The sequence below is a fragment of the Salmo salar genome, chromosome 01 (assembly GCF_965601325.2).
Source record: "Salmo salar chromosome 01, fSalSal1, whole genome shotgun sequence".
Classification (NCBI taxonomy): domain Eukaryota; kingdom Metazoa; phylum Chordata; class Actinopteri; order Salmoniformes; family Salmonidae; genus Salmo; species Salmo salar.
In genome coordinates, this window is record NC_138291.1 from 38,428,648 (window position 1) to 38,571,476 (window position 142,829).

At 44.2% G+C, this 142,829-nt stretch overlaps 8 protein-coding genes across 21 annotated transcripts in view; 4 read left to right on the forward strand and 4 right to left on the reverse strand.

Annotated features, from left to right (window-relative positions):
- coch (coagulation factor C homolog, cochlin (Limulus polyphemus)) overlaps positions 1-4,324 on the forward strand; it is a 5,474-nt gene extending 1,150 nt beyond the window's left edge. The window contains exons 4-12 of the mRNA XM_014194282.3: positions 570-726; positions 987-1,120; positions 1,322-1,396; positions 1,722-1,775; positions 2,099-2,246; positions 2,372-2,475; positions 2,715-2,935; positions 3,201-3,717; positions 4,000-4,324. Coding sequence (XP_014049757.1) covers positions 570-726; positions 987-1,120; positions 1,322-1,396; positions 1,722-1,775; positions 2,099-2,246; positions 2,372-2,475; positions 2,715-2,935; positions 3,201-3,717; positions 4,000-4,172 — 1,583 coding nt within the window. The 3' untranslated portion in view covers positions 4,173-4,324. The remainder of the gene's footprint in view (positions 1-569; positions 727-986; positions 1,121-1,321; positions 1,397-1,721; positions 1,776-2,098; positions 2,247-2,371; positions 2,476-2,714; positions 2,936-3,200; positions 3,718-3,999) is intronic.
- Positions 4,325-6,209: 1,885 nt separating this feature from the next.
- Positions 6,210-25,263, reverse strand: strn3 (striatin, calmodulin binding protein 3). 2 transcript variants are annotated; one of them, XR_001328098.3, is made up of 17 exons: positions 24,799-25,263; positions 15,949-16,052; positions 15,556-15,629; positions 15,377-15,458; positions 14,901-15,077; positions 14,467-14,602; positions 13,942-14,083; positions 12,929-13,065; positions 11,214-11,389; positions 11,064-11,111; positions 10,771-10,892; positions 10,337-10,504; positions 8,542-8,682; positions 7,692-7,799; positions 7,385-7,471; positions 6,814-7,167; positions 6,210-6,661 (listed from the first exon to the last, which is right to left on the reverse strand). XR_001328098.3 is itself a non-coding variant. In XM_014194267.3 (16 exons), exons 1-16 carry the CDS (start codon positions 25,033-25,035, stop codon positions 6,998-7,000), a joined length of 2,109 nt encoding a protein of 702 aa, XP_014049742.1. In that variant the 5' UTR covers positions 25,036-25,263; the 3' UTR covers positions 6,210-6,997. The 2 variants fall into 2 exon arrangements, 1 of the variants encoding a protein (XP_014049742.1); XM_014194267.3 differs by having other exon boundaries at positions 6,210-7,167.
- Positions 24,323-28,985, forward strand: ap4s1 (adaptor related protein complex 4 subunit sigma 1). 2 transcript variants are annotated; one of them, NM_001140950.2, is given in 6 exon segments: positions 24,346-24,492; positions 25,676-25,836; positions 26,148-26,234; positions 26,348-26,416; positions 26,596-26,607; positions 27,070-27,407. In NM_001140950.2, coding segments are annotated over 5 exon segments (438 nt in total). In that variant the 5' UTR covers positions 24,346-24,492; positions 25,676-25,698; the 3' UTR covers positions 27,202-27,407.
- hectd1 (HECT domain containing 1) lies at positions 28,975-57,470 on the reverse strand. Of its 7 annotated transcripts, none has more exons than XM_014194240.3 (41): positions 57,197-57,470; positions 55,163-55,446; positions 54,648-54,882; positions 53,944-54,171; positions 53,454-53,735; positions 52,653-52,923; positions 52,222-52,298; positions 51,573-51,671; positions 50,085-50,199; positions 49,089-49,263; positions 47,493-47,631; positions 47,124-47,294; positions 46,712-46,934; positions 46,214-46,477; positions 45,871-45,947; positions 45,350-45,484; positions 44,923-45,069; positions 44,521-44,615; positions 44,324-44,429; positions 44,061-44,195; positions 43,689-43,828; positions 43,256-43,579; positions 42,973-43,139; positions 40,014-40,190; positions 37,102-37,773; positions 36,058-36,279; positions 35,643-35,821; positions 35,207-35,363; positions 34,819-35,041; positions 34,651-34,705; positions 34,156-34,338; positions 33,590-33,806; positions 33,191-33,401; positions 32,793-32,994; positions 32,381-32,518; positions 31,549-32,180; positions 31,218-31,296; positions 31,024-31,117; positions 30,767-30,917; positions 30,321-30,465; positions 28,975-30,044 (listed from the first exon to the last, which is right to left on the reverse strand). In XM_014194240.3, exons 2-41 carry the CDS (start codon positions 55,300-55,302, stop codon positions 29,907-29,909), a joined length of 7,620 nt encoding a protein of 2,539 aa, XP_014049715.1. In that variant the 5' UTR covers positions 55,303-55,446; positions 57,197-57,470; the 3' UTR covers positions 28,975-29,906. The 7 variants fall into 7 exon arrangements, with proteins under 7 accessions (XP_014049715.1, XP_014049708.1, XP_014049694.1 ...); XM_014194233.3 differs by having other exon boundaries at positions 35,688-35,821; positions 37,102-37,914; XM_014194219.3 differs by having other exon boundaries at positions 37,102-37,914.
- Positions 57,471-57,698: 228 nt separating this feature from the next.
- Positions 57,699-92,501, reverse strand: heatr5a (HEAT repeat containing 5a). Of its 5 annotated transcripts, none has more exons than XM_014194302.3 (36): positions 92,360-92,501; positions 84,977-85,263; positions 84,148-84,359; positions 83,693-83,801; positions 81,577-81,726; positions 79,355-79,526; positions 78,992-79,149; positions 78,534-78,783; positions 77,953-78,108; positions 76,965-77,215; positions 76,652-76,763; positions 76,288-76,440; positions 76,037-76,136; positions 75,444-75,583; positions 74,685-74,848; positions 74,271-74,434; positions 73,828-73,933; positions 73,368-73,558; positions 72,639-72,798; positions 72,223-72,412; positions 71,790-71,959; positions 71,459-71,485; positions 70,011-70,155; positions 69,599-69,778; positions 69,132-69,365; positions 68,667-68,845; positions 68,508-68,576; positions 68,210-68,389; positions 65,569-65,821; positions 63,802-64,041; positions 63,396-63,671; positions 62,931-63,206; positions 62,265-62,519; positions 61,815-61,966; positions 61,350-61,560; positions 57,699-61,163 (listed from the first exon to the last, which is right to left on the reverse strand). In XM_014194302.3, the coding sequence occupies exons 2-36, from the start codon at positions 85,100-85,102 to the stop codon at positions 60,862-60,864; spliced, it is 6,213 nt and encodes a 2,070-aa protein (XP_014049777.1). In that variant the 5' UTR covers positions 85,103-85,263; positions 92,360-92,501; the 3' UTR covers positions 57,699-60,861. The 5 variants fall into 5 exon arrangements, with proteins under 5 accessions (XP_014049777.1, XP_014049793.1, XP_014049770.1 ...); XM_014194318.3 differs by lacking the exon at positions 92,360-92,501 and adding an exon at positions 86,086-86,273 and having other exon boundaries at positions 75,444-75,553; XM_014194295.3 differs by lacking the exon at positions 92,360-92,501 and adding an exon at positions 86,086-86,273.
- A 12,847-nt stretch (positions 92,502-105,348) lies between these two features.
- Positions 105,349-106,883, reverse strand: dtd2 (D-aminoacyl-tRNA deacylase 2). Its single transcript, NM_001146410.1, is given in 3 exon segments — positions 105,349-106,289; positions 106,451-106,520; positions 106,648-106,883. Coding segments are annotated over 3 exon segments (507 nt in total). The 5' UTR covers positions 106,759-106,883; the 3' UTR covers positions 105,349-105,963.
- A 43-nt stretch (positions 106,884-106,926) lies between these two features.
- LOC106601900 (nucleotide binding protein-like) lies at positions 106,927-113,398 on the forward strand. 2 transcript variants are annotated; one of them, XM_045717622.2, is made up of 11 exons: positions 106,946-107,132; positions 108,964-109,078; positions 109,353-109,497; positions 109,680-109,714; positions 109,870-109,960; positions 110,041-110,080; positions 110,185-110,275; positions 110,886-111,065; positions 112,660-112,780; positions 112,894-112,976; positions 113,151-113,398. In XM_045717622.2, the coding sequence occupies exons 3-11, from the start codon at positions 109,398-109,400 to the stop codon at positions 113,211-113,213; spliced, it is 804 nt and encodes a 267-aa protein (XP_045573578.1). In that variant the 5' UTR covers positions 106,946-107,132; positions 108,964-109,078; positions 109,353-109,397; the 3' UTR covers positions 113,214-113,398. The 2 variants fall into 2 exon arrangements, with proteins under 2 accessions (XP_014049810.1, XP_045573578.1); XM_014194335.3 differs by lacking the exon at positions 108,964-109,078 and having other exon boundaries at positions 106,927-107,132.
- A 15,578-nt stretch (positions 113,399-128,976) lies between these two features.
- Positions 128,977-142,829, forward strand: part of arhgap5 (Rho GTPase activating protein 5) — a 39,741-nt gene continuing 25,888 nt past the window's right edge. Inside the window, exons 1-3 of the mRNA XM_014194348.3 lie at positions 128,977-129,252; positions 130,903-134,796; positions 135,938-136,088. Of these exons, the coding sequence (XP_014049823.1) occupies positions 131,083-134,796; positions 135,938-136,088 (3,865 nt within the window). The 5' untranslated portion in view covers positions 128,977-129,252; positions 130,903-131,082. The remainder of the gene's footprint in view (positions 129,253-130,902; positions 134,797-135,937; positions 136,089-142,829) is intronic.

Here is a 142,829-nt window from a genome sequence, read left to right on the forward strand (position 1 = left end):
GCACAGCTCAGCAAGATAGTAAAATATTTAGAAATGTGAGAGTCTATTGATGAACAGTAGCTGTTGTATGTGGAGAAAAATATATATTTGATCGTGTTGTATCAGTGGATTTATTTTGTCTGTTAACCAGTCAGTTTTACTTGGTAGACTTTTAGTTTTACTTGGAAGACTCCCAAACAAAACATGATAGTTATTTCATTGAGGCAGAAGTGTTAGGATGTTATTGTTGAGAGCCACTGCTCTAGCCTTGTGGCCTTTGGCTCAGAGACATGTTCTATGGTAAGCCCAGTCTCTGTTTGACTTGGATGAAATTCCTCAAAAGCAAACGATAATGTTTATGATTTTTCTTCTAAATGTAATTAACGTAGAGGTGTGACTGAGGACATTTTGTCTTCAGAGTTGTTCTTTATTATAGCCTGCAGGCTTTGGTATCGAGTTGTGGCTCCGAGGAAGGGAAAGCCATACCAAACTAATAGGTATAGGCTACCTGACAGAAAACACATAGAGCGCAGGCAGTATTCAGTATTCTCCATTTATTCTCTCGCTCTATCGCTCTCTTTCTGTCTCAGTTACCACACCCATCACCTGTACGACCCGTGGGGCAGACCTGACGGAGGAGAAGCAGTTGGTCCTCTGTCCGCCTAACTGCACCCTCTGGAGGGTGTCAGTGTTCGGTTCTCAGGTGTACGCCGCCGTGTCCAGCGTGTGTGGAGCAGCCGTGCACCAGTAAGGCTGGAGGAGATCAATAGCAGGGCTGAGAATGAGAGGCTTTGTGTAGGCCAGGAGAGGGATAATGTTTGGCTAATGCACATGCTATGAAGTTTCACCTCAATCCCCTTCTTCTCTTTCTCAAAGAGTATTGATGTACAGAGAGAGTCAGTATAGCTTCTACAGCATCTGCATTCTTCATCTATCTTCCCTTCCCTGAAAGTTTGCAGTGACTGTACGTTTTTACGTTTTTCACTGTATTTTACCACTTCTCTCAGGGGGGTGATAAGGTCCTCGGGGGGACCAGTGAAGGTCCACAAACAGCAAGGCAGACACAACTACCTCGGTTCCTACTCCCATGGAGTCCAATCTCAGGCCCTGTCCAGGTGGACCTCATCATTCACTGTGGCCCGTAGGTGGCGCCAAACACCAAACATGTTTAATATTGTACATTCCACAGGGGAAAATGTGACTCGAAGGCTGAGTAGGCATGAAGAATGACTCGAATGGTATTTAATGATATTCAATGTTGATGTTTTGAACGATGATTTGCAACGAAGTGATTTTTCATTAATGACACGTTTCGATAAAACATTTGACTCTTTGTTGTCAGAATCTGTTCATGTGCCCCAGGAGGTGTCCTCCCAGATAGCCACGACTGTCCTCCCTGCATCAGGACCAGGACTAGGTACAATTCTAACATGTAGATTAAACTACACATGATGGTCACCAATACTGCATGGGACACGCATTGTATTTTATGGACACATCCTCTCTTGGTCCTCATACCTTACTAGAAGTTGAATTTCAGTGCTGACTATGTATCCAAAAGCACAATTACTTGATATCTTCATTACTAAATGGTTCTGTTTTTAGACCCTCCAGAGCTACCTATGAAGTATTCCACAGAGATACCTATCTTCCTTATTTACATTACAGATAAGGGTATTTTATTGAAACTCTTAACATGTACGAGCATCACATGCAGTAACCATTGCCTGTCTGTCTTGCAGTGAAGAAAACATTAAAGAAGCCAGTGAAGAAAATATCTACAGGAGGAAATAGAGGTATGTTTGTGTCATGTTGTGCTTTGCTTTGATTCTGTAGAACATTTTATTTAGCATTCCAGACTGCCCATGTCTTGCTCTCTCATTCCAGAATGCCCATGTCTTGCTCTCTCATTCCAGAATGCCCATGTCTTTCTCTCTCATTCCAGAATGCCCATGTCTTGCTCTCTCATTCCAGAATGCCCATGTCTTTCTCTCTCATTCCAGAATGCCCATGTCTTTCTCTCTCATTCCAGAATGCCCATGTCTTTCTCTCTCATTCCAGAATGCCCATGTCTTGCTCTCTCATTCCAGAATGCCCATGTCTTGCTCTCTCATTCCAGACTGCCAGATGGAGATAGCCCTGCTGCTAGATAGCAGCAACAACATTGGGCAGCGTCGCTTCAACCTTCAGAAGAACTTCATCAGCAAGTTAGCGGTGATGCTAAGGATTGGACCGAATGGACCACATCTTGGTGTGGTGCAAGCTAGGTGAGTCAGTTCATTTGGTGTTCAATTAGCACATTTTCCAATTAGGTGTTATTATTTAGCCATTAACTCCGTAGCAAAACAGTACAGTATTGCATGAAGCTAACACAGCGCTCTTGTCCTTCCAGTGACACACCTCGGACAGAATTTCTCCTGACTAACTATACTCAGCCCAAAGATGTGGTGTTTGCCATCAAAGGGATAGCATACCTGGGAGGCAACACTAACACAGGTTCTTTCTGATTTTTATTGCTGGTATACACTTAGTACCACATGATGGATTTGCATGCTATACAACCAGTATATAATGCTATTTCCCCATTCAGAGGAGAAATGGATATGAGAGGAACGGGACGAATATATACACAGGAATACAATACATATCACCAGCTAATTCTTCACGTTAGCCAAATGTTGTGGGAATTCCCAACAAAGCTCATCTGAGACCATGCTGTCTGTCTGGCCCCACAGGTAAGGCCATCATGCACACGGTGGAGTCCTTCTTCCAGACGGGGGTGAGGAGAGGTCACCCCAGGGTCATAGTGGTGTTTATAGATGGCTGGCCCTCGGACGACCTGGAAGATGCGGCCGTGCTGGCCAGAGAGTCTGGTATCAACGTGTTCCTGGTGCCAGTGGCCAAGCCTGCCCTGGAGGAGCTCGGCATGGTCAGAGACAAGGACTACATGAAGAAGGTGAGCAGGGAGCCAAGAGACACGTGACTCTGTCTTATTGGCTGCATCCTGTTCTACTTTAGTGGTTTGAAAAATATATGATGTTTTGCCCCTGCCCATAGTCGTTAGCAGATTTTGCTGGGCACCACATACTGTAATGCAAAGATCAATTCGCCGGCCTATATCACAGTGATGTCATCACTTACAGTATCCAGCCATATCTGTTGTGTTCTAATCTACATGATGATATGTCACTGACTGACTGTGTTTGTGTGTGCCATGCCAGGCAGTGTGCAAGGACAACGGCTACTTCACCTACGCCATACCCAGTTGGTTCGGCACCACCAAGCACGTGAAGCCCCTGGCCCAGAAGTTGTGCTCAGTGGACCAGCTCCTCTGCTCCAAGACCTGCTACAACTCGGTCAACCTGGGCTTCCTCATTGACGGCTCCAGCAGCGTCGGGGAGGGGAACTTCCGCCTGATCTTGGACTTCATTACCTCCGTGGCCCGTAGCTTCGACATCTCAGACATAGGGTCACGTGTTGGGGCAGTCCAGTTCACCTATGACCAGCGGATGGAGTTTAACATGTACGACTACCCAGTGAAGGAGGATGCCCTCAGGGCCTTGCAGGGGATCCCCTACATGAGTGGGGGCACGGCCACGGGAGACGCCGTTGCCTACGCTACCCAGAACCTGTTCCTGGCCCGCAAGGCTGGCCCTGGGAGGAACTTCCTCATAGTGGTCACTGACGGACAGTCCTACGATGATGTCAGAGGGCCGGCCCTGGCCGCCCAGAAGGAAGGTGTGTGGATTCCTTTTTGGCAGAAATATTACCATGTGTCGAGCTAGCATGTAGAACAAGATCAAAATATGTTTGTATGACATAAAAAAACAGAGCTGAGCTGAAATGTTTTGTCACATTGAGTGCTATTAGTAGAGAAATAGGTTTTAGTGACAATGACAGCAGCTATAAGATAATCACACTGACCTAACAGATTTCTTAGATGATGCTCTTCCTATTCCTAGTTCAATCACTTCAAATCACAGCACTCGTTTGATCTCATCTCTCCCCCCTCTTCTACAGGGATCACCATCTACTCTGTGGGGGTGGCCTGGGCTCCAATGGATGACCTGCAAACTATGGCGTCAGAGCCCAAGGATAGCCACACATTCTTCACCAGGGAGTTCACAGGCCTGCAGCAGTTCCAGCAGCCCCTTGTAAGGGGCATCTGCAGGGACTTCACTGAGGCCAACTAGGGAGAGAGTTAGTAGAGAGAAGCTGTTTGGGCTCGCTGAAAACCCCAGCCAGACAGAAAACATCTAGATAGCACTTTATTTTACAGTACAAAAATTACCAGGTATTTACTGAGAAATAAAATGGTTACTACATAGTAATAACCTAGAAATGACTTGATTGTTTCTTTGGGATTCATTCAATCAAGTGCCACTCGGCACCCGATGGTTGTAAATTGTGTTGAATTCTTCAAAGTAGCTATCAGTTTTACCAAATTATTTTCTATTAAATACCAGTGGAAACACAAACAGTACCGTCAAAAATAAAGTGCTAGCCACTGTTCAACACAACCAGAGTACAGAAGAAGCTAACAAGGCAATAGCATTGTAGGTTCACGAGTTCTCAGAAAACTATCATAGATCATCAAGTTGGATATTACCTTACCCAAATAGTCTGATGGTAACTGATATCACTACCATTATTCTCAATAATAGACAATATTCATTCATAGGTTCTCAAGATGTGACTAGTTTGGAATATTGCACTATTCATGTTTTATCCAATGTGTATCATAACTATAGTGAAATACATTAAGGTTCATGTAGTTTGTATTTCTTGAACAACCCAAAGCAGGCAAACCAAAAGCACAGAAACATGTTACCTATAGACCAAGGTATTCCTTCGCTTTCACCCTCATCAACCATACACTTATACAGTATAAACAGTTAATCACTTCTCTGCTTAATATGGCTTGTAGTCATATGTATGTTAGTTAAAGGTAAGGGATGATATTTAGGGAATAAAAGTACCATTAATTCTTTCCTAGGCCACAACTGCTGATGCTAAGCTTCTATGTACCTACAACAGAACGCTTTCCCAAAGCCAGTTTCTTTTATATACTGTACCATACTTATAGTACATTTGCATGTTGACCTGTACTTTATAAATGACGTTTTTTTTATGATTCTGGTTGATGATTCTATATTTATTACTTTTCTTTTTCTTTCAATAAAGAAAAGTGTTTTGTTTTACAATAGATGTGTTTATCATGCAAACAATTTACCCAACAAAACAATGCAGACTCTCCATGCATTAAAACACAACAGACTTTATGTACAGGTACACCATTTAATATTTATTATAGACATTTTATATACATTACTTTTGAACTGTTGTATGTGGTACAATCTTTAAAATCTGCTGATTCATAGTTTGTAAATCAAAAACCTTACAAAACATCAAAATTCGCAAACTGAATCAGAACCTTTTTTTTGGAAGTCTAGAAAAAAAAGAAAGACTTGATTGTATTAATCATGCATGACAGAAACCAAAAAAAGTCTTAGCTACACCGAACGTTTGGAAATAAAACAGTTTTGCAAGATAAAAGGAAAATAGTACAACCAAACAAAACATTGAGTCGTGATTAATCTTATGTTTGCTTTTCCAATCCCTTAATAAAGAAAAATAAACAGTTACCCTCCATGCTTGCTTCAAAGCAGTGATTTAACAGAATAAGGCAAACGTATACCTCAGACTGACATCAGATTGCATTTTATATGAACCTATATGTTTCACTTGTTTGAGATTTACTGTTCCACTTTTGCTTGAGAGCCCAATCTTATAGATATCCTTGGGCCATGTATGTAGTTGAACAGATAAGACTAACAGAAAGTGAAATAAATAGCATTAAGATGTCTGTGATAAATAAACTCAAATACAGTAAGTTGTACAAAAATATCACATAGTGATAGGATGCTGCAGTTTATTTAAAAAGAGCTCTCGGAAGCCATTAAATGGGCTTCTTTTAGTCCTCGTCTTTACTGCCGTGACAAGACGGTGTCAAAGCGATGCAAGAGATAGCATCCTAGGGTTAGGAAGGGCGAGATCAACGAGTGTTTTCTGTGACAGGGGAAAAATAAGTCAGATCAGGGTTGTGGGGAACAGCGGTTGTGATGGAGGGTTCAAACTAGGAATAAATATTCCTTCTTTTTTTTTTAAACAATTTTTTCAGTGCTGTTATGACAGACTATATTTATATAAAAAGGATTATAAAAACTAGATTTATTATTTTTTTTTTTACACAAAAATGTCATGTAACCTATGCTAAAGTGAAGTTGATTGACTTATAATTCATTTCATATTACTTTTATCTCGCTACATAGTTGTTAAGTGGACGCCTGTGACTCGTGTTTAGCGTGAACTGAATCCACGCCGCAGGGTCTCCTGGTCGGCCCACCAGGGGCTGTGGCCACGTCCTGTTAAATACCCTTTTCACACTAGCGAGCTAAACCGAGCCAAGCTGAGCTGTACTGGCCTAGTTACAAATCCACCATAGTTACTGGAAACATGGTGAAAAGATCATATCTAAGCCAGTTCAGCATGGTCGGGTTGAGCCCAGTTGTGTGAATCAGATTAAAAAGACATGACCTAGTCCGGACCTCTCTCTCTCTCTCTGACGACCCACTGTCTGACGCATACGACAGCCACTCCGTCCATGGTCACTGAAGTATACCTACAGGACAGATATTAGCTCAGCTCAAACCCAGTCAAAAGGGTACATACACTGGCTTGTTTACTCCAGCTTTTAACTTACAGTAAATTACAGTTAAATGTTGTTTTTGTGTTTGAAAACAGATACAACTGATTGGTCGCTCCTCCACTCACCATGCCTGGCATAAGTCCCCTTGGCACCTGGTTTCTGTCAAGTGTAGAGTTCAATAGGGATGGAGGGAGGCAGCTTCAATGTAGTGTCATAAAATGCTACTCTCGTTACACAAGGCAGTGAAGCAGTCTATTCTTTCTTTGTGTCTACACGCTCAGCTCAGTCTGGCAGAGCAGAGCTCGTCTACTACACAAATACTTTGGCCAGGGCGTCGGCCCCCGCACTTGCTATGTATGCCTTAGACGGGTGGAAGGCAACGTCATAGATGGACTCATCAGACTTCATGCGGTGGGCAGTGATCTCCTGCACACAGGTCTTACTGTCCAGGTTCCACAGACGGATAGAACAGTCGTGGCCTACGGAGGCGGAACAAGGAAAGGAAGGTAGGATCAGCAATGTTCTCTCTGGATATCAGCACGACCAGATATAGGGGAATTTTACACGACTGTGTTGTCATAGGATACAAATGTTGTAGAAGAATATTGATACTAGTCTTAGAATCAGAATTGTAAGCTGGTGACCGCCGAATGCTGCCTTTTAAAAGTTCCCCACAGCTACGTTGCTTGTACTTACTTCCTGACATCAGGTAGATCCCGTTGGGGTCCACAGCCAGGCTGGTGACAGCATCCAGGTGGGCCACCATCGCATGGATCACTTTACCTTCACAACAGGACAGATATACACAAGTCAGTACAGCGACATGGCAGACAGAATTAACAGTCAGTACAGAGATACTGTATGACAGACGACAGAACATGTACAAAACAGTCCTAACTCTGTATATATGACTGGTCTTAGTCATTCTCCCATCTGGGCTCGGATTCACTGAGCTAGTCAGTCAGAGCAGCTAGCTGAACACCGTCCTCTCCTGTTCACGTACCGGATTTATTGTCAAAGAACTTGATGTCCCTGTCCTCATGGGCTGTGATGGTGACAGGCAGGGTGGGGTGACTCACTACCTTGTTGATGTGGTTGGCTGCAGGCAGAGCTGAACACACACAGGTGAGAGAACAGGTCACAACACAGTCACTATTAATACAACACCCCAAATGAGGACGGACCATTAAAACTGTGTACTGAGTTAGTAGTCTAGGATATACGAGATATCTATATAAAAGAAGAAAAAAAAAACATTTCATTAGCAGTTAAAACTATTCAGGGAGTCTTATTTATAATGTTACCCAGTATTTACTTGATTTTCCCATAACATGTTTCTGTATACCCATAGAAAATGTAATTCAGTAAGTCATTCTATGTGTACTCCTCTTTCTAACTGAGCTTATGGCCCATAGTCTCCCTGCTTGTGTTGAAAGGCTCTGGTCTAGGGTTGTTGTAGTCCTCCTGCTAAATGATGAAAGGCTCTAGTCTAGGGTTGTTGTAGTCCTCCTGCTAAATGATGAAAGGCTCTAGTCTAGGGTTGTTGTAGTCCTCCTGCTAAATGATGAAAGGCTCTGGTCTAGGGTTGTTGTAGTCCTCCTGCTAAATGATGAAAGGCTCTGGTCTAGGGTTGTTGTAGTCCTCCTGCTAAATGATGAAAGGCTCTAGTCTAGGGTTGTTGTAGTCCTCCTGCTAAATGATGAAAGGCTCTGGTCTAGGGTTGTTGTAGTCCTCCTGCTAAATGATGAAAGGCTCTGGTCTAGGGTTGTTGTAGTCCTCCTGCTAAATGATGAAAGGCTCTGGTCTAGGGTTGTTGTAGTCCTCCTGCTAAATGATAGGTGCAATAGACTTACTGTTCTCCCCCTGACCGGCGAACACCACGGCAGCCTGGGACGTCTCCAGGTCATAGATCACAACGTTGCCCGTGTTGAAGGACGCCACCATGTGGGCGGGGTCACAGCCATTGAAGTCCACCGCCGTGGGGATGCCGTGTTCTGTCGCACACACACACCACACACACACACACACACACACACACACACACACACACACACACACACACACACACACACACACACACACACACACACACGTTGAAGAGTCTTTTTGCACCTCCACTGTCTGACATTGGCCACTTGACACAGGGCCGCAGTCAAGTGCCATTGTCATGTTATGTCCGCGTGGAAAAACGAGCTCTTCCCCCACACTACTGGGGAAGTTAAAGTACATAGCATTTGGATTGTATGGCTGTCAAATCTATTCTTACCAAATGGATTTCTCTTAGATGAAAGACATTTGATATAAAATTCACAATTACTTTTTACTCCAACTTTGTTCCAACGCCTCGATCACACCTACAGCATCATCTGGATAGGTGTGCAACGAAAGTTCAACATTCACCTTCTGCTACCATTTCTGTCAAGCCGTCTACGCACACAGTTTGACGCACACGTTCGATAAATCCAACGTAAGCGCCATACAGAACGCACTGCCTCTGCAACGCTACAAAGGCAAACGCTGAGTTCCATTGGAAATGAATGTACTTCTGGTGTACCAAAACGCAATGACGTTGTCAGCGTGATCAAGGCGTAAGAGAAAGGGACATCAGTATGCTATTGGGCCTTAATAATGTAATACTGTGTTCTAAGCCTACTTCCATGTCCTGTGTCCTAAGCCTACTTCCATGTCCTGTGTCCTAAGCCTACTTCCATGTCCTGTGTCCTAAGCCTACTTCCATGTCCTGTGTCCTAAGCCTACTTCCATGTCCTGTGTCCTAAGCCTACTTCCATGTCCTGTGTCCTAAGCCTACTTCCATGTCCTGTGTTCTAAGCCTACTTCCATGTCCTGTGTTCTAAGCCTACTTCCATGTCCTGTGTTCTAAGCCTACTTCCATGTCCTGTGTTCTAAGCCTACTTCCATGTCCTGTGTTCTAAGCCTACTTCCATGTCCTGTGTTCTAAGCCTACTTCCATGTCCTGTGTTCTAAGCCTACTTCCATGTCCTGTGTTCTAAGCCTACTTCCATGTCCTGTGTCCTAAGCCTACTTCCATGTCCTGTGTCCTAAGCCTACTTCCATGTCCTGTGTCCTAAGCCTACTTCCATGTCCTGTGTCCTAAGCCTACTTCCATGTCCTGTGTCCTAAGCCTACTTCCATGTCCTGTGTTCTAAGCCTACTTCCATGTCCTGTGTTCTAAGCCTACTTCCATGTCCTGTTTTCTAAGCCTACTTCCATGTCCTGTGTTCTAAGCCTACTTCCATGTCCTGTGTTCTAAGCCTACTTCCATGTCCTGTGTTCTAAGCCTACTTCCATGTCTTGTGTTCTAAGCCTACTTCCATGTCCTGTGTTCTAAGCCTAGTTCTATGTCCTGTGTTCTAAGCCTAGTTCTATGTCCTGTGTTCTAAGCCTACTTCCATGTCCTGTGTTCTAAGCCTACTTCCATGTCCTGTGTTCTAAGCCTACTTCCATGTCCTGTGTCCTAAGCCTAGTTCCATGTCCTGTGTCCTAAGCCTAGTTCTATGTCCTGTGTTCTAAGCCTACTTCCATGTCCTGTGTTCTAAGCCTACTTCCATGTCCTGTGTCCTAAGCCTACTTCCATGTCCTGTGTCCTAAGCCTACTTCCATGTCCTGTGTTCTAAGCCTAGTCCTCACCTTTTTCGGCGTTGTAAGTGCTGATGCATGGGTTCTTCTCCTGGGGGTTCCACAGCTTGACGGTTCCGTCTGCGGAGCAGGACAGCAGGCGGTTCTTGATGCCGCTGTAGGCCAGCCCCCACACGGCGTCTGTGTGGCCCAGCCAGGTTCCAGCCAGGACGCTGGGTTCTGAGGCATTGGAGGAGGGGACAGGGTCAGTGATACCCATACAATAAGGGAGGAAAAACAGCTCTTTGATTACTCAAGGGGGCGATTGGAATAAAACGAAGGGAGATTTAAAAAAAAAAAATTAAAGTCTACTCATCAATTCAAATAATATGATGGATGAATTAAAGTATTCCTGACTTCTGTTACTGTGGTCAATGTCTGAAGGCACAGAGGCTAGACAGAATACTGGCCACGCTAAAGAAGGGCTGAGGATGTGTCAATCTTACCGTAGGTGTCGTAAGGGTCTACGTTGGAGCTGGGGATGTTCCACCACTGTATTGTGTGGTCAATCCCTCCACTGTAACACTGCTCTCCACTGGAACTCATAGCCAGGGACAGCACAGGCCCACTGAGGAGAGGAAAGCTCTATCAGAACGATGACATTTCATACTGCCTACTAACAATCCTTATACAGTGAGAGAAAGCCAAATGCAAAACTGTTTTACTGATTGACTGAAAATAGTTTCATCGTATTATTATAAAAAATGACCACAGTTCCTTCTGGTTATTAGATACTTACACATGGGCTCTGAATGTGTAAATGGGCTCCACATCAAAATAGGCACTTCTAAAGAAGAAACAAAGAGTTCTTTAATAAAAAGGTTTCTCGGACCGATTTTATTTAATGAGACAATCCATAATGACAAGATAATGCAAACAGTGTGTGTACTTTTTAGCAGGTACGGTCTTCTGTAGGTTCCACAGTTTGAGTGTGTGGTCCTCAGACACGGTGACCAGGACAGGCTCTACAGGGTGGAAGGCCAGAGCCCTGACCCCGTCAAAGTGGCTGCGCAGGGTGTACTTGGGATTCCACGTCTTCCTGAACGTGTCCTTATTGGCTGGCAGCTAAAAATACACACAGGACAGGGGAGGAGAAGAGAACAGCAACTTTAAACAACTGTGGAGTGAAAAATAGAGACAGGTTGGCGGTGAGTTAGCTAGGGGGGCTAACAGTACTGGAGGATGTAACGCACTAGGACTACTTGAGCACGGCAAGCCCCTCCCACTTCCTAATGAACATATGTCATTCTGACCAACTGTCAACGCTAAAGAACCTTCCGCTCTCTCAACGCTTGTGTGTGTGTGTGTGTGTGTGTGTGTGTGTGTGTGTGTGTGTGTGTGTGTGTGTGAGAGGTGGTTGAGGCAGAGGAGAGAGGTTCAGGAGGAGAGAGAGAGGCAGGGAGGGGTACAGGAGGAGAGGCAGGGAGGGGTACAGGGGGAGAGAAAGGTTCAGGAGGAGAGAGGGGCACAGGAGGAGAGAAGGGTTCAGGAGGAGAGAGGGGCACAGGAGGAGAGAAGGGTTCAGGAGGAGAGAGGGGCACAGGAGGAGAGAAGGGTTCAGGAGGAGAGAGGGGCACAGGAGGAGAGAAGGGTTCAGGAGGAGAGAGGGGCACAGGAGGAGAGAAGGGTTCAGGAGGAGAGAGGGGTACAGGAGGAGAGAAGGGTTCAGGAGGAGAGAGGGGCACAGGAGGAGAGAAGGGTTCAGGAGGAGAGAGGGGTACAGGAGGAGAGAAGGGTTCAGGAGGAGAGAGGGGTACAGGAGGAGAGAAGGGTTCAGGAGGAGAGAGGGGTACAGGAGGAGAGAAGGGTTCAGGAGGAGAGGCAGGGAGGGGTACAGGAGGAGAGAAGGGTTCAGGAGGAGAGGCAGGGAGGGGTACAGGAGGAGAGAAGGGTTCAGGAGGAGAGGCAGGGAGGGGTACAGGAGGAGAGAAGGGTTCAGGAGGAGAGGCAGGGAGGGGTACAGGAGGAGAGAAGGGTTCAGGAGGAGAGGCAGGGAGGGGTACAGGAGGAGAGAAGGGTTCAGGAGGAGAGGCAGGGAGGGGTACAGGAGGAGAGAAGGGTTCAGGAGGAGAGGCAGGGAGGGGTACAGGAGGAGAGAAGGGTTCAGGAGGAGAGGCAGGGAGGGGTACAGGAGGAGAGAAGGGTTCAGGAGGAGAGGCAGGGAGGGGTACAGGAGGAGAGAAGGGTTCAGGAGGAGAGGCAGGGAGGGGTACAGGAGGAGAGAAGGGTTCAGGAGGAGAGGCAGGGAGGGGTACAGGAGGAGAGAAGGGTTCAGGAGGAGAGGCAGGGAGGGGTACAGGAGGAGAGAAGGGTTCAGGAGGAGAGGCAGGGAGGGGTACAGGAGGAGAGAAGGGTTCAGGAGGAGAGGCAGGGAGGGGTACAGGAGGAGAGAAGGGTTCAGGAGGAGAGGCAGGGAGGGGTACAGGAGGAGAGAAGGGTTCAGGAGGAGAGGCAGGGAGGGGTACAGGAGGAGAGGCAGGGAGGGGTACAGGAGGAGAGGCAGGGAGGGGTAAAGGGGGAGAGAAAGGTTCAGGGAGGGGTTCAGGGGAGGGGGGGGGTTGGTGCTGTTCAGGGGGTCATGGTTCAGGGCTGACAGTTGCTTACATCATAGCTGTAGTCAGCCTCATCGTTGGAGACGGTGAGGTCAGCCAGGTCTCCCAGGCCCAGGAAACTCTCCAACACGTCATCAGAGCCAATGATAAAGGACTTGCCCCCGCCTGAGGGAAACGGTAAGGGCTCGGCTAAGAATAGGACGGAGAGAAGGTTTAGTAAACGACATACAGGCCACACCCAGACAAAGAGCTCAGGTTGGACGTGCTTAGTAAACAAAGAGCTCAGCCTCTCAGTGGGGTGCTAAAAAATTCCCCCGCATGGCAAGACTGCAGAGCACACACTAAGCGGATTGCCTTAGTGACATGGCTAGAGAAGTATTTATGTCTAACATAGTAGAAAGCATTTCACTAGGTAGAAGTCAAAACCTTGAGTGAATAACAATGAGACATGCGATGAAACAATTTCCTAAACAGACAAAAGAGAAGCAACTACACAGGTTAGGCCCCTTGCAAATAAACATGAAAAATAAGACCAGCACTGTATAGAATGGGGTTGGTTTCATTACTAGTGGGTCTGACTGGTGCTCTGTATGCCATCCTTTCTCTAGGCCACTGTGGAGGGTTGTACTGAGGGTAGTGGGGCTGACCCGAGAGGCTGGGATTTTGAGCAGGGCAGGCAGCAGCAGTGAGGTGTGTGGCAGGGCCAGGGGAGGCCAGGGGAGGGCTCAGAATATCCTGTGCACAAGTGAGGAGGAATGCTGACACAGCATTGGCGTGACAGATAGCACAGGGTAGGCCATTCTTGGTGCAGATCAGAATACATGCTCCACTACTCAATAGTTCAGTTATATCGACTACTGGCCCACAGATAGGTAGAGGAATACATGTCTAACACACACACACACTACACACACTACGCACTAACGCTGTCCAAGCCACAGTTCCTCTACCCAACACCCATGCAGGCTAACACTACATTTTCATCGATACAAATAGCTGCATTATTGCCAAATGTACATGGGGAATAGGCTAGTTCTCAGCAGGAGGCATGTTATACCCTCTTACCCCATTCGGTCCCGTCCCCTGAACTCCTGGCCTCCCCTGCTCCCTGTCCATCCTCGGCATTCACCAGAAAGTCAAACTCCTTCAGAGCCTCCTCCGTGTCGGGGTCGTCTGGAAGGTCAGAGGCCAGGCCCTCGTTCCCAACCTGGACAGAGGACAAACGCAATCAGCCACCAGGTCTGGCACACTGGGATCATCAAATACAGTACACAGTTAACACAATACTTGTCAAATAAAAGGAGACCGGTGGTTGGTATTTTCCTTCCACATGCCATTGTACAGAATTAAAAATTGCGGTGAACTCTTTTACACAGCAGGCATGGAAAGGTTCTCTCGATGACTATCAACATTCATAAATCAGATCTGAGGATACAAGTCTAGTGTCAAGAGCCAAGTATTTCTTCCTAGTAAGCCATTATTACAACGATTTACACAGTGCTGACACTGGCAGTACATTTACAACAACATTAGTAAGGGGCTTTTCACACACGGTCAGATGTAAATCGGCTGAAGCAAAGAGGTCTTCACCTTTATCTTATGTTTTTTTATTGTGTGTTTGCCGCTGTCTATATCCTGCATCAGGTCTCCCTCCTCATCGTCATCTTCATCACTGTCGTCTGCGTTTTCTAAGAAGTTAAACGTTTCCAGAACATCTCCTGGATTCCTAGAAAAACAGTTTGAAAACAACTATTTAGAGCAATGCGGGCAGCACGGCGAATGATTTCATTAGTAAATGAAATGAAGCAGGATGGATGATGTGGCTAATGCATTTCAGAGCATACTGTTCTGAGCACACAGAGGCACAATGTGCAGAATCCATCAGAAATCTGCTATTTGGGAAGTTGCCAGGAAAAGCGGAGAGCGTGATTTCAGTTTCGCCAGAAAAAGTGAAGATTGTGTCAGTTGGATCTTCACTGAAGTGATTGGCAGTGTGCCGGATCAGATGAGGCCTAACAACCCACCTTTTCCTATCTTGCCCCTTTGGTTTGGCTGGAGACTCCCCTCCGTTGAGGATCAGCTCCAGGTTGTTGTTTTCCACAGAGCCGTTCTGCTCCGATCCGGATAGGCCCAGTAGCGAACGCACTCTCTGAGACCGTACATCTAGTATTGTGTCCGTGTAACCTACTTCCTGAAGATATCTGTTGGGACAGAAACAGAATTACACATCCAAATGACTTAGCTAACTAAGTAAACCTGGGCCTGCGTACCAAAAGCTTCCCAGAGCAGGAATGCTGATCTAGGATCAGTTTGACATTTTAGAGCATAAGGAATAAGATTACATGGACTAGGGGGGGGGGGGGGGGGACCTGATCCCTGATCAGCATGATGAGACGCTCTATGAATACAGACCCTGATGGGAATTCATCTCGATCTATAAACGTGTTAGAAAGCTAGCTGGATGCGTGGCCCTATACGTATGCTGTGTCGGAGTACTCACTGTCTGAGGAGCTGTCTGCCCTGTTTCCACGTCAGCTGACTGTTCTGGGGTACAGCAGGGACCTCTGTGTCTTTGGTATCTTCTGCAAACAACACGGAAGAAAAGTTATCGAAACCACTGTATGTCAACATATTCCATTCATTTCATTTTATAGCAGTTGATAGAGGAGAGGTCCGTACCTGGTTCAAAGTTAGGCATCTTAACTTCACCTTGATTTAATTCCGTTCCATATTTTAATTTATGGTATTTTGCTCTGGTAGAGAAAAGACAAATGAAAGAGTTGAGTAAATGTGATGAGATAATAAATGATACACTGCAGTCAGTGGAGGCTGCTGAGGGGAGGACGGCTCATTGTAATAGCTGGAACGGGTATCAACCTATGGGAACCACACGTTTGATACGATTCCATTGACTCCATTCCAGCCATTATTATGAGCCGTCCTCCCCTCAGCAGCCTCCGCTGACTGCAGTTACACTGAAAATGTACATGCAATGGCCAATGAGACAGATTGAACTTGGCCTTATATCAAAGTTATTTCCTCAAGTTAAAGAGAGAGAAGCTATACACTCACCTTTCTTGCTTTAATGCATATTCTAACATCTTTATTCTTCTAACTAGATCATTCTTTACATTTTCTTGACCCTTCCTTTCTCCTTGTAGGAATGCTATTCGAGCCTGAAAAAAAAACAAGAAAGGAGAAAACGTTTATAAGTTAACGGTTCTGCCGTTAAAGGCAATAATTTACTCACAAGTTTAAAAGCTCTACAAAATGTTAAGGTCATCTTTTGTGGCGTATCAAACACCAATCTTTCCGTGGGCCTCCCGAGTGGCGCACACTGCAGACCCAGGTTCGATCCTGGGCTTTGTCGCAGCTAGCCACGACCGGGTGACCCACGAGGTGGCGCACAATTGGCCCAGCGTCGTCCAGGTTAGTAGAGGGTTTAGCCGGCCGGGAAGTCCTTTTCCCATCGCGCTCTAGCGACTCCTGTGGCGGGCCGGGCGCAGTGCACGCTGACACGGTCGCCAGTTGTCTGGTGTTTCCTCCAACACATTGGTGTCGGCTGGCTTCCGGGTTAAGCGAGCAGTGTGTCAAGAAGCAGTGCGGCTTGGTAGGGTCGTGTTTCGGAGGACAAATGGCTCTCGACCTTCGCCTCTCCCGAGTCTATACAGGAGTTGAAGCGATGGGACAAGACTAACTACCAATTGGATATCCCGAAATTGGGGAGAAAGAGGTAAAACATATATATTTTTTAAATGATATATATTTTATAAATAAACTTTCCCACTGAAGAAATAGGCATGTCATGTCTACTAAATTATTAAAACAGATGAATAACAGTGGCAGAGGCCGCAATGACTATTACGTCACCTACTACTGCCACAGCACTCTTCTTCTTGTCTTCATATTCCATTCATTCATGACTCCATCAAAGCCTCGTATCAAATTAAATGTTAATTATGTACACAAACAAACCCCATGTAGGGGCCTACTGTACCAGCTATTGACTCCACACATACAGTGCCATCAGAAAGTATTCACACCCCTTGACTTTTTCCACAATTTGCTGTGTGTTACAGCCTGAATTTAAAATGGATTACATTCTGATTTCTTTGTCACTGACCTACACACAATACCCAATAATGTCAAAGTGTAATTATGTTTTTCTACAAATAAATTAAAAATGAAAATCTGAAATGTCTTGAGTCAATAATTATTCAAATCCTTTATGGCAAGCCTAAATACATTCAGGAGTAAAAATGTGCTTAACAAGTCACATAAGTTGCATGGACTCACTCTGTGTGCAATAATAGTGTTTAACATGATGACTAGCTCATCTCTGTACCCCACACATACAGATAATTGTAAGGTCCCTCAGTCGAGCAGTGAATTTCAAACAGATTCAACCACATTGGATGGATCCCTGAGGATGGATCAACAACATTGTAGTTACTCCACAATACTAACCTAATTGACTGAGTGAAATGAAGGAAGCCTGTACAGAATAAAAAAAAGATTCCAAAACATGCATCCTGTTTGCAATAGGCACCAAAGTAAAACTGAAAAAAAATCATTTGGTAAAGCAATTAACCTTTTGTCATGAATACAAAGTGTTATGTTTGGGGCAAATCCAATACAACACATTACTGAGTAACACTACATATTTTCAAGCGTAGTAGTGGCTGCATCATGTTATGGGTATGCTTGTAATCATTAAGGACTGGGGAGTTTCAGGATAAAAAAAAGAAATGGAATGGAGCTAAGCACAGACAAAATCCTAGAGGAAAACCTGGTTCAGTCTGCTTTCCACCAGACACTGGGAGATGAATTCCCCTTTCAGCAGGACAAGAACCTAAAACACAAGGCCAAAATCTACACAAGTTGCTTACCAAGACGACAGTGAATGTTCCTGAGTGGCTGAGTTACAGTTGGCTTAAATCTGATTGAACATCTATGGCAAGACTTGAAAATGGTTGCCTAGCAATGATCAACAACCAATTTGACAGAGATTGAAGAATTCTGAAAATTATTATTATTAAAAATAAAAAATGTATGGTATATTTTGAACAATCCAGGTGTGCGAAGCTCTTAGACTTACCCAGAAAGACTCAGCTGTAATCACTACCAAAGGTCATTCTAAAAAGTATTGACTCAGGAGGTTGAATTCTTAAGTAATCAAGATATATTAGTGTTTTATTTTTCATCATTTCTTTAAAGAAAAAAATATACATTTTCTTCCACTTTGACGAGTATTTTGTGTAAATAGTTGACAAAATGAAAATGAAATCAATTTAATCCCACCTTGTAGCACAACAAAATGTGGAAAAAGTCAAGGGGTGTGAATACTTTCTGAAGGCACTGTATTTGAAAGAGACACTGGATGTAAAGAATAAAATAAAATACAAAATAAATAAAAACAAAGGCCTAAAAACAAACATACAAAAAGGTATAGGCACAGATGAATTGGGGAAACCTTGGTATAGGCCTGGTGAGTCAAAGTACGAGTGCAATTAGCAGTGTCTGTCTCTCCTGGGATCAACAGAGCAGCAGGCCCAGGTAGTGACGCAGGCCTCTAGTAGGATCACTGCTGTAAGGGTGTTCGGTTCATACAGCACTATTTAGCTGGCCCTCTTCTCCTGCTCAACTCTGTGCTGCTCGTGAGCACTGAGCAGCTGTGACACCCAATGCCGTTTAAAGGGTAGCAGGCAGGGGGTATTTTTAGTCAGCCGCCCTAAACCCCCTCTCGACTGGTGGGGTGTCATGGTGCCCATAGCAACCCAGTTGTTCGGCAGGTAAACTGAAGGCCGACATTCATGCCGTAGTCATGGAGACGGAGAAAGTGCCAGACTGGTAAAGTGCCACTGGCTAGCAGCTAGATCATACCGGCTATGAAAACACTAAGGTGGATCTGAACCACTGAGTCGCCTGGTCCAGTCACTCCCTCACAATAATAAAATAAGACAAAATTGAGTACACATTCAAGGAGTAGGAGACCCAGCTATCGACATGAAGAACTGGAATCAATTTTCAACATAGGATTCACTTCAGTCAACGGAAATCAGTTCTCTTAAATAGAACAATTACTGTATAAGAACTAATATTTTGTATATTTTCTAAAGTTTTCAACCTCGGTGTACAAGTCAAAGTCTTAAATGAAGGTCTTGCTGGGACCATAAGCATGGAAGGTCTCAGGTCTGGCCAGTTGAAGTTGGCTAAAGGGAGGAGGAGAGTTTCAGCTGAACGAACAGCTGTTTTACATTTGTCTTTTGCTGTGGACAAACTGGATCTAGTTCAACAGCCAGGGGACGTAGCAGTCTGTTACACAAGCATGCTACTAGCTACTACCTCAGCAGATACAGCTGGCTACAACATTCAACCGCATGTCCCATGCACATTGTGTAATTTACTGACGGTCCCCTAACTCGCAACATAGGGACATCAAATGTCAAACCAACTGTACACTTTGTAGTACATTGACACTAGAATACAGTGCATTTGGAATGTATTCAAACCCTTTGACTTTGTCCACATTTTATTACGTTACAGCCTTATTCTAAAATGGATTAAATATATATTGTTTCCTCATCAATCTATACACAATACGCCATAATAACAAAGTGAAAACCGGTTTAGAAATGTTTGCCCATCGATTACAAATAAAAAACAAATACCTTATTTACATAAGTATTCAGACCCTTTGCTATGAGACTCGAAATTGAGCGCAGATGCATCCTGTTTCCATTGATCCTCCTGGAAATGTTTCTACAACTTGGAGTCCACCTGTGGTAAATTCAATTGATTGGACATGATTTGGAAAGGCACACATCTGTCTATATAAGGTCCCACAGTTGACAGTGCATGTCAGAGCAAAAACCAAACCATGAGGTTGAAGGAATTGTCCTTAGAGTTCCAAGGAAGCATTGTGTCAAGGCACAGATCTGGGGAAGGGTACCAAAACAGTTCTGCAGCATTGAAGGTCCTCAAGAACACAGTGGCCTCCATCATTCTTAAATGGAAGAAGTTTGGAACCACCAAGACTATTCCTACAGCTGGCCACACAGTCAAACTGAGCAATTGGTAGAGAAGGGCCTTAGTCAGGGAGGTCACCAAGAACCTTCCAGAAAGCCAACCATCTCTGGAGCACTCCACCAATCAGGCCTTTATGGTAGAGTGGCCAGACGGAAGACACTCCTCAGTAAGAAGGCACATGACATCACACTTGGAGTTTGCCAAAAGTCACCTAAAGACTACCAGACCATGACAGATTCTGTGGTCTAACGAAACCATGATTGAACTCTTTGGCATGAATGCCAAATGTCACATCTGGAGGAAACCTGGCACCATCCCTACGGTTAAGCATGGTGGTGACAGCATCGTGCTGTGGGGATTTTTTTCAGCAGGAGGGACTGGGAGACTAGTCAGGATCAAGGGAAAGATGAACAGAGCAAAGTACAGAGAAATCCTTGATGAAAACCTGCTCCAGAGCGCTCAGGACCTCAGACTGGGGAAGGTTCACCTTCCAAATGGGACAATGACCCTAAGCACACAGCCAAGACAATGCAGGAGTGGCTTCGGAGACCTGAAAATAGCTGTGCAGCGACGCTCCCCATCCAACCTGACAGAGCTTGAGAGGATCTGCAGAGAAGAATGGGAGAAATTCCCCAACTACATGTGTGCCAAGCTTGTAGCGTTGTACCCAAGAAGACTTGAGGCTGTAATCGCTGCCAAAGCTGCTTCAACAAAGTACTGAGTAAAAGGTCTGAATTTTTATGTAAATGTGATATTTCACTTGCCAAGAGTGTGCAAAGCTGTCATCAAGGCAAAGGATGGCTATTTGAAGAATCTCTAATATAAAATATCTAACACTTTTTTGATTACTACATGATTCCATGTGTTATTTCATAGTTTTGATGTCTTCACTATTATTCTACAATGTAGAAAACAGTAAATATTAATAAAAACCCTTGAATGAGTAGGTGTCCAGATTTTATACTGGTACTGTATGTTTGTTAGGTAGCGTTAACTAGCACTAGTCGGCTGTACCTGCGCCACAACTCTGGTATTTTTCGTCCTATAACTTGTTCTCCATCTTCTTTTTAACTTGTGAGTCAACATGTTTTCAGCACTTTTATTTTCTTGACTGATCAAATATCGTATCGTGAGGTCTCTGGAAATTCCCAGCCCATCCAAATACAGTAAGTACACTATCAGAGATCAAATCGCCGCAATGATCCTAATTTCTGTTAAAGCACTTCTGCTAAAAGCTGTGGAAATCCCCCCTGCCCTCAGACCAATCCCAGCGCAGCTAGCAAAGCCAGTATCGGCCTAGCTGCTACGTACGTGTGAGGTCAGGGTTGAGATGTGTAACGGTCAGTCTGGGGATACAGTGAGCTCACAGACCCAAATTAACAGGCTGACAAAGTAATGGACTGTATTGGAGCAGGAATAGACATTGCCAACTCACGACACATTACCCGCTGTACAGCTGTCCTGTAAATGGGTGCAAAAATAAATGGATGACTTTTAGAGTTTTGTCATCACTGACATAACATATACCTACCACTTCACTGCAAAGGAACGCTGCTTAGGCCTATTCACACACTTGGATACATCTAGGACTGTATTTTACATTTGCCTGTCTGTCTACTTGTTTATGTGGCTTAGTGTACAAGCCATCTTTCTTCAATAATCAACAAATAAAGAGTACAATCAGTGAAATCATAATTTCATCAATCAAGGTTTCACAACCATAGCGGCAGGTAGCCTAGTGGTTAGAGCGTTAGGCCAGTAACCGAAAGGTTGCTAGATCAAATCCTCGAGCTAACAAGGATTTGTTCTTAACTGACTTGCCTAGTTAAATAGCGGGGGGAAGAAAAAAAACATAAAAAATGTCAGAAACTGTCAAATGTTTTCACAGTTCAGACCGTTTTCAGGAGCCAAGGTAGACTATTAAGTGGAACTGCTATTTTCAGATGTTATGTATAACCAAGAAAGACCTGTGGAAGAACATTTCAGTGGTCTAATTAGCACAGATGTTTTAGGGATAGAGAGTAGTGACATAGTCACATAGACATAGTCATGCTGCCTTGGCAGCAGCTAATGGGGATCCATAATGAAAACAAATACATTGTATCAGTAGGATAACAAACACCAATCCTGTCAAACTTTCATTGTGGTAAAACACTCAGCCTCAACATATAAAAAATAAAACCCAGATACAACAGTCACTGCCTCTATGTTAATAATCATATTCTTTATTTCCACAGACAGATTCTGAACAGAAAGAAAAGGGCCCGGTCTGTCTGTCTGTCTGTCTGTCTGTCTGTCTGTCTGTCTGTCTGTCGCCAGGGCAAAGGAAGAGCAGAGCGCATAAGAATGGTTCTAAATATGCCCTGGCAGTCTTAGTGACCTATAAAGTTAGATTTAACCCAGATAGCGCTTATTTCCAGGCTTGGTGTGATTTGTGCTAACAGGGCTGACTGCTTGATTGATGTGGATGAATCGCAAAGCAACTCACCCAATAGGAGGTGCAGCTGACCAAAATAATCTAGGCTTGCTTCATTAACGTAAAATGCATGTTGTTTTATCAATACAAAGTTGAACAATATTACAGCATCTTGTTATGTACAATTTTCTACATTGTAGAATAATAGTGAAGACATCAATACTATGAAATAACACATATGGAATCATGGAGTAACCCAAAATTAGTGTTAAATCTAAATATATTGATATTTTATATTCTTCAAAGTAGCCTTGAGTTGGACCGCAGAGTGAAGGAAAAGCAGCCAACAAGTGCATAGCATATGTGGGAACTCCTTCAAGACGGTTGGAAAAGCATTCCAGGTGAAGCTGGTTGAGATAAATGCCAAGGATTTGCAAAGCTGTCTAGGCAACGGTTGGCTACTTTGAAGAACCTAATATTTTGGTTTAACACTTTTTACTACATGATTCCATATTTGTTATTTCATAGCATTGATATCTTCACTACTATGTATTATACAATGTAGAAAATAGTAAAAATAATAAAACCTGTGAATATAATATATATATATATATATTTTTTTTACTGTACATGAACCCTAACATAACTAAAACTTGCTCATTTTCTGGCCATCTAGTGAGACAATCAATTCTCTACAGGGTCATGACATCTAGTTTTGTCACTTCACTAGTCCTGAGAGTGGGGGGGGGGGGCACAGACAGACCATGGCTACAGGGATGCAGAAGCTGTGCTGCCTTATATCCATTCCAATCTATTGACTGGTAGGCCTTGAATCAGTGTGCAGAGTGAGAGTCATGCTGAAGGTATGTGTCACTGAGCAAGTCAGTACAAGGGGAGTCAACCTCCCATCTGCCACCACCCAAATCAAAATCAAGTCAAATCTTATTGGTCACATACACATGGTTAGCAGATGTTAATGCGAGTGTAGCGAAATGATTGTGCTTCTAGTTCCGACTATGCAGTAATATCTAACAGTAATCTAACAAATTCACAACAACTACCTTATACACACACAAATGTAAAGGGATGAATAGAATATGTACATATAAATATATGGAGGAGCGATGGCGTGCGGCATAGGCAAGATGCAGTATATGGTATAGAATACAGTATATACATATGAGATGAGTAATGTAGGATATGTAAACATTATTAAAGTGGTGTTATTTAAAGTGACTAGTGATACCTTTATTAAGTCAATTTATTTAAGTGGGCAGAGATTTGAGTCAGTATGTTGGCAGCAGCCTCTCTATTTTAGTGATGGCTGTTTAACAGTCTGATGGCCTTGAGATAGAAGCTGTTTTTCAGTCTCTGTCCCACTTCAACTGTCTGTCTGGAGTGGGGTGTGTTCAAACAAAGCAGTACTATACTCTCTCTGGCACTGCTTGCATTTCAACACCTCCACATTCCTTAATACAATCACAACACTGAACCAACATTCACTTTCGTATCTGCAAGACTACCAGGTAGTCTCGACAGGTCACATAACGTTAGCTGATGTCATAACATACATTTTATAAAACCTGTCAAAATGTCATAAAATAAACCACAACGGAAAAACTTAATTAAATTGACCAAGATCACATCCCTGACACAAAAGTGAATTCTAAAAGTTATGTAGCTAGATTGCTAACTAAGCCTAAAGCGATTTTTTTTACTTGTTCGATCGTAAATGACAGTGCAGTGTGTCAGACTGTGTCTGGGGCCTTGTGACAGTTAGCTAGCTAGCTAACTTTGTTTATGTTAGCTTACTAACAACATGCACAAACCATCCAAATGGCATCAGACTACATGTTTCTTTTTTATTTATTTATGTACATTTTTTAAAAACTTTACGTTAAAAAGATTGCAGACTTGATATGATCAACAATATGGGATGTATCCCTTTTGAAGATTGTTTAGCTAACATCGGCTAGCCTGTCGGTGACTCAAGAGGACCCAGCCAAGTTGTCGCCGTAATGACCAAACCAAAATGGCTGCTCTCAGAGATTAGTTGACAGTCAGCTGGATTCGGTTTGATTAGAGCCTTCTGTATTTCAACGACTCTCTAAGATGAAACGACTAAATAAGTAGCACAGCAGCAAGAGTGAACGTTATTCATAAAACTACGGGTAAGCCATTGCATACAAATCAACTTGATGTTCCACTTTATCACATACTATCTAGCCAGCATTTGTCAGCCGGTGCTAAGCTAATGTTATCCAGCCAGTTAACTGATTCCCGTGGCTAACTAACAATTTTTTATCTAACTGGACACACTATAGTAGGACGTTCAGTTGCTATCGAAGCATGGTCACTGGATGCAAAGAGGCTAAAACAAAAGTTGCACACTATCCAGGCAAAATGCATTGTTGCTCAAGCTTCTGTGTTTTAGTTAGTTGGCTGAGCTAACGTTAGTATGCTAATAGCTAACGTACCTGAAGTTCGGCCCTCTCCACTTCCCAATGAGCTCTCTCCATTTCGAATCGGGCCCATTCGTGCTGGATGTAATGTAAAATACCGGGGATGGTATATTGCTGTGGCCGTGGTATCTCGTCTTGCTGCTGCCCCATCCCTGAGCCACCTCCACTACCGATTTGGGGATTAACGTTGTTATTCCCCTGCTGCTGTCTTGAGGCGGCCATTCCAACTCCTCCGCCGGGGTGTTCATCCATTTTTAAGAGGAAAGTCCCAGCACAATTTGCTGTTTGAATTCGCCTTCCCTCCCCTTTTCAGATCAGTGTTCCCGTATGAATTTGACGATGCCTTTCACTGAAATGGCTATGCTGTTGTAGTGAGACAGGGCTATGTTTTGGATTTACTCTCAGCGTAAAGATTTGTTGGCCGCCATTAGTCCAATCCTTGGAGTTGGATATGAAAGCCTCCTTACTGCCGGGGGTGGGAGAGAGAATTGTCCCGCGCTGCATGGTGGGACATACTCACCTTTTTCTTTTTTTGGGGGTCATCCAAATACATTAGCCTGGGCATGCGTGTATACAGTTACAGTCTGTACAGCACAGACACATTGTGAACCAGATAAATAATAGAAATAGGATTCTATCAGGGGTTGTTTGCATGACTCAGGGAGCCATCTCATATCCAGCACCATGTTTCTGACTGCATTGTTTGCTGACTGCAGATTGGGGATCTGACTGTTAGTTCAGCTTGGCCATAGTCCTTCTGACTGCTGAATGGGATATGCAGTTAACTGATCAGTTACAGATGCATAAACAAAAAAAAAAGGTATTACACAAAGACTTTGTGCATGATTTGCAATGACACCATTTATTTCTATAATTATTTCCTGTTTTGCAGATACACTGTATTTAGAGATCACAATGATCAAGTTCCTTCTGATGGTTAACAAGCAAGGCCAGACCCGCCTGTCTAAGTACTATGAGCAGGTGGACATTGAGAAGAGGCCTTCTCTGGAGACTGATGTTGTCAAGAGATGCCTGTCACGCAAAAAAGAAGAGGTCTCTCTCAATCACATTATTAGAAAGAAAAAAATAGTTTGGTTTACTTTCAGGCGTATAACACAACAGTGAGAAGACAATGCATAACTGGGGGGTTAGACAAGACAATACAGGACAGAATGAAATCTAGTAGAAATAACCTAGACCTAACCTAGTCTGTTATCAGTCTGTTTAGCTATAATTCCAGTCCTTGCCACTCATTGTCATGCTAAACATTTTTATTTGTATTTATGGTATTCTTCATGCTGAGTTAGTGTTCCACTGAGCTCATCTTGGAATTCACATTCAACTAACTATTATATTCTATCTAGTGCTCTTTTGTGGAATACAAGGACTTCAAACTAGTGTATCGACAGTATGCTGCTCTTTTCATAGTTGTTGGTATCAGTGACACTGAGGTGAGTTCATCATTTCACTGTTATAAGTGTATTAGTGTTATCAGATTAAGGTTGAGATTGTATTATTGTGATTATACATAATTCATGGTGTGGGATGTCCTTCTTTCCCACAGAATGAGCTGTCAATCTATGAGCTGGTACACAACTTTGTTGAGGTTCTTGACAAGTACTTTAGTCGTGTGGTGAGTTCAGTCTTTTTATTCTCTACTTCAGCACATTCTTGCTGTATACTAGATTTAATTCATGTTCACTATCCAACCACCTATGCATTTTAAAGGTCAGTATTTTCTGGGACAAAAACACATTACTCTAAACTGATTGTTCCTCGTTAGAAAAGTAAATTGTTTTTCTCTCCTAACAGAGTGAATTGGATGTATCCTTTACAAATTATTATAACTTGTTTTAATCAGTTTGAGGAAACAAGTCATTGAAACAAAAGCAGGGGCTGTCTACCTGTCCACCTTCTCATTAGGTGCTTTTCATGTGGCCTGCCAACAGTGCCATTTTAGCCCTGGCATTTAGTATGGCACTGCACAGACTGATGAAGACTACTGTCATTGTCTGAGTCTGGGCTCAGTGGGATTTCAGGCTAGCCGAGGTCAGACCAGTCATAAGAATTGGAATACAGTCAGTGGTGTTAAGTTGTCAAAGTTGTTCAACCTGACCAGTGACATGTTAAAGGTGTAGCCAGAGATAACAAGAACATTAGTCTTACTAACGGAGAGGGCTCATTGAGGGGGGGGGGAACAAATGCTCTCCTTTACACTGTGATAGGGAATAAATGTGTATTCAATATTGACTTATAGATGATTTAATGACCTTAACTCCAGCTCAGATCATGTTCAACCTGGATAAAGTGCACATCATCATTGATGAGATTATCCAGAATGGACACATAGTGGAGACCAACAAGAACCGCATCCTGGCACCTCTACTTGCTCTGGACAAGATGGCTGAGGCACATTGAGCAGTTGTTTGAACCATAGACTTAAACATCGCATCATTGTATCTGTCCAGTTATGACGTCTTTAAGAGCACGGGCAGCGCCATTAAGGCCATCTCCATTATGAAGTAGTCAATTTTCTTCTGAGTTGGGAAACTGAAAGGGTGCACACTGCCACCTAGAGTGTGTTGTTTGAACAGGAATAAAGCAGAGGTTGGCGATTTACTGACACCTGCAGTTATGGAATGTCTCCTCACAAGTATAACTAATTGGCTGATTCCTCCTGGTAACCTGGATGGAATTAAAAGGAAAACCACCCAAAAAGGATATTTTGGTATTTGTTTCATTAGTCCATTGCTGACATAGTCCCAAAATGTTTTGCTTGTCAGCAATCACGTTTTTAAGATTTGTAACTTTCAAACCATCCCCATATGATGCATTTTGCACCATACAGGGATGATTTCTGTATTTTAATGCCACATTCAAAACAACTGGGAACTCTGTAAAATACGAGGTCAAATCATGATGTCAGTGCTCTAGAAAGAGGCCAGAGTTCCCGAGTTGGAATTCTGAGTTGGATGACCGTTCAAATAGATTTTTCTCCAGTCGGAACCCCTTTTTGTTTTTGAACGCACTGAAGTCCAAAGTTCCTGGGTTCCCAGTTTTAAACGTGGCACGAAAGTTGCTTATCTTAAACTTGATTGCTGACAAGCAAAACATGTCAACAATAGACTAATGAAATAAATACCAAAATATTGTTTTTGGGTGAAGTTTTCCTTAAAGGATCACAATTTCATCCAGGTCATCACTTCAGTGGTGAAAGTTCAAGGGCGGTGCCCCCTAGAGAATGATGGAGGCCGCTAGTGTCCAACAGGCTGAATAGCATGGGCAGCGCCATTGAGGGCTTCCACCATTTTAATGTAAACTGGGTGAGACATTCAACTTCTTTGGATGATCCCTCCATCTAGCTCTATGGTTTGAACAAACTAAGACTACAGTAGCAACAAAAAGTATAGGAACCCTTTGGAATTACCTGGATTTCTGAATAAAATCTGATCTAAATCACAACAATGGACATAGCGTGCTTAAACTAATAACACACAATTATACATTTGTCTTTATTGAACACACCGTGTAAGCATTCACAGTGTAGGGTGGAAAAAGAATGTGAACCCTTGGATTTAATAACTGGTTGACTCTCCTTTGGCAGCACTAAACTCAACCAAACATTTGAGGTTGCGGATCAGACCACAACGGTCAGGAGGCATTTTGGACCATTCATCTTTACAAAACGGTTTCAGTTCAGCCTTATTCTTGCGATGTCTGGTGTGAACCTCTCTCGAGGTCATGCCACAGCATATCGGGTTGAGCTCAGGACTCTGACTGGGCCACTCCAGAAGGCGGATTTACTTTTGTGTTTTGGGTCGTTGTCCTGTTGCATCACCCAACTTCTGTTGAGCTTCAATTGGCAGACAGATAAAGACATTTTGCAGGAGAATGTTAGGCTAAACTTGAGAATTCATTTTTCAGATATCCAGGTAATTCCAAGGGTTCAAATACTTTCTTGCCACTGTATTAGCCTTTGAAAAAAATGGACACATTGCCATCCAAATGATTTATGGACCTCATACTTGGGTTTATCAATAATAATCCATTGTATAGAATAGTTTATTTTTTATTTTTTATACAGCAGCTATAGTAAGATTGAACTGAGGTATTACGTACATCTTCCCTTGGAGCTTTAATGTGCATGGAATGTTATTCAGGTCTTTTTTAACGTAAATAAATAAGACTTCATACTTTGCAAACATTTTAATGATTATTTTTGGAGCATACACATTTGAAAATATCTGTTTACTTCAAACTGCAACTTGAGTTAAATAAATGTTTATAATATACAAAGAAAATACAAGGGAAAGCATAGCTTGCTTTTTTTCCTTTTTAAATGTGCCTTGCACACAGAACCAGTGTTTTTGTCTCTAGCTTTATTATCAAATTACACAAATGCACTCAGGGACTTTGATCCTTATAGCAGGGCAATAAACATCAAAATACACACAGTAACGAAAGCAAAAGGAAAAATAATAAGCATGTGCATCATGATTGTATGATGTTAGATGAAGTAAAAGGAACAAGGTAATCCTAATATTCAAACAACGCAGGCACTAGTAAAACAACCTGGTCAGGAAATGCCCAAACACTCTACAGTTAGCGCTACAGAAGCAGCTGCCCTTCTCCCCTCACATCACGCAGGGGAAGGAAGGAGGTTGACAGCCGGGTGGTGGAGATCTGAAAACCCCAAAATCTACAGAGAACTTGTACACAGATGCTCACAGCCAAAGTATGAGAGAGAGATAGTAAACACTGTAGAACATGAGGAAACTGTCTGCCCCGGCTTCCAGTTGCTCAAGCCCTTAAAGCAGCAGAGTGCCCTGGGGAGGGAGGGAGCTGTGACAAGTAAGCAGGTGGGTCGGAGGAGAGGGAAGGTGGGGGGGGCACCCCTGGTTTTATCTGTATCAGTAGCTATTGAGTTAACATGGGACTGTTTTCCTAAAGTTTTTCAGGGGGAAAGGACAGGACGGGGAGATGTAAGGTTTTGCGGGGTTGGGAGGAGGGGGAGAGATCTCAGAGAGCACGGCTTGTTTCTTTTTCTGCAACAAAACACAACAGGCTTCACCAGCGGGGGGGGGGGGGGGTTGGTCAGTCATAATGGGGCAGACGGAGCATGCTCAGTTGAGGTGGAAGCCCTTCTCCATGGTAGCAGCTAGGAGGCGCTCTCTCATGATGTCTTCAGAGGAATACTCTGGCAGCTTCAGGTAGTGCACACAAGTGTTAACAGATGGATAGCTGGAGTCTGTCGCGTCCACCTAGGGGGAACAATTAGGTTAACTGTGTTGCAGTCACAGCCCTGCTCTATAATCCCAGAGGTCTGGAGTGGCAGATACAAGTGGTGGAAGTAGTGTCATTACAATACTATGACTTAAAGCTGAACAGAATACATTTAATTTCAAACATTTCCCAAATTTCTACTGGCAGCATTTCTGAAACATGTCCATATCAACCTCATTAGGATGGCTTACTGTACTGCAAGGTTGACAAAGTTCCCTAAACTCAGCAGTGATTGGCCTCATGGAGAGCCTTACCTTCCGAACGATGGTGAGGCGTGGGTGCAGGTTGGCCAGACCACCAGGGGGCAGAGTGGAGCATCCTGTGGTGAACTGGAGGAAGGCTTTCCTCTCGTCAGATGACATGCCACACAGCACCCGCACAAAACGCAGGAACCCAGGACTGTGGAGAGGACGATAACAGATACAACAGTTAAAAAGGTCTCTCCAGCAAAATATGAAAACAACAAGCTGTTAGATAGTGTCAGTTGATGTACTGGTGCAGCAGTACAAGGTCCCATGTTCCTCTAGGAACTAAGTGACGTTCTGGTCATGTTAGCGACTTCGCCATTTCAGTTCTTGTCATTTGAACCCCTTTTAAAATCACGACCAACACCGTCAATACAAGGAGATCTAAGAAACTTTTTTCAAGCTGGCCAGAGTAAATGATCTAGTCTACAAGCTGTAGTAGAACGCCATCATACCTGTCCCGAGTGTAGCCCAGCTTAGGCTCTGTGTAGTTCATGACATCCTCAGATGTCCAGGAAGGAGACTGGTTTCCACAGAGGATCATCTGCACCTCCTTGTGACTGAAGGAGCTCAGCTTCTCCATGGGGAACACTCGGTTAAAACCCTCTGAGAAAAGAAAAGTTAATTTCATTACATTCAAAATGTAGTGTGCAAACACCATTTTTTTTCTATGTGATTACTAACACTAATCCGTGTGTTTCAATAGGCATACCTCTGAAAGCCTCCATTTGTTTCTGGATGCCAGTGTGCATAGAGAAGTCAAACATGAGCTCCACATACTCCTCAGCATTCTCCATGGTCACCATCTGGAAAGATTAACAGAGAGGGGCACAGGCCAGATTTAGACAACTCATCTGACCAGTAAAACTCAGGGCATAGCCAATAGCGGTGCAGTTCTCTACCTACCTCGTCATTTCCATTGGGCTTCAGGTCCACTGCTGAGAACCCATGCACTTTGGATGAGGGGCAGAACTGGAAATTCAATCTGGGAGAAAAGGGACTCAAAATTAACCATGTTGAGTGACAACGATACAGCGGTCAAGGATCAAATAATGAATCAGCATAATTGGAATCTGAAAAGGTCAGCAAAATTAAAAAATGTACCACAAGTTATTATACGTCACATACAAAACAATGCAATTAGCAAAAATGGCATTCCAATTCAGGATATTATCCACTGAATTCTTCACAAAATTTAAGAAGGTCTCTCAGTAAAAATGGTGGGCGCTGTGCTCACCCCAGGTCCTCTACACTAAGCGGTGGTCCAGAGCCCATGGGGTTCTTCAGCATGAGGTCCTGCAGCCTAGTGTTCTTCTCATCCTCAGACAAACTCTTGTTCCCCAGGATAAGCCTCCTCTTCACCGCCAGCTCCTTCATCTCCTTCAGGAACTTGGCCCGGTGGGGGTTGACCAGTTCAAAGTCCTCCCAGGTCAGGATGCCGTGGTACCAGGCCGGGGGCTTGGGTTTAGGGGGGTCCAGGATGAACTCGGACTTGGAGTCCTCGTCAAAGCTGCCGATGGAATAGGTGTCCTGGCTCTCCTCGGTGGACGCCTCCGACTGGATCTCTGAGAAGTGCCGGTGCTGCTCGGTAGGATCAAGGAGGAGAGGGCCACCGCGGGACGCATAGAGCAGCTTGGACATGTTGCTCTTAATGTCACCCATGCAAAGAAGCTTGAAGAAGGGTCGTGAGATGGGCAGGTCCACCAGGCGGTTGTCCTGGATGCACTTGGCCAGGAAGACACCGAGGAAGAAGAAGAGTTTGCTGAGGCGCTCCAGCTCGTCACTGTCTTGGGGGAATGGGGCCGGGAACAGGCCGCAGGAGCGCTGGACGTAGTATCCTGGAGGTTTCAGACCCCCACCCAGATCCACCTGATAGTACAACACACAGTTAATCCCCAAAAATATTAAAGTGACACTGACATGGTTCATAACATCTAAATATACAGTATGTTGTTTTTCAGGAAAAAAATGAACATGTAATTGCATGGTCATTGTCAACTGTGCATTTTATTAGTCCAAATATTACTGTTCAGGTCTACGATTTCATGTGACAGTAAAGCGGCACTTGCCTGGCGAGACTCATCGTCTGGGAAGTCGTCATCACAGAGCCAGATACCCAGGGAAGTCCTCTGGAACTCAGCTGCCACCAGAGCATAGAACTCCAGGGTGGGACCGAGGCCTGTGCCCTCCTCCCCCTGGAACTCAACCTGGGAAGACAGACATATTGGTCAGTCACTACGAACTTCCATAGCCATGCCATTCAAATAGGGGAAGACATCACAGGTACAGTAAGCTTGTACAGTAAGCTTACAAAATTGATGACTATGAATTGGATGAATGAGGACTTATTTCACGCCACATAGCATTACGTGGACCACTTATTTATGGCAACCAATAATCCCTTCACACAGATCTTCCATTGAGCATGCTATATAGGCCAGGAGACAAATTTATGTGCTTAAATCTGGCGTAGTGTTCTACCTCCAGAACAGACTTCCTGTCAGCATGGATCTGCATGACGCTCTCAGCCCACTCCATCATCTGGTCTCCGCGGGGGACCTTGATCCTCTCGTGTTTGAGACGGCCCACCCTGAACTCCCCAGGGTCGTCCCTGCGCACTGTGGTGGAGGGCCGTGAGCGCTCCATGGTGGCCTCCCGCCGGTTCTGCAGCCACACTATTGCCCTTGAGGACACACAGGCACATACAGGGTCAGTATAGAATAAGGTGAATGAAATGGACAGCACTCAAAGAATTTCTCTTCAATAATAGGCCCTGTAATATGCGAGGGAGCACAATGTTCCTTATTCAATGCAGTACAAGACCATGCACCATCTTCAGGAGAATACAGAGTGTGACAGACATGTCAAGTAGCACTAACCTGGAGGCTCCAAACGCAGTGCAGGTGAAGTACAGCTGCCGGGTCTCAAAGGGGATGAGGAAAGGACACTTGCTGGTAAGCTGCTCACACCACTCTGGGAGGGCCCCGCTGGCCAGGGCCAGAGGCTCCTCTATCTGCTGGAGAATCTTTGTTGTGACCTTCTTGCTGGTGAATTCCTCAGGCGATGCATTGAATTGGAGGTCATCCACATCTAGTCATAACACAGTAGATTAACAACACGTGTCATTAAGAACACAGACGGGGGGGGGGGGGGGGGGGGGGTGTCTGTGGTGGTATGAAGGGGTGTAGCCGTAACTTCCTGGTACGGGTGTGTGTGTGTGTGTGTGTGTGAATGATGAAGAGGATGTGGAGTGTGTGTTCCGAGATGTTAATCCGTACCTTCCTGGAAAGTGCGTGCGTGGGCGTGGGGGTCTCCCCCGATGATGAATAGGATGCGGAGTAGCTGGAGCACGTCCTCCACTCCACAGGCGCTCTGACTGGAGCCAGCCTTGGCCTGGGCCTGCTCCCTGGCCACACTCAGAATGTCACAGGTCTGCATGACACCCAGAGACCCAGGGCTCAGGCCCCCTGACCTACATCCGTGCTCACAGAAGTCCTGCAAGCAATCATATGGACCGTGGTTTAAAACCGGATGTTTCCTTCAGCTCCCTGACTATACTAACTCTCTGACTAACAGTGAAGACAGTAGCATAAAACTGGACAAGGCTATTTTACTGTACAATTACAGCATTCTCGTATGACAAAATAATGAAACGGAACAGATTCACAACACTGACGTCTATGGAAATCATGGTAATGCATTATTTACAGAACAGCCACAAGCCATTTAGCTAAAGAAAACAGCAACAACTGTCTAACACAAGTGAGTCAAGCAAGAAAGAAAAGGCTATATCAAAAGAGAAAATAGACAGATAGTTAAGCAACATCTTGATGTCGTTCTATACCTTGTATGCAGCTATGAGCTGAGAACAATTTCTGTTTTTCCTAATACTTTTATTAGTGCCGGTTAATTTCCAGTGGCGCAGGAAAGATGAGTCTGCATTCTTCTGCATGTAGGTTATCAAGTCATTCTTTGGTAATTCATCAGTGCCAAGGTATTGCTCCACATGCTCTACAGACCAGCAACCCTACAACAGGAAGAACCAAATGTTGGTCTTTCCTGATTGTAAAGTCTCAAGGCAAATAGACATGCATTACAGTAGATTGGTTTAACCACTAAAGAGGCCGGTGCAGTTACTCTAGTTACATTATGACTAATAGGGTTTTCAGTCACAGTCTCCTTGCGTCTTTAAAAGGTTAGTGAGGTATGGCTCTCTAGCTGGCTAGCTATCCAGGAGGAACATTTAGCTACACATTTGAGAACAGCCACAGAAATTCACAGCCAAGATTTGAATGGGCAGGATAGAAGGAACTGAGGGGATGTGAAACCTGTCAATTACCATCTTTCTACTTTCCTTCTCTTTGTCCGAATCCTTCATTTCTCTGTACATTATCCTGCAACACAAAGTCAAAATATCATTAAGAAAGGAGATCAAAGGGCTATCTTCAGTTTAGGTTTCACCATAGAATCATGAGGAAAAGCTAAAACAACAACCATCCAGACTTACGTATATGTGGGTTCCCAGATCCGGCGGAGTTTATCTGACTTGACGCTCCCGCTGCAGGAGAGCTGCAGGAGCTTCTGGACATAGTAAAAGATAGTACCCTTGTAGTTGGAGAGAGGTAGTTCAACTTCTCGGGTGGTTCCAAGCCCTGCCACTTTGAGGATGAGGGCGAGGTGGGGGGAGGGGGGACACTCGACCTCCTCCTGGACTTCAGAGCGAGGTGTACCTGTAAGGACAAGGAAAGACATGAAGAAAAAGCTCACCACTGTGCTCTAGAGTTCAACCGAAGTATGTGTGAAAGACCTGCCATTTGTCTAGTAATCATGTACAAAACCAAGTCCATCCACAGTTATACATATTGGACTGAATACTGTTGGTGTGGTGTGTGTACCTGGGGGAGGGATCTCCAGGTCAGTGGTCTGCTGGACATTGGTCCGGCCTGGTCTGGGGTCGAACGCCGGGACTAAAGCAGAGAACTGGCGTTTGAGGACAAAGTCATCGTCCCAGGTTCTACGCCGACCCCCTTTGGTTTCATACTCTTCCTCTTCCTGTTAAAACACGACATGAACAACCGCCATCAGCTCTTTGGGAGTGGCAGACAAGGTACTACACCCAACAAACATGCAACACCGATATTAGACATCTACAGGACAAAGAAACATTTATAAAAACAAAACACCAACAAAAATCGCATACATTAACATCACACACACTTCACAATCCACAGACAAACTTAAGGGGGGGGTTCAGGCAACTATTTTTACAAGGGAGTACAAGCATGCAATTGACAAGTACACTATATGAAGAGAAACTGCAACAAATTTTACCCTATTAAAATGAATGTGGAAACCAAGGTTTACCCTGGACCGTACCAAAACTTCCTCATACTCTTGGTCTTCCTGATTGTCATCCTCGTTCTCATCATCATCATCATCTGGCTCAGGCAGATCCTCTTCATCATCTAACTCGGCCAATAGCGTGTTAGCGCGACAGCTGTCCAGGAAGTCTGCAGGGAGAGGACTCAAGTGTGAGGTCTCACTAGAAACAACTCTGATCATCATGCACTTTTCCGAGTCGCTAGCCAAATGTATGAGGAGTCAAGATATGTCAAATGTTAACATGGATGTTCGGTAGTAGAAACACGTTAAATGTTGAAGAAGCTAAGGTGTAGTGAAGGAAGAAAGATGTATAATATGTTTATAACATAGGAATAATAATAATAGTAAGTCTAGTATAGCCTACCATAGAGGGAAAACTCAGCTTCCTGACCAGTGTCGCTCTCACTAGACGTAGAGGTCAGGCTGGTTGTCAGAGTGTTACTGAGCAACTGGCCAACCGACAAACCTGTGGTTGCCGTGGCTACATTATTGCTGCTGGTTACTATGGATGTGGACATTGTAACAGTTGAGGTGGTGCCAGTGGTTGTGAGGTTAGGAAAGCTCTGTGCACCCATGAGAGGAGAAGCTGCAAACAAACAAAAACCAAAAATGCGATTAGTTCCCAAACAGAAAAAGAAGCAGGTATTATTTTTGACTGATTCCAGTTCAAGCAATGCTGGTTGTTGTTCTCCCACTACACATGCTTGTCACATTCAAGCCTCAGTCAGCATCATCTGACCACTGGAAGTCATGTTGAGTAAATAAAATGTCAATATTATACAATGATCCACTGGCCACTATTTCTATAGCTCTATTTAAGGATGACAAAAAAAAAATGAAATAAAATCAATTTTAGTAATGCACTGTCAGCAAAGTCAAAAAGGACGTTAGATTCTCCTTGGTTTAACGAAATAGTCTAATATTAGAGCAAAGACAAACAAAAACACATCAGCACAAAAGCAACAACACCATTCTTATATGTGAAGCCAGTAGTTATTCTTCTTGTCTAGATGAGTGACTGTTTTGTTCCTTCCCTTTGTGTGGTGATCAGACTAGCAATCAAATGATCAATATTGAACACAACGTAAAACATTTTACATATTTTTGCAACGTATGTATTCACAGTACTCGTTCAAACAACATTACGCAATGTAAAATTGACAACTTCTCCAGGTTGTAAACATTTTATTATTGTACTAGCTGAGGCTAAACTCTACTTTCATGTAAAAGTGTGACCAAATCTCAAACCCAAGTTACAAGGCTCCTTCTAAAAGTCATGCCAATCATGTAAAATAGCCGGCTGGACAGTGGTCCCTTTATGTGCACTGAAGGCTGAGGAGAACTGAAGGCTGAGGGCTGTGTATCCCATGCATCCCTGGCCTGCAGACAGTATAGGCTGAATACTCACTTGCAGTGCTCATGACGTTTCGTCCCAGTGTGTTGGTGTTGTTGTCACTGCTGCTGCGACTCAGGTTCATGTTGTTGGTGGCATTGGTGCGGGACATGTTGGGAGCCCTCCTCACAAACGATTCCATGAGGCTGGCCTCCCGTGACGACAGGTTGGGCACGCTGGCGCTGGAGCTCATGGGAGCGCTGGCCGCCAGCAGAGAGCTAACAGACAGACGGGCGCTGGCCGCAGAACATAGAGGCCTCTGGGAAGCCGCCTCCTTACTGGAGGACTCGGACACGGAGCTGACGTCAGGCGAGCTGACGCTGACTAGTGCCATGGAGATGGACGTGGCGTCTACAGCCTCTTGCCTGTCCGCGCCCGCTTTCCGCTCGCCGCCCTCAGCAGTTAACGTGCTGGACGCGCATCCAGCCTCAGAGGACAGTACCACGATGGGCTCTTGGCCCTCTGCCCCGATGGTGCCACCACTGACCCCTAGCACCCCCCCCAGCAGGCTCTCGGCCCGGCGCTCTACCTTGGTGGAGCTGAGACTGATATCGCTGCTGCTGGCCACGCTACACACCGAGCTGCTACTGCCCTTCCGGCTTGAAGAGCTGGCCCCTGCAGCCGAGGAGGAGCCGCCCTTGTCCGGACAGTTATTTTTCACCAGGCTGCTCCAGGACTGCGCTGTGCCTGAAACAGTGGATGAGACAGGTTTGGGTGATGGCGCAGACTCAGGGTCGTACCCTGGCGCAAGCTTGAGGTCAAATTTTCCTTCAGCACCCATACGGTAAGAGTTTGAGCCACCAGCATCCCAGGTGACATCAATCCAGCCTGGAAAGGGATATGAATGTTGTGAGACCCAGCAGAGAGCAGACAGCAAGTCAAGACAGCAGCTTGGCTTGACACTGGACCAGATACCTTTGTTTATGACAGGTGGGCTGAATACAGCTTCAGACTAATTCAACAACAACATGCCATTCTATGCACCTATGCTGAAGCTGATAGTATTTTTAGCATATTGTTGAATAGTTAAATAAATGGCAAGTCAAATTGAGACATTCGATGTCTTAATAAAACTGTATGGTCTAGTACTCTGGTCCAGGTGAAGCAAACAGATAGAAATCATGAGTTACAGAAAATGACAAGCAAAGTAGAATTTTGCAAATGCGAAGCTAAAAGCCACCTGAGAAAAAGGAACTGAAGAATATTTTTGTCAATGTAAATGTAATATAGTTGCAATGGAGTGAGTCTATTCAGTGCTTGCAAATTGTGACATCAACATGCACTTAGTTGATTGATGGAGACAATTAGTCAAAAAGTATTTAAACACATGGCTACCCAGAGATCTAACAGATAGCTTGTACAAGTACGAAAACGGTTACATGGTACGTTGGGGGAGAGGGGGGGGGGGGGGGGGTTGCACTTGAAAATAGCAAACTAATAACAAAAAGGGTATAATGGTAGTGATAGTTTTGCAAGTTTCGTGAAATACGTAAAATTAATATGAGAGTGGTTTTAAAAAGACGTTCGGCCTACAGAGATAGGTAATATGCGATGCTTTTCAGGCCCTTGTATTTAATAATGTGGCCGGAAGAGCAAGAGGATGAGCCCAATATAATGCAGTCTAGTCACACAGCAGAGCAGTAGCACTGACTTAGATCAACCACTAGACTGCTCTGTAGTTAAAGTGCTCTTGAAGGTTATTATTTATCCTTCATTAACATAAAGAATGGCCTTGTTTGCCGATTGGATTGGAGAGGAGTAAGTAATAGGCCTGTAGCGTGAGGTCAGAAGCAGAAGAGAAAGTAGGAAAGTAACAGCCTTTAGTGGGAAAGCCATGAAGAAGAAGAAAAAAACCACTGTCCCGTTTAGAAGTGTAGTAGCACCGCCCACCTGTACAATGTCTTGTAAAGACCTTGTTTCTGAAGTTACTGATCAGGATTAAGGCACAGATGTTATGTAAGCGCAAACATTATATTAGGACATAAGGAACAACTGCTGGTTGATTTCTTTCAGACCAACTCGACCCTCAGTATTTAACATACAAAAGTGAGACGAGAGCGTTAGTAAAAAGGAGATTTGGGTTAAAAGGGCAATTCCGCCACTTTCAACCTCCTATTCATTATCTCCAGCACCATACCAGTGTCTACATATGTGAAAATGTTACGTTTCTATGATCTGTAGTTAAAAAAGGTCCTACAAAAATGCTTCTGTGACATCAAAGGGTAAGAATAAAAAGTTTTTTAAAAAGACAGTTTATTTCAAAACCTGCAATGAGTTTCAGGCCAGAGGGAATGTTATTGCCCCCACATCACCGCGAATCTCAGTGTTTGAAAATCACTGTTAAAATGTTTACATTTTAATTGGGTAGAACTTTTTTTAAATGTATATATTTTTTTACAACAAAAAGTAGAAATGCGCCGTTTTCACATATGTAGACACTGGTATTGTGGTAGAGATAATGAGAAATGAGGTTGAAAAGTGGTGAATTGCTCTTTAAGATGTACTAAAAGGCTCCTCAAAGCATGTAAATGCACTTGATGTTCACAATTTGTACAAAAAAAATAATATGGTCTACCATATTTGTATCAATGACTCCATTGTTACTAGTTTTTGCACATCCTATGTTCAATAGCCATATTTACGCCGCCCGATTCCTTTGAACAACTATTATAACACTCCCCACATGTGATGATGATGGGGTGACGTATGGGTTTATTCTGGGATAAAGCTCTGTATTGTGTCCTGCTTTAGCAGTTTAAACATGCATCATCATGTCAGTCGACTAAGTCCCTTAAGAATATTTCTTAAACTCTTTTTTTCATAGAAAAACAAAAGCTTTCTATGCAAGCTGCGTGTGTGGGGGTTCAGTTCCACACACAGGGACATTATATTAGATGGTGTGGGCTTAGGCTGTAGTAGAGTTTTACCGTTATGGGCCTCCCCCGTCACCGTACCCTCTCCTGCTGGGTTGCCATCCTGGTCTCTCCACTTCCAGTCGATGCCCCGCACCACGCGCGCCCCTGGCACTATGTACTTCATCACCTGGGAGCGGAACAGACGCCTCTGCCTGCGTAGATTGGCCTCTGCCTCCTTCACTGCTTTACCTGTGGAGGGGAGAAGGAGACGGGTCAGATTGCTTGGAGTCATTCAAATAAAATGAATAATTATTCATAAACATACTACCTACACTGAACAAAAATATAAAAACCCAACATGTAAAGTGTTGGTCCCATGTTCCATGAGCTGAAATAAAAAGATCCCAGAAATGTTTCTTACGCACAAAAAGCTTGTTTCTCTCAAATGTTGTGCACAAATGTGTTCACATCCCTGTTAGTCAGTTTGCCAAGATAATCCATCTACCTGACAGGTGTGGCATGTCAAGAAGCTGATTAAAACAGCATGATCATTACACAGGTCCACCTTGTGCTGGGGACAATAAAAGGCAACAAATTTGCAGTTGTCACACAATGCCACAGATTATTCACGTTGAGGAAGCGTGCAATTGGCATGCTGACTGCAGGAAAGTCCATCAGAGCTGTTGCCAGAGAATTCAATGTTAATTTCCCTACCATAAGCTGCCTCCAACATAATTTTAGAGAATTTAGCAGTACATCCAACAGGCCACACAACCGCAGACCACATGTATGGCGGTGTGTGGATGAATGGTTTGCTGATGTCAACATTCTGAACAGAGTACCCCATGGTGGCGCTAGGGTTATGGTATGGGCATGCATAAGCTACGGACATTTTATCAATAGCAATTTCAATGCACCGTGACGAGATCCTGAGGCCCATTGTCATGCCATTCCTCTGCTGCCATCACCTCATGTTTCAACATTATAATGCACAACCCCATGTCGTAAGGATCTGTACACAATTCCTGGAATCTGAAAATATCCCAGTTATTCCATGGCCTACATAGTGACCAGACATGTCACCACCCATTGAGCATGTTTGGAATGCTCTGGATTGACGTGTACGACAGCATGTTCCAGTTCCCGCCAATATCCAGAAACTTTGCACAGAGTGGGACAACATTCCACAATCAACAATCTGATCAACTCTATACAAAGGACATGTGTCGCGCAACATGAGGCAAATGGTGTTCACACCAGAAACACCAGACAGTTTTTCTGATCCAGGACCCCTACCTTTATTTTTTTTTAAGATATCTGTGACCAACAGATTCATATCTGTATTCCCAGTCATGTGAAATACATAGATTGGGGCCTATTGAATTTATATCAATTGACTGATATCCTTTTACGTACTCTAACTCAGTCAAATCTTTGAAATTGTTGCATTTATAGTTTTTGTTCAGTATACAACCAGTGTCGGCCTCAGCAAAAAGAGTGCTCCTCGCATACACAGTGCCTTCAGAAAGTACTCACACTCCTTGACTTTTTCCAAATTTGATTGTTACAGCCTGAATTTAAAATGGATTAGATGTAAATGTTCTGTCACTGGCCTACACACAATACTTTGTCAAAGTGGAATTATGATCTTCAATTTTTTTACTAATTAATAAAAAAGCTGAAATGTCTTGAGTCAAAAAGTATTCAACCCCTTTTTTATAGCAAGCCTCAATACGTTTAGGAGTAAAAGTGTTTAACAAATCACATAAGTGATTTTTGAGCAACTACCTCATCTCTTTACCCCACAATTACAGATAATTGTAAGGTCCCTCACTAGAGCAGTGAATTCAGATTCAACCAAAGGCCACAGAGTACCACAGCATGTGTCATAAAACCCATACAACCTAGCAGTCAAACAGGAAAATGGTTCCAATCATTTTCCCACCATTTATTTTTCCCATGGGAGGATTTTAGAAACACTAAAATAAGGGCCGTTTCATGTAGACTTACCCTGGCGTGACCTTTTGATAACCGTGTAAATCTATTTAGGACAAGGTGACTTATCAATATAAAAAGGGGCTATTGAGTGACGCAGCAGTCTAAGACATTGCATCTCAGTGCAAGAGGCATCACTACTACAGTACCTGGTTCAAATCCAGGCTGCATCACATCTGGCCGTGATTGGGAGTCCCATTGGCCGGCGCACAATTTGCCCAGCGTTGTCCGGGTTTTGCCGGGGTAGGCCGTCATTGTAAATAAGAATCTATTCTTAACTGACTTCCCTAGTTAAATAAAAGGTTAAATAAAAAATAAATATATTATTTGCCTATATTTACCCCACAAAAATTCTGTGAACTGTCTTGTGCAAGTTTTAAATTGACAATACCTGTTAGCAAAAGAGTCAGCAATAGATGTGCTGGAGCTTGCAGGGATTTGTAGTTTGCATGATGTTTAATCTGATGCTAATTAACAATTTAGAATCTGAGTAAATAGAGCCAAATATATTGATAAAAGTCACCTTGTCCGAGAGATTTTCATGGTTATCAAAACGTCACGCCAGGGTAAGCCTACACGAAACACAGCCCTTATTTTAAGAGTTTCTAAAATCCCCTATGGTGAAAATTGGATAATTAATTGGAAGCCTTTCCCTGTTTGATTGGTAAAAATAATAAAAGCAGACATTGAATATCCCTTTGAAAATGGCAAAGTTATTGATTACACTTAAGATTGTATATCAATAAACCCAGTCACTACAAAGATACAGGCGTCCCTTCTAACTCAGTTGCCGGAGAGGAAGGAAACCGCTCAGGGATTTCAGGCCAATGGTGACTTTAAAAGGGTTACTGAGTTTAATGGCTGTGATACGAGAAAAGTGAGGATGGATCAACAACATTGATAAAATCATTAAGTGTTTTGACTGTTCCTTGACAGCACTGGTGAGAGCTTAGACCCCCAAAGAGCTAGCAGAAGTAGCAAGGACAAACTCTCTAGATGGAAGAAACCTTGAGAGGACCCAGGTGCAGACTCTTACCTAGCTGGTCCTCACACACGCCGCTGATGGTGCCGTAGATCTCCAGGCCTGACAGAGACAGGTAGTGGGTCTGCCCACTGGCATTCTTCCCCATCTGCTTGATGCGGATGTGTCTCCAGCCCTGCTTCTCCTCTTTCGAAGGGTCCAGAGGCCAGGTGGCTGTGGACCTTCGACAGGACACAAACTTACAGTCAGAATCAGACCTACAGGTTTAGGGTCCTGAGTTTTTCCTGATGAGTCTCCTGCCCTATGGGCCATTCTGTCTGGGACAAGCGTTACTTACCCTGGCTCGTTGAGGCTGCAGTCATCCACGTGGGTGTACAGACTCATCCAGATCTGGCCGTCTTTGGACACCTGGAACACCCAGTTCCTGAGGGCGGAGCGGCCGTAGCCACGGGCATGGCGCAGGGTGTAGGCCGAGGGGATGACCCACAGGCCCAGGTCGATGGCGAACCACGCGTTCTTATCGTCGTTGGTGTGGCAGTTGAGGGCAGAGCTGTCACGACTCAGGATGTCCTCCAGTCGGCCGTAGGGCAGGTTACGACCCTCAGAGGAGGTCACTACCACCAGGCCGTAGGCTGCTGGGTTCACCCACTCATAGGCCGTCCTGGAGACACAAAGGAAACACTAGATTAATACAAGGTTGTTTTCCTTACATTGGATCATTAAGCTCATTATCAGGTGTTCGTACATAAAGACGATGGGAGGAGACTTACTTTGCATTGGTGCCAATCCAGTAAACTATTCCGTTCTCGTCAAAGTCATGCTGGTGTCTGAATGTGAAGGTCTGTCCCTCTCTCAGTTTCCTGACGAAGATGAAGGAGGATCTGTCAAAGTCGTACCACTGCTTGGCCACCTGGAGAGAGACGAGATTACTCTGAGACCACGTGCATGTTTGAGATTGACTACATTGCAGTCGGAATGCACAGAATCACTGATCTTCAAATCACCTTGAATACTAAATAACTTCTATTATGTGATCAAGACTAGCAATTCTGCGCCTCGACTTGCTCAAACTGATCCCCTCAAACACACCGAATGGCAGATAATGAGAGGATGAAACAGGGTTGAAGTAAAGGGGGTGGTACCATCTTGAGGAGGTACTGCTCCAGAGACTCCACGGTGGCCAGGGGCTCCATCTTCAACATGCGCCCTGTGCGGTCAATCAGCGCCGTCTCCCCAGGGGCACGTTCCAGACGGAAACGCAACCTCCTCGTCAGGATCTAACACACGCACACAAAGAATGACGAATCCGGTTTTACTGACCCTAAGCAACAAACAGGTAGCTGTAACAAACAACTGGCCACCACCACTAACACTACTGTGAGGTGCGGCTGGAGGAGAGACTCACCTGCAGGTTATAGGTGGAGCCTGGGGTGTCATACAGATGCAGAGGTAGCCGCTCAATGGACTCCAGGACTGCTAGTAGTTTGCGGATTAAGGCAACTGCGGGTCGGCTGAATAAGTGGGACAAACCAGGAGATGAGCCACTAACACATTTTTTTGTTATCCAAATAATTTATATTAAAGTCCAAATTATTAGATTACCTTTCATCATCTTCGTTTTCACTGAATGCAGTTTTAAATACATTTATCCTTTCCATTAATGGTTTACAATCATGTTTCATGTCAAGTTCCACACTCTGAAAAAGAAAAACAGGAATTGAGCAGGAGTTGGACTAACGTTGCAAAATATTCAGATTCAGAAAGTTTTATTGTCCCAACATTGAGGAAGTTGGATGCCCAGACAGTGTTGAGGCTAAGGCTAAGGCTAAGAAAAGGCTAAGGCTAAGAAAGGAAGAGAAATCTGCAGACCAAATGGAATACTATATAGTGCACTACTGTTGCCCAAAGCACCCTGGTGAAAAGTAGTGTACTACATTGGAAAAAGGGTACCATTTAGAACACATCCAAAATGCCTCAACCATCCATCGATCCCAACCTACTTACATTATTAAGGACTGTAAAAAGTGCTTGAACGAGGCCACTGCTGCACATTTCATAGGGGGAGATGGTGTTTTCATCCTTGAGAACCACAATCAAGTTTTCCAGAGCCGTTTTCATCAGGTCTCTCCATGTGTTCTCTCCCTCGATACACTGAAACAGACAAAGCAGTACATTTAACTTCCACTGTTTCATCAAACCTGTCACCTATAGCTTCAGACAGAACAACCAAGAGAACAAAAACTCTGCCATGTCAGAGTAAGTCAAAGAAAAATCTACTCAATCTTATTATTGTAGTGATTTCACTGTAAAATAGTACTGAGTGGTGTTGTGCGAGTGTTCCAAGGCAATTCCCCCACCCCCGTCTGTTGGTATGCATAACGTTATCGGATTGTGATATGAGGTTAGAGTTGATGTGCTTCTGTGTTAGTACCTGTCTGTTGGTATGCAGCTCCCAAGCAGACTCCAGCTGGGTGGCGATGTTTCTCAGGGTGACCACCACCCCCCTGGGCATGCTCTCCACCGCCTTGAAGTGGTCTTCATACAGATCTCTGGCCACAGTCTTTACCTACATTTAGATTTTACAATTTAGACATTTAGCAGACGCTCTTATCCAGAGACACGTACAAATCCAGTGCATTCAACTAAGGTAGGCAAAACAACCACATAGCAAAACATAGGAACAGACAGGGAGGAGATCTAGTCTCACTGGGCAAAGGAAAGACTGGGGGGTAACTACAGAATCATAGAACCTAAAAGAATGATATGACGGCTTAACAACTAGATGGATAATATGTCATGCATTCTAAAGCAAAAAGACAATCTGTGTCCCTGTCAAAAGAGACAAAGTTATCTTCTAAATTCAGGGAGAAGGAAGCTGGCTTTAGAGAAACAAAAATACTGGGAAACACTGAACAGCAGACTGACGTCACTGCTAGAAAACAAAACATCCACCTTTTGTTTTGTTTTCTCCAATTTGGATTTGAGCTTCCTTCCTCTCTTTCCAGTCCAGCCAGTAACAAACTCTGACCCTGTACAATGCAAAACAAACAGAAAAGGAACTATTAGAAAGACAATCTCCATAGAATGCAAACCAGACTAGGAACTGGTGCACTTGATGGCTTTCCCCGGGCCATCACCACCTCCCCTCATTCTAGCAGAGGATATCCTTACTATCGATTTACACTTTCCTTATTTAGAAATATGCATTTCTAAACGATTTAGGAACACTTAATTACAGAATGAAATACAACATGAATTCTATGACCTATATGCACTGAAGTCCAAACCAACTGACCTAGTGACGTTTCAGCGGTGAAGGAATGCTTGGTGCCCCTGTTGGACTCGAACACGAAGCCGGGCAGGTCCTCCTTGAGGATGGTGGCCTGCTGTCCGTCAGAGTTGTGGATGGCGATCTCTCCCTCCTTCAGGCAGGTCAGGGACCAGTTCCCCACCGTCAGCTTGGTGGGACCCAGGGCAGACAGGATGGGCTGGCTGGCTGTCACAGGCTTCACCTGGCTCCGGGCACGCTGCAGCTTCTCCAGAAACTCACTACGACTCTCTGGGTGGGAAAACAAGGATATGATGATGTCGTCGTTAGCACATTAGACGAATTGGAACATGTCGATGTTGGTTGCGAAATCACCAGTGTAATGTTATTGATTCATTTATAACTGCATGTACATAAGTGGAGGGAGCTCATACTGGCCTTATGTCCCAAAGGAGATGTAGAGGAATAAGTATCTAGTTGGGGGAAGTTCAAGTCATAACAGTCCAGGTATGTAGCTAGGTCTACCTGAGCTGTCGGAGCCTCCCTCGGGGCTGCCGCTGGAGTACATGGTGGCCAGCTTGCCGTCCAGGATGAAGCGGAACCATCCATTGGAGCCGTTGGAGAGCTCCAGGGCTGCAGCGTCGCTCCAGATGTACAGGCAGTCCCTCCCCCTGATGACGGACCAGTCACGCCAGTGGTAAGGCTTCCCCTGCTGCACCTCTTTGGCTTCCTCCTGGGGCTCGTCCTCCTGGCAGGACAAAGAGAGAAATACATTTACATTTTAGTCATGAAGCAAACATTTATCCAGAGATAATAGACTTGAATGACACATTTATATAATAATACAGTTGTAGAGTGCTTTTCATTAACATACAGACATCACAAAGCTCCATCAGTGCATCTTTGGTCTGACTGCAATGTGGTGTTCTTATTTCACCTTCTCTGGTTTGGACTCCTCCTCGTTCTCGTCGTCTGAGGTGGGTCCGGCCAGAGTGGACACCTTGTTGATGACGCCCAGCCTGGCCAGCTGGTCCAGGAAGACGTCTCCTCCCTTGTCCACCAGGTCTCTGATGATCTGTAGGGCCAGCAGGTGGCCGTCATCATCATCCTGTGGAGGAAGAGAGTTAACTTAGCCTCCAGACACAAGCACTGTGGATGAAACCTGGTGCAACTAGAGAGCTTAACAGGCATCAGGTCAGTGGTGGACGGCGTTGTTAACAGTGGTGGATCTCACACACACACCTCCTAATCCAGCACAGTGGAACACACACACACACAAAGGGATGGATGTCGTGTATTGCCTTACCTCCTGATCCAGCACGGTGGCAGTGATCTCCACTAGCACGGTGGGCAGGTTGTGACCGGCGTCAGAGTCACACACCTCCTTCAGCAGCACCTCACAGCTGTAGTGGATCATCTTCCTGATCAGAGCCAGGCTAGCTTTCCTGGGGGGGGGGGGGACATGTGTTAATGGCGTTGCGTTGGGGTCACTTAGAAATGTCCTTGTTTTGTCCATTAAAATAACAACAAATTGATCAGAAATACAGTGTAGACATTGTTGATGTTGTAAATGACTATTGTAGCTGGAAATTGATTTTTTATGTAATATCTACATAGGTGTACAGAGGCCCATTAGCAGCAACCATCACTCCTGTGTTCCAATGGCACGTAGTGTTAGCTAATAAAAGTTTATCATTTGAAAAAGGCTAATTGCTCATTGGAAAACCCTTTTGCAATTATGTTAGCATAGCAAAAAACTTGTGCTGATTTAAGAAGCATCAAAACTGACCTTCTTTAGACTAGATGAGTATCTGGAGCATCAGCATTTGTGAGTTCAATTACAGGCTCAAAATGGCCAGAAACAAATAACTTTCTTCTGAAACTCGTCAGTCTATTCTTGTTCTGAGAAATGAAGGCTATTCCATGCGAGAAATTGCCAAGAAACTGAAGATCTCGTATAACGCTGTGCAACGCTCGTACAACGCTACTCCCTTCACAGAACAGAGCAAACTGGCTGTAACCGCAATGGAAAGAGGAGTGGGAGGCCCCGGTGCACAACTGAGCAAGAGGACAAGTACATTACTGTCTAGTTTGAGAAACAGTCCTCAACTGGCAGCTTCATTAAATAGTACCCTCAAAACACCAGTCTCAACGTCAACAGTGAAGGAAGTAGTACACAGCGTTGTACAAGATCTTCAGTTTCTTGGCAATTTCTCACATGGAATAGCCTTCATTTCTCAGAACAAGAATAGACTGACGAGTTTCAGAAGAAAGTTATTTGTTTCTGGCCATTTTGAGCCTGTAATCAAACCCACAAATTCTGATGCTCCAAATACTCAACTGGTCTAAAGAAGGACAGTTTTATTGCTTCTTTAAATCAGCACAACAGTTTTCAGCTGTGCTAACATAATTGCAAAAGGGTTTTCTAATGATTAATTAGCCTTTTAAAATGATAAACCTGGATAGCTAACACAACGTGCCATTGGAACACAGGAGTGATGGTCGCTGAACACATATGTAGATATTCCATAAAAATAAAATCTGCCATTTCCAGCTACAATAGTAATTTACAAAATTAACAATGTTGACACCGTATTTCTGATCAATTTTATGTTATTTTAAATGGACAAAAATGTTGCTTTTCTTTCAAAAACAAGGAAATTCCTAAGTGACCCCAAACTTTTGAACGGTAGTGTATATCTATGAGCTTAGACAACTCATACAGTAACAAGAGCATTTTGTCTTGTGTGGGTGGGAGGGATAAGTATCAAATGTGTTTGAGTCAATCATCCTAGTCATTGGTAACATTCTAATGATTTTATGTTGCAAAGAACACACTGGTAACGTTACAGTACATTTATATGGACCTTGGGTCGATCGGTCAAATGATTCTCAAAGTCACCTAATAGAAGGTAGCATGGTTTGCTGAAAGGTTTGTGCAAATACTGGTAGCAGTCTCTTCAAGTAGATTGGGGCCATCTCCGGGTCTCCTTTGGGTTCGCTGCCCTCCTCCTCCTCCTTGTTCGCATCTTTCTTCTTCTTGTCCTCTCCTTTGTTAACGGGGCACATCCAGTCTCCTACAGAACAGAACACAACAGGTTGTCACTTAACCACTGTCCTTGTTTTCAGATAAAGAACATGATATGGGTCACTCATAACCAAGTTTTTTTTACTGGCAGTCGGTTAACCCAGCTGCTATGTCCGTTTGTTGCGGTGGTGGAAAAAGTACCCAAATGTCATACTTGAGTAAAAGTAAAGATAACTTAGAAAAGGACTCAAGCAAAAGTAACCCAGTAAAATACTAGTTGAGTAAAAGTATTGGGTTTTAAATATACTTAAGTATCAAAAGTAACACTAAAAGTATAAATCATTTCATATTCCTTATATTAAGCAAACCAGATGGCACCATTTTCTTTTTTTTATAATTATTATTTACAGATAGCCAGGGGCAACACTTAGACATCATCTACAAATGAAGCATTTGTGTTTAGTGAGTCACTAGATCAGAGGCAGTAGGGATGACTAGGGATTTTTTCTTGATAAGTGTGTTAATTGGACCCTTGTCCTGCTACGCATTCAAAATGTAACGAGCACTTTTGAGGGTCACGGAAAATGTATGGAGCAAAAAGTACATTATTTTATTTAGGAATGTAGTGAAGTAAAAGTTGTCAAAAATATAAATACCAAAAAAAAAAAATTCTTAAGTAGTACTTTGAAGTATTTATACTTCAGTACTTTATACCACTGGTTTGTTGTTTGCTCGTTGTTGTTTCTATGTGTATATGTAACTTTGAAATCATTTCCTCCTCAAGGACAATAATAAACGTCAACCAATCAACTCCCAAATCAAATCAAAAATCATTGGAAGGTGTGATTATGTTCATATATTATAACTCACCAGGAGACTGGAGGATGGCTACAACCTCACTGTGGCCACGCTCTCTGGCTTTATCCAGGGGAGTTTTCCCATCTTCATCTCGGAGGTCAGGGTTGGCTCCATGTCGCAGTAGAGTCTAGAGACACAGACAACGATGCTGACTAAGGCAACATGCATAGGGTCTAACTACATTATTTACACAAAAGTATGTGGACACCCGTTCAAATTTGTGGATTCGGCTATTTCAGCCACACCCGTTGAGTACACAGCCATGCAATCTCCATAGACAAATATTGACAGTAGAATGGCCTTACTGAAGAGCTCAGTGACTTTAAACGTGACACCGTCATAAGATGCCACCTTCCCAACAAGTCAGTTCGTCAAATTTCCGGTCAACTGTAAGTGCCGTTATTGTGAAGTGGAAACGTCTCGGAGCAACAACGGCTCAGCCGTGAAGTGGTAGGCCACACAAGCTCACAGAACGGGACCACCGAGTGCTAAAGTTTTTTTTTGTCTGTCCTCAGTTGCAACACTCACTACCGAGTTCCAAGCTGCCTCTGGAAGCAACGTCAACACAAGAACTGTTCGTCGGGAGCTTCATGAAATTGGTTTCCATGGCCGAGCAGCCACACACAAGCCTAAGATCACCATGCGCAATGCCAAGCGTCGGCAGGAGTGGTGTAAAGATCGCCGCCACTGGACTCGGGAGCAGTGGAAATGCGTTCTCTGGAGTGATGAATCACGCTTCACCATCTGGCAATCCGACGGACTGGGTTTGGCAGATGCCAGGAGAACACTACCTGCCCCAATGCATAGTGCAAACTGTAAAGTTTGGTGGAGGAGGGTTAATGGTCTGGGGTTGTTTTTCATGGTTCGGTCTAAACCTCTTCGTTCCAGTGAAGGGAAATCTTAACGCTACAGCATACAATGACATTCTAGATGATTCTGTGCTTCCAATTTTGTGGCAACAGTTTGGGAAAGGCCCTTTCCTGTTTCAGCATGACAATGCCCCTGTGCCAAAGCGAGGTCATTACAGAAATGGTTTGTCGAGATCGGTGTGAAAGAACTTGGTCTACACAGAGCCCTGACCTCAACCCCATCGAACACCTTTGGGATGAATTGAACTGTGAGCCAGGCCTAAATGCACAACATCAGTGCCTGACCTCAATAATCCTTCCCGCAGCAATGTTCCAACATCTAGTGGAAAGCCTTCCCATAAGAGTGGAGGCTGTTATAGCAGCAAAGGGGGACCAACTCCCTAATAATGTCCATGATTTGGAATGAGATGCTTGATGAGCAGGTCTCCACATACTTTTGGTCATGTAGTGTATTTCCAAACAACATATAGAGAAGGATTGAGTGCGCACGCGCCGTGCTTTATTTACATTCATTGAAATCAACATAAACCAGCGCCCAACATTCCGGCTCCTGGGCCTTTGTCAAGGGATGTTGGTCAAAAACAGAGCATCAGAAGATATTTCCTATGAGGGTTAAAGAGAGCATAGCTACCTTTGCTACTTGAGGCCGCCCAAAACAGGCAGCGTAATGAAGGGAGGAGGACCTCTGACCTCTGTTGACATCAGCACCTCTCTCACACAGGAACTCAACCTGGGACACCAACCACAACAAACAGGGGTTATTCAACATGGTCCAGGCAAAGGAACACTTTTAAAAACGTTTTGAAACAGCAAACAAAAATGTATGTTTCATATTAAAACTAGTCCACGCAGTCTTTCCTAGTCTGTTTTCTTCTGTTTGGAGCCTAATGAATACAAGGGGTTTTGTAAGACAACGTGATAGACCTGTGTTGTGGTCTGGTTTCGAGGTGACAAACAAGCAATTATTAAACCAAACCCTAGTAATCAGGCTGCATTAGGCCAGATTATGCATACACAGCATTCATTCATGTTTATGCTGCTGTATGTTGCTATGGACACCTATTGTCAGAGCCTTGAGCACTTCCTGGTTGTGAACAGCTTTGTTCTTGCAGCTCAACAGGGAGGAGATACTGTCCTTAATTTCCTGGGCACAATGCGCTATTCTGTTCTGTTCCAATGCATAATGGCCACCATAATGTACAGGGTAAACTATTACAATTACCCTGTAAAGAGATTGAGGGATACAGACTCAAGTCTAAAAATAATAGCTAACATCTTACCATTTCCTGTGTGCCAAACGCAGAGGCCCAGTTCAAAAGAGTCTGCCCAACGTCATCCATGAAATTCACTTCAAAAGCTGCAACACAGGAATCATTTCGAGGAATTGACAAAGCGTGCACGCCATCATAAACATGATACATCTACCATTATGCAAACAAAAGTCTGAAATTAATTAGGAAAAAGGGCACCATTCCACCTGACTGGACAAGCTTCCTCTGCCACAACCTCCTGTAGCCTCCAGACAGAAACACCACATGGTGTTAATAACAAAGGTATCTTTTGGTTATCACTACGGCAACATCCTCCAGGAACAATAAACAACCTGATATTTACATTTAGTTATTAAGAAGAGGAGGAGGAATAAAACATAGGATGTCAGCTTCCCCTATTCCCTTTATAGTGCATAACCTTTGACCCAATATCCACCCACCCCCGGTGTCGATTGCGTCGATGAGCGCATCTGTGTCTTTGCTGCGGATACAGTCGATGAGCTGTCGGTGAGAGCGCTCCCCGGAGCTGTCCAGCCGTCGCAGGCCCGGGATGCGTCCTGTGGTGCCAGCGGTGGATTTGGGCAGAGCCTTGCGGCCCTCAAACAGCAGCACCAGCAGCAGGTCCACGAGACGCATGGTGTCCAGAACACAGCGTTCATCCCCCTGCAGGGCACTCTCCATTGAGTCAGGCAGCGCAGAGCGCAGAAGATCCTACACACACACAGGCGTACACACACACAGGGAGGAGGCAAAACAAAAACACAGCTGGAGATTATTACCACAATCCATTATTCTCATACGCTAGCCAATCTCACTTCATCATAGCTCTCATTACAATACATCGCTCTTCACTGAAATATTCTGAAACTGGATCCTTTCCAAGTGTTTTGTTTGTTATTACCGTTAGCTTTTAAGATATTGCAGTTCATACATTAACATTCTGTGCCAATAAAATAGTTTAGGAATAAATTATTAATTCTTACTAATACAGAAATGTGTCCCAGAGGGCACATAACACCAAACACAGCTACCACTTTGGATGCAAATCAAACTGCAATAATTTGTCAAGAAGGCTAAGGACTTTATTTAAAAAGCCATCTAATAAAACTCCTTTCAGGGTGTAGTGCCTTTGAGATTTGGGCTGGTCCTTGAAGATTACATTTCAGAAAGGGTATATTGGCCCAATTTGTTTTGTAACTGTGTATTTAAAAAAAACAAGACCAAATGTAAAATGTCCTTACATGGGTGACGAGGGGAGAACCTCTGCACAGGGTGGAGAGCAGGCTGACGATGGTGGACACCTGGTTGCTGAGTTTGGAATCAGCGACGGTGGGTTGGGCCCCAGTGGAGGTCCGGCCTGGCTTACTAGTGGAGGAGGGGCCGGAGACCGTGCCTCCGGCAGCAGCCATCCGAGACAGCAGCTCTTCTGTCAGCCCGTGCTTGGCCAGAGGTGCTGGGTCCACCCCTCGACGGGTGAAGCGGTCCGCCAGAGAGGCGAAGCAGCGCAGAGCCCCGTCGGACACCTGTGGATCAATGGGTTGCATTTTAAATCAATAACAATGGAATCAACCAGGCCTTTGAGCTTCTTCCGATGATAATCGAGTTGATTTATATACTACTTCTACAGAAACTCAAAGCATTTATATGGTAAAGGGAAAACTCATCCATCCACCACCAATGTGCATGGAAGCCTCCCCCCACCGATGACTCTTGAGTGGGTGTTCTATTCACCTGGTGGTCCTCGTGTTTGAGTAGGCTGGAGAGGGACTCCACGCAGGTCTCCAGAGAGGAGTCCTGGGGCTCCATCTTGCTGCACAGGCGAGACACCACAGCCATGGCAGAGTGCAGGGTGTCCTTATGGACCAGATGACCGCTGTCCCGGATGAAGCTAAGCACACAGTTCAGACCCCCAGCCTCAAACACTGCTCCAGACTCCCTGGTACAGATCAGCTCCAGCACCTGACAAATGACACCACAAACACAAGTTCAGTCAACAAAATAATACATTCATTATTGATTATTTATGGTGTGTAGCCAATCTCACTATGGCCTGTACACAGCACCCGACTACTTTTGAGGACTCGGCAACCGACTACTTTTGAGAGTAAGCATGTTCTCTATTATTCTACAACAAACATAAGCCCTTCCTCAAACAGATATACTTGTTGTGTAAACTACAGATTGAGGAAATATGACCTGGATATTCAAGACTTCATTTGCATCTTCTGATTTGAATAAAACGTCTCAGGTAAAAGGGAAAGAACGTTCTCTTGCGTAAACAGTGAAAGGGAGCCTGAAGCCACCAGTTGATCACATGAAAAATGAAAAAGGCAAGGGGAATAATGTAGAACCAAAAACTAGATCTCCACACTGGTATGATGTTCCCTAACTGAGTCTTCGTCAGAAGCATTTTCATAATAAAAAAAAAAGCATACCTTGACACACTGCTCTGCCAGGTCTCTGCTGGTCCTGTTGTTTAGCTCCACCACCACCAGGCGGTTACACAGTGCCTTGATGGCCCCCTCCACGCCAACGATCCTGCGGGTGCACTCAGCCGACACGTCCAGGTAGTATGTGATGGCGCGGGCCGTCACCTCCAGCACGTTGTCCGGAGCACTCTCGTCCAGGAAGATCTTACACAGGGCTGGAAGGAAGGTGCGCGGGGGACACCTGGGAGAAGAGGACATTTTTTTTTTACTTTTATTTATCCCATTAGAAGGAAGTTAAAGACCTCTTTATGTACCTCTTGAATGACATGTAAACAAGCAGCTGTGCATGACTCAGTAATCACATAAAAATGAGTTGTTGTTTTGTCATTATACACAGTTTGTATAAGCACTGCATTGTCCTCAACAGTATGACAACAGCTTGGGATGTTTGAGAGATGTTTGTGAGCCCAACAGTTGACATTTGTGAGATTAACAGTTGAATGTGTGTGTCTGTGACTCACGTCTCGAAGCAGCGGTCCACATTGTCAGACATGAGCAGCAGCATGCAGAGCTGCTCCAGGGCGATCAGCTGCATGTCCCTCTCATCTCCCTGGCCCATCTGGAGCCACTCCAGCAAGGTGTCTGGGTCCACGTCCGCCATGATCACCCCCCTGCTACAGCTCCCTATCTGCCACCTAGCCCAATCACTGCTGTGGGCTGAGCTGGGGACTCATCCGCTGGATGGAGAAAACACTGATAGGTCCAGTCACTGCTCCCTCCCGTGTGTCATGAAGTCCTCCTTCACCTGGGGGAGGAAGGGAGACAGAGGGAGGGATGGGAGAGAGAATGGAGAGAGAGAAGGTAGAAAGAGAGGGATGTAGAGAAAGCTGGCATTTAGTTGAATCATGGCTGCCTCATATTTGCAGTTGCCAATGGGATTATGTGGGGCAAGTCAGAACAACAAAGGTTTGTAGCTAGTTTATGTGTAACAGCTGAAACATGGTAATTGGTATAAAGAACTAAATAACAACAACCGTGACCTTTCCTCTCAGGAAAATAAGTGGGGCACAAAACCTGTTCTCCGGGTACTGTATGTAGAGTGGAGGTACCATCTCAACACAATAGGGTGATCTAATATTTTCAATTGGGGGGTGGACTACATTGATTAACAGTAGAACCATCTCCTTTGTCAGAGCCTGGATGGCTACAGGCTAAACAGGCTTGGGGCAGATCATCTTATCAACAGATTAATCACAAATTGACAGAGTGCTTGAGGTTTCTATGACTCTAGCAACCCAAGAGGTTGTATTGTAGGATTTAGGCCTAGGTTCCATTTCCTTTGAGATACAAACTGAATGTCCAAAAAAAGAATTGTAGGTAGAATTGATCCATCTTCCATTATTTACAGCCTGACAATAGAGGCACTAATTAAGCCTATGTGCAGACATCTCTTCACTAAAGTGACATGATCATCATTATTTTAGTACCTAATGTCACAAATATGTTCAAGTCAGCAGTTCTTTAAAATAGGCCTATCTAGCTAGCTAGTTAGATCATGACTTGGTTCATTTTTATTGCCACTGCAGGCCAGCTAACATTAGCTACATGACTAAGTTAGCTTGTCAATTACAGAAGCAAAGGTAGCTACTGACGTTGCAGTTGTGACAGACAACCTAGCTAGCTAAAAAGCAGCAGTATAAAAATCGTACTGTGGGTACAAACAAGCTAAAACACATAGTTAACTAACATAAACAAGCTACCAGTTGCTAGCTCTAGATAAGGCCCCACCGTTACTGACGAGCTAGCTGGCCCAGCTCTATCAGCATAGCCATCTGTCCACGAAGACACGTCATAGCGTTGACCAGTTAGCTACATTATTATCTGATGTTGTTCTTCCATAAACTATCTTTAAGTACTGTAGTAAGATAGTTACGTTAATGTAGTTCACTTTTGACTATATTTATCTAAATTAACTAGCTAGCTAGGGATTGTTACGTTTGTTAGCAAGTAACTCGTAACCGGTTAAAGGCTTTTGCCAGTAAATTCTAATATATTAAATACTAGTTAGCTATTTCACGCTAAGTGTGTGGTGGGAGGGAATCTAAACATAGCGGACTGTATAGAAGAACGCCAACAAGAAACATTGTGTTTTTCTGGTTGATCTCTGCATATCAGTTTTAGCCAACTGGCTACAACAAGCTAATGTTTGTCAGTGTAACTAACGTTATCTAACAGTTAACTCCTAACGCTGTTCAGATTAGCTAACGTTAACTGGGTGTCTCGCTAGCTAGTCTAAAATTAAACAATTACATTACAAGCAGAAAATATTTACTAACTAACATGCATATTTTGAGAATTGGAAAATACTGAATAGCTCAAACCACGGTCGTAATAACAGCTACAATGTTATAATACATGGCCTGACCATGAACACATAATCCGCGAGGCTTCAGTTCCAGGAGAGCCCAAGGCCGCCACAGTTCCGTCAGTAACAACACATAGGAAAAATTGGGTCGCTTGGTTTTACAGCACCAACATATCAGATAATCACTCACCGTCTTTCAGCAGATGACGAGAAGAAAATGACGGTCGATCAAACAAAATAGTATGTAGAGGAACAAGCTAACCTAAGAAAAAAAACTGCTTAATTCCCAGGTATTTTTTACCGAGACATTAAGGTCAAAGTGGACGGTAATGCAATACAGACATCCGAGCGAAATGGAGAGCCGTTGCGGTAACAGTTGGCTCTCCGTCGTATGTATCACGAGGCTACGAAGCGTCCTAGTGTATACTCCATTCACAGTATGGAAGGCGGCGCTTCAATACATCGAAAAGCACAGACCACATTTCCATAATTACATTATGTAAACGATGGACCCCACTGTGGCCCCCCAACATTCTAGGGTAACTATCTAAATTTGGGCATACTCAAATTGGTATCATTCTTGAATATTACAGTCACTCAGAAAAGGCTAAATACATGCATATGGTGTCATACCTCGTGTTATAGACAAATGAAGCAATTATTAAAGGAAATGTAGGCTTTATTCATAACACTGTCATTAGAAAATGTGTTTATTCAACCAATATTTTCATTTGTACAGTTTACAAAATAAAATGACAGGTTACATTACATACAGACTAGTATTTTATAGTATCCTCACAGCTACAGTACGAAACTGCCAAACAGCCTGAGCAAAAGCCAAGCTGAAAGCAGGACAATGTCCTCTGTACCAGATTTGTTATTGCAGAAACTCTCATTTGTAGCGTTAACTTTCTGAACCATCATCCCATGATTGACACCCTCATTATCATACTGTCAATTCTCTTTTCGTTGCATTTGATTGATATTGACACTTGCATCCATTTCATAAATACCCATTCTGATCAGTGTCCCTTTAAACCAGAAATGGATTTAACATACATTCTTCCACACTCAGCCATCCAGGATACTTTTGTATGGTAACTTAACATGAACATTGATTAAAAACAAAGAGGATTATGATAGTAATGATAAAGTAATGCTGCTAACTGACCACTTGCTAACTGGATCCCTATGCAGCCCTTTTTAATGTACTCAGTGACCATAATACAGTACTAAGATTATGACCATTATAATGTTAACTTCATAACGTTTTGATTGCTAGCTGGACATGTAGCTACATCATCAAACAGTATGTTAAGTGCAATGCCATTTCAAGAACATCAGTGCAGTGATTTTATTGTTCTGTGGACACACTGCTCTGTAGACAGTTGGTTTAGTCTTTAAAAAAAAAACTTTTCAGTACATGGTAGTTTACATTGCTTTTCCTGTATATTGCCATGGCAATTTAAACCTAAGTTGTGCTGGAGAATAAAGTTACTGGAGCGTTTTGTTTTTCATCAACACTTCCATTATGACAGTAAATGTATATGTATGCTGCATCTCTTTCAGCTTAGATTGCAGAATACATACACACACACACACACACTTTACCTGTCAAAAGTTTTCGAACACCTACTCATTCAAGAGTTTTTGTTTTGACTATTTTCTACATTGTAGAATAATAGTGAAGACATCAAAACTATGAAATAACACATATGGAATCATGTAGTAACCAAAAAAGTGTTAAACAAATCTAAATATATGTTATATTTGAGATTCTTCAAATAGCCACCGTTTGCCTTGATGACAGCTTTGCACACTCTTGGCATTCTCTCAACCAGCTTCATGAGTTAGTCACCTGGAATGCATTTCAATTAAAAGGTGTGCCTTCTTAAAAATGAATTTGTGGAATTTCTTTCCTTCTTAAATGAGTTTGAGCCAATCAGTTATGTTGTGACAAGTTAGGGGTGGTATACAGAAAAAGACCAAGTCCATATTATGGCAAGAACAGCTCAAATAAAAAAAGAGAAACGACAGTCCATCATTTCTTTAAGACATGAAGGTCAGTCATTCCGGAAAATTTCAAGAACTTGAAGTACAGTCGCAAACACCATCAAGCGCTATGATGAAACTGGCTCTCGTGAGGACCACCACAGGAAAGGAAGACACAGAGTTACCTTTGCTGTAGAGGATACGTTCATTAGAGTTACCAGCATCAGAAATGGCAGCCCAAATATATGCTTCACAGAGTTCAAGTAACAGACATCTCAACATCAACTGTTCAGAGGAGACTGTGTGAATCAGGCCTTCATGGTCTAATCGCTGCAAAGAAACCACTACTAAAAGGACACCTATAAGAAGAAGAGACTCACTTGGGCCAAGAAACAAGAGCAATGGCGATTAGACCGGTGGAAATTTGTCCTTTGGTCTGGAGTCCAAAATGGAGATATTTGGTTCCAACTGCCGTGTCTTTGTGAGAAGCGGTGTAGGTGAACGGATGATCTCAGCATGTGTATTTCCCACCGTAAAGCATGGAGGTGGAGGTGTGACGGTGCTTTGCTGGTGACACTGTCAGTGATTTGTTTAGAATTCAAGGCACACTTAACCAGCATGGCAACCACAACATTCTGCAGCGATACGCCATTCCATCTGGTTTGGGTTTAGTGGGACTATCATTTGTTTTTCAACAGGACAATAACCCAACACCCCTCCAGGCTGTGTAAGGGCTATTTGACCAAGAAGGAGAGTGATGGTGCTGCATCAGATAACCTGGCCTCCACAATCACCCGATCTCAATTCAATTGAGATGGTTTGGGATATGTTCGACCGCAGAGTGAAGGAAAAGCAGACAAACAGTGCTCAGCATATGTGGGAACTTAAATACTGTTGGAAAAGCATTCCAGGTGAAGCTGATTGAGAGAATGCCAAGAGTGTGCAAAGCTATCATCAAGTCAAATGGTGGCTATTTTGAAGATAAACAAATCAAAATATATTTTATATTAACACTTTTTTGGTTACTACCTGATTCCATATGTGTTAATTCATAGTTTTGATGTCTAAACTATTATTCTACAATGTAGAAAATAGTAAAAATAAAGAAAAACCCTTGAATGAGTAGGTGTTCCTTAAACTTTTGACCGGTAGTGTGTATGTGTCTGTGTGTGTGTGTGTATACATACATACTGCCTCTCTACTTAGTATGATGACAGCCATTCAAATGATATGTAATCTAACACAAAACTAATAATGTAGACATCCAAGCATGTGGATGCCATGCAACGTTTAGATGTGAATACAAATTATATGGTTAGAAGTGAACTAATGTTTCCCTCACTGATTGAACAGGGGTGTATTCACACAGAAGAAAATGGGCCGAAACGTGGAGGGACATACCTGAATTTGTCCTTAAGAAACACTTGTTTTTGTTTTCTGTTGCAAAATGTTTTGCTACACTTTGCACTAATGAATACACCCCAGATGGGCTACGACTCCAACCCCAGACCTTTGCTGTCTGTAGACCTACCAGCAGCATTTGAGCTCCCTGGTTAGGAATCTGCGTCCAATGATAACATTGTCTTTACTCTGTTGTCATTCCCTCATAGAGGTTAAACAGTTAAAATGAACACCTATTGTACCATGAAATTAAACTTAAAGTCCAAAACTTAATTTTGACTGCCTGCCAAACTAAAATGATGAAATACTGCACTGTCCTGTCCTTGATCTGTGCCTGGCTTTAGTGATTATTACAATCCTAATGCGGTAACTATGCTACTATGATAACGACACTATAATATAACGTGTGGCTGTTTCTTGTCCGCTCACGATAACTAAGCATTCATTTCAGTATATAAAGGCTCACAGAAAATTGGTCTTGAGTTGAATGCTGGGCGAGGTCTTGCTGGGTACTTGAAGTTGTGTGGTCTTGGCGTTGACACTCTCCTGGTTGCCCTTTACAGCAGCCTCCACCCTGGCTTTCATGTAGGGCGAAGAGGCCATGAGGGCCTTGAAGACGGACGAGTGCTGGGGGCCGATGCGCATCAGGTCCTGCAGGGCTGACTCATGCAGGGTGCGGGCGGGCGCGGGGGCAGAGGACAGGGCATTCTCATCCAGTAGAAAGGAGATGAGGATGGGAAGGAGAATGGCCACCAGCTGGGGACCTGGAGGTCAAAAGGTCAAAACACAACCCGAATAAGACCTCATCATGGGACAGAGACAGAAAAATTGGAAAGGAAAATAACCCAATCCAAATTTTATACTCATGATCTATCTAGAAAAAGACGAATAATCTTTACCACTCGAATGACCACAGCAGTCAAAAGTCTGAGATAACCTAGCCTACTCACGGTGCGTCTCGTCGGCAGCGAACACCAGAGCCTCTAGGGCCCTGACTCCATCTTGGATGGCCTGGAGCTCTTTGGAGCTCTGGGGCCTCCTCCTCTCCACCCCCTGCAGGTGTCCCACCACACAGCTCCCCAGGCCCTGGATGAAGGGCACCGCCACCCCTGTCTTGCTCTGGAACACTGACATCAGCAACTGGTAACTCCTGCTGAGCACCTGAGGAAGCGTAAAGAAGGTGTAGAATCAGCTGTGGATACACACTTTAAATATGCTAATTATTGGGAAGAACCTCTTTGCATTAAATGCTTGAAGAGAATGTAATACTGAGGAACTTTAAACAGTAACTTGAAAAGTTGAATATTTAAAATACTTTTAGTCATCATAAAGACAGTGTGTCACCAAGGAGTCCTATAAAAGGTGTTATTTTCCTCAGTTTTGTATTTTGTTGGAACTACTTAGTGCTGACTTACCACAGGGTCCTTAGACTCCAGGCTGGCCTTAAACTTGTCTATGCAGCGTGTCTGCAATGGCTGGGCTGTGGTGACCTCAGGACTGGCAGTCAGCAGGAAGATGGTGAGAGCTGTCAACAGACTGACCTCATCCACCGCAGGGTTGGGCTTATCTGTAAACAGAGACCAGAACACAAAGCGAATCATACATCCAGCTGGAATCTTATTTAACTTCTAATTTAATTATGTATTCTAAACCACATTTTGATTTCTAAACCCAAGGCTAAACTTGGAAAGCAAATGAAGAACTTAAAATCGGATTGCGTATGTGTAGACTTTCAAACCAAAAGGCCATGACATTTGCTGTAGGCTGGTTTCTGAATGAAGTGGCCTCCCGTGTCTTAACTGACTGTGTGCGTGTGTGTGATTATGTTTTCTATGTGAAGTGCCCTCCAGTCCCTGACGCCGTACCGGAATCCCAGAAGTCCAGCAGGGTGTTGAGAGCACAGCGCAGCAGGTGGGCCCAGGCCCCGCGGCTCTTCTCTGAGCGACTCATAGGGGAGGAGAGCACACATCTCAGGGCCTGCAGGGCTGCAGGCACCACCAGGTCCAGAGCCTCACCACCCCCACTGCTACCCCCAGCTCCACCACCACAAGGATTGTGGACCAACTCCCTCAGCACCCCCATCAACAGGTACATTACTGTAGGCAGAATGGAGACACTACCTATGGGGGGGAGAAGAGAGAGGGTAACTATTAACCACAGCGTCATAGAAAAGACGAGAAGTGAGGAGAATGTTTAATCAGCCTGAGTGATCATCCTTTAAACAAGATCAAGTTGTTTTTAAAAAGGGCTTTAACGCATTCATTTGCAAATGAGTATTCTTCCATTTGTGATCAACTGATCAAATAACAATCAATCAATCACTCTCAATGGCTCAATTAACGATTAATCATGATATTGACCTACTCTGTGCTGTTGGCAGTTAGCAACAGTGCTGGGGTAAATTCTATTTTCATTTAGGACGTTAACTGAAATTCCAATTCCCTTCATTGGGATTGAAATTGGAATGTCTGTTTACTTCTGGCTTGGTTTAATTGAGCCAAGTCCTGATTATCAGGCCCAGTTTGGCTTACCGTCAGGAGAGCAGATGGCTGGCAGGTCAGACAGGATGGCCAGAGCAGCCGCCACTTGTCTGCAGTCACTGTCACTCAGACTCCAGGCCGAACCTCCCTGGCCCCCGCTGGGGCTGCCGGCCAGCTTGGGGCTGAGCTGGGGCAGTTTACGCACCAGCACACACAGGCACAGCTGCAGGGCCCCGAACACTAGAGACCTGCCTGGAACCAGGCCACCAGTGTCCCGGCCCTCCCCAAACTCAGGAACCGTCTCCTTCTCCGCTGCCCCGTCATCCACTGAGAGAGAGAGTGAGTGAGACACACACGTTTCAAAAAAATACAATGTCCTACCTTGCAGTGCTAAAGTTGGTAACACCCTCGTCAACAACTGAGAAGGGCCACAGGCAGAGACATAACTTTTAGAAATTGCGGTTGCTTCCTTGATCGATCACGCATACAAGGCAAGTGTTCCTGCTCCACACTCACCCTCAGCACTGTGGCGTTTCTCCTTGACGTGCTCCTGGGCAGCACACACCACCTGTCTAACCAGCTCCAGCACGGCCAGCTGCACCCCTGGGGCCTCCCGCGTCACTATCAGCCTGTGAAGCACGCTCAGCAGTTCCACACTCAACACCTGGTCATTGCCGACTTTTGACCGGGGCCAGGAGACCTCTAGCAGGGCCTGCAGGGCCTGGAGGCAGGAGGAGATGTTCTCCATCTGGTCATGGGAGTGAGGAGAGCACAGGAACTCCACACTGATGCCTACAGACAGGGATAACACGACGCATCAAAAACATAGCCGCTCGTCAATTTCTCCAACTACAAAGACTATCTGCTTCAAAAGCTCAAATTGATAGAAAAGTGCCCTTGTGTCAGGTCCATCACTTCTCACCCAGGATGAGGTGGAGTCGGTCAGAGCTGATGTCCTCAGGGGACTTGACGGAGGCCAGGGAGGTGGACTGGCCCATGGAGGTGGGGGTGACGGGTCGGGACAGGTTGGCAGGGCCATCGTCCACCATGATGAAACCAGTGCTGTTTAGCCACAGGGCCGTGGCATGGAGGATGGGAGCCCAGGAGCTGCAGTAGTGGGGTCTGGCCTGCTCCGCTGTCTCTGCTGTGTAGAACGTCCCTCCTGATGCTCGCGCACGCACACACACACACACACACACACACACACACACACACACACACACACACACACACACACACACACACACACACACACACACACACACACACACACACGTTAGATCAATGCAATTTCCCATCAACGATACATATGTTAACTTCATTGCACACATAAATTAATAAACCACAGCATTAGTGATGTGCCGTTTGCGAATTATTCATTATTTTTTAATTTGACCTGTTGGCCGCAATGCATTCTACAGCAGGATTAATACGCGCTCTTCCGGTGACGTGCTCCGATCAACAGTCTGTCTGTATCGGTCATATATGCGCTCGAGGTCTTCACGGATCCACCTGGACCCGAATACCCGAGATGGTCCGGATCCAGAATTCTAAATAAAAATGTCCACGGGTCTGGGTTGGATCTGATATGATTGTCACGAGTATGTGTAATTTTAACTGACTTGTCCGGAAGGATCCATATAGATCCGAACGCGACTGCTGCATTAGAGAGAAATTGTATAATTTATGCTTTTGCTTTTGACGAGAGTGGCGCGTGTAGCTTGTTCTTGATGTTGGCCAATCATAAGTCATCAAAGTGGTAATAGGCTACTGTCACACACAGCGGCACCTCTCTTTCCCTCCTCTCCCTCACGCTTTATCAGCTCCGGTTAATAAAGTCTCTTAAAAATGGACTTTTCTGCTGCTTCCCTGGATCCGACCAGGTCTATACAGAACGGGTCTAACATATATTTTAAAAAATGAATACATATTGGGTCCGGATGGGAAAGCCCCAGGTCCATTTCAGAACAGGTCCGAAGGCCCGCAGGCAAAATAGATCCAGCTGCAGGCAGCATAGAGAATAAAAAGTGTGTAGAACGGATAATAGATTGCGTGGCGCAAGAATGAATGCAATTGATTATTGAATGTTATGGACACAGCTTTGTAGAACCAAAACAGACACAGCCTCTGCTCAACAAACTCCAACACCAATCGTTTGGGGGGCTGCAGTATGCAAACAATATTGTGCTTATCACCCTCACTGCAGTCAAGTAATTTATTCCACCAAGAGTCGCACACAATCCAGCCTGGTTGCGACCACAACTAGACCTAGTTTCAAATGCCAAGACAATCTTATTTGTATGCCTAGCAATCAACAAATGTACATTGTTTAAAGCATGCTTTTACAAGTCTCAGTCACAAATGACAGCTCCAATAAGCCCCTTATTGTGAACGACATGTGAACGAGAGGCTTTGTAGAATCATGACTCGAGTTTTCAGTTCATCGTTCACCGGTAGGGGGTCCTGCGTGCTCTGAGCATGACTGAATCAAATGAACGAAATGAGTCGAAAAAGAGTCGTTCTTTTGACTGAACGAGTAGAAAAGATCCGAATCAGTAAAAAGAGCCAAACTTCCCATAACTACAGAGCATCTGCCTACAGGATCTACCCTCTTCCCAGTGTGTAACACATACAACCCCACCAGATCTAGAACACCACCTGTAGCCTGCAGTCCTTATGGTGTCCTCACCTGTAGCGGGTAGCTGTGCTGAGTAGTCCTGGGGGAGGGTGAGGAGAACGTAGTCCTGTAGGGCAGCCAGCCACAGACGGCTCAGCGTAGCCAGGTCAGTCTGGACCAGCGTCAGCAGCCCTGGCCCTCCAACCCCCCCACAGTCCTCCTCTAGCAAGGGAGAACCAGCCTGCTCACCCTGCCTCCCTGGGCCTGGCCCTGAGATGGGGCTCTCCCTTGGTCTACTGCTGCTCTGCACCGCCACAATGTACACCTGGGAGAGGAGACAAACACAGTGTTAATGTTATTAGATGTGCAGTATAGATATAGCCAGACAACCAAACAGCACAGTCCAATCAGCACAGTCCACTATAATAGACAATTTCAATAAGCATTTCTCTACGGCTGGCCATACTTTCCACCTGGCTACCCCTACCCCGGTCAACTGCCCGGCACCCTCCACAGCAACCCGCAAAAGCCCCCACCATTTCTCCTTCACCCAAATCCAGATAGCTGATGTTCTGAAAGAGCTGCAAAATCTGGACCCCTACAAATCAGCTGGGCTAGACAATCTGGACCCTCTCTTTCTAAAATTATCTGCCGAAATTGTTGCAACCCCTATTACTAGCCTGTTCAACCTCTCTTACGTATCGTCTGAGATTCCCAAAGATTGGAAAGCTGCCGCGATCATCTCCCTCTTCAAAGGGGGTGACACTCTAGACCCAAACTGCTACAGACCTATATCTATCCTACCCTGTCTTTCTAAGGTCTTCGAAAGCCAAGTTAACAAACAGATTACCGACCATTTCGAATCCCACCGTACCTTCTCCACTATGCAATCTGGTTTTAGAGCTGGTCATGGGTGCACCTCAGCCACGCTCAAGGTCCTAAACGACATTATAACCGCCATCTTCATCGACCTGGCCAAGGCTTTCGACTCTGTCAATCACCACATTCTTATCGGCAGACTCAACAGCCTTGGTTCCTCAAATGACTGCCTCGCCTGGTTCACCAACTACTTCTCTGATAGAGTTCAATGTATCAAATCGGAGGGCCTGTTGTCCGGACCTCTGGCAGTCTCTATGGGGGTGCCACAGGGTTCAATTCTCGGGCCAACTCTCTTCTCTGTATACATCAATGATGTCACTCTTGCTGCTGGTCATTCTCTGATCCACCTCTACGCAGACGACACCATTCTGTACACTTCCGGCCCTTCTTTGGACACTGTGTTAACTAACCTCCAGACGAGCTTCAATGCCATACAACTCTCCTTCCGTGGCCTCCAACTGCTCTTAATTGCAAGTAAAACGAAATGCATGCTATTCAATCGATCACTGCCCGCACCTGCCCAGCCGTCCAGCATCACCACTCTGGATGGCTCTGACTTAGAATTTGTGGACAACTACAAATACCTAGGTGTCTGGTTAGACCGTAAACTCTCCTTCCAGACTCACATTAAACATCTCCAATCCAAAATTAAATCTAGAATCGGCTTCCTATATCGCAACAAACCATCCTTTACTCATGCTGCCAAAAATACCCTCGTAAAACTGACCATCCTACCGATCCTCGACTTCGGTAGGATAGCCTCCAACACCCTACTCAACAAATTGGATGCAGTCTATCACAGTGCCATCCGTTTTGTCACCAAGGCCCCATACACTACCCACCACTGCGACCTGTACGCTCTCGTTGGTTGGCCCTCGCTTCATACTCGTCGCCAAACCCACTGGCAACAGATTATCTACAAGTCTCTGCTAGGTAAAGCCCCGCCTTATCTCAGCTCACTGGTCACCATAACAGCACCCACTCGTAGAACGCGCTCCAGCAGGTATATCTCACTGGTCACCCCCAAAGCCAATTCTTCCTTTGGCCGCCTTTCCTTCTAGTTCTCTGCTGCCAATGACTGGAACGAACTGCAAAAATCACTAAAGCTGGAGACTCATATCTCCCTCACTAGCTTTAAGCACCAGCTGTCAGAGCAGGTCACAGATCACTGCACCTGTACATAGCCCATCTGTAAACAGCCCATCTATATACCTCATCCCCATACTGCATTTATTTATTTAGCTCCTTTGCACCCCAGTATCTCTACTTGCACATTCATCTTCTGCACATCTACCATTCTAGTGTTTAATTGCTATATTTAAATTACTTCGCCACCATGGCCTATTTATTGCCTTAACTCCCTTATCTCACCTCATTTGCACTCACTGTATATAGACTTTTTGTTTTCTTTTTTTCTACTGTATTATTGACTATGTTTTGTTTATTCCATGTGTAACTCTGTGTTGTTGTATGTGTCGAATTGCTATGCTTTATCTTGGCCAGGTCGCAGTTGCAAATGAGAACCTGTTCTCAACTAACCTACCCGGTTAAATAAAGGTGAAATAAATAAATAAATATATTAAAAGAAGTCAGGATTAACAAACTGTCTGTAGTAAAGTGTCTGTATGTGTCATGTGTCTGGGATGAATTGTCAACTCTGTTGCACATAGACACAGTGGAGGATATAGAAAGTGCCAAAGAAACAGCACGGGAATAATCCTGTACTGTAATGACAGTGACATCAACCAGGAGTTTAACTAGTAGAGGATGTGGCTTGTAATGCAAGTGTTGATGAATGACAGGCTGGGACTGGGATCAGCCAGCAATGACTTACCTCCGCCCAGGCCTTGAGCACAGCCAGTGTCTCCATGGTGGATGTTCCCTCGTTGTAGAGCTGACTGGGCACCTCCTTCCCTGCCTGGACCTTGACCAGCGAAGAGGCCAGGAGCTGATGCACCCTCCTCAGATCCCTCAGATCACTGACCACCCCACTGGCGATCCACGCACTGCACACCTGTCAGGCAGCACAGTGGAAAGACTATGTATTCAGTGATAGCTCAAATCAGAGGACCATATTCAATCATTATTTGTTAAAAGTACAAAATAAAGTACAGAGCACTAGATGGCCACACCTGGCAGGCTTTGGCTGTCACATCAGGAGGTGCGTCTGCAGTAAAGGCTGGTCTCAGAGCAGCTCCAACCTAAGCATTAAAAAGAGAGAGGAGTCTTTGAATAAGCCTAGAACGCTCATTCCCCCCTCCGTGGTAGTAGAAGACATGACAGAGACTCACGTTAGCCTGATACTGCTCCAGGATGACGTGGCCAGGGAACTCCGGCTCTGGGATGGCAGCGAACTTGCGGATGATGACCAGTAGAGTTTGTAGGCCAGAGAGCCTCAGCTTGTCACTGTGGTCAGTGGCGGCCATGAAGGCCATGCGGATCAGGTCAGCCAGGTGAAGGACCAGGAAGTCTGGCAGGGAAGAGAGGGTAGGATATATGACGGGTGAACAGACGTTCAATAACACATGGAAATGGCATCTAGATGCTCCACAAGATGCCTTTCGGATAAAACGTATGATTAAACAATGCATTGTTTTAGTTAGGAAAAGTAGCAGGTGGAAAAGGACTGAAATTCCATCTGACAGAGTTTTAATTTGCTAAGCTTTCAGTCTATAATGACCTTTGTCGGAGCAGGGACACTATTGAAAACAGCTCATACAGTAGAAGTGAAGTTCCCACAAAATGGCTTCCCTCACCGGTGGACTCATGCAGGCGGTGCTCCTGGGCCAGGGCCATGTCGAAGTGGGCAGGGTGTCCGTGGCTCTCACACTGGGAGATGATGCGACACACGCACTCCACAGCGAAGACTCGCGTGGACCAGCGCAGGTTGGTGAAGGGCCCGCTGGACTCTGACTTGGCGTGGAAGACTGACGCGTCGTCGTCCCTCTCTCCATCCTCCTCCTGGTTGGTCTCTACCGGGGCTGTGGATTCTGACACAACAAACCACAGAGACAGCTGGTGTGAAGTAGTATAGCCATCAACTTAAACTACATCCATGCGATAGATTGCATCAGTAAGGAGAATATTTGGTGTCAAATAAAGTCCTTTTGACATCGGCCTTGTTGGGTAGAACACGACACCCAGTAACAGAAAGAGAAGGATCGCACTCTTGAAATTGAAGTTAAAAAAGGAAAACGTCTCTTCCATTTGACATCACACCCACCTGCAGAGGCAGACAGGACGTCTTTGCAGAGTTTGAGCCAGTGGGCCAGTTTCCCCGTGGCGATGGAACTCATCATATGGACCAGGGTCTCCTGGATGTCCTGACAGAGACGGGGGTCTGACTCCCGGTCCAGCAGGCTGAACAGAGCCCCCTCCAGGCCCACCTCCTTAATGGTCACATCTGTGGAGGAGAGGACACACTGGTCACAATGGGGCTTCTCTACAGCGTATTATTAAGCTACTTAATGTATGTTCATTATTCAAAGCCCATTTGCACCCGCTGAGCATTACAAGAAAATTACAGATTTGCTGGTGAAGGTAAGTGACCAGACACATCTCGGCTTGTATCTCAGTGTGTGTGTGTGTTTGTGTCTCAAAGTGTGTCTCTCAAAGTGTGTGTGTTTTTGTCTCGCCAAGATGTGTGTTGTCCCTGCGCGGCAGCTCCTTGACGAGGGCCACAGCATGCTCAGACACCTCCAGGGCTTCCTTCTGGGCCAGCTGTCTGAGACAGGCCACCACAGCACGACGCAGAGACAGGTACGAGCTGCACAGGTTCACCTACACACACACCAAGCACATACGCACACGCAGAGACACACACACACACACACTTAAGCAACTCAGCATATGAGGACTACATAGAGGTACTAAACACAGGTAGAGAGGGTGACCAATCTGTCTGTTTTAAAGTCAAAGTAGTACATCCCATAATCAAGAAGTGATTAGCACTTTGGTTGAAATATAACTGAATTAATAAACAGGACAGAAGTGAACTGAGAGTAAGATCTCATTACAGGGCCCAGTCGATCCATGTTAACAGTGTGACTACTTTGTTCAAAACCCCAGTAGAAACACTATCATAGATAAGTGGTGGCCCAATTCATTTTCAGCTAAACATCATGCTGGAACGGATACAAATAATTGCTGTGAGGAGCGAGCGAAACCCAAAAAAATATTTCAGCTAAAAGCAATTATTTTCACAGTTTGTGTGTCAACAACTGAATCCAAAATCATTTGGCCTGCTAACTGGAAAATCATATCAAACCAGGGGGGAACAGAAAATAGAACAGAGTGTGAGTTCCAACACAGACGACAGACGACAAACAACGAGCAATAGAAGTGTTATGAGCTCTCTGGGAGAGGAGACTATTGACCAGTCAGTCCTCCCTGGTACCATGATGCTGTTAATCACCCTGTCATATCAAACAAACAGAAGCCTTTTCAGAGGATTCGCCTGGTCCCAGATCTATCTGTTCCGTCTTGCCAACTCCTATGGTCACGGTCACGCCTGAGTTGGCAAGACAGCACAAACCGATCTGGGACCAGGCTAGAGGAGTGTGGGAAATCAGAGGAACTGTAAAGGATAGTTTTACTTGTGCCAGTGACTACTTTATATTTTACTGATGCTATTTAGACGTGTGTCATCAGTGTCATTTGGTCAAAGGTCATCATTCCTCAGAACTGATAGCAGAACTCACTACTCCGACAAATAGAGCAACGAGCAGCTGGCAGAGGCTCGTGGGCAACTGTTTTTACCCCTTGACCTACACTAGTGATCTGAATAGCCATCCAGTGTGAAGAAAGGAGGATTTTGAGAAAAGAGCCACTGACGCAAAACAAATCCTTGGCACTACCCCTGGAGTAGAGGGCTGTGAGGGAGGGAATCGGCTCATGCTCGCTGTGGATGCCTGATGGGGTTAGTTCAAACTCACAGAAGAGAACAAAAAAATGAAAAGAAAAAGACATCCAAAGTGAAAATCAACAGGGTGACAAAGAAAAACACTGCTAAGAAAGTAGAAGCAGTGCCAATAGCAAATACAACTTGACACCGCAACTCCTGCAGGCAGGGGAAAGGACCTACCAACATAGAATAATCCAACAAGATCCCCTGTATGAGAGAGAATAAACACGGTCACTACAGAGGAAGCCACTAGAGAAACACTCACTGGAACTATAAGGCTTAACAACTTTTAAAACTAAATTGATCACGTCATTTGCCCGACAGACAGAGAGCCGTGTTGGAGTGTGTGTGTGCATGACTGATTGCTGCCTGAGACTAATAGAATCCTTAGCTTAGCATTAGCCAGGAATGACATTAGCTAATTACCGACCTAGGTATGAAACAGATTCTCATTAGCATTAGCTACCTAGAACCTTGGCACAGTTCAGGATTAGCGTGGGCCACTACTCACACAGAGGCTGGGAACCAGGCTCGCCAGGTTGACGTGGCGCGGGGCGAACATGTGCAGCTGCTGCAGACAGGAGATGGCCTGGGCCTCGACTAGACAGTCTGGACTGTCCTGCATCACCGCACAGCCCACCAGGCACGACGTCCGCAGGGCCGACACAGACTGGCCCTCGCCTGGGGCACAAAATGGGTCAGACACTCATACATATACCAGGGTTAGGACACACCTAGTGTGTAGTGCCACTTCTACAGTCTTAAAAAAAAGAAAGAATTGAAAAGGTGAAAGCTGGATATTGAGTGAAATTATGAATTACGTGCAGCAATATTATTAATATTACATTTTGCAAAACAATCCAAGAAATCAAATGTATTTTCTCTGATATCAGATATCTACTTTACAGTGACTCAGTGTGTGACTATGAGGTGAGTAGAGTCACCTTGTAGGTCAGGTCCCAGGGTGGTGAGGAGGGCGTTGAGGCAGCGGCCCAGGCTCTGGTGGACCTCTACGTGGGTAGGGGGGATAGACAGCAGCAGCCTCAGCACCAGGGTGAAGCTAGCCTCCACATGGCCATGGTACAAAGGACCAGCCAGGTCCATCACCATGGACAGAGAGTGCAGCGCCCACCTCTGGTACAGACAAAGAGGAAACAAGAGTCATTGGTTGAGACAACTCTACATGTTGACAACAGAGACTGTTTCCTGTTTCCTTATAGACCTTTTCAATGGCTTTTTAAGCTGTGGAAGTGACGCAAAGGGTCCGTTCATACTTCTGGAACGTTTGTAAACAGCTGTTTTGTGTGTGGCGGTTGAAACAAACTCTGAAGTAAATCTGCTTTGGCAATCATTACTGTACCTGGACTTCGGGGGAGGTGCTGTCCTGGGACAGGGTGAAGAGGATGCCCACACAGGCAGACAAGTGCTGGGGAGAGCTGATGCCCCCTACATAGCGGTACAGGGAACCCAGCGCCAGGGCATGACCCGTACGAGTCACAGCATCCCGGGCTGTCTTCAACCTGGTGGGGGTGAGATGGGATCAAACGTCACAACATTAGCTTAGAACGCACCCTAAAATGGACTCCTAAATGAAGACCATGCAAGACATTGTGCAATATCACCGATCCTGGTTGATCTTTTCAGACTGGTGTCAGTGTGCTAGTACATTTATATTTTACACTTGAGTAATTTAGCAGAAGCTCTTATCCAGAGATCTGACAATTAGCGCATTCCTATTAAGATCCACTGGGGTGGAGCAGAACTGAGACCACCGTGTCCAGCAGGGCTGAGAGGGAGGAATACCACAGAAGAAGAGAAGTTAAAATGTGTCAAAACTATACTCTCAGACAACCACATCACAGCACCATGAGATTTATTTAAGATACTCCTTGAAGAGGTAGGATTTCAGATATTTTCAGGAAAATGGGCAGGGACTTTGTGGTCCTAACCTTGAGGGGGCAAACTGCTTCCACCATTGGGGTGCCAGGACAGAGAAGAGCTTTGACTGGGCTGAGCGGGAGCTGACCCCCCCCATGCCAAGAGGTATGTAGCCTACAGTGCGGTATGGGATTGGGGGTTGACCACTCACTTGTCGAAGCTGACCAGGGTCATGGAGACGGTGAATGCAGGGTCGTTGACCACCTGCACCAGGCGAGACAGGCCCTCAGCAGCCATGCAGCGCAGCAGGGGGTTAGAGCTCTCCAGAGCCCCCACCAACAGACCCAGGGCTGGCTTCCGAACCTCTTCTGGACCCAAACCTACCCGACTGGAGCCTAGGTGCTGAACACAGAGAAAGGAGGGAGGGGTTAACTACTGTAGGGACATCCACAAATTGTAATAGCGTAGTTTATCATTAAAAAGGAAATTGCACATTGACATTGCAATTGTTGCATCACTGATGAAATTGTGTGAAAAAAAATGGCATTATCATTCACCTATAGACAATGTCTGTAGACAAAAAACAAAACATTCTATGATATAGGCTGGTAATCCAAAGGCAAGGCTACCGGGGTTACCAATATGTCAGAGTTCAGGATCTGAGTGTATACCTTTAGGACACTGCAAAGGGCGGCAGTCACATGAGTCTGGACAGTCTGCTGACGAACACCCTTCAACTGCTTCAGAGACTCTGTGAACTGTTCCAGAATCTGGGTCCTGCAACAAGGGGAGACAGGCGATGAAGCACATACAGACACATAGTAAGAACCTTGGGCGGTTGGCATGTCTGTGTCAAAGTAGAGTGGGCGTACAACTTTTACTATACTGTACTTGTGAGTACCAGAAGTCCTCACAAGAATAGTAAACCAACTAAAATTGACAAGTGAGGACATTTTGCCAGTCCTCACTTGTTAGGTTTAGGGTTAGAATTAGGAGTTAAGGTTAGGATTAGGATTCGGGAAAATAGGATTTTGAATGGGAATCAATTGTTGGTCCGTTAAAAGTCCTCACAAGTAGAGAAAGACATAGTGAGTGAGTGTGTGTAAGTGTGTACCTCAATGGGACGATGATGTGGGGAAAGATGACTCCAAAGAGCTGTATGGCAGCGGTGGTGAGGGCAGCAGGAGGGGGCAGGGGGGCGGGAACATCCTGGCATTTCACACAGATGGTGAAGGGGTCGTACTCCAGGGTCCCTCCTCCAACACTGCTCCCCTGTAACTGCAACAGACACAACAAGGTCACACACCTGGGTCTCCACACACACACACACACACACTTCTCTCTGCGCAAACAGAGAGCACTACGTTTGAACGGCTGCATCTCAATCCTAAAGGTTTGTTTGCCTCCTTCACAGATGCATACAATCTCTACGGCTTCACAGCACCAAGTGATTGAGTGTGACAGAGAGCCAATAGATTAGTTCTATTTGTAATGATATGGTGACAACTCCCTTTGGCCTCTGACAGACCTGTTCTTCTATGTAGTGCTGGTCCATGTCCTGCAGTGCGGGGCCCAGTAGTGCCAGGTCATCACTGTGACAGAGGGGTGGTAGTAACGTCAGCTCTGAACACACCACGTTCTCTGGCCCAGTCAGGTCTGTCACCAGCTGCTTCAGCACGATGCCAAAGCTCTCTGTGTGGATGGATGGGAGACATCAGGGTAACATATCTGGGGTTAGCCATCAATACCACAGCCTTAATGTCAACATCAAGAGCACAATGCCAATTTATATAGACAAGAATGTTGTCAAACTGTGTGTGGAAGGGGGAACAGAAGAGCCAGTCTGGGGTTAAGATAAGGGATTTTATATCAAATCAATTAACCTCAAACAGGTTAAGACCTTACTGTGAAATGCTTACAAGCCCTTAACCAACAATGCAGTTCAAGAAATAGACTTCAAAAAAATATTTACTAAATAAACTAAAGTAAAAAATAAAAAGTAACACAATAAAACAACGATAACAAGGCTATAAACAGGGGGTACCGGTACCGGGTCAATGTGCGGGGGTACAGGTTAGTCGAGGTAATTTGTACATGTAGGTAGGGGTAAAGTGACTATGCATAGATAATAAACAACGAGTAGGAGCAGTGTAAAAACAAAGGGGGGTTCAAATAAAGGCCATTATGTTTATTAGGATCTCCTTTAAACCACCAAAGGGATAGTCTTCCAATGTATAAGCTTCTATGACTAGCAGTCACAGATAGTAGCATTGAAAAGAGCTCTCACCTTCGTATGTCTTAGAGGGCAACAGAGCCAGGATCTCATAGACCCTCAGTCTGAAGACTACTGAGGTGTTTTTAATCAGGTTGCCATAGGATTTGATCAGAGTAGGCACCCTGCAACACACAAACACATAGGTTTCAGCCCTTCCCCCCAAAAAAAATCAAGCTTATTAAACAGTCTCAAGTCAAGTATACTCTTGTTGTTTCAGTTTGGTCAGAAATAACACGGTACACAATCCGCACTCAGAAGGAATGAGAGAAGCAGTTTGGCTGACTGTGTCCTTGAACAGTGAGCTGTTATTAAGTGGGGACTTGGCAACGCGCCAGAAATATTCCTGGATATTGATCACCTAACACGGAGGTACTTTTAGCGCTAGTGGTATCCTTCGGGCCAGAACTAAGTGGCCGTCTTCATCAGTGATGATGTTTAAAGTCTCTCTGTACAGGCTCTGGTCAAATATCCATCCACATTAGCATACCACCTCATATGGAAACAAGTATTATGCGCATATTCTTTTTAGTGTACTTAGGTGTACTAATACGGATTGGAACATGGCCTATGACAGAGGTCTGGTGTGAAAACTTGGTGTGACTCACTTGGTGAGCAGAGCCACAGCACAGGCCAGGGGGGTCAGGAGACGACCTATGACATCATCAGTCAGGAGATCTCTGCAGTGAATCACCAGGCTCTTCATGGCTGGGACAAAACAACAACATATCAACATTAGGAGACATCAGATCGACTTAGAGGTGAAAGTTCAAACTTAAACTAACTTACATAAGCATTCAACTGACACAACCCGGCTTGTGTTCAATGAACTGTGAGTATAAAAGAGTGCGCATCTCACCACACAGCGCCCCGGCGCGGCCCTCCAGAGTGACCTGCCAGGTGAAGTGGTCCCCACGGCGGAGCTCCATGTCCAGGTCTCTGATGGAGGGAGGGAAGGCACACCTCCACAGCACCAGCATCCTGGGAAGGTGGTGCTCAACCACCGCTGGACCTACAGACGTTAATCAACCTTCATTCACACAGGCTAATCTCACTGAGATAAGATCCCTATTGCACACAAAGACAGCAGTAGTTGGCAAGGTGTGAGAAAGTCCCAGATCTAAAGATGACTAATTGCTGAATAAAAACACCCGTTATTTTGAATGAGGCCATTTATTTCCATTGGTCCAGCAAACACATCAGCAGAGGGTGGATGGACATACCTAGGGTATTGAGGGAGGAGAGCAGCAGCCAGCCAGCCTGTGTGCGTTGGATGGAGATGCGGCTGTTCTGAGTGGCTGAACGGAGCAGGTCCTCGGCCAGACCCATCACCACCTGGGAACAGAGGGTCACTTATCCTTTAGATACCTGTACCAATACATCAGCTCCCACTGATTTAGTGGAGCATCTGACTGAACTATGGAAGAGCCTTTAAACAGACATAAATCACAAATAGTGTACAAGGCCTCGACTATAAACAGGCCTATGTGTATTCATTGCTAGGTTACCCAGATGAAGCCCAGTCCCAGTCCTTACATTGCCTTTAGTGTGAGGGATGCCCAGGGGGCAGTGCTGCACGGCCCCCAGCAGGGCGGCGATGGCGGAACTGTACCCGGCCACGGCCTCGGGGCAGGACTTGAGGGCGTTGAGTCTCTCTGCACAGCGGTCCAGCAACACGGCCCCCTGGGAAGGCAGGGCCACGGCCACACAGCGTAGACACCAGGCAGCCGCTAACCGTGCTGACACACTGGGGTGGAGCAGAACTGAGATCACCGTGTCCAGCAGGGCTGAGAGGGAGGAATACCACAGAAGAAGAGAAGTTAAAATGTGTCAAAACTATACTCTCAGACAGGCACACACAGTATATTGCGCCTTGAGCATTTGTCTATGTGAGACTTGGTAGGTAATAGAATAATAAAATGTCTGGCTCTGTTCCACTAGTCTATTTTTATCCTGTCATAGAACCTGCATTAAGGCTCCCAAGTGGCGCAGCGGTCTGGTTTGAATCCAGGCTGTATCACATGGGAGTCACACAGAGTGGCGCACAATTGGCCCAGCGTGGTCCAGGTTTGGCCGGGGTAGGCTGTCATTGTAAATAAGAATTTGTTCTTAACTGACTTGCCAAGTTGAAGAAAGGTTAAATACTTTTTTGTTTGTTAAAGATGTAGACTAATGTTGTTTAGCACAGAGTCCTGAGTCAGCACAGCAGTCCAGGCGCTGTGACCTACTCACCTCCACAGTGTCCCTGCCCTCCCTTTCCTCTGTTACGCTCCCTCCCCCCCTCACTGTCACCAACTCTCTCGCTCTCCCCATCTCGTATCACTCTCTCTCCCTCTACTATCTCTGTCACCAACTCATCTTCATAGACCACTGAACACTCCCATGCATTACAGAGACTGCCCACACGGCATAAAAACCACACACAGCTTTTCCATAATACGACCATTTAACGCAGATTCCTCAGGGGACAGAGCTGAAGAGACTAGAGACTGGGAACAAGTGTGTGTGTGTGTTCAGGCCCCACCTGTGCTGGTGTCAGTGAGTAGCGATGCAGCAGTAGAGGCCAGGCCCTGTACCAGGCTACCCAGCTCCAGCAGAGCACACACCAACACATGCTGACTGGCAGCTACGTCTGTGGTGGTGACCCGCGTCTCCACGTTCCCGTCGCACATGGCCGCATCTGGAGGAGGGAAAAGATGACCATGACCACCGAGGAAAAGCACTTCAGGAGTCCCCACTGTCAATCTGAAAGGCTGACGTGCACATAATGACATCGTCGGGCCTGTATGAGATCATCATTCTTCTAACCGCTCAAACAAAATAGGCACTTCATCAGTTCGCCTTTCCTAGATTCCTTGCACCCTCCCCTTATTTCTCCCGTCACATTGGAGGAGAAGATCCGAGGTCCCTGCACTCTGGCCTTCTCGTCCAATGCGTTTGAGAAACAGGGAAGGAGAGGACGTGACAAAAAAATATACAAAATGACAGAAAGATGAATTGGGGAAAAGCCTATGTACCATTCAAGAAGTGACATTTCTGAGAACATCTTTCAGCAATCAACCCTTGTCAATCAATGGGTAATGGTGTATTAAAGCTTCCCCTCACCCACAGCCCTCTTCTGTTTGCCTATGGCCAGGCAGATCTCCTTGGCAGCAGCGATCTGGGCCTTCTCCCCCAGCAGAGAGCCCAGTGTGGCCCTGAGGATGAAGGAGATGCAGCGTCTGCAGCACACGGCGTCTGCAGGAGTCTGGGTGGCCCGTGTGTGGGACACCAGCTCCATGAGCAGGACCAGTAGGGCGGAGAAGTTGGCCTCCAGCCACACGCCGCCCAGACACGACACAAACACCACACACGACTAAACAGAACAAGAACAAACTCAAAATCCAGAGAGAAAACAGTAAGTTGCGCCCAATACATATGAGCACGTGTATAGAGCCAAGACATTTCCTGACCCATGTGACCAGACCAGGAAAATCTACTGGGCCAAGTGTTTCCTAGTCAGGCCACGTGGTCAGAAAAACACTCGTAGCCTAACATGTAGGATGGAGACAGAGAGAGCTGACCTGAGTGATGCCGATGCGGATGTCTTTGCTAACAGAGCTGGTCCCTTTGAGCTTGTCTCCACTGGCCCTGAGGAAGCCAGCCCCACCACGCAGGAATCCCCCAGTCATCAGATCCATTACCTCCTCCAAGGAGCTGCGTCTGGAGCCCTGTCTGTGAGCTGGGAGGAGGCCACGCAGAGGAAGAGAAGGGACAATATTGTTTGATTTTCAATTATATTCTATGTTCTTTAATATAGGTTCTTCGAAATCCCACACTACAATCCCACATAAGTGAGAAACACAGTTAAAAGCAGACAATTTTATCTCAAAACCTCAACAATCGCGATTCTACCAATTCTTGTCATCCATTGTAGCCTACTGTACCAGTGGGTTGTTTGGGCTCTACGGCTGTGGCCAGCAGGGTACCCAGCAGTTTGGAGATGGCCACACGCACATCGTAGTTGGAGCCCTCAAACGCCCTGAAGCAGAGCGTGGCTACGTTCTCCAACTCTGAGGTCCACAGAAACACAGCCTCCCTCTGCAGCTCCAGAAGACACTGCCAGACATCACACAGACATTTAAAAACAAATATGTTACATGCACCGTCTTATCTACAGTTGAAGTCGGAAGTCTACAAACAATTAGGTTGGAGTCATTAAAACTCGTTTTTCAACCACTCCACAAATTTCTTGTTAACAAACTATAGTTTTGGCAAATCGGTTAGGACATCTACTTTGGGCATGACGCAAGTAATTTTTCCAACAATTGTTTACAGGCAGATTATTTCACTTATAATTCACAGAGTCACAATTCCAGTGGGTCAGAAGTTTACATACACTAAGTTGACTGTGCCTTTAAACAGCTTGGAAAATACCACAAAATTATGTCATGACTTTAGAAGATTTTGATAGGCTAATTGACATCATTTGAGTCAATCGGAGGTGTACCGTTGGATGTATTTCAAGGCCTACCTTCAATCTCAGTGCCTCTTTGCTTGACATCATGGGAAAATCAAAAGAAATCAGCCAAGACCTCAGAAAAACTATTGTAGACCTCCACAAGTCTGGTTCATCCTTGGGAGCAATTTCCAAACGCATGAAGGTACCACATTCATCTGTACAAACAATAGTACGCAAGTATAAACACCATGGGACCACGCAGCCGTCATACTGCTCAGGAAGGAGACGCGTTCTGTCTCTTACGAGAGGAACGTACCTTGGTGCAAAAAGTGCAAATCAATCCCAGAACAGCTGCAAATGACCTTGTGAAGATGCTGGAGGAAACAGGTACAAAAGTATCTATATCCACAGTAAAACGAGTCCTATATCGACATAACCTGAAAGGCCACTCAGCAAGGAAGAAGCCACTGCTCCAAAACCGCCATAAAAAAAACAGACTACGGTTTGCAACTGCACATGGGAACAAAGATCGTACTTTTTGAAGAAATGTCCTCCGGTCTGATGAAACAAAAATAGAACTGTTTGGCCATGATGACCATCGTTATGTTTGGAGGAAAAAGGGGGAGGCTTGCAAGCCAAAGAACACCATCCCAACCGTGAAGCACGGGGGTGGCAGCATCATGTTCTGGGGTTGCTTTGCTGCAGGAGGGACTGGTGCACTTCACAAAATAGATGGCATCATGAGGGAGGAAAATTATGTGGATATATTGAAGCAACATCTCAAGACATCAGTCAGGAAGTTAAAGCTTGGTCACAAATGGGTTTTCCAAATGGACAGTGACCCCAAGCATAATTCCAAAGTTGTGGCAAAATGGCTTAAGGACAACAAAGTCAAGGTATTGGAGTGGCCATCACAAAGCCCTGACCTCAATCCTATAGAAAATGTGTGGGCAGAACTGAAAAAGCGTGTGCTAGCAAGGAGGCCTACAAACCTGACTCAGTTACACCAGCTCTGTCAGGAGGAATGGGCCAAAATTCACCCAACTTATTGTGGGAAGCTTGTGGAAGTCTACCCAAAACGTTTGACCCAAGTTAAACAATTTAAAGGCAATGCTACCAAATACTAATTGAGTGTATGTAAACTTCTGAACCACTGGGAATGTGATGAAAGAAATAAAAGCTGAAATAAATCATTCTCTCTACTATTATTCTGACATTTCACATTTTTAAAATAAAGTGGTGATCCTAACTGACATAAGACAGAGAATTTTTACTAGGATTAAATGTCAGGAATTGTGAAAAACTGAGTTTAAATGTATTTGGCTAAGGTATGTAAACGTCCGACTTCAAATGTATATGAAAAATCAACAAAAAAAGACACGCAACAGTGTGAAATGAAGCTCAATTGACTGACCATGGTCTTAACAATACTTTGTTGATTCAGTGAGACCAAAATAACATAAAATGACAGTAATGTATTGCCTGAGTTGATATCGCCACCAGCCATACAGTGCATGCCCCATGGTTGGAGGGAGGAATGCATGTTTGAATGACATATGGCCTAACACTATGTAGAATGAGAACAATGTGTTGTAATGTGCTTAACGTGGTAGTACCAACAGCTAGGCTATACAGTGTATGTATGCACCATGAGTTTGGAGCAGCAGCAGTTTAGTTGGAGGGAGGAAAGCGGTAGGCAGTAGCTACCTTGGCGGCAGCACAGCGCACGGCCATGGAGCGGTCGGTGAGACAGGCGCGTGTAGCCTTGTAGATGTCTCTGTGACAGGGCACGGCGCTGACCCCCAGGCCCCTCAGGATCTTCTCCACGCTCAGCATGATCTCATAGCGGCCCTGGGACTGGAGCATGGACAGACAACACAATTCATCAGTGGTCCCGTGTGGCTCAATTGGTAAGAGCTTGGCAACAGCCATGCCAAGGTTTTGGGTTCAATCTCCGCAGGGATTACATAGCCTACACATACTGAAAATATAGGCACTCACTGTACTTTAAGTCGCTTTGAATAAAAGTGTCTGCTCAGTGGCATAAACCTCAACACAGGGGCACCACAAGGGTAGCATGCTCAACCCCCTCCTGTACTCCCTGTTCACCCATGACTGCGTGGCCATGCACGCCTCCAACTCAATCATCAAGTTTGCAGACAACACAACAGTAGTAGGCCTGATTACCAACAATGACGAGACAGCCTACAGGGAGGAGGTGACGGCCCTGGGAGAGTGGTTCCAGGAAAATAACCTCTCACTCAACGTCAACAAAACAAAGGAGCTGATCGTGGACTTCAGAAAACAGCAGAGGTAGCCCCTATCCACATAGACGGGGCCGTAGTGGAGAAGGTGGAAAGCTTCAAGTTCCACGGCATACACGTCACTGACAATCTGAAATGGTCCACCCACACAGTGTGGTGAAGAAGTCACAACAGCGCCTCTTCAACCTCAGGAGGCTGAAGAAATTTGGCTTGGCACCTAAAACCCTCAAACTTTTACAAATGCCCAATTGAGAGCATCCTGTCGGGCTGCATCACCACCTGGTACGGCAACTGCACCGCCTGCAACCGCAGAGCTCTCCAGAGGGTAGTGCAGTCTGCCCAAAGCATCACCGGGGGCAAATTACCTGCCCTCCAGGACACCTACAGCACCTGATGTCACAGGAAGGCCAAAAAGATCATTAAGGACATCAACCACCCGAGACACGGCCGGTTCACTACGCTATCATCCAGAAGGCGAAGTCAGTGCAGGTGCATCAAAGCTGGTACCGAGACTGAAAAACAGCTTCCATCTCAAAGCCATAAGACTACTAAATAGCCATCACTAGCCGGCTACCACCCGGTTACTCAACCCTGCACCTTAGAGGCTGCTGTACTATATACGTATACTTGGTATCCCTGGCCACTTTTATAATGGAACATAGTCACTTTAATAATGTTTACACACGGCTTTACTCATCTCATATGTATATACTGTATTCTATTCTACTGTATTTTAGTCAATACCACTCAGACATTGCTCAATCTAATATTTATATATTTCTTAATTCCATTATTTTACTTCTATATTAGTGCGTATTGTTGTGAACTGTTAGATATTACTGCACTGTTGGAGCTAGGAACACAAGCATTTCACTACACCCGCAATAACATCTGCTAAATATGTCTTTGTGACCAATACAATTTGAACATTAAGAACACTTGCTCTTTCCATGACATAGACTGACCAGGTGAATCCAGGTGAAAGCTATGATCCCTTGTTGATGTCACTTGTTAAATCCACTTCAAATCAGTGGAGATGAAGGGGAGGAGACAGGTTAAAGAAGGCCTTGAGATAATTGAGATATGGATTGTGTATGTGTTCCATTCAGAGGGTGAATGGGCAAGGCAAAAGATTAAAGAGCCTTTGAACGGGGTATGGTAGTAGGTTCCAGGCACACCGGTTTGTGTCAAAAACTGCAACGCTGCTGGGTTTTTCACACAACAGTTGCCCGTGTGTATCAAGAATGGTCCACCACCCAAAGGACATCCAGCCAACTAGACACAACTGTGGGAAGCATTGGAATCAACATGGGCCAGAATCCCTGTGGAACGCTTGACACCTTGTAGAGTCCATTCCCCGACAAATTGAGGCTATTCTGAGGGCAAAAAGGGGGGTGCAACTCAATATTAGGAAGGTGTTCTTAATGTTTTCCTATACTCAGTGTATATCAGCTATTCAGACGTAAAACACTGGCCTTCATATTGCCACTGGCTAGCACAGTGGTATATCAATACATTTTTTGCATTACCATTACAGATCCTTTAAATTTTACACTCACCTCTGCAGACTTCATGGCTTTCAACAAATTTGCCAAAGTCTCTTTAAATGTGTTGACAAGCAAACGGCCAAGCTGTTCATAAAGGGCACCCAGACAGGCAATGGCTGCCCTATAGACGAAAAAAAGAAAATCAGTTACAAAGTTCTTTCAGATGTTGAAAATACCATTAATCTTGTCTGCACAGTGCACACACTGTGTAATCCAAAGTCTTATGGGGGTTTTCATACTACTGTAATGCTACTGTATGAATTTTGCCATTTCGGTGAACAGTAGTTAATCATAATAAGATTGATTTCAACAGCCATGTATACATGGAATGTAATAGAAGCTTTAAGGTATCCTCATGAGTAACAAACATTATAATCATTCATGAGTAATCAGTCTGATAATTGATATGCACCATCACCCCTCTATAACTGATTGGGATTTCAGCTGCCGTAGGCTACTGTACTTACAGTCGGGTTGGCAGGTAGCTGGGCGAGTCGTCCTTGCTGCGGATGATGTCATTGCACCTGTCCACCGTGAGGCTGGAGGTGAGTGAGTCTCCCAACCTGTAGAGCAGGGCCAGGCAGTGGGCTAGGAGCCATCGGGTTGGGGGGCCCGGAGAACCAATCAGAATCACAGTCAACTGTTCGACCAGACACTTCTGGTTCTTCTTCACATCCGCCTGGGAGAAAATACACTCAGTTCAGTTCATTTATTTGGCCTTTCACAGGAATTTGTCTTGCATTCAAGAGCACTGAGTTAAAGTCAACATGAAACCATCAACATTTATTGACAACATGACATAGATGACAGTAACGACATAAAACAGATCTCACTGTCAGGCAGCCCTATTTTTGCATGATGAGCAACTGATGTTTATTAAAGGGATACTTGGGATATTAACAATGAGACCCTATATCTACTTCCCCAGAATCAGCTGAACTCATGGATACCATTTGCTAAATGATAGTGGCTACTGGCAAGACAAATCACATCAACATTTCATCTGTAGGTCATTTTTTTCCTTCATGACACGGAACCAGCAGAGCAGACCATGATTTAGCCTTTACATCACTCACTGCTTTAATCAATCCTAGAAAGACATACTGACTGGCATCCTGCTAAAAGAGACGGCCCCAGAAAAAGCACTGGGCTAATCTCAGCCTGCTCAAATGGCTCTCTTCTGATCTGACTCTGCTTAGGAATGCACCAAGCTCTGTCACAGGGGAGGCCCATTGTCTGCAAGCGTCCACTGGGCTCTCCCCTCGTCTCCTCCTTTCCTTATTCCTCTCCTCTCACCCTGTCTGCAGCAGGGAGCAGCTTCTTCAGGAAGCGCAGCCACTCAAAGACAAATTCAGCCCTCTGGTGTTCTCCCAACTGGCTGCATGCCTCCTCGTTCAGGAGCAAACTGTGGGCTCGTTCCATTCTCCTCCCTCCTTCCCCTCCTCTTGCAGCCGCTCTAGGCCACAGTCTCTGCCTCCCTCTGAGCCGGACAAATTCCAAACTTCAGCCACAAACAGAAAAGGACGGCTTCTTCCCTCTCACTGCAGGAAAAAACTGCTCTGTTCCATCATGACCTGGAAAACCTGCAAGACATCAATAAAGAGACTCAGAGTTCATACTCCAATGTATGTGAAAGGGGACACTCATGATAAAATACACAGCAACCAGGTCACTCAAACAGAACAATTATATTGACTTGACAAATAGCCAAATCTTGATCTCCTGCAAAGTAGGGCTGTAAAGTGGAGGGTACGGTTCTTCCTTGTTTTTTTCTAGGAGTGCAAAAAGTGTAAGTCTATCTGGAACAGCACAGGCAATGAATTATTCAGACAGTCATCCCACAGGATCAGTGCAGAGTGTGCTGTTAGCTAGATCATCATAGATTATTCTCTTGAGAGGGCTTATTCAGGGAGGGGAATCACGTCTATTACACCTGTGCTGACTAGTTACTAATCTAGCTAATACCCCTCACTCCAACTTCTCGTTTCTTATGACCTGATGACTCAGTTAGCTAGCACTAGCTTTGATGACAGATGTAACAGATGTCAAATCGTGAGTACAATGTCAAATAGAGAGCAGGACATACAGCAATAATGTTAGCCAAGATCCGGCCGAATTGTGAAACTTTCAAGCCAGCCAGCTAGATAACTTACGTTACTAGCAAGCCATATTCTTCAGCTTTTCCCAACGAAGTTAGCTGGCTAACGCTAGTTAACTGCCAGTTACAGGCAGAGCAGTCTTTGCTAGTTTGTAAAGAAAGACAGGTTAGCTAGCACTGCAAGCTAACGTTAACTTTACCAGAGCTAGCAAAACATAGTGACGTTAGCAAGCTAACGTTAATGTTGGCACGCAAACGTATCTATCAGTAAATCCATCCTAAATAAAGATAAACGTAAAAGTTGTACCTGTGGCGAAAACGTAACTAAGTATTTGATGCAACTTCGGGTGAGATGTTGATGTTTCGGTCCAAGATAATATTTATTTTGTAGCTAAACAGGCGAAGTGAACACATCTGCCGCTTTTCAAATATGAATAATCGAGCGCAGAAACATCGATCGTAGTGCCAAAGTTGACATTTCAGGAGAATAAATCGATACAGACACCTTCAACCCATTTCCTTCAACGTATTGTGCCACAGGTTGTACCATACTGTGAAAAACAGGGTTGATGTTCCTGGGAAGAAATAATTAGACAAAATAAACTGTACAGTCGTGGCCAAAAGTTTTGAGAATGACACAAATATTCATTTGTTTGCTGCTTCAGTGTCTAGATATTTTTGTCAGATGTTACTATGGAATACTGAAGTATAATTACAAGCATTTCATAAGTGTCAAAGGCTTTTATTGACAATTACATGAAGTCGATGCAAAGAGTCAATATTTGCAGTGTTGACCCTTCTTTTTCAAGACCTCTGCAATCCGCCCTGGCATGCTGTCAATTAACTTCTGGGCCACATCCTGACTGATGGCAGCCCATTCTTGCATAATCAATGTTTGGAGTTTGTCAGAATTTGTGGGTTTTTGTTTGTCCACCCGCCTCTTGAGGATTGACCACAAGTTCTCAATGGGATTAAGGTCTGTGGAGTTTCCTGGCCATGGACCCAAAATATCAATGTTTTGTTCCCCGAGTCACTTAGTTATCACTTTTGCCTTATGGCAAGGTGCTCCATCATGCTGGAAAAGGCATTGTTCATCACCAAACTGTTCCTGGATGGTTGGGAGAAGTTGCTCTTAGAGGATGTGTTGGTACCATTCTTTATTCATGGCTGTGTTCTTAGGCAAAATTGTGAGTGAGCCCACTCCCTTGGCTGAGAAGCAACCCCACACATGAAAGGTCTCAGGATGCTTTACTGTTTACCTGACACACGACTGATGGTAGCGCTTACCTGTCCGGATGCCCCAAACAATCGGAAAGGGGATTCATCAGAGAAAATGACTTTACTCCAGTCCTCAGCAGTCCAATCCCTGTACCTTTTGCAGAATATCAGTCTGTCCCTCAGTCTCTCCCATGGCAAAGAGGGACTTTGCAATCAATTGCAATTCATTTGATCACTATTCATAACATTCTGAAGTATATGCAAATTGCCATCATACAAACTGAGGCAGCAGACTTTGTGAAAATTAATATTTGTGTTATTCTCAAAACTTTTGGCCACGACTGTATATATTTTGATCCAACCCAGTAACAAACAATTTGACGCCACACAAAAATCGACGGAAATCCAGAGAGGACATGTTTTTAAATCCCTCGTTATGTTGAGATCACAACTTATTTATCTCATGATCAAGACATAACAACATTTGTTTTTTCCAGATCCCAGATCATTTTCTCATGATCAAGACATAACAAATATTGTTTTGTCGAGATCACTAGATATAAACTCTATAAATAGGAGTGTGGAAGTATTGATTATAGATTGACAGTATGGCTGAGGTGGCAGAGCCCACGGTGGATCAGTGCATACGTTTTTATTGATTGCTACACCAAGGGATGGTACATTTCATGCTAACATCATGCTTTCATTTGTGTTTGGAGCTCATTATCAGTTTATAAATTAGATTGTTAGAAAGCTAAATGTCCCTTACCTTGAGCTAAGAGATTAAGATTAAACTACCAACGGGACATTAAAAACTTTAACATCTTATTCTTCACGGACTCGGGGCTGAACAACTACACTATCTTCATACAGCTGGCTGGTTACACGCTATACCCGCAGGATAAAACAGCGGCGTCTGGTAAGACAAGGGGCGGAGGACAATGTATTTTTGTAAACAACAGCTGGTGCACGAGATCTAAGGAAGTCTCGAGCTGTTGCTCACCTGAGGTAGAGTATCTCATGATAAACTGTAGAACACACTACCTACCTAGAGAGTTTTCATCTGTGTTTTTCGTAGGTGTATACAAACCACCATAGTCAGAGGCTGGCACTAAGACAGCATTAAATGAGCTGTATTCCGCCATACGCATACAAGAAAAAAGCTCACCCAGAGTCAGCGCTCCTAGTAGCCGGGGACTTTAAAGCAAGGAAACTTAAATCCGTTCTACCAAATTTCTGTCAGCGTGTTAAATGAGCACCCAGAAGAAAAAACTCTGGACCACCTTTACTCCAAACACAGAGACACATACAAAGCTCTCCCTCGCCCCCCATTTGGCAAATCTGACCATAATTCTATCCTCCTGATTTCTGCTTACAAGCAATAATTAAAGCAGGAAGCACCAGTGACTAGATCAATAAAAAAAGTGGTCAAATGAAGCAGATGCTAAGCTACAGGACTGTTTTGCTAGCACAAACTGGAATATGTTCCGGGATTCCTCCGATGGCATTGAGGAGTACACCACATCAGCCATTGGCTTCATCAATAAGTGCATCGATGATGTCATCCCCACAGTGACCGTACGTACATACCCCAACCAGAAGCCATGGATTACAGGCAGAATCTGCGCTGAGCTAAAGGCTAGAGCTGCTGCTTTTGAGGAGCGTGACTCTAACCCGGAAGCTTATAAGAAATCCCACTATGCCCGCCGACGAACCATCAAACAGGCAAAGTGTCAACACAGGACTAAGATTGAATCGTACTACATCGGCTCTGACGCTCGTCAGATGTGGCAGGGCTTGTAAACCATTACAGACTACAAAGGGAAGCACAGCCGAGAGCTGCCCAGTGACACAAGCCTACCAGACAATCTAAACTACTTCTATGCTCGCTTCAAGGCAAATAACACTGAAACATGCATGAGAGTACCAGCTGTTCCGGAAGATTGTGTGATCATGCTCTCCGCAGCCGATGTGAGTAAGACTTTTAAACAGGTCAACATTCACAAGGCTGCAGGGCTAGACGGATTACCAGGACCTGTACCGTGAGCATGCGCTGACCAACAGGCAATTGTCTTCACTGACATTTTCAACCTCTCCCTGTCCAAGTTTGTAATAACAACATGTTTTAAGCAGACCACCAAAGTGCCAGTGCCCAAGAACACCAAGGTAACCTGCCTAAATGACGACCAACCCGTAGCACTCACGTCTGTAGCCACGAAGTGCTTTAAAAGGCTGGTCATGGCTCACATCAACACCATTATCCCAGAAACCCTAGACCCACTCCAATTTGCATACCGCCCCAACAGATCCACAGATGGTGCAATCTCAATTGCACTCCACACTGCCCTTTCCCACCTGGACAAAAGGACCACCTATGTGAACAACTACAGACCAGTATCCCTTCTTTCTTTTCTCTCCAAAACTCTTGAACGTGCCGTCCTTGGCCAGCTCTCCTGCTATCTCTCTCAGAATGACCTTCTTGATCCAAATCAGTCAGGTTTCAAGACTGGGCATTCAACTGAGACTGCTCTTCTCTGTGTCACGGAGGCTCTCTGCACTGCTAAAGCTAACTCTCTCTCCTCTGCTCTCATCCTTTTAGACCTATCTGCTGCCTTTGATACTGTGAACCATCAGATCCTCCTCTCCACCCTCTCCGAGTTGGGCATCTCCGGCGCGGCCCACGCTTGGATTGCGTCCTACCTGACAGGTCGCTCCTACCAGGTGGCGTGGCGAGAATCTGTCTCCGCACCATGCGCTCTCACCACTGGTGTCCCCCAGGGCTCTGTTCTAGGCCCTCTCCTATTCTCGCTATACACCAAGTCACTTGGCTCTGTCATATCCTCACATGGTCTCTCCTATCATTGCTATGCAGACGACACACAATTCATCTTCTCCTTTCCCCCTTCTGATAACCAGGCGGCGAATCGCATCTCTGCATGTCTGTCAGACATATCAGTGTGGATGACGGATCACCACCTCAAGCTGAACCTCGGCAAGACGGAGCTGCTCTTCCTCCCGGGGAAGGACTGCCCGTTCCATGATCTCGCCATCACGGTTGACAACTCCCTTGTGTCCTCCTCCCAGAGTGCTAAGAACCTTGGCGTGATCCTGGACAACACCCTGTCGTTCTCCACTAACATCAAGGCGGTGACCCGATCCTGTAGGTTCATGCTCTACAACATTCGCAGAGTACGACCCTGCCTCACACAGGAAGCGGCGCAGGTCCTAATCCTTGTCATCTCCCGTCTGGATTACTGCAACTCGCTGTTGGCTGGGCTCCCTGCCTGTGCCATTAAACCCCTACAACTCATCCAGAATGCCGCAGCCCGTCTGGTGTTCAACCTTCCCAAGTTCTCTCACGTCACCCCGCTCCTCCGCTCTCTCCACTGGCTTCCAGTTGAAGCTCGCATCCGCTACAAGACCATGGTGATTGCCTACGGAGCTGTGAAGGGAACGGCACCTCCATACCTTCAGGCTCTGATCAGGCCCTACACCCAAACAAGGGCACTGCGTTGATCCAATGGTGGAACAAGCTCCCTCACGACGCCAGGACAGCGGAGTCAATCACCACCTTCCGGAGACACCTGAAACCCCACCTCTTTAAGGAATACCTAGGATAGGATAAAGTAATCCTTCTAACCCCCCCCCCCCCCCCTTAAAAGATTTAGATGCACTATTGTAAAGTGGTTGTTCCACTGGATATCATAAGGTGAATGCACCAATTTGTAAGTCGCTCTGGATAAGAGCGTCTGCTAAATGACTTAAATGTAAATGTAAATGTATGTGAGAATGCTATTCATTGACTACAGCTCAGCGTTCAACACCATAATGCCCTCAAAGCTTATCAATAAGCTAAGGTCCCTGGGACTAAACACCCCCATCTGCAACTGGATCCTAGACTTCCTGACGGGCTGTCCCCAGGTGGTAAGTGTAGGTAACAACACATCCGCCACACTGATCCTCAACACAGAGGCCCCTCAGGCTGTGCTCATGACTGCACGGCCAGGCACGACTCGAACACCATCATTAAGTTCGCCATTGACTCAACAGTGGTAGGCCTGATCACCGACAATGACGAGACAGCCTATAGGGAGGAGGTCAGAGACCGGGCCGTGTGGTGCAAGGACAAAAACCTCTCCCTCAATGTGATCAAGACAAAGGAGATGATTGTGGACTACAGGAAAAAGAGGACCGAGCACACCCCATTCTCAACAACTGGATTGCAGTGGAGCAGGTTGAGAGCTTCAAGTTCCTTGGTGTCCAGCCATGACTCCTGAACATCTAATCAAATGGCTACCCAGACTATTTACATTGACCCCCCCACATTGGTTTTGTACACTGCTGCTACTCGGTATTTATTATCTATGCATAGTCACTTCACCCCTACCTACATGTACAAATGACCTCAACTAACGTGTACCCCCGCATACTGACTCGGTGCCGGTACTCCCTGTACATAGCCTCGTTATTGTGTTACTTTTTATTATTGATTTTTTTAAACTTTTGTTTATTTGGTAAATATTTTCTTAACTCTTCTTGAACTGTAATGTTGGTTAAGGGCTTGTAAGTAAGCATTTCACGGTAAGGTCTACACTTGTCGTATTCGGCGCATGTGAAAAATAAAGTTTGATTTGCTAGCTTGCAAAACTGATATGTGTATAATTAATTGTAAGGGACACTTCATGTTTTACGGATACTATTTAAATGTACAGAGTGGGTGAGTTCCATTCCTGACAGGCTGATCAGTTTCAATTCCAGCCTCAGAGCTTGATCAGATTCAATTGCAGCCTCAGAGGCTGATAAATCAGGATTCTTCTGCCTTGTAGGCTTTTTCATAGGCAAAGCTCCTCTGCAAGGAGCACACAAGACATGCCACCAGAGATCTCTTCACAGTCTCCAAGTTCAGAACAGATTATGGGAGGCACACAGTATTTAGATAGAGCCATGACTACATGGAACTCTATTCCAAAATAATACAAATACATATGAAACAGCCTACAAGGCAGCATCTTGATTTATCAGCCTCTGAGGCTGCTATTAAATCTGATCAGCCTGCCAAGAATAGAGGACACCCACTCTGGATTATATGCATCAGCCTATAAAGTGCTGACAGCTAATCTGCCTGCAAGGAGCTTTACCTATGAAACAGCTTACAAGACAGCATCCTGACTTATCAGGCTCTGAGGCTGCTATAGAATCTGATCAGCCTGTCAGGAATGAAGCTCACCCACTGTAAATGTAAATATTAAATAAATAATAACTAATAATAATTACAAAACATGAAGTTTCCATTATAATTATGCACATATCAGTTATTGAAGGTAACAACCAGCATAGATAACTAGCTAGCTCAAAATACTTACCATGTTAGCTGTGTTGTTCCTTGCATGCAATTGGCTGTGGTCTTGGGGGAAGCACGCAGCCTGGGAGGCAGGATTGCCTGTCAGGCATCGTTCAGGGCTTAAATGCCCCAACAGTACATTGTGATCAACCAACAAAACTATTTTGTTATGCAGTGATCATGAGATAAATAATCTATAACACACTTGTGAAATGAAAATACTGGTAAACAGAATTACACAATTTCCCCTGAGCACTGATCCAGTGTCACTTTACGAAGGGAAAGATTATTTAGACCAGCATTTGGGGGCAACCTCTCCATGGAGGTTTGACCCACAATCCAAATCTGAAACAAAAAGGTAGCTCATCATCAACAGAAGTTGAACATTACCTGACATAACTCTTGCCTTAAATACTTTTTCCAAAGACACCACCCCACATTGTACCTCAATGCTTTAACTAGAGCAGTTATGGTTGTGGAATAAAGTTGTGTTGTAACAAATAATAATATTCTAAAACAAAACAGAAGCAACCTGTACAATGAACAATCTATACAATTTCCTTTTAGACCTTTGTACTTCAAAGTGATAGAATGTTGCACCCTATTGTTGTGAGAGCATCGAACATATAGTTATACACATTAGGAACAGTTATAGTTATACACATTAGGAACACATTCCTAATAAAGCACACATAGATCACCATCCCACCTTGAATTTGCACGCAGAATACATGGAGAAAATTAATGTTCAATATGAAACCATTGAACTATTGATGGAAATACAGACACTGCTTTACAACCATTGTTACCAGAGAATTCCCGTTAACAGGTGCGTTGACAGGCTGGTTGATAGATTCTGGAATAGGTTCAGGCACCCTGTCAAAATAAAGATGAAATAAAAAACATCTGCATCACCACCTCTATCATAATCATGATCACTGCTCATAGTGTATGGGCTGAAGAGAACAGAAGTCACTCGTTATTGATTTGGCTCAGACTACACAAAACAGAGGGAGAAATAGAGCAAGCTTCTCCAAAGTCAATTATGTATCCGTTTTGTATTGATCACACAGATCAATAACAACAAAAACACCCTGCCTGCAAGATTCTGGCTCTGCAATGATCTCTGAAGATACAATGTCCTCTGACTCATTCCGAGGTTCCATCCTGGCCTTTTTCGGGAGGGGGTGTGAAGCTAAGAGTTCATCTGTTTTCTGTCCAGGTGTTGACATCGCCTGTCATGGTGCCCCCGAAAAGCGCCCCGTCAGCAGTTTCATGCACTTTTTCTCATTCAGGTGATTAAGCTCGTCATGGTAGGCAGTCAGGGCTCGTTGACACTTCTGTTACGCAGAACTTTGCGAATCACATTCCTCTTATTGATGTGTAGAGCACCATCTAGACAGGGATGATTATCAGTTCAGAGGGTGTCATTTGAATTATTATCAAATAATGATTTCTCTCTCATCATTATTTCTCTCTGATCATTATTTACCTTCCATAAGGAAACTCTTACAAAATCTTCTGACAGCTTTTCCCCACAAACGACAAACCTGGTGGGTAGATTTTTTTGCGTCATATTTGGAGAAGGAAGCTAGAGGAGGCTGGCCTCATTTAAAGCAACAAGCTAATGTTGATAAGAAAGTCTTTACTTCAGTATCAATCTGTAGCATGCATACAGCTCCATTCAGTGCACAGTAAGTAATGCCTAACTTGACTCACTGATAATACATAGTATCACACTCAGATACACGTAACAGCAGAGCTATCTATTGGCTTGGGGACATCTCGTAACAAAACTGGTATGAAGCACACTTATCTATTTCTAAACACTTTAAACAGAACTCTGGGCCCTTATTCACAAATAGTCTCAGAGTATAGTGCTAATGTAGGATCAGTTTAGTTTTTTAGATCACAATGAATAAGATTATATGTACAGGGAGGACCTGATCCTAGCACTACTACTCTGAGATGCTTTTTGAGTACAAGCCCTGAAATAAGATAAGGTATGAGTACCTCAGGAGGACAGAAGAGGAACTGGCCAGGCACTGCATGTGGTTTGAGACACAGTTTCTCCAGTTCGGTCAAAGCAGTCCTCAGTGAAGTGACTGGAACACACCACAGACCTGTACCTCGAGTAATACCTGGGTCTCTCCATCAGCTTCAGTCCCTCACTGACTTGTCGGGCAACCTCAGAGCATTTCGTATTATTATGTACGTTTAGTATATGTCACGTTTGGTATGTTTTTTTTATGTATTTTTTTGTATAATTTTGTTTTGTTTTTTACCCCATTTTCTCCCCAATTTTATGGTATCCAATTGGTAGTTACAGTTTTGTCTCATCACTGCAACTCCCATACGGACTCGGGAGAGGCGAAGGTCGAGAGCCGTGCATCCTCCGAAACACAACCCAACCAAGCTGCACTGCTTCTTGACACAATGCCAACTTAACCCAGATGCCAGCCGCACCAATGTGTCAGAGGAAACACCGTACACCTGGAGACTGCGTCAGTGTGCACTGTGCCCGGCCCGCCACAGGAGTCGCTAGTGTGCGATGAGACAAGGACATCCCTGCCAGCCAAACCCTCCCCTAACCCTGGTGACGCTGGGCCAATTGTGAACTGCCTCATGGGTCTCCCGGTCGCAGCCGGCTGCGACAGAGCCTGGACACAAACCCAGAATCTCAAATGACACAGCTAGCACTGCGATGCAGTGCCTTAGACCACTGCACCACTCGGGAGGCCGACATTTGGTATGGTTACATAAGACAGATGGTTACTTAATGAAAGGAGGGTAGTTCATGCAAATGTCTAGCAACCCAAAGGTTGTGAGTTCGAATCTCATTACGAACAACATTAGCATTTTACTAATTTGAAACTTTTCAACTACTTACTACTTTGCAACTACTTACCACGTTAGCTAACCCTAACACTTTTAGCTAACCCTTCACCTAACCCGGGTCCTCAAATCCTCAAAAAGTCCTACAGCTGTACCACTGAGAGCATCTTGACTGGCTGCATCACCGCTTAGTATGACAACTGCTTGGCATCCGACTGCAAGGCCTGGGTCCTCAGATCCACAAAAGGTTCTACAGCTGCACTGGCTGCACATCCTGACTGGTAGCATCACTGCCTGGTATGGCAACTGCTCGGCCTCCAACCGCAAGGCACTACAGAGGGTAGTGCGTACGCCCCAGTACATCACTGGGGCCGAACTCCCTGCCATCCAGCTGGTGTCAGAGGAAGGCCCTAAAAATTGTCAGACTCCAGCCACCCATGTCATTGACTGTTCTCTCTGCTACGGCATGGCAATAATTACCGGAGCAATAAGTCTGGGACCAAAAGGTTCCTGAACAGCTTCTACTTCCAAGCCATAAGACTGCTGAACAGTTAATCAAATGGTGACCAGGAATATTTACATTGACTCACTTTATTATTACTTTTGTGATCTTATTTTTTTCCACCGACTTGCACTGGTTCTATGCACACTCACTAGACTCTACCCACACATACTACACTGACACTCCAACACACACACACACACAACATACGCTCACACACACATGCATATTGACGCCACACACACACACTTAGACATAGACACACTTTCACACACGGTGCTGTTACTCTATTATATATCCTGACTGCGTAGTCTACAGTGGCTTGCAAAAGTATTCACCCTCTTGGCATTTTTCCTATTTTGTTGCCTTACAACCTGGAATTAAAATTGATTTTTTGAGGGGTTTGTATCATTTGATTTACACAACATGCCTACCACTTTGAAGATGCAAAATATTTTTTATTGTGAAACAAACAAGAAATAAGACAAAAACAACTGAAAACTTGAGCATATTCACCCCCCTCCCAAAGTCAATACTTTGTAGAGCCACCTTTTGCAGCAATTACAGCTGCAAGTTTCTTGGAGTATGTCTCTATAAGCTTGGCACATCTAGCCACTGGGATTTTTGCCCATTCTTCAAGGCAAAACTGCTCCAGCTCTTTCAAGTTGGATGGGTTCTGCTGGTGTACAGCAATCTTTAAGTCATACCACAGATTCTCAATTGGATTGAGGTCTGGGCTTTGACTAAGCCATTCCAAGACATTTAAATGTTTCCCCTTAAACCACTCGAGTGTTGCTTTAGCAGTATGTTAGGGTCATTTTTCTGCTGGAAGGTGAACCTCCGTCCCAGTCTCAAATCTCTGGAAGACTGAAACAGGTTTCCCTCAAGAATTTCCCTGTATTTAGCACCATCCATCATTCCTTCAATTCTGACCAGTTTCTCAGTCCCTGCCGATAAAAAACATACCCAAAGCAAGATGCTGCAATCACCATGCTTCACTATGGGGATAGTGTTCTCGGGGTGATGAGAGGTGTTGGGTTCGATGCAGACATAGCGTTCTCCTTGTTAGCCAAAAAGCTCAATTTTAGTCTCATCTAAGCAGAGTACCTTCTTCCATATGTTTGGGGAATCTCCCACATGCCTTTTGGCGAACACCAAATGTGTTTGCATATTTGTTTTCTTTAAGCAATAGCTTTTTTATGGCCACTCTTCCGTAAAGCCCAGCTCTGTAGAGTGTACGGCTTAAAGTGGTCCTATGGACAGATACTTCAATCTCCGCTGTGGAGCTTTGCAGCTCCTTCAGGGTTATCTTCGGTCTCTTTGTTGCCTCTGATTAATGTCCTCCTTGCCTGGTCCGTGAGTTTTGGTGGGCGGCCCTCTCTTGGCAGGTTTGTTCTGGTGCCATATTCTTTCCATTTTTAAGAATGGATTAATGGTGCTCCTTGGGATGTTCAAAGTTTCGAAAAAAAACATGTATAACCCAACCCTGATCTGTACTTCTCCACAACTTTGTCCCTGACCTGTTTGGAGAGCTCCTTGGTCTTCATGGTGCTTCTTGCTTGGTGGTGCCCCTTGCTTAGTGGTGTTGCAAACACTGAGGCCTTTTAGAACAGGTGTATATATACTGAGGTCATGTGACACTTAGATTGCACACAGGTGGACTTTATTTAACTAATTATGTGACTTCTGAAGGTAATTGGTTGCACCAGATCTTATTTAGGGGCTTCATAGCAAAGGGGATGAATACATATGCATGCACCACTTTTCTGATTTTAATATTATTATTTTTTGGAATAAAGTTATTTTTTTCATTTCACTTCACCAATTTGGACTATTTTGTGTATGTCCATTACATGAAATCCAAATAAAAATCTATTTAAATTACAGGTTGTAATGCAACAAAATAGGAAAAATGCCAACGGGGTGAATACTTTTGCAAGGCACTGTTTATATATGTGTACAAAATGTTTCTCCCCAATTTTGTGATATCCAATTGCGATCTTGTCTGATAGCTGCAACTCCCGAACAGGCTCGGGAGAAGCGAAGGTCGAGTCATACGTCCTCGAAAAATGACCCTCCAAACCACGCTTTTTTACATCCACCCGCTTAACCCGGCTGCACCAATGTGTTGGAGGAAGCACCGTTCAACTGACGACCGAAGTCAGCCTGCAGGTGTCCAGCCCACCACAAGGAGTCACTAGAGCACGATGAGCCAAGTAAAGCCACTCCGGCCAAACCCTCCCCTAACCCGGACGATGCTGGGCCAATTGTGTGCCACCCTAGGGGACTCCCGGTTACGGCCGGCTGTGACACAGCCTGGGATCAAACCCGGGTCTGTAGTGACGCCTCAAGCACTATGATGCAGTGCCTTAGACCGCTGCGCCACTCAGGAGGCCAGCCTAGTAATTTTTTACCCCTACCTACACGTACATACTGTATTACCTCAATTACCTCGTACCCCTGCACATTGACTCGGTGTTGGTACTCCTTGTATACAGCTTCATTATTGTTATTTTATTGTTTTACTATTAAACTTTTTTATTTAGCAAATATTTTTCTTACTTTTTAACTCTGCATTGTTGGGAATGGGCTCATAAGTAAGCATTTCACGGTAAAATCTACTTGCTGTATTTTGCGCATGTGACCAATCAAATTTCATTTGATTTGAAAGGTCAGACCCAGGCTCCTCTCCACTGATCTGGTGTAGTTGGTACAGCTGTCTGTACACGCTACAGCTACGTCTTGGAGCCGTCCAGCATCCACACGTGTCACAGTTGCTGATCAAGTCTGCCACGTCCAGTAATATAGAGCCCCAGTAGTAGTGGGCACTGATGGCTCTCTGGCACCGGATCAGAACAGAAGTGAGAGTAGGTCGGTGGGGAAAAGGGCCCATAAGCGGCAGTGTGAGTCCAGAAAAGATAAAAAGGCGGCCTGTATATTGCAGTGAAACTTTTGTTTACTATTCACAAAATGATTTACAAAAACACATCCATAAGAAGCAGCAGAACAGCATATTACACTGCATGACCAAACGTTTGTAGACACCTGCTCGTCGTTGGAAAGGAAAAGGCGCAACGCTTGCTCACCATTAAAAACGATAAAAAAAATAAAAAAGTTTAAAAGATTGATGTTTCAGCCTTCAATGGCCTTTTTCAGAATAATTACAAAGGAAATGGACAAGTTCATATAGGGCATGAGGAAGACAATTAGGGGGCAAACTCTCTTCAGCTGGTGGTGCTAATGGGAGACGTGTGGTAGACCATACAGTGTGGTACTCAGTGTGTGGGGTACAGTGGTCAATGTCTCCACCTAGTGTTGAAATACAGCAGTGGAACCAGTAAAAAACTACTGGAAAACTGGGCAAGCTTTTTTCAACTTTACTATATAATACATGTTGAATATGTTGGGCAGTGGAAAATAAATAATGGGGCTAAGCAAAACTAGTTATAACAACTAAAAACATCAAAAGCTTAGGCAAAGAGGTCTAACAACTGGTTTGGACAACAGTTCGTGAGCTTGTAAGCAGTTCATGAGCTAGTAAGCTTCCTCCATATGTAAACCAGAGGTACAAATGGGAGGGTTGTCATTGGACCAACAAAGGGATGGGAACCTTCACAAAAGCATACTATAGTCCTCTAGGTTAAGGCCTCCGGAGACTAAAGTATATAAGGAATGGATCCAGAACGTGTCTCTGGACCTTCGGTGTTTGTCAACGTCACCTGCTCATCGACATCTCATTCCAAAATCATGGGCATTAATATAGATGTGGTCCTCCCTTTGCTGCTACAACAGCCTCCACTCTTCTGGGAAGGCTTTCCACTAGATGTTGGAACACTGCCGCGGGAACTTGCTTCCATTCAGCCACAAGAGCATTAGTGAGGTCGGGCACTGATGTTGGTCAATTAGGCCTGGCTCACTGTCGGCGTTCCAATTCATACCAAAAGTGTTCAATGGGGTTGAGGTCAGGGTTCTGTGGCCAGTGAAACTCTGCCACGCCGATCTCGACAAACCATTTCTACAAGGACCTTGCTTTGTGCATGAGGGCATTGTCATGCTGAAACAGGAAAGGGACTTCCCCAAACTTTTGCCACAAAGTTGGAAGCACAGAATTGTCTAGAATGTCATTGTATGTTGTAGCTTTAAGATTTCCATTCACTGGAACTAAGGGGCCTAGCCCAAACCATGAAAAACAGCCTCAGACCATTATTCATCCTCCACCAAACTTTATAGTTGGCACTATGCATTAGGTCAGGTAGCATTCTTCTGGCATCCGCCAAACCCAGATTCGTCCGTCGGACTGCCAGATGGTGAACCGTGATTCATCACTCCAGAGAACGTGTTTCCACTGCTCCACAGTCCAATGGTGGCAAGCTTTATACCACTCCAGCCGACACTTGGCATTGCGCTTGTGTGCGGCTGCTCGGCCATGGAAACCCATTTCATGAAGCTCCCGACGAACAGTTATTGTGCTGATGTTTCTTCCAGTGGTATTTTGGTATTTTATTAGGATCCCCATTAGCTGTTGCAAAAGCAGCAGCTACTCTTCCTGCGGTCCACACAAAACATGAAACATAACACAGAATGACATAATACAGAACACCATTAGACAAGAACACCTCAAGGACAGAACTACATACATTTTTAAAAAGGCACACATAGCCTACATATCAATGCATACACACAAACTATCTAGGTCAAATAGGGGAGAGGCATTGTGCCGTGAGGTGTTGCTTTATCTGTTTTTTTAAACCAGGTTTGTTGTTTATTTGAGCAATATTAGATGGAATTAAGTTCCATGCAATAAGGGCTCTATATAATACTGTACACTTTCTTTTTTGTTCTGGATTTGGGGACTATGAAAAGACCCCCGGTGGCATGTCTGGTGGGAAAAGTGAGTGTGTCAGAGCTGTGTGTAAGTTGACTATGCAAACAATTTGGGATTTTCAACACATTAATGTTTCTTATAAAAATAAGAAGTGATGCAGTCAGTCTCTCCTCAACTCTTAGCCAAGAGAGACTGGTATGCATAGTATTTATATTATCCCTCTGATTACAATTAAGAGCAAAACGTGCCGCTCTGTTCTGGGCCAGCTGCAGCTTAACTAAGTCTTTCCTTGCCGCACTGGACCACATGACTGGACAATAATCAAGATTAGACAAAACTAGAGCCTGCAGAACTTGCTTTTTGGAGTGTTGTGTCAAAAAAGCAGAGCATCTCTTTATTACGGCTAGACCTCTTCCCATCTTTGCAACCACTGAATCTATATGTTTTGACCATGACAGTTTACAATCTAAGGTAAAGCCAAGTAATTTATTCTCCTCAACTTGTTCAACAGCCACACCATTCATTACCAGATTCAGCTGAGGTCTAGCACTTAAGGAATGATTTGTACCAAATACAATGCTCTTAGTTTTAGAGATGTTCAGGACCAGTTTATTACTGGCCATCCATTCCAAAACAGACTGCAACTCTTTGTTAAGGGTTTCAGTGACTTCATCGGCTGTGGTTGATGATACGTATATGGTTGAATCTTCAGCATACATGGACACACATGCTTTGTTTAATGCCAGTGGCAGGTCATTGGTAAAAATAGAAAAGAGTACAGGGCCTAGAGAGCTGCCCTGCGGAACACCATACTTTACATCACTGACCATTTCAAATCCCACCGTACCTTCTCCGCTATGCAATCCGGTTTCCGAGCTGGTCATGGGTGCATCTCAGCTACGCTCAAGGTCCTGAATTATATCATAACCGGCATCGATAAAAGACAGTACTGTGCAGCCGTCTTCACGACCTGACCAAGGCTTTCGACTCTGTCAATCACCGTATTCTTATGGGCAGACTCAAAAGCCTTGGTTCACTAACTACATCTCAGATAGAGTTCAGTGTGTCAAATTGGAGGGCCTGTTGTCCGGACCTCTGGCTGTCTTTATGGGGGTGCCACAAGGTTCAATTCTCGGGCCGACTATTTTCTCTGTATATATCAATGATGTCGCTCTTGCTGTGGGTGATTCTTTGATCCACCTCTACGCAGATGACACCATTCTGTATACATCTGGCCCTTCCAAACGAGCTTAAATTTCATACAACACTCCTTCCGTGGCCTCCAACTGCTCTTAAATGCTAGTAAAACGAAATGCATGCTCTTCAACCGATCGCTATCCGCCCGCCCGACTAGCATCACTACTCTAGACGGTTCTGACTTAGAATATGTGGACAACTATAAATACCTAGGTGTCTGGCTAGACTGTAAACTCTTCTTCCAGACTCCTATTAAGCATCTCCAACCTAAAATTACATCTAGAATTGGCTTCCTATTTCGCAACTAAGCCTCCTTCACTCATGCTGCCAAACATACCCTCGTAAAACTGACTATCCTACCGATCCTTGACTTCGGCGATGTCATTTACAAAATAGCCTCCAACACTCTACTCAGCAAAGTGGATGCTGTCTATCACAGTGCCATCCGTTTTGTCACCAACGCCCCATATACTACCCACCACTGCGACCTGTATGCTCTCGTTGACTGGTCCTCGCTACATATTCATCGCCAAACCCACTGGCTCCAGGTCATATATAAGTCTTTGCTAGGTAAAGCTCAGCCTTTTCTCAGCTCACTGGTCACCTTAGCAACACCTACCCGTAGGATGGGCTCCAGCAGGTATATTTCACTGGTCATCCCCAAAGCCAAGACCTACTTTGGCTGCCTTTCCTTCCAGTTCTCTGTTGCCAATGACTGGAATGAATTGCAAAAATCACTGAAGTTGGAGACATATCTCCCTCACTAACTTTAAGCGTCAGCTGTCAGAGTAGCTTACCGATCGCTGCAGCTGTACACAGCCCATCTGTAAATAGCCCATCCAACCAACTACCTACCTCATCCCCATATTTGTTTTTGTTTTTCTGCTCTTTTGCACACCAGTATTTCTACTTGCACTGCTTTGCTTTATCTTGGCCAGGTCGCAGTTGTAAATGAGAACTTGTTCTCAACTGGCCTACCTGGTTAAATAAAGGTTAAATCATTTTTTTAATAAAAAACATGTATGACATTAGAGATGCTTCCATTAAAGAAAACCCTTTGAGTTCTATTAGATAGATAGCTCTGAATCCACGATATGGCAGAGTTTGAAAAGCCATAGCACTTAAGTTTTTTCAACAACAGGTTATGGTAAATAATATCAAAGGCTGCACTGAAATCTAACAGTAAAGCTCCCACAATTTTCTTATTATCAATTTCTTTCAACCAATCATCAGTCATTTGTGTCAGTGCAGTACATGTTGAGTGCCCTTCTCAATAAGCATGCTGAAAGTCTGTTGCTAATTTGTTTACAGAGAAATAGCATTGTATTTGGTCAAACACAATTTTTTCCAACAATTTGCTAAGAGCTGGCAGCAAGCTTATAGAGGCAGTTTGGAACTCAGTAATGAGGACAGACGATTTTTACACGTTACATGCTTCAGCACTCGGCAGTCCCGTTCTGTGAGCTTGTGTGGCCTACCACTTCGCGGCTGAGCCGTTGTTGCTCCTAGATGTTTCCACTTCACAATAACAGCACTTAAAGGTTAATCAGGGAGCTCTAGCAGGGCAAGAATTTGACGAACTGACTTACTGGAAAGGTGGCATCCTATGATAGTGCCACTTTGAATCATTGAGCTCCTCAGTAAGACCATTCTACTATCAACGCTGGTCTGTGGAGTTGCATGGCTGTGTGCTCGATTTTATACACATGTTAGCAACGAGTGTGGATGAAATAGTCTAATCCATTAATTTGAAGGAGTGTCCACATACTTTTGTATATATAGTGTATGTTACAGCAGGTTGCTGATCAGCCCAAAGTGACACCTGTCTTCATGAAACTTTCGTTCAATTTCTCCCTTTTTTGGACCACTCTGCGAGGCGTGGCTTCCCCCCTCTATTCGATAATTCTGGGACGCCAGAAACCTTTCTTGTGATATAGAATTCCATCTTATAAATGGAGAGAAATAGAGAGAAATAAATGAATTGTTTAGGCCTGGTGAGAGGTCTGAACCAGAGAGAATTTAACTCTTTATTTCAACACTATTTTCTGGTTATTTGATATTCTGCCCCAAGTCCCAGTGTGCAGGTAACTATCAAATCAAATCAAAGTTTATTTGTCACGTGTGCCGAATACAACAGGTGTAGACCTTACAGTGAAATGCTTACTTACAGGCTCTAACCAATAGTGCAAAAAAGGTATTAGGTGAACAATAGGTAAGTAAAGAAATAAAACAATAGTAAAAAGACAGGCTATATACAGTAGCGAGGCTATAAAAGTAGCGAGGCTACATACAGACACCGGTTAGTCAGGCTGATTGAGGTAGTATTTACATGTAGATATGGTTAAAGTGACTATGCATATATGATGAACAGAGAATAGCAGTAGCGTAAAAGAGGGGTTGGCGGGTGGTGGGTGGCGGGACACAATGCAGATTGCCCTGTTAGCCAATGTGCGGGAGCACTGGTTGGTCGGCCCAATTGAGGTAGTATGTACATGAATGTATAGTTAAAGTGACTATGCATATATGATAAACAGAGAGTAGCAGCAGCGTAAAAAAAGGGGTTGGGGGGAGCACACAACGCAAATAGTCCGGGTAGCCATTTGATTACCTGTTCAGGAGTCTTATGGCTTGGGGGTAAAAACTGTTGAGAAGCCTTTTTGTCCTAGACTTGGCACTCCGGTACTGCTTGCCATGCAGTATCAATCAGATTGTACCGTTTAAAAAATGGCCTCTGCATTATATGGGGCAGGAACACCCACTTTCCCCTTTCTGAAAGACTGCCTGTTGGTTTCAGGTGGAGGTAGTGCATAGTGATGTTCTATGTGTTCTGTGGCCTCAATTGGGATGGAGAGCAGGTTTTCAATGTTCATGTCAGAAATATCCCATCTTCATCCAATACACATTCTGGGAAGGGTGGCTTCAGCAAGAAGAGCATATAAAGCCGTGTAAAAGAGTGTTTGGGAATTGATTTCTTATCTAATAACCTATAGTGAGTGAACATTGTCTCCCTTGAAGACGATTCTTATACAAAAAGTGCTTTTTGTTTATGTAACGTCTATGCATGCACTGACTACGTTATCCATAATGCTTCATTACTTTGTAGAATAAACACCTCTTGAGACTCTGGAGACACCACTATGGTGGGCACTGCATCTGGTTTAAGAGTTACCGTGTCCTCAATGAGTTCGAAGCAGTCCTCTCAAAAGTGCATGGACCACAGGACCTTTCATGACTCTGACCCTCGAGGGACCCCTTGTGTTGATAAATACATGCAAAATATTGTAAACATCACAGCCTGTATTCATAAAGCGACTTGGAGTATTCATCCCTGTCCATTCTTTATAATAAAGGCAAAACTGATCCTGGATCAGCAATCCCACTCTGAATACGTCCCAGGGGTTGTGATAGCAGCGCTTGAGATACAATATATACAGTTGTTCACTACAGTAGATGGCAGATACATTTTTTTCCTTTACCACATCTTCATTGTGGGAAGCAGTGCTATTACATCCATAGGCAAAACATTGTAGCCATTTATCCGTGGGAATGTCTTCTTTGAACAAGTCTCACAGTTATGAATCCACTTTTTAGTGTCTGGTGAGATAGCGCTGGACCATTCTAGTTTGTTGTTGATGTGGACACCAAGGAACTTGAAGCTCTCAACATTTATTTATTTAAATTTATATATTGGGACGCAACTACCCCATTCTCACTAAAACACGAAGTTATGGCACAAATCGTACTTGATGAGTTGTCTTCTTTACACTTCCTCACGTTTTTATATGGGTTGACATGCAAGGCACATTACCGCCATAGAGTGGGAAGAACTGATACAAGTACTCATACATTTGTTTCCCCTCCCATCATTGTTTTAATGTATATACAGTATTTAATTTTTTGTACTAGTAGCAATCTTAGCTGAAAAAAAGTTTAATATGATCTTATCTAGATTTCTTTCAGGTGTAGGGGATTTTTTTTTTGCTAGTGCAGTGCTCATAAATCCCCACTAGATATCACAAGTTGCACTTCATAAACCCATCAACAATTTGCAACAAGGTTGTCAATACAAATATTTCAATTGAGTTCAGACTTTCTTTTGATTTCCTGATCATAATATATTTGTATGATTTAACACTAAAGAACAACATGATACAAACACATGCATTACAATATTGGCAGTTTTAATCATCAGATCTACAGAACCACCATTTCAGGGACAAGAGTGCAATTGGTAATTTACTGTGAAATGTCATTAGTATTGGAAGGTTCAAAACTCCATCAGGTGTGTGTATGGTCCGTTAGTATCCAGCTTCAGCACTTGTCTGTTCCCATATGTTCCATGTTTGACGATCATCCCAGTCTCACTACTGTTACTGGACAAAGCCAGTTCCTTCTTACACAGGGAGACAAAGTTAGAATAGAGCTGTAGGCCCTCTTCTTTCCCAATGTTGTGGTGGTACTGCATGCCCTTCCCTTTGGCCTTGCCTCCCAGTGTAGCCTGAGGCACAATGAGGACGTTTCCAGGCAGGTCCAGCACTGACACATACTTCCCAGAGTCAGCTTCACACAGCTTCAAGTTGAGCAGAGTGTTCACTGTGGAGTAGAGCAGAGGGATCAATAACCATTCAGTACTAGCAACATTGCTTTACGATTCCTTGAAGAACAGTGACATTTACTGTTCACAGTCTTGTGAAGCCCAGGTAGTTGCTTTTATTGCAGTATTGTCCAAAAACTGGAAAAAGCACAATAAATACCGATTTTTGGAATAATTTCCTCTGTAGCGCCTTTAAAAAAGCAGATGTAGACCACCATCCCTCTGTCAATCTGAAAAAATGAAATCGTATGAGTAGCCCATCCCCCAATCATTATTTTAGGCAAGGTGCAATTCTTATTCTGAGCAGGCAGACCATATTTGCACTTAAGAAAGTAGTAGAAAATAATTCAATAGTACCTCCACCCATTCAGCCTCAGACTGATCATCTGCAGGTTTGACCTGAAGCCTTGCATAGAGACACTGCTGAAGAACAGTTCTTGCTAGTGGAGAACCTGCCTTTTCAGTCATTTTGAAATTATATCTGCCTGTTTCAGATGATAAAGCACAAGAGGACTCGTAAAAAAAACTCACTTTTAAACGGGACAGTGAGGGAAAATAACAGAAGAGAAACGAAAACGTTCGTGTCTCTGACACTCGCTTCCGGGTGAGGCTCCTCCTGACGCAATGTTAACAAGTATACGTCATAAAGAATCGACGTGCACTTGACCAATAACCTATTTTTTCTATGGCAATAACACAAGATGGCTCACTGTAGCTACAGTAAATTCTCACATATATTAAAATTAACAACCGCTAACCTAAATAAACCAACAGTGTTACGGACAGGGAGAGACATTCAACATGCTCCACAACGCTGCAAATATTTCATACGTTTTCATAAGGTAATATTCTAGCTCCTGCTAAAATTGTTTACAACCAACTAGCGAACTAAACTCCACTCCATGGAGTGTTGTTTAGTTCGCTACAACTAACTAGCTAAGTAGCTTGCTACATGCTAACTAAATAAATGCTAGCAAGTTCTGATTCACTCTACATAGCTAGTTAGCTAATCATTGCAAACCACTGAGGCCAATTATGTAGCATGTTTGTTTACGTATCTGTATAACTATAACTAATTATAACTAACAGCAACACAATAAGATTTACATCATGTATATACAGTACCAGTCAAATGTTTGGACCCACCTACTCATTCAAGGGTTTTTCTTTATTTTTACTATTTTCTATATTGTAGAATAATAATGAAGACATCAAAACTATGAAATAACACATATAGAATCATGTAATAACCAAAAAAGTGTTAAACAAATCAAAATATATTTTATATTTGAGATTCTTCAGAGTAGCCACCCTTTTCCTTGATAACAGCTTTGCACACGCTTGGTGTTCTCTCAGCCAGCAACATGAGGAATGCTTTTCCAACAGTCTTCAAGGAGTTCACACATATGCTGAGCATTTGTTGGCTGCTTTTCCTTCACTCTGCGGTCCAACTCATCCCAAACCATCTGAATTGGGTTGAGGCCGGGTGATTGTGGAGGCAATGTCATCTGATAGCCCTTACACGGCCAGGAGGGGTGTTTTGGATCATTGTCCTGTTGAAAAACAAATGATAGTCCCGCTACGCGCAAACTAGATGGGATGGCGTATCGCTGCAGAATGCTGTGGTAGTCATGCTGGTTAAGTGTGCCTTTAATTCTAAATAAATCACTGACAGTGTCCCCAGCAAAGCACCATCACACCTCCTCCTCCATGCTTCACGGAGGGAACCACACATGCAGAGATCATCCGTTCACCTACTCTGCGTTTCACAAAGACATGGCGGTTGGAACAAAAAATCACTCTCCCAAAGGACAGATTTCCACTGGTCTAATGTCCATTGCTCGTGTTTCTTGGCCCAGGCAAGGCTCTTCTTATTATTGGTATCCTTTAGTAGTGGTTTCTTTGCAGCGAAGGTCTGATTCACGCAGTCTCCTCTGAACAGTTGATGTTGAGATGTGTCTGTTACTTGAACTCTGTGAAGCATTTATTTGGGCTGCAATTCCTGAGGCTGGTAACTCTAATGAACTTATCCTCTGCAGCATAGGTATCTCTGGGTCTTTCCTGTGGCGGTCCTCATGAGAGCCAGTTACATCATAGCGCTTGATGGTTTTTGCGAATGCACTTGAAAAAACTTTCAAAGTTCTTGTCTTAAAGTAATGATGGACTGTTGTTTCTCTTTGCTTATTTGAGCTGTTCTTGCCATAATATGGACTTAGTCTTTTACCAAATAGGGCTATCTTCTGTATACCAACCCTACATTGTCACAACACAACTGATTGGTTCAAACACATTAAGAAGGAAATAAATTTACTTTTAACAAAGCACACATGTTAATTGAAATGCATTTCAGGTGACTTATCCAGAACAAATTCCAGTCCCCAAATCCAGAACAAATTCAAAGAAAGCGTACAGTATTATATAGAGCCCTTATTGCATGGAACTTCATTCCATCTAATATTGCTAAAATAAACAGCAAACTTGGTTTAAAATAACGGATAAAGCAACACCTCACAGAACAACGCCTCTCCCCTATTTGACCTAGATAGTTTGTGTGTATGCATTGATATGTAGGCTACATGTGCCTTTAAAAAAAAAAGATGTATCTTGTTCTGTCCTTGAGCTGTTCTTGTCTATTAATGTTCTGTATTATGTCATGTTTTGTGTGGACCCCAGGAACAGTAGCTGCTGCTTTTGCAACAGCTAATGAGGATCCAAATAAAATACCAATACCTCATGAAGCTGGTTGAGAGAATGCCAAGAGTGTGCAAAGCTGGCATCAAGGCAAAAGGTGGCTATTTGAAGAATCTCAAATATAACATATATTTGGATTTGTTTAACACATTTTTGGTTACTACATGATTCCATATGTGTTAATTCATAGTTTTGATGTCTTCACTATTATTCTATAATGTAGAAAATAGTACAAATAAAGAAAAACCCTTGAATGACTAGGTGTGTCCAAACTTTTGACGGGTACTGTATATACAAGTTACATTCAAGTTTATCATGTGTTGTTGATAAACTCAGTTGCTCATTCCATGATATGTCTCTGTACTCCCCAGACCTCAGGTCCTGAGAGGTCATTGCAGGAGAGACAGAAGCAGCACATGGCTCGCGGCTTGCCCAAACAAAAGCCCATTGCTGGAGTGAAACAAGTTATTGTGGTGGCCTCAGGGAAGGGGGGTGTTGGGAAATCAACCACTGCAGGTAAGCAGGTTCTTATTGGGCTCTCTGTGCTGCTCATTCATGAAACATTTGCACAAATGTGTGCAATTTGCATACATTTCAACAGACAGTGGTTTGGTCTGATCTTTTTATCTTTATGAAACACATATTTTTATACAGTGTAGTCATTTGCTAGCCTACAACCTTTTTCCTCCCCTCAACAGTGAATTTGGCCCTTGGACTCACAGCTAATGATCCAGTAAGGAAAGCACCATTATTAATTTGCTCATTTTGTTATTACTGTTGCATACCAATATTTGCCCAAATGGGTATGCAGAACTATGACAATCTCTCTCTCTCTGTTTTACTACATTTTCCACTCAGTCGCTCTTCATGTCTCTTTTCTGCACACAGAGTAAAACAGTGGGCATCTTAGACGCTGATGTTTACGGTCCCTCAGTTCCTAAGCTGATGAGCCTGAAGGGGAACCCAGAACTAACTGACAGTAGGAGACATCGATCTGAATGTAGTCTCGCTTTAGGAATCAAACTGAAAAGACAACCTATGTTTTCTTTGTGTTTTCAGACAACCTAATGAGACCACTTATGAATTTTGGGATTCCATGGTGAGTATATTTATCTCCAATTGCTAGTGACAGGGGAGGTATGCAAACAAATAAATCATTGAGTCATTGACTGTCATGTCCATCTGTCATCCTTGTGTCCTCAGTATGTCCATGGGGTTTCTGGTAGAGGATGTTGCACCCATTGTCTGGAGGGGCCTGATGGTGATGTCAGCTATAGAGAAGCTACTTAGACAGGTGGGGGAAACTGATCATTCATGTACACTGACCTACAAAGGCAAAGTGCGGTAACTACGAATTTGGTCCAAAATCTTTGGTCTGTTGTAATGGCCTTGTGTATATATAAGTAACAAGGCCCTAGGGGGTGTGGTATATGTCCAATATACCAAGGCTAAGGGCTGTTCTTAGGCACGACGCAACGCAGAGTGCCTGGATACAGCCCTTAGCCGTGGTATATTGGCCATATACCACAAACCCCCGAGGTGCCTTATTGCTATTATAAACTGGTTACAAACTTAATTAGAGCAGTAAAAATATATGTTTTGTCATACCCGTGGTATAAGGTCTGATATACCGCGTCTGTCAGCCAATCAGCATTCAGGGCTCAATCCACAAGTTTATAATCTCATGAATGTGTTTTTTTGTTTTCTGAGACAAGAACAAGCCAGTCAATCAGAATATATCATGAAGTACCAGAATTTAGACAGAAAGACTTTGAAGTGAGACTTTGCAGTTAATGCACTTTTCTTTTGTAGGGCACTAGAGTAATCCGTGTTAGTTTTTATACTAGCGATATCAGCTACTAGAAATGTTAGGTCGCCATGTCTTTTTTTTGTTACCTATGCAGGTAGATTGGGGACTGCTGGACTACCTGGTTATTGACATGCCACCTGGGACTGGAGATGTTCAGTTATCAATCACTCAGAACGTCCCAATAGCAGGAGCAGTGATCGTGTCCACTCCTCAGGATATTGCCTTGCTGGATGCACGCAGAGGAGCAGAAATGTTCAGGAAGGTCAATGTACCGGTAAGAGCTTTGGATGCTAAATGCCACTTTATTCTTACTTCAATTCTTTTCAAATGACCTTGGTAAGGACAAAATACACATTTGTGAGATGTTGATCTATGCACACTGAACAAAAATATAAATGCAACATGCAACAATTTCAAAGATTTTACTGAGTTACAGTTCATACAAGGAAACAGGTCAATTGAAATAAATCCATTATGCCCTAAACTATGGATTTCACATGACTGAGGAATACAGATATGCAGCTGTTGGTAACAGATACCTTAAAAAAAGGTAGAGGCGTGGATCAGAAAACCAGTCAGTATCTGGTGTGAACACCATTTGCCTCAGGCAGCATGACACATCTCCTTTGCATAGAGTTGATCAGGCTGTTGATTGTGGCCTGTGGAATGTTGTCACACTCCTCTTCAATGGCTGTGCGAAGTGGCTGGATATTTGCGGGAACTGGAACACGCTGTCGTACACATTGATCCAGAGCATCCCAAACATGCTCAATGGATGACATGTCTGGTGACTATACAGGCCATGGAAGAACTGGGACATTTTCAGCTTCCAGGAATTGTGATCAGATCCTTGCGACATGGGGCTGTGCATTATCATTCTGAGGTGATGGCGGCAGGATCAATGGCACGACAGTGGGCCTCAGGATCTCGTCACGGTATCTTTGTGCATTCAAATTGCCATCGATAAAATGCAATTGTGTTCGTTGTTCATAGCTTACGCCTGCCAATACCATAACCCCACCGCCACCATGGGGCACTCATGGTGGCATCAGCAAATGTTGACATCAGCAAACCGCTTGCCTACACAACACCATACAGGCTGTCTGCCATCTTCCCCGTACAGTTGAAACCGTGATTCATCCGTGAAGAGCACACTTCTCCAGTGTGCCAGTGGCCATCGAAGGTGAGCATTTGCCCACTGAAGTCGGTTGCGACGCCAAACTGCAGTCAGGTCAAGACCCTGGTGAGGAAAACGAGCACGCAGATGAGCTTCCCTGAGATGGTTTCTGAAAGTTTTGCAGAAATTCTTCAGTTGTGCAAACCCACAGTTTCATCAGCTGTCCGGGTGGCTGGTCTCAGATCATTCCGCAGGTGAAGAAGCCAGATGTTGAGTTCCTGGGCTGGCATGGTTACACATGTTCTGCAGTTGTGAGGCCGGTTGGATCTACTGCTAAATTTTCTAAAATGACGTTGGAGGTGGCTTATGGTAGAGAAATTAACATGAAATTATCTGGCAACAGCTCTGGTGGATTATTCCTGCAGCCAGCCTGCCAATTGCATGCTCCCTCAAAACTTGAGACATTGGTGCTGTTGTGTGACAAAACTGCACATTTTAGTGGCCTTTTATTGTCCCCAGCACAAGGTGCACTTGTGTAATGATCAAGCTGTTTCGTCTGCTTCTTGTCAGGTGGATGTATTATCCTGGCAAAGGAGAAATGCTCACTAACGGGGAGAAATACGCTTTTTGTGCATGTGGAACATGTCTGGGATCTTTTATTTCAGCTCATGGAACATGGGACCAACACTTTACATGTTGCGTTTATATTTTTGTTCAGTGTATATTTATATATATATGTCACATCTCATAGGTCCTGGGCATAGTCCAGAATATGAGCGTGTTTCAGTGCCCCAAGTGTAACCACCAGACCCATATCTTTGGGGCAGATGGAGCAAGGGCTCTTGCTGATACTCTGGGAGTACAATTATTGGGTAAGACCCATTTCAAACATAAATCATTACAGATTTCATTATTTCTCTCAATCTCATATGTAATAGAATGATAGTATAGTGTTGAGACTGATGTCTCTCCCTCCTCTGTCTAGGAGACATTCCTCTTCACCTGAGCATCAGAGAGATGTCAGACAGAGGCCAGCCTGTAGTGGTGTCCTCACCTGACAGCCCTGAGGTTGGTATGCTGCTTGGATGACAATAGATTGCCAATGTTTATCTTGACTATGTTGGAAAACAAACAGTGTATTCTTCACCATAACATTGTATACATTTGACACTTTTGAGAGTTTGCCATGTTAGTTTTCTACCTGGGTTTGTTTAATATGGCTGCCTATGCCTATTGTTTTAGGCTGAGGCCTACAGAAAGGTGGCAACTGCCGTGGTCCAGCGCCTAGAAGAACTCTCTGGTTGAGTTATTGCCCTCTACTGTGTAGGACAACTGGACAACTGGTCATCTACAGGAGATTCAGTGCATTCGGAAAGTATTCAGACCCCTTGACTTTTTCCACATTTTGTTATTCTAAAATGGATTAAATCGTTTTTTTCCCCCCTCATCAATATACACACAATACCCCATAATGACAAAGCAAAAACAGGTTTTTAGATTTTTTTTGCAAATGTATTAAAAATAAAAAACTGATATATCATTTACGTAAGTATTCAGACCCTTCTCAATACTTTGTTACAGCCTCGAGTCTTTTTCGATCGATTACAGCCTTGAGTCTTCTTGGGTATGACGCTACAAGCTTGCCACACCTGTATTTGGGGAGTTTCTCCCATTCTTCTTTGCAGATCCCCTCAAGCTCTGTCAGGTTGGATGGGGAGCGTCACTGCACTGCTATTTTCAGGTCTCTCCAGAGATATTCAAGTCCGGGCTCTGGCTGGGCCACTCAAGGACATTGAGAGACTTGTCCCGAAGCCACTCCTGTGTTGTATTGGCTGTGTGCTTAGGGTCGTTGTCCTGTTGGAAGATGAACCTTCGACCCAGTCTTGTGTCCTGAGCGCTCTGGAGCAGGTTTTCATCAAGGATCTCGCTGTACTTTGCTCCGTTCATCTTTCCCTTGATCCTGAGTAGTCTCCCAGACCCTGCCGCTGAAAAACATCCCCACAGCATGATGCTGCCACCACCATGCTTCATCGTAGGGATGGTGCCAGGTTTCCTCCTGGCATGACGCTTTGCATTCAGGCCAAAGAGTTCAATCTTGGTTTCATCAGACCAGAGAATCTTGTTTGTCATGGTCTGAGAGTCCTTCAGGTGCCTTTTGGCAAACTCCAAGCGGGCTGTCATGTGCCTTTTACTAAGGAGTGGCTTCCGTCTGGCCACTCTACCATAAAGCCTGATTTGTAGAGTGCTGCAGAGATGGTTGTCCTTCTGGAAGGTTCTCCCATCTCCACTGAGGAACTCTGGAGCTCTGTCAGAGTGACCATCAGGTTCTTGGTCACTTCCCTGACCCAAGGCCCTTCTCCCCCGATTGCTCAGTTTGACCGGGTGGCAAGCTCTAGGAAGAGTCTTGGTGGTTCCAAACTTCTTCCATTTAAGAATGATGGAGGACACTGTGTTCTTGGGGACTTTCAATGCTGCAGACATTTTTTTGGTATCCTTCCCCAGATATGTGCGTCGACACAATCCTGTCTCGGAGCTCTACGGACAATTCCTTCGACTTAATGGCTTGGTTTTTGCTCTGACATGCACTGTCAACTGTGGGACCTTATAGAGACAGGTGTGTGCCTTTCCAAATCATGTCGAATCAATTGAATTAACCACAGGTGGACTCCAATCCAAGTTGTAGAAACATCTCAAAAATGATCAATGGAAACAGGATGCACCTGAGCTCAATTTTGAGTCTCATAGCAAAGGGCCTAAATAGTTATGTAAATAAGATATTTCTGTTTTTTATTTTTAACAAATTTGCAAAAATGTCTAAAAACCTGTTTTCGCTTTGTCATTATGGGGTATTGTGTGTAGGTTGATGAGGGGGAAAAAATATTTTATCCATTGTAGAATAAGACTGTAACGTAACAAAATGTGGAAAAAGTGAGGGGGTCTGAATACTTTCCGAGTGCACTGTAGACCAGAAGAACCCTGCACTCCTCCATATCCCTAGCTGTGGAGTACGCACAAATCCTTGGTGTCTGATCTGATTACATATCTGTTACATAGTTATTCTATGGAATTATGTACATTCCATATAGTAAGTATGTATATCTAGACCGTGGTAGCATAATGTTCCGTTTCAATAGCAATCTGTCTCTTCAAACCAATGTGTATTCAGTATATAGATCCAGTATTCAGTGTTCAGTCTGATATTCAAATACAACACGTTTAATTCAAGCCTTGAGAACAAAATGTACAGGCGACAGTAAACTAAATGAAAGTGATTTATGCCCTAAAAGCTTTGAGCAAAAATAAAGGAATGCTTTATGTTGTTTTTTCTTTCTGACTTGATGCTTGATACCTCTTTCTGATGCCTGGTGAGTTATTCTTTTGTAAATGTTGATGCCTGGTGAGTTATTCTTTTGTAAATGTTGATGCCTGGTGAGTTATTCTTTTGTAAATGTTGATGCCTGGTGAGTTATTTTTTTGTAAATGTTGATGCCTGGTGAGTTGTTCTTTTGTAAATGTTGATGCCTGGTGAGTTGTTCTTTTGTAAATGTTGTTGCCTGGTGAGTTGTTCTTTTGTAAATGTTGTTGCCTGGTGAGTTGTTCTTTTGTAAATGTTGTTGCCTGGTGAGTTGTTCTTTTGTAAATGTTGTTGCCTGGTGAGTTGTTCTTTTGTAAATGTTGTTTACAATATTTACACAATCTTCCATCTTCACGAAATGCAGCTAATGTTCCCAATGTCAGAGATGAAAATAAACAACCTAGAACATTAGCTGCATTTCGTGAAGATGGAAGATTGTGTAAATATTGTAAACAACATTTACAAAAGAACAACTCACCAGGCAACGACATTTACAAAAGAACAACTCACCAGGCAACAACATTTACAAAAGAACAACTCACCAGGCATCAACATTTACAAAAGAATAACTCACCAGGCATCAACATTTACAAAATAATAACTCACCAGGCATCAACATTTACAAAAGAACAACTCACCAGGCAACGACATTTACAAAAGAATAACTCACCAGGCAACGACATTTACAAAAGAACAACTCACCAGGCATCAACATTTACAAAATAATAACTCACCAGGCATCAACATTTACAAAAGAACAACTCACCAGGCAACGACATTTACAAAAGAACAACTCACCAGGCAACGACATTTACAAAAGAACAACTCACCAGGCAACGACATTTACAAAAGAACAACTCACCAGGCAACAACATTTACAAAAGAACAACTCACCAGGCATCAACATTTACAAAAGAACAACTCACCAGGCATCAACATTTACAAAAGAATAACTCACCAGGCATCAACATTTACAAAAGAATAACTCGTTTGACTTGAAGCCAGTAAGGGTTGCAGTTACTCTCTATAAACACCTGGTGGCACTGCATATCAAATCAAACATCCCACTTCCCAGGCCACCAGTCATATTTATTTCCTCATCCTGAGTTGGATGAGCTCTCTGTGACTTGTGCAAACAGGACCACTTCCTGCATATTTCTGTTGCTCCCTAGACTCCGCTAACTACAGCAGCTGTTTCACTTCCAACCGAACCAACCGCCATGAAAGCCAAGCCAGACGGCTCGGTGTCTTATCGGGTCAATGAGCGTTGAATGTTTACTACTGTTCTGTTCCTCTGTAGCTATGGTTATTCATTTGCATGCTGCTCTATATTGGAGGAACAGAATATGAAGTCCTACCAAAGCCCTCCGGACCAGTTCTTATTTCAGCAGCTCTGTCTGTGGTCTGAGGCCTGTCTTGTCCTGGAGACACTGTCTGGGGTTAAGACAGTGTGCCACTTACGAAAAAAGAGTGCAGTATAATCACAGTATGCGGAAACTACTGCGTCCAAAATACCACAGTCGGTCGCAGTTAAATGTGCAGTTTCAAAATTGCAATCTTTTTTTGTAAGGTGTCAGATGGTCCCCATTAAGGAGGAAGTCCCACTGGCAGAGCTGTCTATTTGTGGTTCTGTTTAAATAACTAGAGGATTGTGGTGTATTTATTTGCCATCTAGTCGTGTTTTCAGTTCGGTACACTTATTGTCTCCATCGTAAAAACATATGTTCCTTCAAAAACATAAATCTGCTTCCCGTAAATCTTGATATATTCACGAAAGGGGAACAGTGTAACACGAAGAAGGAGAAGTGCGACTTAGAGATGAAAGATGGCTGTAGCTAATGAGGACAGACATGCTACCTCAAGGTTACACAGACACACTCCCAACATACACACACCACAGGGCTGCTCTGGTTCTGAAAAGGCCAGCGCTGTGGAGGAAAAAGCTAACGGCTCCAAAGTGATGACTCCTGTGTACAGTAATTACTGCTGTGGCATGGCTTTTAAACACAGGACAGGCAAGGGGCTTTACAGATAGATAACAAGGATGTGTGGAGGATGGCCTCGTTTGCCAAGTTCTTCCTCCAGTTTTTCTCTGAGCGAGAGCGAGAGAGAGAGGGTGTGTGTTTGAGTGTGTGTCAGAGCGAGAGAGAGAAGGGAAGAGAAAGCGAGAGTGGGAGAAATCCTTTCATGTGAGTCAGTACTGAGTGACTCCTTAGTGACTGGCATTCTTCCCTATGAGCAGCTGCCAGTGGCTCTTGCCCAGGCATGTGGTGTTTTTCTAGGCAGAGGGACACTATGTATTCCCATATAAACACAACAGCATGGTTCCACATAGGTCAGCTGATTTACAGTATCTCCCTCTCTCCAGGTGGGTGAGCTCTCCGTCTCAGCCAGTGTCCCAAATGGCACCCTATTCTCTTTTTAGTGCACTGCTTTTGACCAGGGCCTTTACTGCAATAAACGGACCATGATACAAAGGCCCATAAAGTCACTGACTAAGATATCCGTACTTACAGAATTAACTACTTCCTGAAGCTCTGTAAAAAATCGGGGGGAAACATAGAGAGAGGGGGTGTCTGGTATCAGTGACACCTGAGCCCTATGGACGTATATTGATTGTGAATTAATGTTAGTAACACAGATCCTCAATTGTAACCTTATAACATGGAAGGAAAATGAAATGAATATGTGTCTAAAGAGTTTGAACATTTCATAAATGTATAATTTGCTATGCACTCCATTAAAGTGCTCTAATATTGAAGCTTTCTTCATGCTGTATATGAGGACAGGATCCATTTATTGCTGTAAATCATCCTACGTGAGAACACCCACATCTATTATATACGAGACAGACATATTTTATTGATTGAGGTTATGTTAAGTAGTATGTTTTTTGTTGTTGAGAGAGCTACACTTTAGTGTTGAAAATCTCTGATTGAAAAGCTGGTTATTTTGTCTTTTCCGTTCAGCAAACCCATGAATTCAGTTGGGTTTCCTTCCAACGGTTCCCTTTGCTTCTGTCAGTAACTAAATGAAATATAACTCTATTGTTTTGAACGCCACATCCTGCATTCCAAAATTACAAAGGAATGGATTTTCAGAGAGCAAAAAAAAAGTATCAAAAAAACATCTGTGATTTTCTGCAACTGAAGGCAGGGGCACTTTCACTTTCTAAAATCAGCCATTAAACCTGTCATTCAAAATACATAGCCCTGATACTGCTGTATGCTGTGACCTGTATGCTGTGACCTTTTTGTTATCAGAGAGATTCATATCATGAAATAACAACAACAATCTCCAGTCCTCATCGTCCCAGATAGATAAGGCAGCTACTAGCTAGCACCGGCACGACCATATGTAGCCGTAGGGTAGGATGGAGTTGGTGTTAATGGTGGGGGTGGATGAAGTCTCTCACACTCCAGCTCTAGGTGGTCTCCCCTCTATCCCACCTATCCATTGCCCCATCTCCCTTGACCTTGGGATCCCTGACCTGCCTGGCAGGCCCTAGCGTTGCTCCGTTGCCATGCCAATGCAGCTGTGGCGGGGCTCTGGGTAAACAGCAGCAGCTGGTTCCAATTGTGCTGCGTCACTGGGAGGGCATGTGTAGGCTCCGAATGGGAGTGAAGGGGTGGGGGAGGTAGGGGTGAGGGTGGAGGGCGGTGGGGGGAGGGTGACTGCAGCAGCACCCCCACACACTCCAGTCATCTGTCTTGCAGTTCTGTTTCTCTGCATGCTGCTGCTGAGAGCTCTAGAACCAACGCGGGGTGTGATGGAGCATTGCAGTCTCAACACTGCGAACAGAGCTGAATAACAACTTGCTTTTAGTGCTTGGATATCTGTGCACAACAGGGGAAAATATCCATGTAAATCAGATGATATCCTAGGGCTAGGAGGACACAACAGTGCCACTGACACATTGAAAATGCAAATAAATGAACCGGGAGGAACTATAGGACTGCTTGCTTTGGTAGCATGATACACGGTCTTTGCTCTCCTTTGAATGAGATTGGTTTCAGCCGTTATAATTTGGAGTTCTTTATTTCAGTGTCAAGCCGTGTTTGAAGCTTATTAGTGCTCACCTGTCCCTCTGCAGCTGCAGAGTAAACAAAGGACCAAAGAGCCCAGTGGGCCACAGGCTAGGACGCAGGGGGACTCTCAAACACAATTGGCTGGAGACTAGATCTGAGGAGATTTAGAGTGAGATTTGGGGGTTGGGGAGGTGAATAATTCATGATTGTGGAGAAGAGAAGGGGACATTTTAGATGAAGCAGGGGTACTGTGCCCACAGACAGTCAGGATAGGAGACAAACAGAAGAAATCTTCGGTTTCGGCCTGCCCATGGGCTTTTGATGTATGGGCGGACATGGCCATAGAAATGGAATTCAGCCTGATTGAGACTTGGGCTGGGCACTTCAATCTCTTTATCTCCCTCTCCGTGTCTGCTACTGAAGGATGTGTGTGTCTGAGGCATGGGCCAGTGGTTGGGACGGAGAGAATGGAGGGGCTCACTGACGTTGCATCACCTCAGGGTTCAATTGAAAATAAAACTTAGGTTGCTATAGTAATAGGTAGCAACTGCACCATCAGCTCTCGAGGACATCCGCTTCTGTACCAGGACTTGCTGCGACCTGATAAAATAAAAATCCAATACACCTTTATTTTGCCCAAAACTTAGAGTTGACTATACACTGTACAGTACATCTATTCAAGGCTATTTTTATTTGAGTGTTTGTCTGACAACCATTCAAGTCCATAGAAAGAGACATAAAGCACACACTTGTCGTAAATTAAATCTCTATCTTCAAATGAATCATTTACCCACACAGTCACTGTTTTTTATTCAGTGCGAGAGATAAACTGGTACTCCTCTGGAAAAGAAACAGGGTTATAGTCACTGTTCTGTCACAGCATTGCATCGCTGAATTCTCCCAGTCTGAATGAGGAGGACTGTTTGGCTAGCAGGGCGTTGAAAGGCTCAAACAGATCAAGGTCTGCTGATAGACGATATGGACTCAATAGATTAAATTATTTCATTAAATTTTTACATTTTAGTCATCCGGGGCGACTTACAAATTGGTGCATTCACCTATAATATCCAGTGGAACAACCACTTTACAATAGTGCATCTAAATCTTTTAAGGGGGGGGGTTAGAAGGATTACTTTATCCTATCCCAGGTATTCCTTGAAGAGGTGGGGTTTCAGGTGTCTCCGGAAGGTGGTGATTGACTCCGCTGTCCTGGCGTCGTGAGGGAGCTTGTTCCACCATTGGGGTGCCAGAGCAGCGAACAGTTTTGACTGGGCTGAGCATAAAAAAATATGGTCTGGATTCATTTAACTGTTTCACTAGTGATAGCAAGCAGGCAGTCCATACAGTATGATGTGTTTTGGGATGTTTTATGCCCTATTCTTGAGATGGATGACTGGACATTATGATTATTAATGACAAATATGATGGTGGTGGTTATTCTCGTGGCCCCTATTTTGTGTTTCAGCTAAAAAACTACTGTACTGTGTGTACTTTACTGGATGTCCCAAGAGAGGAAAACAGTAATAGATGAATCACTTCCATTTCGCCATCTCTCCCATAAAGATATAGACTGTTGACTATTTTGAAACTTACGGAGATGATGCTTATATACTCTTATAAAAAAAGGCGCTTTCTAGAATCTTAAAGGGTTCTTTGGCTGTCCCCATAGGAAAACCCATTGAATAACCCTTTTAGGTTCCAGGAACCAAAAAGGGTTTTCCTGTAGGTACAGCCGAAGAACCCTATTTGGAACCTTTTTTTGTAAATGTCGACAAAAAATGACAAAGATTGACCGAAACCAGTATCACCCCAACACAAAGCTACAGCGATTAATCAAGCTTTGTTTCCATTGTGAGACTATTTCCTCGGTTGAACACTAAATCAAATCAAATGATATATTTTTTTGTTGGCCACGCACAGAAAAAAACTTGGGGTGTATGGCTCTGCGTTGCGGACCACAGCCCTTAGCCGTGGTATATTGGACATATACCACACACCATGTGGTACATCATCTCTTAAATAATTATGAATAGATCCACCATTGAGCACAAAAACAACACTTGTTACAGAATATTTTACATAGAAATAACATCTGTCAGACAAACCATGCCTGACAACATGATCCAATAAGACAGAAAAATAGAAGAACATTTAAAGGCTGTGGACATTGTGAACTGCAGTCAAGGGTGTATGAAAGAATCAATGATTTGACGACAGGATCATGTAATCATTTCAAGGACAAGGATTGCTTAAGTGAAGTCTCGCCTGACCTGCATACAGAGAGCATGAAGACGCCATTGTCGTGAATTGAACACCAACCCTCTGTCACGCCCTGACCTTAGAGAGCCGTTTTATTTCTCTATTTGGTTAGGTCAGGGTGTGAGGTGGGGTGGGCATTCTATGTTGTCTATTTCTTTGTTTTGGCCGAGTGTGGTTCCCAATCAGAGGCAGCTGTCTATCGTTGTCTCTGATTGGGAATCATACTTAGGCAGCCTTTTTCCACCTGTGTTTTGTGGTTAGTTGTTTTCTGTTTCGTATTCTGTACCTGACAGAACTGTGCGCTTTCGTTTCATTTTTGGTAGTTTTGTTTTAGTGTTTTTGGTGAAAATGAACATTATGAACACTTTCCACGCTGCGCTTTGGTCTCATTCTAACGACAGCCGTTACAGAACTGACCACCACCAAAGGACCAAGCAGCGTGGTCAGGACGAATGGACCTGGGAGGAAATCCTAGACGGGAAAGGACCCTGGAGGCAGGACGGGGAGTATCGCCGTCCGAAGGAGGAGATATCAAATCAAATCAAATTTATTTTTATATAGCCCTTCGTACATCAGCTGATATTCTCAAAGTGCTGTACAGAAACCCAGCCTAAAACCCCAAACAGCAAGCAAAGCATGTGAAAGAAGCACGGTGGCTAGGAAAAACTCCCTAGGAAAAACTCCCTAGAAAGGCCAAAAACCTAGGAAGAAACCTAGAGAGGAACCAGGCTATGAGGGGTGGCCAGTCCTCTTCTGGCTGTGCAGGGTGGATATTATAACAGAACATAGTCAAGATGTTAAAATGTTAAAATGTTCATAAATGACCAGCATGGTCAAATAATAATAATCATAGTAGTTGTCGAGGGTGCAACAAGCACGTCCGGTGAACAGGTCAGGGTTCCATAGCCGCAGGCAGAACAGTTGAAACTGGAGCAGCAGCACGGCCAGGTGGACTGGGGACAGCAAGGAGTCATCATACCAGGTAGTCCTGTGGCATGGTCCTAGGGCTCAGGTCCTCCGAGAGAAAGACAGAAAGAGAGAAAGAGAGAATTAGAGAGAGCATATTTAAATACACACAGGACACCGGATAAGACAAGAGAAATACTCCAGATGTAACAGACTGACCCTAGCCCCCCGACACATAAACTACTGCAGCATAAATACTGGAGGCTGAGACAGGAGGGATCAGAGGACACTGTGGCCCCATCCGATGATACCCCCGGACAGGGCCAAACAGGCAGGATATAACCCCACCCACTTTGCCAAAGCACAGCCCCCACACCACTAGAGGGATGTCTCCAACCACCAACTTACCGTCCTAAGACAAGGCCGAGTATAGCCCATAACGATCTCCGCCATGGCACAACCCAAGGGGGGGGCGCCAACCCAGACAGGAAGACCACGTCAGTGACTCAACCCACTCAAGTGACGCACCCCTCCCATGGACGGCATGGAAGATAGAGGCAGCGAGAGCAGAACGGTGACGCTACGAGGAACTAGCACGGCAACAACGGAAGCCCGAGAGGCAGCTCCCCAAAAAAAAATTGGGGGGCACACGGGGAGATTGGCGGAGTCAGGGTGGAGACCTGAGCCAACTCCCCGTGCTTACCGTGGGGAGCATGTGACCAGTCAGGCACCGTGTTATGCTGTGATGCACACTATATCTCCAGTGCGCCTTCATAGCCCGGTGCGCTCTGTGCCTGCGCTCCGCATTTGCCGTGCTAGAGAGGGCATTCAGCCAGGACGAATTGTGCCGGCTCAGCGCTCCTGGTCTCCAGTACGCCTCCTCGGTCCAGGATATCCTGCGCCAGCTCTACGCACTGTGTCGCCAGTGCGCCTTCACAGCCCAGTTCGTCCTGTACCAGCACCCTGCACTTGCCGGGCTAAAGTGAGCATCCAGCCAGGACGGGTTGTGCCAGCCCTACGCTCCAGACCTCCAGTGCGCCTCCACGGCTCAGTATATCCTGTGCCAGCCCCACGCACCCGCCCTCCAGTGCGTCTCCCCAGTCCGGTGAGACCTGTTCCGGCTCCACGTACGAAGCCTCCAGTGATGATCCATGGCGCGGAGCCTGTAGTGATGATCCATGGCGCGGAACCTTCAGCGACGGTCCCCTGTCCGGAGCCTTCAGCGACGGTCCCCAGTCCGGAGCCTTCAGCGACGGTCCGCAGTCCGGAGCCTTCAACAACAGTCCAGAGTCTCCAGCGACGGTCCGCAGTCCAGAGCCTTCAGCGACGGTCCAGAGTCTCCAGCGACGGTCCGCAGTCCAGAGCATCTAGCGACGTTCGGCAGTGTAGAGCCTCCAGCGGGGGTTCCCAGTTCGGAGCTTCCGACGATGATCCACGGTCCGGTTCCTCCGGCGACGATCCACGGTCCGGTTACACAAAAGCGGAGGGATCAGCAGGCGGAGCGGTGGCTACGCCCCGAACTGGAGCCGCCACCAAGGGTAGACGCCCTCCCAGACCCTCCCCTATAGGTTCAGGTTTGCGGCCGGGAGTCCGCACCTTTGGGGGGGGGGTTAGGTCAGGGTGTATTTGGTTAGGTCAGGGTGTGATGTGGGGTGGGCATTCTATGTTGTCTTTCTTTGTTTTGGCCGAGTGTGGTTCCCAATCAGAGGCAGCTGTCTATCGTTGTCTCTGATTGGGAATCATGCTTAGGCAGCCTTTTTCCACCTGTGTTTTGTGGTTAGTTGTTTTCTGTTTCGTATTCTGTACCTGACAGAACTGTGCGCTTTCGTTTCATTTTTGGTAGTTTAGTTTTAGTGTTTTTGGTGAAAATAAGCAACATGAACACTTTCCACGCTGTGCTTTGGTCTCATTCTAACGACAGCCGTTACACCCTCACCAACACAGACAGACTTGAAGCTGGTAGAAGCTTCAGCCCTTAGTTCTTCTTCCTCCTTGCCATATAATTAAGTCAACTTAACATCAAAGGGTTGTTGTTTTCATTGAGGTACTTTGCATTTTCCTTCCTATTTTGTAATCTGTTTCAAACATGCAATGACTCCATATTGCAGGAGCAAGTTCACAAGATGATATAAAGCTTACATTTTATGATGCAGACTAAGACCTGTTACTGAAAATGACAGAACCATTTGGATGTTGTGAGTTTCCTCCACAGGGTGATGAGTCAGCACAGCAGACCTGTTGTTGGAATGGGAGATACCGTTGGTAGTAGCACTGCTGGTGACTAACCATGGCTGTGTCCCAATTGACACCCTATCCCTTATACACTGAGTATACCAAACATTAGGAACACCTTTCTAATATTGAGTTACACCCCCCCAGCCCCCCCAGCCCCCCCAGCCCTCAGAACATACTCAATTCGTCGGCGCTCCACAATTCAAAGGCGTTCCACAGGGATGCTGGCCCTTTTAGGTGGTGGAGCATTCTTGATACACATGGGAAACTGTTGAGCGGGGGAAATCCAGATGCGTTGCAGTTCTTGACACAAACCTACCTACTACCACACCTTGTTCAAAGGCACTTAAGTCTTTTGTCTTGCCTATTCACCCTCTGAATGGCACACACACAATTCATGTCTCAATTGTTTCAAGACTTAAACATTATTTTTTTAACCTGTCTCCTCCCCTTCATCTACACTCATTGAAGTGGATTTAACAACTGACATCAAGGGATCATATCTTCCACCTGGATTCACCTGGTCAGCCTTTGTCATGGAAAGAGTAAGTGTTCTTAATGTTTTGTATACTCAGTGTATAGTGCACTCCTTTTGACCAGGGTCCATCTACTTTTGACCAGGGCACATAGGTTCACTATACATGTATAGTGAATAGCGTGTAATTTGGGATGCACCCCATGATATCACAGAGAAGATTAGGCTTAATAAACAAACACATCAATACACCCAAGCTTATTCACCACCCACTACCATTTCTCCATGCCTTTACAGTGATATAGTGCCATTGAGGCTTGTGGGAATGGACTGTGTAATAAATCTGCATGGTGTCGTGTTGAGAAATAATTTAGCTGACAGGCTGTCTTCACTGATGTTATCTCAGAATAATTTATTTTGTTGGCCATTTGCACTTTTGTCTGTAAGAAGCAAATTGCACGTGTATACTAGCAAATGATAAGTGCATACATTTCCAGTTCAACATGGGAGGCTGTCATTAAGGCCTTTTAACATTAGTATCTCCCATAGCCAGCTGTTTCATGCCTTCTGGAGGGCACCCCATAGAGCATGGAAAACCTCTCTCACACTGTTACCAACTAGTTTTCAATCAAAGAGGAATTAATTATTATGGTTCTTTTCCCTATGATATCAGACAGTGAACACCACCCACCATCATTGGCTTGAAGAGGGCCAAAAGCAGTTTGTCATAGTTTATTTAAAGGGTATATTGTAGGATTTCAAACATGTATAACCCATACATACCACATCCATAAGCAGGACATGAGTGTTTCATAACAAAGACAAATCAAAAAGAATGTCAATCTGCAGTTGTTGACATGATGTATTGCTTATAAATGTGGTATGAAGGGTTATGAATGTGTTATGTAGTCCTTAGGTCAATTTTTTGTAAGAGGTACCAATATGAGTAAAAGGTGAGCTGAGACCTTACTTTATTAAAGCGGTACAGTTGTATACCTGCAGTCCCTCTCTGGCAAGAGCAGAGACATTTTGCATAATGCTCTAGAGGATGCGATGTGATCAAAGAGACAACAGTGAAGCAAGTAGGGGCTCGACAGCACCTGATGCAACGGTAACAAACACTAGCAACGAGCTTTAACTTTATACACATCATCCACCCATACCCTCAGTATTTGCACTCTGATATAATGTCAATCGGATCTGTACAACCGCTCAGTTCCGAGTTTGTCTTTTCATAAGGAATCTTTTAGCAATAGATTTTTCCAACACCTTGTGACATTTATTGATCATAAGGGCTATGTTTGCATCCCAACTGGCACCCCATTCCCTACATAGACTCAGACTATATTGATTGTGCAGGGCTGAAAGAGAAGGCTATTACCAAGGAGGGTGTAAGGACCAATGGTTGAGATTCACAAACAACACTTACATTAGATGAGAACACACACTACTGTCTGCTGCATCATGTCTATTTCCCGGTTGATACAGCATGATCTTCACACTTACAGGACATGGGAACCTCACACATTGTCTGCTCTTGGAACTGATTTGAATTGAACTATTGGCTTATAAAACAATGGTATTCAGTGTTATTCAGAGAGCGTCAGGTTACAAATAGGTTTCTGCTATCAGGTTTCTGGTAATCCATTGGATGCATAAAGGGCTCACAGATCACTGCACCTGTACATAGCCCGTCTGTAAATAGCCCATCCAACTACCTCATCCCCCATACTGTTATTTATTTTGCTCCTTTGCACCCCAGTATCTCTACTTGCACACTCATCTTCTGCACATCTATCACTCCAGTGTTTAATTGCTATATTGTAATTATTTCGCCACCATGGCCTATTTATTGCCTTACCTCCCTTATCCTACCTCATTTGCACACACTGTATATAGACTTTTTCTATTGTGTTATTGACTGTACGTTTGTTTATTCCATGTGTAACTCTGTTGTTGTTTGTGTCGCACTGCTTTGCTTTATCTTGGCCAGGTCGCAGTTGTAAATGAGAACTTGTTCTCAACTAGCCTACCTGGTTAAATAAAGGTGAAATAAATAAAAATAAAATAAATTAAGAATCGTGGTTTTGTTTTGAAAGGAGTAAAATCCGATTTTACAATTTCCCCATGACCTCTTAAATTAGAAACAAAACAGCAGGCATAATGACTCCAGGATCAAGTCTGTACTAAAAGTAAAAGTGTCATCCTTCTTTAGAAATATATTCTCTCTTCCTATTTTTACTACAAAACTTGTGACAACAATGACACGGGGTTAAAGTTATGTTGATTGACCTTTGACAGGTAAGCTGCAATGCTCTGAGCAAGCGGGATTGTGAGAGAGAGATATATATAGAGAGAGCTCTGAGTGTTTTAAGTTTGTAATGAACAGGCTCTTATTCCAATGCCTTGTTCTTCATATTGACAGATGGAAAGGTGCCAATCCAGAACACTAGGATCCTGTGTGAAACAACTCCCACTTCTTCTCCACCATTCAGCGTTGGTTGGAAGAGAATGCGCACCTTCCCTAGAATATTTACGCTCTGTTTCAGTGTAGTTTGAAGGATAACATGAAAATAGGAACACTGAAGCGACATAAACAATTGGACAAAGCTTCCTCAGCCTTCCTGCTCGTCCCTGGTGTTTTGTGTCACTACAATTGCAGAGGGACAGCTGAGCCTGAGCCCACACCCAAAACAGACCCAGACAATGGAGCTTGGACTCCTAGCTTCACGGTTAGAGATATTGCATTATGACTGACAACAAAACAGCACAGCGATGTTTGGATTTCCAACTCAATGTAGAAAAGGCTTGTCTAAAAGGGTTGATAACTTTGTGGCAGTTGTGAGTGACACATTTTCTTTGATACAATGATCAGTCCTCTCATAAACTTCCTAGCACATTTTAGCATTTTACATGTACATTACAACACGCAAGTTGACCATCACATATCATGATTGCATATGGATATTCTATGTACTAGCCGTCAATCCTTCTGGAAAGAACCAAATACATCAGTTTGAAATGAATTCTACAATGAATTTCCACTTCGATGACAAAAGAATCATCAACCGCAGACACACAAGTAGCAATGACACTAATGTGTATAGAACAGTGTATAGAAATATAGGCTATTGGTGAGTGAGAGACAAGCTGTAGTGGATTCCCCCTCCCCTCTAAGTCAAGATAAAAGCAAGAGCTTAGCAAACAAGGTTTGGCAAATCTGCTTAAAATCCACTAGCGGAGCATTGAAAGTAAAGGCCTTAGGGTGAGCAGCATACTATCTAGTATTAAAAACCTCACATTGCATTGCTCCAGAGAGCTGCGCACTATCCTGTGCACTAAAAATGTGTCTGTCATATAAAACCCTCATGGAATATTATTGTAATTCACATGGAATGTTAATGAAATTCTTCAGATTGACTATTTTGTATGTACATATCCCAAGAATGAACATGTTATAACCATGTAATAAAATGGTTTGGCTCCACGCTACATACAACATAACCACCAATATGTGTCCGTAGCCTTAAAAAGTCTTCTCTATTCTCAAGTAAGAAAATCAGACAGGCCAGGCTGATGCACCATTTGAAAAATGTACGTATAAATGCTACAGTCTCAATGAATATGTTTATTCTTGTTGACAATGTGCCATTTCCTGGGGATGATCCCCAGTCCTCGGTATGTTATCAGTATCACACAAATAGGCACACCAAACATTCAGGCATTAGTTAATACATTGACATTCTTCATTTACACAATTACATAGCAACCATGCACGAGCGTCGCGCCCCCGCTTTGAGCCCTAATGGAAAAGTTACTGAGAGCGATGGTGAGAGCATTATGTATCAGTCGCCATTACTGACTGGGATGAGAGGGGAGGGAGCAAGGTCTCGGATTACACGCAGCTAACACCAATAACACTAAATATATGAAAACAATCACATTTTGAATAGAAAGAGTATACGCCGAACGCTCCCTGTGACTTAAAGGACACGAGCCGTTGAGAAAACGAATTTGCTGGAGTAAAATAATACACTTGGAATGCTATCTTTTTTTCGTGGTCTCGGGAGCTGGGAGCGACCATGTTAGGTAGGGGAATGTAATTTGGAATGGACTGCATCGAGTTTCTTCATTAGCTACACTCTGGATAGCATTGTCTGTGTCAAGTAAATTCCAAATAGTTATATTCACGACCAAGGGAGGTAACAAAATATTCCGGCAAGGTCCTTGTAGTTTATATTTTGCACTCAGTGAAATGTATTGTTCGACTAACACTATCTTGCTAGCTAGCCAGCGTTAGCTACAGCTTGCTAGCTAGTTAGCTAACGTTAGCAGGCTAACCTCAGCCAGAGAGGATTGACTGGAAGCGAGCATTTATTTGCGTGGTGTCGCGGCAAGGCCCGCGAGCTGGCTAGTCATTCTTTCCTGCAAATATCATTGATGGGTTGTCATTGTCATAGTTTCTGAATACAATGGCATAGTCAGACGTAGCCTTTTATTGCATGGGTTATTTTAATTGTACCAATAGTGCGCAGATTAAGCGCGTCAGCTAGGCCAATTATTAACTTGCAAGCTAACGTTACTGTCTAGCTAATGAACCTATGATTGTTGCAAGATGATCGTTCATGTGTGGGTTACTCGCAAATTGTCTAGAACAGCGTTCTGTTTTTAAATAACCTCTACATCTCGTGGTAGTGGATTGCTTCTAGTGAGTTTAACGTGTGCCTCCCCGGCGATGAAATTATTGGTTGTATGTCATTATCATCAATGACGGGGGTTGAGTAGGGCTCACAGTTCAGAACGTAGTTAGCAGACATTGAATGAAATGTAGTCAGGTACTAGCTCCAACTATTAATGAAAGGAAGTCACACAACGACAGAGTGAAGGTGGTGATGGTTTGCGATTGTCTACCTTCTCACTTGGATACTGATATTCACATATCTCGCTAATAACTAGAACAGCAATAGCTATGTAATAATAGCTACATTCCTGTCTAATACAAGCGTGGGACCGGTGTAGCTACATTATTCTGTCGGACGTCAATCTGATTGATTTGCTTGTCTGTTTGCTATGTAACATGTCATGATGGGGTGTGTTGCATGATTCTTACAACCATACACAGTGAAACAAATAATAGCCAGTATTGTTGTCAAAATATGCAGTAGATGTGGCAGGTGCAATAGTCTTCCAGTAACCTGCAACAATAGTATTGCTTGGAGTAAACTGAAACGTAATCCATATTGAATGATGATGAATAGTAGTTTATTTCTAAATTATTTGTGGGTCACTGGTTATTCCACTCAAAGTGGAAGAAATACGTTTTTTTATGGAATTACCAATATTCTGTGGGGAAAAATACACTATGAAAAGAGTCACTGACACTGAACATGGGATTTATTTGTTGTTTTACTCTGACAGACTGTACAGGTTTTATAAAAAATTGTATTTGCTACTAACATAGTCATTTCTGTAGGTTTGGCTTATGTGACAGTCTCTAGAGAGGGAAATAGCATACTGTTGCTGTTCAGATTTTATCATTAGGCCTGTGGACCATTTGCACCTTGACAATGACTCACTGCAATAACAACACCAAATGTCACCCTATTCCCGTCATAGTGCGAAAGTTGTGCACTATAGGGAATAGGGTGCCATTTCGTACGCAAACCATATTAGGCCTATGAAATCAGTTTTTTGGGGTTCCTATGTGTGTGTTTTTCAATAATACACTTTGTTTTTCAGGGAGGTGATAATAGGGGAGAACCAGCTTCCCAAGGATCTAGGAGGAAACAGGGATTCACCACTAAAGGGACAAAGCCATGATTGTGCAACACTACCCTATCTAACCAATGGGAGTGGAATGGTAGCTGTGCTGGTGGAAACCTTTCCTGAAAGTGACAAAGCAATGACAGGGGGAATATAATGGCCAAGAACAAGGAGGCACGCCCCCTAACATATGCTGTCAGTGTTGTTGGCCTCTCAGGGACAGAGAAGGAGAAGGGCAACTGTGGCGTGGGCAAGTCCTGCCTATGCAACAGATATGTGCGCTCCAACGCGGACAGCTACTACACTGAGCACACTTCTGTGTTGAGCACAATTGACTTTGGAGGTCGCGTGGTGAACAATGATCACTTCCTCTACTGGGGTGAAGTGCCACACCGAAGTGATGATGGGCTCGAGTGTAAAATTCAAATCATTGAACAAACAGAGTTCATTGATGATCAGACTTTCTTGCCCCATCGCAGCACAAATCTGCAGCCCTATACTAAAAGGGCTGCAGCCTCCAAGATACAGTCTGCTGAAAAGCTGATGTACATTTGCACCGACCAGCTTGGCCTGGAGCAGGATTTTGATCAGAAGCAGATGGCCGATGGGAAACTGAATGTTGACGGTTTTATATTGTGTATAGACGTGAGCAAAGGCTGCAATAGGAAATTTGAGGATCAGATGAAATTTGTCAACAGCCTTTATTCTCAAATGGTCAAATCGAAAAAGCCCATCGTCATTGCTGCAACGAAATGTGACGAGTGCGTGGAGCAGTATCTAAGGGATCTTCAGGCATTCGCTGCAAGCAAAAAGAACCTTCTTGTGGTAGAAACGTCGGCTCGATCTAGCATCAATGTAGACCTGTGTTTTAATGCGTTAACCCAGCAGATGGACAAAACACGAGGCAAACCCAAAACCATTCCTTATTTGGAGGCCTACAAAGTTCAGAGACAGTTAGTAGCCACAGTATCCGACAAGTTTGAAAAGCGGATTGTACAAACCGTCAGAGATTATCACACAAGTTGGAAAATGGTGAGTAACACGTTGAAAAACCACCCTGACTATGAGGAATACATCAACCTGGAAGGCACCCGAAAAGCTAGAAACACCCTCAACAAGCACATAGAACAGCTGAAGCAGGAACATATCAGGAAAAGAAGGGAAGAATACTTCTTGAGCCTGCCAAAAATTCTCAATAACTTGCTCAACAACTTGGAAGAACTTGAGAACCTGAGCTGGTCGGAGGCTCAAAGCATCTTGAAGAGCAGGGCTGAGTTTCAATTTTGGTTTGTGGTGCTGGAGCACATCCCGTGGGATGAGACGGACCAAATTGACAAAGTCAATGACAGAAGAGTGCCCTTTGATCTCCTCAAAACGTCGGAAGGGGAAAAGATTTATCAGAACCATGTCCAGCATCTGTTCTCAGAGAAAAGACGGTTAGAAATGAAGGATAGATTCAAGAAGACGTTGGATCGAGTCCATTTCATCAGCCCTGGACAACCCTGGGAAGAGGTCATGTGTTTTGTCATGGAGGACGAGGCCTACAAGTATATCAGTGAATCTGATCGCAGGGATGTTTACAGCCAGCATCAGCAGGAAATAGTTGAAAGGGCCAAAGAGGAATTTCAGGAAATGCTTTTTGAACATGCCGAGCTGTTTTATGACCTTGATTTAAACGCCACCCCAAGCTGTGACAAAATGAGCGAGATCCACACTGTGCTCAATGAGGAGCCCAGATACAGAGCCCTGCAGAAACTGGCCCCGGACAGGGAGTCGCTTCTCCTCAAGCACATCGGGTTCGTCTACCACCCCACAAAGGAGACGTGTCTGAGTGGACAGAGCTGCGTTGACATGAATGTCGAGCAGGTACTGGCTAACAGGCTAGTTCAGCTGGACCACAGTCGCTCTAATCTCTACTATAACAGTGCCAACATTGATAAAGTAAATCTGTGTCTCTTGGGAAGGGAGGGTCTCGCACAAGAACTCGCAAATGAAATCCGAGCTCAGTCCACTGATGATGAGTACACCCTGGATGGGAAGATCTATGAACTGGAGCTTCTGCCTGTTGATGTCAACTCAACGTTGCTCTTTAGCCATACATGGGCGTCGACATTCAAACCTCACGGAATCTTCTGTGTCTTCAGCTCCATAGAGTCGCTAAATTGTATTGGCGACTGCATAGGGCGAATCAGGGCAGAGATTGCACAGAACAGGAGGGAGAGATACGCTCAGCCATTGCCATTCATTCTAATCCTAGCAAACCAGAGAGACAGTGTTTGCAAAAATATGCCTATCTTGAGGCATCAGGGCCAACAGCTTGCAAATAAGCTACAGTGCACCTTTGTAGACATACCCTCTGATACTTTTCCACGGAAGTTTAATGAGTTACAAATTAAACAGGCTCTCAGAGGAGTATTAGAAGGACTAAAGCACAACTTTGATGTGATGAGCCCTCTGCCTTCCATCAAAGACATGTCAGAGACCGACTTGAGGATCGTTATGTGTGCCGTGTGTGGGGATCCATTCAGCGTGGACCTCATCCTTTCACCTTTCCTGGATTCACATTCCTGCAGCGCAGGGCAACCTGGCCAAAGTAACACTCTGATCCTCAACAAAATCATCGGCGACAGTCGCAGAAGAATACAGGTCACAGTCCTCTCCTACCACTCCTCCATCGGAATCAGGAAGGACGAGCTTGTCCACGGATACATCCTGGTCTACTCGGCTAAACGCAAGTCCTCCATGGCGATGCTCAGAGCTTTCCTGGCAGAGGTCCAAGACGTCATCCCTGTTCAAATGGTGGCCATCACAGACAGTCAAGCCGACTTCTTTGAGAACGACGAAATCAAAGAGCTCATGACTGAAGGGGAGCACATCGCTACGGAAATAACCGCCAAATTCACAGCTCTATACTCTCTGTCTCAGTACCATCGGCAGACGGAAGTCTTCACACCGTTCTTCAACGAGGTGCTAGAGAAGAAGAGCAGTATCGAGAGCGCCTTCATGTACGACAGCTCTCGAGACTGTATGGGTGCGAGCGAAGATGTCTTCCCCCAGTCTCCCCACAGTCATTCCCCTGCTTACAATTACTACCCTGACTCAGAGGATGACACCGAGGCTCCTCCACCTTACAGCCCCATCGGGGATGACGTGCAGCTTCTTCCAACGCCTAGCGAACGTGCTAAGTACAGGATCGATCTGGAGGGAAACGAGTACCCTGTCCATAGCACACCTCTCAGTGACCACGAGCGCAACCACAGAGTGCCTCCCCCGGTTAGGCCCAAGCCTATACTACCCAAGTCCAACGTCAAGAAGCTGGACCCCAATCTCCTGAAGACCATCGAGGCTGGGATGAGGAGCAACAGACGACAACGCGGCCCCATGGCCCACGGTGAAGACGTTGAGGCGTCCGACAATTACGCAGACCCCATAGACACTCTCCTGAAATCAAAAGGCTTCAGCGACGACATCTACGCTGTCCCGGAGGACACCCAGAGCAGGATTGTCAAAATGCGCAACTCGTTTGGGGGGCTTCACGTCTTGCACGGGGATGAGGAGAACGGCTTCGACCGCAAGGCACAGGCCAGCAGGAGGCCCTCCAAGTATAAGCACCGCTCAAAAATACTCTTCAGCAAAACCAAGATGTACCACAGACGTGTCCACTCCGACGTCAGCGACGATGAGTCTGGGCCGGCCATGCAGAAGAAGAAGAAGGGCAGGGCCCATCGGGGCAGTGAGGAGGACCCCCTGCTCTCCCCTGCTGACCCCTGGAAGGGAGGGATAGACAACCCTGCCATCACCTCCGATCCAGAGCAGGATGACATGAAGAAGAAAAAGAAGAAAACGCCAAAGACAAAGGAACCTAAAAAGGTAAGTGTTGTGATTCTTCATGTTCTGTGTAATTGTTTCTTATATAATTGTTTTAATGTTGTTTTAGATAGGCCTAATACTGTAAAGAGAAATCAAAGCTATTGTACATGTTATATGTAATTGTACATTGTCTAACAGCTGGTTATACAGTCCAGTGATCTCATGCACTACACATGATTGCTATGAAAGAGATTCAGAATCGTCTGCACTCATGCAGTGAAGCAAGTCGATGTTTTATCTATCACACTGAGAGCAAACGTGACTTGCAATTTCTGTTCAATATTGCAACATCACATATTCCTGGCCAAACATGCACTCCCATTCCTAAGCAGTTAAGACAAGCTACAACACAAGCAGTGACAACATAATCACGGTTAAATATGACCGCCATATTGCGGATAGCCCCTTCTGTTGTCATAGTTGAGGAGTGAGAGGAGATTTATGCAGTTGAAGAATATCTGGGCATCCCACTGTATTGTAGTCTGGTCTGGATACAGTTGGCCAGATGTTAAAGTCTTTTGGAGGCAGGCAGGGTTCCCAGGGCTTGGAGGAAGTGCACTGAGGCATGAATCAGTGGACAGTGTTTATGTCCAAAATGGCACCCTATTCCCAATTTAGTGCACTACTTTTGACTAGAGCCCTATGGACTCTGGCCAAAAATAGTGCAATATATAGGGAATAGGGTGACATTTGGGACATAAGGGAGAGATTGGCCTGTTAGACTATATTCTCCCTAACTTTATATTTTCACAGAAATACAGTAGGTAAACCATCACAATTACATTTCAAAGAGCTTCTTCATTTTGTAAATTATTTGGTCTGCATATAACAGGGCAATCTATCATACGAAAATGTTTTGGCTAAAAGCCAAACTTCACATATTACAATCATGAATCGGTGACAGTACAGTAGCATTACTGCCATGAAGAATACTCTCATTGTTTGAACATTTTGCTTCCTTTGATAATCAGGCAACAGAACATTAAACAAAGAACAAAATATTATTTCTTGCAAGATGTTTTACACTTGTGGGGGATGACAACTCTTGAAGAATTGAAATTCAAAGGATTTACTTTTTTCTCTGTCTTGAAAACGATGCTGTAATGTTTTCTTTCACTTTGTGTTTTTGTGTTATTCACAGCCAAAATCCAAGCCCCCAAAGCCTTTGTACCCACCCACACGGAGGAACTGGGACAGCAACTACTTTGGTGTTCCCCTGCAGAACCTGGTCACCCCGGACCGGCCAATCCCCTTGTTCATTGAGAAGTGTGTGGACTACATTGAACGTACTGGTAGGTTACGTTTTATCAGTTCTCCTTCATCTCTGATTTGGGTTGTTGCTATTTGAGTGTGTGAGCATGACGCTGTAGTAGTGTGTGTGGGTGTGCCTTCCATTTCTCTCTTGATCATAGGCAACCCTAAGTACTGTATGTTTTGCTATTTGGTTGGAATTCACTTGAGCTTTTTGTGGCCGCTGCTAACAAAATGTGGGATTTATTCCTGCTGCCTTTTCACTACTAGCTGACAGTTCTTGGGAGTTCAGTTCAATGATAATATGATAAGTCCTCTGCCCTAACAGACTGGCATGACCTTTATGACGGACCATCATTGGAGTTTTGGTTACTGTTCAATGTTTCTCCTATATTTATTTAGCAGCGGCACACCGCCACTGTTAAATCAGTCGCCACTGAAAAAAAATAGACACAAAAAAATACAAATATATACATATCGAGAGAGAGATTTTTTTATTCTGCCGAGACATGCTTTTAAGGTCAGTGACAAGTTACAACATCCGATCCGCCGAGAAACCTCCAAGGTAACTAGCTAGCTAATCAAATCAAATTGTATTGGTCCCATACACATATTTAGCAGATGTTATTGTGGGTGTAGCTAGCTTGTAATCCTGGAAGTGTAGCCAGCCCTAATAATAGATGTATAAATGTATGCCCCAGGAAGACCAAAGCCATCAACCCACCGCTGCTTAAAAAATCCTAGGGGAAAGATTGCCGTTATTGCATTACAAACCACTGAATTCCAGGAAGAAGAGAGGATGAATTTATTAGATCTATGGTGTGGTTCCTTGTAAGGGTCCCCTCTTGTTTGTATCGACTTAACCTTGCTTAAGATCTTCTGAAGCGCTTACTTAGCTCACTTGATCCTTTTAATTGTTGGATCTCATAAAATGTTGGGGTTTAGTCTTGTGATTCATTAATTTGGCCCATGGGTTTTAAACAAGCTTATTCACTGAGATGCCCAGCTACATTTGTTCATAATCCTTTAGTAGTCAAACGTAGCATTGTAGCAATATCGTTTCCCTTTGCAATGAAACAAAGGTCTTGACCCGCCCTCATTTCTGCAAAGTGTATCAGTCACCAGCTGCAAGCAATGACTGGGGAAAGAAGACTCTGCTAACTGCTTACACACTCAATCGCGGTTTTCGTTAAAGTTGTCCTTTTTCCTCAGTAATAAATTGCGTTTCAAGGGGGGTAGAAGAGGGGAGGGCGAGCGACTGGGCATGGTGAATGATTAAATGGAATTTGATGTTGATGCATTTGGAAATCTCATTGGCCATTATTGTCTAAGCACTTAGCCTAATGCGAGAGAGGGCAATATTTTGAAGGCAGCAGCAGAAATCTCCCTCTAGGGTATTGGTTATGATATCTGATTTGTAAATCTGCAGTTCACAGTAGTGAAACGATATCCTCTCTGAGCTTAGTGAACCCGCCATGCAGCATTTGTTTTTTTCCTAGATATAAGAAAGTGGGTTTCCATTAGTTTTGGGGGGTTGAATGTAATCTCAGAGCATATGTTAACCCAAACTGGGTAAAAAAATCTGATTATTTTTGTTTGCTTTGAAGTAAGTGGAATAGAGTAGAAGTCTGAACTAATTCTAGTAGTAGTCATTAGAAACTGCCTGCTATTGCTTTCAGGGGCATTGTGCCCCACTACTTCCCTTTACCATGCTTTGTAGCTGACCACCATATTCAATGGAAACATTGACTGGTAGGCCTACTAATCAATACCCAGTGAGTGAGTATCTTAGTAGTCGGTCTCAAACAAACCAACATGGTGGTACATTTCACACGGGTCCGAGTAGCCTAGTTTGTGGCCAAAAGAGTTTGGCTTCTGTTGGTTTCTTATGACAATTGTGATGAGACTCAGACAGGGCCTGAATTTAGCTCTGGGGACCTTGGTTTCCACTGGACTGGAAGTCCTGTGCTAAGAAAATAGTTATAATAGGTGGCAGACTAACATCGGATCACTGAACATAACATACAACAGCACAGTGCTGCAGAGTGCAGGAAGAGAGTGGCTGGTTTCATCAAGAGCCTGAAGAATGCTGAAACAAAATGAGCAATCACATTCAATTAACAGACACCCATGGCAGCCCATTTTCTCTCACCATCTCTCCTCTCTCTCTCTCACCCTTTCTCTCCCCTGTTGCTATGGGCCCTCTCATCTCTCCACATCACAAAATGGAGGAAAGAAAATGAAAGAATTAATGACATGCTGCATAAAGAAGCATGTTCAGACTGGCATGCTGTGCTGACTAGTAGCTAATCTTGGGTTATATATACAGTACCAGTCAAAAGTTTTTACATTGTAGAACTATTGTGAAGACATCAAAACTATGAAATAACACATATGGAATCATTGTGTAACCAAAAAAGTGTTAACCTCTGTAGGGCCAGTGGGACGATTTCGTCCCACCTACGTAACAGCCAGTGGAATCCCGTGGTGCGTTATTCAAATACCTTAGAAATGCTATTACTTCAATTTCTCAAACATATGACTATTTTATACCATTTTAAAGACAAGACTCTCGTTAATCTAACCACACTGTCCGATTTCAAAAAGGCTTTACAACGAAAGCAAAACATTAGATTATGTCAGCAGAGTACCCAGCGAGAAATAATCAAACACCCATTTTTCAAGCTAGCATATAATGTCACATAAACCCAAACCACAGCTAAATGCAGCACTAACCTTTGATGATCTTCATCAGATGACAATCTTAGGACATTATGTTATACAATACATGCATGTTTTGTTCAATCAAGTTCATATTTATATCAAAAACCAGCTTTTTACATTAGCATGTGACGTTCAGAACTAGCATACCCCCCTGAATTTACTAAATTACTCACGATAAACGTTCACAAAAAACATAACAATTATTTTAAGAATTATAGATACAGAACTCCTCTATGCACTCGCTATGTCCGATTTTAAAATAGCTTTTCGGTGAAAGCACATTTTGCAATATTCTAAGTAGATAGCCCGGCATCACGTTTCGTGACAAAAAAATTCTAAATATTCCATTAGCGTACTTCGAAGCATGTCAACCGCTGTTTAAAATCAAATTTTATGCCATTTTTCTCGTAAAAACGCGATAATATTCCGACCGGGAATCTGTGTTTTAGTACAAAGAGAGAGAAAATAAAAACATGGGGTCGCCTCGTGCACGCGCCTCAGTGTCATTGTCCTCTGATAGACCACTTACCAAAGGCGCTAATGTTTTTCAGCCAGGGGCTGCTTCGACATCATTCAGCTTTTTCCCGGGTTCTGAGAGCCTATGGGAGCCGTAGGAAGTGTCACGTTACAGCAAAGATCCCAAGTTTTCAATAAAAAGAGTCAAGAAGCCCAAGGAATGGTCAGAGGGCACTTCCTGTACAGAATCTTCTCAGGTTTTTGCCTGCCATATGAGTTCTGTTATACTCACAGACACCATTCAAACAGTTTTAGAAACTTTAGGGTGCTTTCTATCCAAAGCCAATAATTATATGCATATTCTAGTTTCTGGGCAGTAGTAATAACCAGATTAAATCGGGTACGTTTTTTTATCCGACCATGTAAATACTGCCCCCTAGCCCTAACAGGTTAAACAAATCAAAATATGTTTTATATTTGAGATTCTTCAAAGTAGCCACCCTTTGCCTTGATGACAGATTTGCACACTCTTGGATTCTCCTCAACCAGCTTCATGAGGTTGTCACCTGGAATGCATTTCAATTAACCTGTTAGGGCTAGGGGGCAGTATTGACACGGCTGGATAAAAAAACATACCCGATTTAATCTGGTTACCACTCCTACCCAGTAACTAGAATATGCATATACTTATTACATATGGATAAAAAACACCCTAAATTTTCTAAAACTGTTTGAATGGTGTCTGTGAGTATAACAGAACTCATTTGGCAGGCAAAACCCTGAGACATTTTCTGACAGGAAGTGGATACCTGATGTGTTGTATTACCTTTAAACCTATCCCATTGAAAAACACAGGGGCTGAGGAATATTTTGGCACTTCCTATTGCTTCCACTAGATGTCACCAGCCTTTACAAAGTGTTTTGAGTCTTCTGGAGGGAGATCTGACCGAACAAGAGCCATGGAACGATGATGGCCCATTAGACACCTGGCGCGCGAGTTCATGTTGGGTACCCTCGTTCCAATACGTTATAAAAGAGTATGCATTCGTCCACCTTGAATATTATTCATGTTCTGGTTAAAAAAGGCCCTAATGATTTATGCTATACAACGTTTGACATGTTTGAACGAACGTAAATATATTTTTTCCCCTCGTTCATGACGAGAAGTCCGGCTGGCTTAGATCATGTGCTAACAAGACGGAGATTTTTGGACATAAATGATGAGCTTTTTTGAACAAAACTACATTCGTTATGGACCTGTGATACCTGGAAGTGACATCTGATGAAGAGAATCAAAGGTAATGGATTATTTACATAGTATTTTCGATTTTAGATCTCCCCAACATGACGTCTAGTCTGTATCGCAACGCGTATTTTTCTGGGCGCAGTGCTCAGATTATTGCAAAGTGTGATTTCCCAGTAAGGTTATTTTTAAATCTGGCAAGTTGATTGCGTTCAAGAGATGTAAATCTATAATTCTTTAAATGACAATATAATATTTTACCAATGTTTTCTAATTTTAATTATTTAATTTGTGACGCTGACTTGACTGCCGGTTATTGGAGGGAAACGATTTCCTCAACATCAATGCCATAGTAAAACGCTGTTTTTGGATATAAATATGAACTTGATAGAACTAAAAATGCATGCATTGTCTAACATAATGTCCTAGGAGTGTCATCTGATGGAGATTGTAAAAGGTTAGTGCATCATTTTAGCTGGTTTTATGGTTTTGGTGACCCTGTCTTTGAATTGACAAAACATTACACACAACTCTTGTAAATGTACTGTCCTAACATACTCTAAATTTATGCTTTCGCCGTAAAACCTTTTTGAAATCGTAAAACGTGGTTAGATTAAGGAGATGTTTATCTTTCAAAGGGTGTAAAATAGTTGTATGTTTGAAAAATTTGAATTTTGACATTTATTTGGATTCAAATTTGCCGCTCTTGAAATGCACCTGCTGTTGATGGAGTGCACCACGGGTGGCACGCTAGCGTCCCACCTAGCCCATAGAGGTTAACAGGTGTGCCTTGTTAATTTGTGAAATTTCTTTCCTTACAGCGTTTGAGCCAATCAGTTATGTTGTGACAAGGTAGGGTTGGTATACAGAAGATAGCCCTATTTCGTAAAAGACCAAGTCCATATTATGGCAAGAACAGCTCAAATAAGCAAAGAGAAACGACAGTCCATTACTTTAAGAGATGAAGGTCAGTCAATCTGGAAAATGTCAAGAACTTTGAAAGTTTCTTCAAGTACAGTCGCAAAAACCATCAAGCGCTAAACCATCAAACTGACTGTCATAAGGACCGCCACAGGAAAGGAAGACCCAGAGTTACCTCTGCTGCAGAGGATAAGTTCATTAGAGTTACCAGCCTCAGGAATTGCAGCCCAAATAAATGCTTCACAGAGTTCAAGTAACAGACACATCTCAACATCAACTGTTCAGAGGAGACTGTGTGAATCAGGCCTTCATGGTGAAATTGCTGCAAAGAAACCACTACTAAAGGACACCAATCAGAAGAAGAGACTTGCCTGGGCCAAGAAACACAAGCAGTGGACATTAGACTGGTGGAAATTGGAGTCCAAATTTGAGATTTTTGGTTCCAACCGCCGTGTCTTTGTGAGACGCAGAGTAGGTGAACGGATGATCTCTGCACGTGTGGTTCCCACCGTGGAGGAGGAGGTGTGGTGGTGCTTTGCTGGTGACACTGTCTGTGATTTGTTTAGAATTCAAGGCACACTTAACCAGTATGGCTACCACAGCATTCTGCAGCGATACGCCATCACATCTGGTTTGCGCTTAGTACCACTATCATTTGTTTTTCAACAGGACAATGACCTCCTGGCTGTGTAAGAGCTATTTTACCAAGAAGGAGAGTGATGGAGTGCTGCATTAGATGACCTGGCCTCCACAATCACCTGACCTAAATCCAATTGAGATGGTTTGGGATGAGTTGGACAACAGAGTGAAGGAAAAGCAGCCAACAAGTGCTCAGCATATGTGGGAACCTCTTCAATACTGTTGGAAAAGCATCCCAGGTGAAGCTGGTTGAGAGAATGCCAAGAGTGTGCAAAGCTGTCATCAAGGCAAAGAGTGGGAAATGGTAAAAATAAAGAAAAACCCTTGAATGAGTAGGTGTGTCCAAACTTTTGACTGGTACTGGTACGAGAGAGAGATTTGTTTCCCCAGGGATTCACAATAGTAAGGAAGGAGTAGCCTGTTCCCTTGATGCACTTTTTCCATTAGTGGTAATGGAGGCCTGTGATGTTCACAAATAGCCATGGGCAGATAAAGCCGTCTCCCTGGATCACAGAGAAAGTCAACAGTCAAGTTAACCCACACCAGATGGATGAGGGGGGGTCACAATAAGGGACGACTGAGTGACATTTGTGTACATAAAATGTAGGCTATACAGTAAGTAAAGGAGATGAATGCATTGGTATTCTATGAGCAAACCAGTATTTACTCCTAGCTACACTGAACAAAATATAAAAGCAACATTCAACAATTTCAAAGATTTTACTGAGTTACAATTCATATAAGGAAACAAGTCAATTTAAATAAATTCATTAGGCTCTAATCTATGGATTTCACATGA

Bases quoted from the DNA above. Each gene is read 5' to 3' on its own strand.
- strn3 (XM_014194267.3), bottom strand. From the start codon at position 25,035: ATGGATGAACACCCCGGCGGAGGAGTTGGAATGGCCGCCTCAAGACAG. The intron at 8,683-10,336 runs GTGAGGACTAGG...TGTGTGCGACAG, and splicing joins CACTTACAACGCCGAAAAAG to AACACGGCATCCCCACGGCG. The intron at 7,472-7,691 runs GTACGTGAACAG...CCTGTTGTGAAG, and splicing joins GTTCTTTGACAATAAATCCG to GTAAAGTGATCCATGCGATG.
- ap4s1 (XM_082974521.1), top strand. From the start codon at position 25,699: ATGATCAAGTTCCTTCTGATGGTTAACAAGCAAGGCCAGACCCGCCTG. The intron at 25,837-26,147 runs GTCTCTCTCAAT...TATTCTATCTAG, and splicing joins TGTCACGCAAAAAAGAAGAG to TGCTCTTTTGTGGAATACAA. The intron at 26,417-27,064 runs GTGAGTTCAGTC...CCTTAACTCCAG, and splicing joins ACAAGTACTTTAGTCGTGTG to CTCAGATCATGTTCAACCTG.
- hectd1 (XM_014194219.3), bottom strand. From the start codon at position 55,302: ATGGCGGACGTGGACCCAGACACCTTGCTGGAGTGGCTCCAGATGGGC. The intron at 33,402-33,589 runs GTACGGATTAAC...TGTTATGACTAG, and splicing joins CGCACGCACTTTCCAGGAAG to ATGTGGATGACCTCCAATTC. The intron at 32,995-33,190 runs GTTAGTGCTACT...TGTGTCCTCAAG, and splicing joins ACTGCGTTTGGAGCCTCCAG to GGCAATAGTGTGGCTGCAGA.
- heatr5a (XM_014194302.3), bottom strand. From the start codon at position 85,102: ATGGAACGAGCCCACAGTTTGCTCCTGAACGAGGAGGCATGCAGCCAG. The intron at 76,764-76,964 runs GTAAGGACTGGG...CTCTGTTCCCAG, and splicing joins TCCCTCACACTAAAGGCAAT to GTGGTGATGGGTCTGGCCGA. The intron at 61,967-62,264 runs GTACGGCGTCAG...CTCTGTTTACAG, and splicing joins GCTGGACTTCTGGGATTCCG to ATAAGCCCAACCCTGCGGTG.
- LOC106601900 (XM_014194335.3), top strand. From the start codon at position 106,992: ATGGCTCACTGTAGCTACAGTAAATTCTCACATATATTAAAATTAACA. The intron at 109,961-110,040 runs GTAGGAGACATC...TTGTGTTTTCAG, and splicing joins GAACCCAGAACTAACTGACA to ACAACCTAATGAGACCACTT. The intron at 112,781-112,893 runs GTAAGACCCATT...TCCTCTGTCTAG, and splicing joins TCTGGGAGTACAATTATTGG to GAGACATTCCTCTTCACCTG.